Genomic DNA, 121,896 nt, shown 5'->3' with positions numbered 1-121,896 from the left:
CAATCATCTGACCACAGGGGTACTGGAATGGCCGGAACTCCAAGGGGTTGTCATAACTGCCCTTTATTCATTATCATCATAACTTCAGTCGCTGAACAAATGGCACTAAGCCAAAGAACGTCTGTAGTTGAGGCTGAGGAAAGTATACATAATCATATATTCTGAGTTGGCAGTTTAGCAACATGGCATTCAAAAAATGACATTACTGTATTTTATGACATTTTTGGAGTTGTACTGTTTTTATTTTAGAAGTTGCTGCATGTGACAAACATTTGAACAGATAAAGAACTTTAAGCTCCTAACTGGCAATCCTAGTACCAAAGGCATCAATCAATTCAGAGTTTTTGATGATACAACTATCAATCTAAAATTCAAGCCTACTTCTAAGACTAATCCCTTAAAAATTAACAACTTCATTGGGATCAAAATAAACATACAAAATTAAAGCAATGTGAATACTGCATATAAATATAACTTGAAATTAATATTCTGAAGTATGAACTCCTACATCAGAAAGAGATCTGTATTACAAATAAAGAATGTATGGAATATAACAAGTTCATGCATACTTTTATTCTGGAATTACTAACATTTAAGGATGCCTATGCTTTGAATGTAGACAAAATGATGCTTTAGAATGGAACAGGCTATTGGCAACACCTTGACCCTAAACCTATTTTCCAGAGATCAGGTGCTTACCATGGAACCCAGGAAGGACTGAACTTCTTTAAGCTTCTTTTCAGCTTCCGATTCAATGTGCAACACATCCTCACTAGCATTTTGTCAGTAACCACTCCATCCTCCTCTAAACCCACCACCTCTATTTCTTCCAGTTTGGTATCCTCCACCTGAACCTTGAAAACCTCCACTACCACGAAATCCACCTCTACCACCCCCTGAATAGCCTCTTCCCCCAGAAGCACCACCACCACCACCACCACCACGGTAAGAATTATATCCACCACGATATCCGCCTCCATATCCACCTTGGTAGCCCCCCCTGTAGCCACCTCCACTTCTTCCTCTGTAGCCACCTCCACTGTCATATCGAGCCATTTTAGGTGGACGAGGTCCATCGCCAAACCTAGGAGTACAAATTGAAATTGTTTATGCTTATCTACAAAGATGAATAAGTGCAATCCTCCAAATATACAATTGTGTATATATACTAAGGAACACTTACTTTACCTAAGTAATTAGAAGTGTGAGAAAACTGCCTATACTGCTAGTTATTTTATAAAAGATAAACTTTTTATCCATATATGTACCTGAAGTGTCCCAAAATCACCATACATTAAAATTCATGTTTTTAAAAAAGAAACTAAAGACGGGTGCCATCTTATTTTTAAATCCTTTTTGTTATATTGTTTTATTCTTTGTCAAAATAGTTCGCTAATATGGATTCCTATGGATCCCATATGTTTAATCATTATGTATCTGTCTATTTCGATTTTATACTCGCTATAAATGGTGTTCAGTTGCAGGATCGCAATGTACTTGCAAAATATATATTGTACAATGGTTAAAGGAGACTTATTTCAAATCTCAGGAGAACCACATTATTAAAAAATAAGCATTTCATTATGAATCTAAGCTCAAAACATGAAACCAACCTCACGTTGCCACCTACTGCAAGGTTAATTCCAGCAGCCAAGGGTTTGGAGACTTCGCAAATTACATTCAGCATCTGTTTGTTCATATGGTCTAACTCACTGATGATTTCTGGATTTTTTGTTACTTCTACCACGAGAGCTTCCATTGCTGCACGCAAAGAAACAATACAGGCAGCTGCATGGTGCGGCATCCTCAGTTTGATCCTAAAACAAAGAAAGCAATTTAACAAATGAAATTTTCTTTTCCTATCTATTAAGTATCTTAGACTTCTATAAAGATACCTCTGAAAAATACACAAGAGAACTTGAACTTGGTCTTGTTCTAAAAACACACTACACTGTATAAAGTTTCATTTGCAATGAAGAAAGGAGAAGAAACCAGAGCATAGTAGTATATGTATCTCTTTTTCAAGCAATGCATGTATTTAACAAGAACTACTAAATAAAGTATTATGCCACTTAAAACAACAATAATCTGATCTTATGTTTTTCCTTATGAATTTATTTTAAGTTATGAAACCAACTACTAAATTTCTCAATCCCCCCTGCCCACTCATGCCATCTTTATCATGTAAAGTCTGCCAAAGGATCATACCAGTCATCTAATATAATAATGTCTCCTTCGGATACCACTTTCTTCGAGCCAAAGAGAAGCAGCTGTAAAGGGCTCACTAAGGTCATTGCTTTGGCTGAAATAGCGCGTGTCCGGATCTGCAGAAAGATGCATACATAATCAATTGTATAATATGAAATATAACAACTTTCTATTATTTACCCAATTGCTCACAGGTATTGAACTCCCATACATTGGATGTCCTCAAGTGTTATTTAAGACCACCATCTATGTGATGTTTTAACTTATTTGAATGTGCTGTCCCAGCAGACAATGGCAGCCACCTGACCTTCACAGATCTTTAAAAAGTTAAGTTGGCTTGAATCTGCTTAATATTTGAATGGGAGAGCTGTACTGCTCCCATTCTTCTGACTTTCCCTAATCTGTTTAAGATCTGGTTGTTTTCCCAAACACTGAGCTAGAAGGCGGGGTGGACGGGGGGACGACACAACAAGCTTCTTTGGATGGTTTCTGTTTTACTTTTAAGGTTTTAGTCATTGTCCTTTTTTTTCCCTTGATAAATTTTGTTTACTTTGAATTTTTAATCTGTAAATCACCCAGAGTAACTATGAAGGGGAGTAACTGAAATTGTCACAACTCCACAAAGTCCATTTTGCAAATTTGCAATTATTACAAAATAATTATTTATTAATAAAAATGTGTGCCGATCAAATTGGAAGAAAATTAGGTTTTACAGTACATGCTAATAACAAACAGAAAATCGTCACATGCAGAGGGAAACATTTTATTAGAATGTTTTTTTAGAAAAACAAATGTATATTACCAGGAGTGTGAATGATTGAGAAAAATAAATTGTTTTGAATCTGCAGCAAACCAATATGTTCCAGAGGTTCTGCTAATGCATTTCAAAACAGCCACTGTTTGACAAAATGATAATTCTGACTTGCTGTTCTAGGTTTTGAATGAAACAAAATCCAGGTGGGACAAACCTGGTATACACAGGTAATCCCAGGGTTACAGGCAATCCCTTAGCTAACGTTCGAAGTTACACAAGAAGAGCCCCCTAGCGTTTACAAACAAGTCCCGAAACTATGAATCTTGCAACATCACAGCAATTGTTCGCCCTTGCGAACAACCACAGAGGCTCTGCAACATTTGACCTGCAACGTGCCAGGCAAGATGCAGAGGGGTGCATGGGGCTGAGAGGCAGGGACAGGCCTTTCCTGTCTAGTCCATAAAAAGAGGTTAATTTTGTTCCACATAAAGTCTAATACTTGCGGATTTTAGACCAGGCACTGATAAATCAAAACCAGTTGTTCTGCATACAAGGTGATTCATGAGTGGCATCTTTCTGCATGCCACCTAATGTTTCAATATTCAAAGACTACATGGACATTTGATAGTCCAAGATGGTCCGCCCATCCCCCCCCCCCCCCAAATTTACCTTTTCTCCAAAAACAAAGAAAGGAGAAGGATACTTCATATCCTGGCTGCTGAATGGGCAGTTAACAGAGGATTTGTGAATGAGAGCATTACGTCCTTCAGTAGTGAGAATCTTCCTCTTTTCTTTGTGAAAGCAGACATTGGGATACAGGCCAAAAGCCAGCAGAGAAATCACAACATCCAGGTTATTATCTGGCCCAGTGTTGCTGAACACCTGAGTCGTTAAACTCTCTAGAAAGAGACAAAAATGGGCTTTTCCCACAGTTCCAAAATAACACAATATACTTTATGTAACAGCTAAGGTACATAGAGAACATAAATTCTTCCCATTCTTTGAATTCCAGATTGTGTTTATGAAAATTACTTCAAAATGAGATTAAAAGTAACATGAAAGCAAATGATAAAAATTATTTCTACAGAGAAATCACAAGACTTTGAACAAGTTATAGAACTATTTACTATCTGGGTATCTGTGTGTTTGGGGGGGGGGGGGATACGCACACAGATACAGACACACAAACACACATACTTTCTATAGCCTCCACATCCAGAAACCTTAAATATGAAGAATAATCATCTTACGTGTAATAAGAAATACAGTTTAGTCCATCAGGTTCAGAATATACAAAAGTGCTATCACAAATAGCTACATGTAGTCCACACTTAATGACTGTAATTGGGACCAGCAATTCCACTGCTAAAGTAAGTCATCATTAACTGGAAGCCATGGGCATGCTATACAAACATTTGACACTACTCTCTTGAAATCTCTTCCTCTCCTATCTTTCTGCTCTGGGAGAAGAGGGAGAAAAAAAGTAAACAATTTCTGTAGATATTCTCTCTTTTGCCTGAACTTCAGGCAAACCTCTCTTGCAATTCCTTCCTCTCTAATCTCTCTGATGGGGGGTGGGAGAGACATTTGTGGAAGGATTAGGCAAAGAAGACTGTCTACAGAAATCACTTGCCTTTTTTTTCTCCCTATCACCCTTGCAGAGTGGAGAGATTGGAGAGAAAGTAATGTATTTGCGTAGTAGGCCTGTGGCTCCTAGCCTTCAGTTGCTAGTATGACTGCATTGCTTTTGATGTATAGAAGAGCAATCCGTTTACTTTCCTGAAATCACATTCCACACTTTCTATTTTGCAAGTGAGGAAAGAAGAAAAAACCCCAAAGCACAGGACATACATACTGAGTGTAATAGTGATCACGTGATTGAGGGACACTGTAACAATCATCTGTAATGATTGTAAATGGGCCATCAAGTTATTTTTTCATATCTTTGAATGGTTGCAAAACTAATAGTTTGTAAACAGTGACATCCTTTACATTCATACGAAGTTTTTATTTTATTTTTACCTTCTGGGAATCCAGAGTTAACCAGAATTTCTTTCAGCTGTACTTTGGCTTCCCAGGTCATTCTGAGTGTTGCCATATTGAGTCTCTTAAACTCACAGAAACGAATTTCAGCATTTTCTCCACCCATTCTGCAAGAAAATGGGTAAAAACCAGTCAAGCCGCTCTGTGTAAATGTAACATGTTGAGTTTTTTTTTTAAAGTAAGATGTCTTGTGCATTGCCCTAAATCAAATTACCTTGCATTATCCCAGGCTTGGAAGACTGAGAGCAGGGCCACATGATCGGAGAACCTGTTCCCAGCAAAATTCCTATGGACATAACCCAGCCTTTTACCCTCACTGATGAATGGCTCAGGGAAGCAGGTCGCAGCAGAGATAGTACACACAGCATCACCAACACTGAAAGACAAAGCACAGAACTAGCTGGGCTACACTGCAATATAACGAACGGCACTATCGAGCGGAAGGAACAAATGAGACAAAGACTGCTGGTGGGATTCATTTTATTGCTCCTGGGTAAACTTGCCTTAATTTAAAAAAAGTAATTCTCTTCTTCCTGAGTCCCCCTCCTTTTCCCTCCAGTTACTTCTAAAGTTATGATCACTTACTAAAATATGCACCCCATTATCATCATTTTGCCAAGTCGAGGTTCAATGGGGAGCCTTGCTAAAATTCTCCCAAGGGGGGTCAGTTCATCATTGGAATCCAGGGCATCCAGCTCTGAAATAAAAGTAAAAGTAAAGTCTGATTTACTTTTCAACTGATATTTTTTCATCAGCTAATGCAATGGGTGAAATATTTAAATTATGAAGATGGAAATGAAATGAGAAGCTGATACATTTGCTGCTGCCCTGCTCATTAATTTTCTAAAACGGAAGGAGGGCTGATTACTGTTCAAAATACAATGGTTGATTTTATAGGCCGTTATCTGGTCCTTGCAATGACAATTCTTACAGAGTTGGGAAAACACCCTCTTTTTTGCATATTGTCTGTGCTCAAACGTTGATCTCTGACTGAAGTTGTAATGTAATTTAGTAGATTAGACATTTAGTTTTGCTACTCTGGACATAAAACAGCACGAATGAGTGGTTTTCAAATTTATACTTCAAGTAATTCAATTCTTCTGTTTTCAATGTGCAGACCAATACAACACAGACCAGTATAAACAGTCAAGTGATTCAGATTAAGAAAAATGCAATGTGTGTTTTTGGATTGTTGGGTAACAATTTTGGTAATTAGAAGGTCCACAGCTGATTAAACCCCTAAGAGAAGATTAGCTAGGACGAAGAAAACCATCCTGTAGTAGGAATATTGTTGTGAACAGATCAGAGTGCTATGTGCCATGTAATAGCAAAGTCTCAAGCAGACTGAAAGTACAACTCAAAAGGTTTTTGAAAGAAATCTGTGTGACTGGCACTTACAAATAACAGGACCTGGAAATGCAAAAGGCAGCAAAATTTTAAAATAAAAGAATTAAACCAGTTCTGGGATTTTGCAAAGATAGTTAACAGCCTCCACCAATTTGATGGAAAGCAATAAAACTGCTAGGGGAAACTCATTTAGACATCAGAAATAGATGCTAAGCTTAATAACTACCTACATTAAGCTATTCCTAGCTATTCCTATATGAACTAATAGTTTTATGCCCAGGGTAAACATTGAGTGCCCTTCTAAATGACGTGACCACAACACTAGCACATATTCACTACCTTATATAGCAGTGATGGCGAACCTATGGCACGCGTGCCACAGGTGGCATGCAGAGCCATTTGTCAGGGCACTCCGCGCGCTGCTCTGCCGGACTGCTGATCCTCCGCTGACCCCTAAAGAAGAAGGATCGGCTGCGGCAGTCCGGCAGAGCAGCGCGCGGAGCCCGTCTCCCCGGGGATTTTCCTTCGGCTGGCAGGACGAGGGGGAGAGAGAAGCCGCTTATCTTGTGTAAGATAAGACAGGCAAGCTGGTGGGCGCGTGACTCTGCCGGAGAAAACGTAGAAGGCGCGGAATCAGCTCTGCCTGGAGGCAAAAAGCTTGGACCTCCCCCCCGTGCACCCGTCAGCCAAAACCTCCCGGGAGGCTTCGGCTGGTGGGCAAGCAGGGGTGGTGGTGGCTCCGAGCCTTCTCGCCTTCAGACAGAGCTGATTCTGCCTTCAGACAGAGCTGATTCTGCACCTTCTACGTTGTCCTGGGCAGAGTCATGCACCCACCAGCTTGCCTGTCTTATCTTACACAAGATAAGCGGCTTCTCTCTCCTCCTCGTCCTGCCAGCCGAAGGAAAAGCCCCGGGGAGACGGGCTCCGCGCGCTGCTCTGCCGGACTGCTGCAGCCGATCCTTCTTCTTTAGGGGTCAGCGGAGGATCGGCAGATCGGCAGTCCGGTAAGACTTGTCTTACACAAGTTGGCCAGCTGAAGCCTCCCACCTTTCCTGAGCAGCTGGCAGCTGCAAGAGGTGCGAAGGGGAGGCAGGTGGGCTTTGCAACCCGAAGGCTGGCATTTCGTCTCTGCAGCGTAAACCAGCTTGGGCGGGACTGGAGAAGTTTCCTCAGTGGAGCTGAAGACATTTCTGAGAAGAGAAACTTCTCCGGTCGCGCCCGAGCTGGTGGAGCGCAGGCAAGCGCCGTCCCGTGAAAGGGGCGGGGCAGGAAACTTACTTCCGGGTTCATTCGCCAACCGGATCGTGTGATCCGGTACGATCCGGTAGAAACCCACCACTGCTCTGGAGCCCGGGGAGGGCGAAAAAAGCATGTAAAAATAGGGGAGTCGCGCATTGTGTGCACATGCGTACTGAGGGGGTCACGCATTGCATTATGGGTGCGGCACGCCCGCACACGACCCCCCTTCGCTCCCCCCACTTGTGGCCCTATGCAACAGCCTCCCCCTTGAAATAGATACCTCTACTCTAATGACCTTTTGCAAGTCCAAGAAAGCCTGACTCTTGCTCCAGTTATTGATGTTGGGATGTTAATATGGGGGCTCTAGAATAGGTGTATGTGATCAGTTTTACTGAGCCTCAATTTAGCTTTTAGTTTGTTGTTTAATAGAATCCCATACTTCTTGGCTGCCCAGGTTCTTGCCTAGATGGTCAGCAACATAAATTGGATAAATAAATAAACTGGATTCCATTTCACCAATGAATGGGAGTTATGAAAATATACACCGTACTTTCATTGACAAGACAATCCAACGGATACCTCGGAGTGTATGCTCTGCTTCAATCACTGCATCCAAGGGGGGCGGCTCTATAGCTTTGGCCAGAAATTGTCCAATCCCGCCTAATCTTAGCAGCTTGATGCTCAAAGCAATTTCATGCAGTGGTGTTCGAAACATTTCGGGGGTCATATGAGTCTCAAGTCTGGAAGAGAGGGGACATTTTGGATATATTCATCTCTATAGCTCATGCTACAATCTCTTGCTAATAAAGATTAGAAAGTTGTTTTTTTATATTTACCTCCTCATTCCACAACTCTTCATAAAAACTATATATCTATACCATACAACAAATAGGTAAACCAGCCTTGCACTATTAGTTATTAATGCTGTACGAAATTTGCTGTTGGCTCAGAGTATCCATGAATGCACGCACACACACACACACCCATCCCACATATTTAATTCCTATTCTTTAATCTAGGTTTTGATTTGTTTTTCCGCATCAATTACTTAACAGTCCCCAGAAGATCTAGAAGTGCAGAGTATGAGCCTACCTGTCAAAACGTGCTCTGCTGCAAAGATGAAAGCAGAATCCAGGACGGACGCGACCAGCCCGTCCTTTCCGCTGCTCTAGATTTGTTTTTGAGGCCCACACAGTGGCATAATTGGTCATGTTGTTATGAGCAGTGAATAGTTTAACTTTCTGTCTGTGGGTTTGGAAAAAAATACTAAATTAACTCCTTAACATTTGGATGAAAAAGAAAGTAGATCACTTTCACAAACAAGAGGCAGCACCCCAAATTTGAAAAAAAAAAAAAAGCGCAGGATAATATTATGCAGTGCATGCCAAGATCAATGTTAGATACAATTTTGTGAACCTTACTACCTTAACAGGTGAAAGCACCAAGGTGACCATGGTAGATGTTGGAAAAAAACTAAGTAAGGATGAAATCAATTAGGATGAGTCAGAGAATTCCAAGGCTACACTAGGAAGCTCTTCCTTATTCATTCATCCATTTCTTCCCCAGAAGTTGGCAATGGCAACCCATATCTGTACTGCAGCCAAGGACATGGACTTATTTAAAAAGGCATCAGAAGTTGAACTTAACTTGAGGGAGATGAGCTTTTCAAACTGAAATTAAAATTAGTCTATTTGATCTTCATCTAAAGGGCTACAATTTCCTCCAAATCCCGACTCTTCTATTTTCTCCATTTGCTACTTCTCTAAAGATTTCCTGTCCCATTTTCTGTGGTTTCCTTTATTTGCTTGTGGGAAGACAGTAGGGGTTCAATGATACAATGAAAAGCCTGAACAAAAAGGAGGGGAACAAAGTTGATATGAAAAATGTGAACCTGAAACTTAGCATAGTCTAAACTTAAGCATTTTTTTTTACTGTATAATGTTTTCTTGTAAGAAAACTATAACAGTACCAATGCTCAAGTGCAGGTTCAAAATCAAGCTAAAACAAAAGAAGAAAATTGCCCAGCTTCTAAAAAATGATCTTCAAAGCATATCCTTCACTTTTAAGGAAGGTGTCAAGAACAACTTTGAAGTCCTAAACCTCACTGATGAGGAACTGTGGACTCAATTTTTTTTTAAATGTTAAGGGTACAAGTGAAGAGAGACTGCCAAAAAACTAAGAATTACAAGAAATTAAATATGTTCGACTTGATGATGGAAATTGTTAAGAACAAGCACCACAACTCCATAAAGCAGGCAGAAATGCCTGCTTCCAAGATACTTTTGAAGACTGTTGCCTACAGACAAATATACTATTGGAATACGAAGTCAGATTAGCACTGTTTATTACTAAATGGGAAGCTACAGGAAGTGATACATTGTTTACAAAAATACAGCGCATAAAAGACTCACTTAAAACTCTAACCACATTACACCGACAAATATGAAAAACAACAAAGCAGTAAGAAATTAGAAGTCTACATATTAATACCCAAAAAAAGAACCTTAATAGACTGTGAAAACTATTGCAATTTCACAAGATAGCAAGATAATCTCAAAATCATTCAACACAGATTAAAGACCTGTTAAAGGAAACAGAAGTACCTACTTCTCGAGGGTGTTCCACAAAAGGCTAAGGAACAAGGATCAGCATTGCTGCTGTATGCTTAATAGTTCAGAAACTCAGAGAATACCAAAAGGTTGCCAACATGCCATTCATTGACATAGAAGAGCATTTGACTGTCTTCACCTCAACAATTTGTGGAATGTCATAAGGAAAATGGGGGTACCAAAACATCTCATTATTCTAACGATAAATCTAAAAACAGGGAACAAAGCCACAACCAGGAGAGAACATGATGAAACAGATTGGTTTCAAATTGGCAAAGGAGTCAGACAAGGCTACAAACTCTCTCACTACTTATTCAGCTATCATCATCATCATCATCATCATCATCATCATCTAATCTATATGCTACCAGATTCCCAATGACTCAAAACTGGACTGAAAGAAGACAAGCACTGAGTTTAAAACTGGAGAAAGAAACAGCAATTATCTGCAGCGTTGATGATACAGCATATGGATAAGTGGATGTCTGAGGAGATTGATGAAATGCAAATCCAGTAAAAAAAAACAGTCAGCACAGGGGGGAAAAAGGACTACAATTAAATGCAGAGGATAGCAAACACAAGCATCGGAAGCAGCTTCAGAACAACTCACTTGCAAGAATCAATAACGTAGACCACATCATTGATGGTTATGCTGGTCTCTGCAATGTTGGTTGATAAGATCACCTAGAGAGACAAACAAACTCTATGCTTGAATACAAAAAGGCTGCATTCACAAATGCACTCTCACATCCTAACTCTCTAAATGTGCTGGGATTAGACCTTCCCAATGCCATGCTGTACAGGTAGTTCTTGAGTTACAACAGTTCATTTAGTGATTGTTCAAAGTTACAACAGCACTGAAAAATGTGACATGACCATTTTTCACAGCTACGACCTTTGCATCATCATGTGATCAAAATTCAGATGCTTGGCAACTGGTTCATATTTATGACTGTTGCTGTGTCCCAAGGTCATGTGATATCTTTTGCAAACCTTCTGGCAAGCAAGCTCACTTAACAACTGCTACAAGAAAGAAGGTAAAATGAGGCAAAACTCACTTAACAAAAGTTTCACTTAACAACAGAAATTTTGGAGTCAATTGTGGTCATAAGTTGAGGACTGCCTGTATATAAATTCCAGGAATAGCAAGTGATTATAAAACAACTGGAAATGATTGAGCTACACCTATTCCAAGAGGTTCACCTTGGTTATTCCAGGGGCCACTGGATCAAATACTTTGCGCTGCTCTTCTCGAGGTATCTGGGAATGCAGAGGAAGAACTCGGTATCTCTGGTTTCCTACAATAAGAGTAGAGGGAGGAAATCATTTGAAGCAAGCTTATTTCATTTATACATCTATTTTAAATATTACAATTCTTTTCAGCAATTAGCCACCCAGAATAGCTAGACAGTGAGATAGGTGGTATCTAAATTTAATGAATAAATAAAATTCACTCCTCCATACATACACAAGGAAGCTCATTCAGTTTTATGATCACCTCAGGGGAAAAAAAGTTTTTAAAAAATACAGCTGAAAATTGCTCGTACCGAAGTGTGGATTCATTTCCAGGTATTTCTGCATAGTGTAAATCAGATTCCAGCCAGGCAAGAAGACAAGGACTGCTCCTACGACATTCAAGGTCTCAATATATTTCAACAAAGCCTCAATGAGTTCAAAAGGAGTTTCCTTCTCATTCATCTGGGCCATGCGGCTTTTTGTTTCTAGGCCATATTCATCACTGCAGATGAGGTTGCAGTTTGCCTAGAAGAAAATTGAAATGATGGATGAAATGTCCGCATGAAAATAACCAAGTTCCACCATTCAACTAAGTCATACCTCTTCTATTAGAAAATTTTATATATAAAGATATGGCAGACTTCTCACTAATAACAGTATTATTATGCAGATCACTGCTGGGATTGAAAAAGCAGAAAGATCCATGAGTGCTCCAAATCAAAACGACTGCAATGATTGACTCAAAACAATCATCCTAAATTCCATATTAAGTGTCCTATTTTCAAATAGAAACAGCTTATATTTTATATTGCTTAGCATAACAAGACATAATAAAGCTCAAAGAACTATAAAAAGACATATGCTATTATAAAAGATGTATCACCACACAAACTTTGTCATTATAATTCTAACTTTTATAAACAATATTGGAATTTTATTTCGACTAAAAATCCTTAACAGCATACTTACATCCTCATCTTCAGTACCTTCTTCATCTTTATCTTTCTTTTTCTTATCCTTCGGTGGAGGAATAAATTTAGTCATTTGAATACAATCTTCCAGAAAATATTCTACAACCAAAAGAGTAAAATTACTGTAAAAATCATCTGATCAGCTAAATGCTAGTTTCTGTTGCAATTTTTAAAAAAAAACATATTTATTTGCTAGATTTATATTTTGCATTTCTTCCTGGAGCATTTCTTCGTACTTCATCAACTCCCCCGCCCCCCGCAACAAAGTTGTCTGTAGATAACCCTCAGAATTCTCAAGTTGAAGACTCATAACAACACGTTCAGGCATAAAAAAGGATAAAAATAATATTTTTGAAGTCTATTTTTTCCTTCACCAATGATGAAAAACCCTCTTGTTTTTCCCCCTATATACAGTATTAAATCATTCTTTTTATTCTTCCATGCTTTTTGACATTCAAAATATAATTGTAACATCAAAATCACACAAATAGCTCAAGCTTCTCCATTATCCTCCCCAAGAAAGAAACAGAACACTTATTTGAATGTTCTACTAGGCAGGTGTTTACCTTGAACTGGATAGGTTCTACCAAAGACTTCAATAATAGGGCAATTAAAAAAATATTCACAGAACATGCTGGTATCAATAGTAGCCGACATGAGAATAACCCGGATTTCAGGATAGGCTTGAACAACATCCCGCAGAACTACCAAAAGAAAATCAGTCTGTAAAAGAAAAGAAAAAGGGCTGCCCTTTAATAGGTTTTAAAAAATGGAGGTAATTATCATATTTAAGGCTATCAACTTCATCTCACTTTATATATCAGCATTCAATGATATATAACTAATCAAGGAGAGAAGCAACTTAGAACTGAGGAGAAATTTCCTGACAGTTAGAACAATTAATCAGTGGAACAGCTTGCCTCCAGAAGTTGTGAATGCCCCAACACTGGAAGTCTTTAAGATGATGTTGGATAGCCATTTGCCTGAAATGGTATAGGTTTTCCTGCCTAGGCAGGGGGTTGGACTGGAGGATCTCCAAGGTCCCTTCCAACTCTGCTATTGTATTATTGTAAACTAACTGAAGTATTTTCTAACTATCTGAACTATTTTCATAGCACAGTACAGTTCTGTATATATACACAAATAATTCAAACCATTTTGTACAATTTTCTGGCAATCTCAATGCATTTGTCATACTGTAATGAGACTCTTGAATTAGAGCTATATTGTTTTGTAAGGATGATACAAAAAAACCCAAGAAAGTGGAAGCTTTTTTAACTAAATACTATGACACTATTTGCAGCAAGTATTTACAATAGTGCTTCCAGTGTTCAATTTCTTCCTGAGCCTCCCTTTCATAGACTATCCCACTCTTTCTCTTCTGTTTCCTGTCCCATTTTCTCCATTTCTTTCCTCTGTTCACAAGAAAGAGACTGAAAAGAATGGACTGGAATGTACTCTCATGTGCTCAGCATGGAACTGCTCAGCCAAACACCTACTACTACTACATTGGAGGAAGATCCAGTCAGGGTTTTCTGTCCAGTCCTTCCCCAGAGACCAGGGCTGCTGTACTGACAGCCAGTCTCCTCCTTCCACTCTGAGGTCTTGGATGAAGCCACTATCTATAGCCAATCAGGTCCCTCCTTCCCATTCTTGGGTCTTGGCTGGAGCTATGATCCCTCTGGGTCTTCGCTTCCCTTCTTTCAGGGAAACCAACCTAGGCCTTTCTTCTCCCTTTCTGATGAACCAAAAAAAGCTTCTACACTTTTAAACTTCTTATGCCATCACTCCATACGCATACATTTTATCTCCTCTCCTTCTATCTCTCTCATTCAAATGTTAGATCATACCAGCAGTGGGTCTCCCAGCAACTGAGGTGGTTGGTGTCCCTCACAGAGTTCTAGTACCCAATACTTATATGCCAGACTGGACTCCTGTCTCACAATCTCCCTACACGAACCCTGGCTAGTAGCCAAGTCAGTTAATCAACCCTAGTGACAGTACAGCTATATTTGAAGATCAGGTCCCTGTACAGCTATATTTGAAGATCAGCACTGAGCTGTTGTTTTCCTTTTTACTTACTATAATGGCTAAGTCATGTCAACAGTCAGCTGCCATGCCAAATCACAAACCCATATGCCACAATATTTTTCCTATGATGTAAGCTAAGTAATGATGCTTTGTAGATGTAACCTACAAGGGTTATTTTTTAACCATCTTATTATAAGTATGAGTGCAGTGCAATCCAAACTTCCAAGATTATGTTGTTACTTCTAATTATTTATTGTATGATATATGTGCAATTATCCTGTTTCAAAAGAAAAAAAATGCTTTCAAGGATTCACGGACACTCAAGTCACACCTGGTGGCATGTCTTTTAGAAAAGGAGCTTGTGCAGCTCCTGATCGTGGTTCCAGGAAAAGGTGTGGTCAATTTAAGCAGGAGTCAGCATGTATAACTTGAGTAAATACATATGTCTGAGTCATCTTTCCCCCTTTGAATCTGTACTTTTCTAATAATTACTGATACCGGATGCAATAGATGGCATTTTTCAGATTTGTTCAAGATCATTAGATTTTTATCCCGATTTTTCATATATAACTCCAGGTAGCAAACATAATACTCCTACGTCTTATTTCCCAGCAACAATCTTGTAAGGTGGGTTGGCCTGAAAGAGAGTGAATGACTGACAGTCACCCAGAGAGCTTTCATGCCTAAGGCAGGGCTAGAGCTCATAGTGTCCTAGTTTCAAAGCCAGCATTTTAACCCCTACACGGGGGTTAAACTGGCTAGATGTACAAGGCTATTTTACTTCTATTTTCCCCCAGAAGGGAGTAACTTATTATAGATAACTCTAAGAAGCTTTATGTGAGCAAAGCAACTATTTAAAAAACACCCACTTTTAATGTAAAAATATGTGTGCAGTACTTGGGTAGAATGCCATTACATGATGACCGAAAGTGTATTCACTTTCATATGGTGCAACAGCAGGAACATTTACAAAATGTATGGCAAATAAGCTCTGCTTGGATAAATTAAAAGCTTACTCACATTAATGTCTCTCTCATGAATTTCATCCACTATGACATGACTGATTCCACGAATGCCAGCTTCCAGCTTTCTCAGGAGGACACCTTAAAAATAGGTATTTATAAATGAGGATGGATTAATTAGGATAAATGATTCCTTTACAGAACAGATTAGGGAAGAAACTGTAAAGCAACAGAGTTACTGATTGTGAACATATAGTCATGGTTTGTTAAACTAGTCAAATACCAGTCAAACTGAGTCTTATAAGCAAGCAGAGTAATCATGCTGAGATCTGCCAATTCCTCATTTATTTTTCTTCTTTCCTTTTAGCAGTTCTTACCTTCAACTGTGGAAAGCTCATAAGATAAAAACAATTTACAACCCAGGAACTAAATTAAAACCTTTTAAAATCTCATCCTTGATTTCAATTCATTATGTATAAGAAGAAATGGCAGAAACAAAACATCCCACAAATTACAATTGCTACTATCTGTTTGGCAGTTATTTACTACTCAGACAAGCCCAGCCCAGTACACAACAAAACACTTTTGTTTTCAATCACCTCTGAATGGACAATAGGAAACACACATAACAAATGTTTTTAGCATCAGCCATTTCATATTGTCCAATAGAGGTATGAGAAGAGATTCTTTATTTTTGTCCAATTCTACGAATCGCTCTATCATAACCTATATATTTAAATAAGCAACACCCACCCACAGTGCAAAACATCACACTGGCATGTGGTCGGGGAAGCATTGATTCAAAGCGAACACTGTAGCCACAACTACTTCCAGGTTCTTCTCCTCTTTCATAAGCAACTCTTTCTGCTACAGAGACAGCACTGATCCTCCTGGGCTGTGTAGAAAAGGTATCAAAGGTTGAGTAAGAATCCCAGATCACCTCAGCAAAAGGAACAAGTCCATCAAGAAAAGTAACAGAACTGAACGAAGTTACATAAAACATGCAAGACTTTTATAGATGTCCTGAAAATTTGAAATTAAAATATTACCTGGTAATATAAAATATAAATGTTTGCAGTTATTTGTACATTAAGGTGCTTAAAACATTCCTATTGGGAATTCACAATATAAAATACTGCCTCAGGTATTGCCTTTATAGTTTATCCCAAATTCATTTGGAAGATGTGAAAAAGAACTATGGATATGAAGTACTTTAGATAAAAAAAGAAATACTTCAGACTGTTTACTATATGAAGTCAAGAAAAAATGCAGCATCTATAACGAGGGGTCACCATGCATGATGTACACACTCATGTCTGCTACAAAGCACCTTTTCAGCTTTGGATCTAAAAAGCTCCTATCAAAATGTAATTCCAATGCCATTAATGTAAAATAGTAGACTGATTGGAAATATTCGCTTGAATAGGTTTTTCACCTGAGTGACAACAATATTGCATTCTGCAGCTCTTCCACTGTGGATGCATTCATCCAAGATGTACTGTGGAACCTGTGTTGTTTTGCCACAACCTGTAGCCCCACGGATGATCACAACAGAGCTATGATTTATGGCATCCAGGATTCTTCCCTCAAAGTTCTTCACAGGCAGGGTTTCCCTCTCTTGAAGAATCTGACAGGAAAAAGTTCAGTTAGTACTATGCAATTATGATCCATTCATGTACCAAAGGTGCTTTTTCAAGAGACATGTCATGCCCCAACATATAACTTTTATACTGTTGTTGCTCTCTAGCCCGATCTAGTGGCCAGAGGGACAAATACCAAGTATACTATTTGAAGCTGACCCAACCCATTTTACCCATCAGCCTGCACTCTCAAACCAAGTCCACGCTGGGAAGCCAGACTCAATTTCCTTTAGCATTTGAAGAAGGAAGGACATGGTCATCCAAGGACAAATCCACATCCCACGCAGAGCATCGCTGGTGAGATTTAAATTGCTTGTATTTATTACTTGTTATGTTCGGCAGTAACTTAATACCGTCTATCTTGTATTTAGTTCTCATTGTATGTATCCATATTTTCCCCCGTTTCACCATATCCTGTTATTTAAATGAAACATTCAGATCTATGCACATGGTCTGTTTTATTGGAGGATAATAGGTGGGTTTAGCTGCATGTCGAGCTGCACACAGACTAATGTGTAGTGGGGACAGAACAAGGCAACTGGACTTTCTGGTTTTTCTTTGAAGACATTTCGCTTCTCAACCAAGCTTTTTCAGCTCTGATCCATTAAGTAATTATTCATTTATAAGTTCTTCTCCAAGTATATCTGTTTAGCAAACCACTGTCCTTCAAGTTCTGTGACTGAGATTTTAAAATGAGCTTTAAACAGATTCTTCAGCTTATTGCTGTAAAACATAAACATATTGTTAGAAAACCTGATGAGATGCTAGACAACTTGTGTCCATTTGTGTTATCATTTCAGAGATATTTCCTTACGTAAGCAGAGAAATAAGCAAAATAACAGGGGGAAGGGGATTGGAAGCAGGAGAGACTTGACTTCCTGCCAGCTTCTCAATTGAGTTTCCTTGTGTAAATCTGGCAGGGGACGTAAGAAATCTTCCTTCCTTCTATTTCCAGCAGCAGGTAAGTGAGTGCTGCTGAGGGAGTGAGGGAGCAAGGGCAGTAGCCCAGTAGTAGCCAGTAGCACTGAAGCAGCCACAACTTTCCCAAATTCTCTTGGGAGTTCGTATGTCCCAGATTTTGGACACATTCTGTAAATTAGCCCATCTGAGGTACCTTAGTTCAAAACTGTTGGCCTATAATGCACTGTTTCATCCAATTAAAGGTTATGACAAGAGTTTTAGAAACATATAAACAGAAATATAGACTCTTCTTTTCAGAAATGCTGAAGACTGGATAAAGATATATAAATATGTATTTTAAGTTTGGCTCTCTATTTTAAGATATAGCATGCCCTTAAGGAACCTACAAATTCAAGTATCTGCACACTTACTTTCTTTAGTTCCTGATCATTTTCCAGCTGATACAAGAGGTTGCTCTTTATGTCAATACTGATCTGTTCTGGTGTAGCCTGGAAACAGAAGATAATTAAATGTATAGCTCATCTATTTCTGAAGACGCTTTATTTATGGTGCATATGAAGTATAAGATGAGGTTTTTATATAAACATAAACAGGAAAAATAGATGATGATGATAAACAAGGGATTTATGAGAAGCTATAAATTGTAGACTTACATATGACAGAGGACCCTCATCAATATTGCTGCTAGTCCATGGATTCCAGTTTGACTGAGGTGGGGACCATGGCACAACTCCCGTTTGATTCTGCTTCTGGGATGGTTCAAAGTGAGCTAACTTTCCAATGCTGAGCAAAACGGGTGAACTGGGATCTTCAGGCTGCCAAGTCAAAAAAAAAACAAAAAAAACCCCCAATGGCTATGAAAATTCTTAATAAAATTCTAGGAAAAGAAACACAATGCTTTCTTGAACACATACTCACTGGTGAAATGACTTCAAGGCACATATCATCTACAATTCCCTTCAACTGGTTTTCCAAATTAGAAGTGAGATTGATATCATAAGGCTCTACCTATCGAATTAAAATAAATATCCAAAATAATCATATAAAATTAATCTCAGACAATAAAAGAAATCAAATATCTTGAATTATTTACTAACATTGAAAAAATTGCACAGAAAGAAGTTATGGAATATTCATGGCCCATAATACAATCACCTAAAACCATCAACATATATTTTTAAAAACAAATGTTATTATGGACCATGTTTAAATCCACACATATAAAAAAAATCTAAACAAGAGATAATAAGAATGGAAACAGGAAGCATATACATATTTCTAGGTATCGCAAAGAGACACCATAGCAGGATAGTACTTCTAATATATTATAATATACTTGTTAATTTATTTTATTTTAATACTTCATTCTCCAAATGTCTTCTTGGTTGATGTCAATTTAGGAATATTTTATTGTCCACTATATGCATTAATTTAAAATTATTCTTTGTTTAGCTTTGTTTAGTCATTCAACTATTGAAATACTTTTATATCCCCAGGAAAATAGAATGGCATTGCAATATCATAGCTTTATACGTAAGGAAAACGTTCATCTAGTACCACACATTTCTAAATCATATATAGATAGTCCTTTAATTATTTCTCCATTTGTTCAGCAACCATTTGAAATTACAGCAGCATTCTAAAAATGACTGGTCCTGTTGGAGCACCCCAGTGGTCATGTGACTCATGGGGTGGGTTTCAGGCCGTACGGATTGGTACGGGCGTATTGGTTGATGAAATTTAGCCTGCTTTCACGTACCCGTTCTTCCGGAGACCCTGTACTTCCTCCCCTGGCCCGCCCCCCTCACTCGCTCCCCCCGCCCCCTAGTTTCCGCTCGCTCCCCCGCCTGCCCAGTTGCCACTTGCTTGCCCCGCCTGTCCGCACCAGGCTTGCCCCGCCCATCCACTTCCTTTGCTGGAGCGGAGGATTGGGAGAAGCCCACATGGCGCCAGCTGCTCTCTTCTCTTTGACAGCTGCCTCGTTTCCAATGAAGGGGTGGGGAATCCATGCAGAGGGAGGAAATCGCATGGATTCCCCACCCCCTTCATTGGAAATGAGGCAGCTGTTAAAGAGAAGAGAGCAGCGCGTGCCACGTGGGCTTGTCCAACAGCCGAATCCTCGATAGAAAAAAAAGCCGTTTGAAATTAGCCCTCTCTGCTGCTCTGCTAAAAAGGCGGGAACCAAGGTTAAGAGATAACAGGACAACTAACCATATTCGGTTAACCCCTAGAATGGTAAGAGGCTGAATTGAGAGCTCTGTGAATTAGCTTGTAGGACACAGAATGCCGTGATCATAAGGTTTATTGGGCACCAGTTTTAGTTCATAGAATATATCTACGAATATAACTGGAAGGGATGTGTGAGTGAGAGGGGGGGAGAGAAAAGGAGAGAAAGAATAGAAAGTAAGAGAGAAAGGAAGGAAGGGAGAGTGAGAGAAAAAAGAGACAAAGATAGAAAGAGAAAAAAGGGAAGAGAAAGAAAAAAAGAAAAAAGAAGAAAGTGGGATAGAGATGAAAGAAAGAAAAAGGGAGAGACAAAAGGAAGGAAGGAAGGAAGGACTTATGACCACAATTGAGCCCAAAATTTTGGTTGCTAAGCAAGAGCGTTGTTAAGTGAGTTTCACATTTTCCAAGTTGGCCACACCCACCCAGTCACATGACCCGCCGAGCCACTGCCACCAAACAGGCGACATGCACAGAATAGGTTCTAAAAAATTTTGAAACCCACCACTGATGTGACTGGTATGTAGGTGTCCAGCTCACAACACAGCAGTGGCAGTCAAATGTTCATTGTATGCTCCTTTCCCTTCTTTTCTGCCAGCTTCCCACAAAGTCAATGGAAAGCCAGCAGGGAAAGTTATATAGTAAGTTATTCCTGCTGCTTTTTCTTCCAAGGAGCCTGCTATGGAGTAATGGATTTCATACTCAATGGCGCCCACCAATTCTGTACTATACACCTTCTTCAATCTGCATGTAATCTACCCTGCCCCCCCTCCCTGCTTCAGTTGGTGCACCAATGCACCATAACATCTGCCTACAGCACATCCTTTCTCCTTGCTTGAAATTCCTGCTTCTTCCCACTTAATGACCCATATGGTCCTGGGGGGACGCCGACGATGTCAATCAAGAGTGCTATTGCTAAGCAGTGCAATCACATGACATCGAGCTTTATAACTACAGTTGCAAGAAAAAGTATGTGAACCCCTTGGGATTACGTGGAGTTTTGCATGAATTGGTCATAAAATGTGCTCTGAACTTCATCTAAGTCACAACAATAGTAAAACAGTCTGCTGAAAATAATACTACACAAACATTAGATGTTGCTGTGGTTTAATTGAACATAACATGTAAACATTCACAGTGCAGGGGGAAAAAAGTATGTGAGCCCCTAGCCTAATGACTTCTCCAAGAGCTAATTGGAGCCTGGAGTGAGCCAACCTTGACTCCAATCAATGTGATATTGGATGTGTTGCTGACAGCTGTCCTGCCCTTTAAAAACACACACCTGTTTTGGGTTTACTGGTTTCAAGAAGCACTGTCTGATGTGAACAATGCCTTGCAGAAAAGAGCTCTCAGAAGACCTACAATCAAGAATTGTTGACTTGCATGAAGCTGGAAAGGGTTACAAAAGTATCTCCAAAAGCCTTGATGTTCATGTGTCCACGGTAAGACAGATTGTCTACAAATGGAGAAAGTTTAGCACTGTTGCTACTCTCCCTAGGCGTGGTCGTCCTGTAAAAATGACTGCAAGAGCACAGCGCAGAATGCTTCATGAGGTAAAGAAGAATCCTAAGAGTGTCAGCTAAAGACCTACAGAAATCTCTGGCACATGCTAACATTTTTGTTGACACATCTACAATAAGGGAAACATTAAACAAGAATGGAGTACATGGGAGGACACCACGGAGGAAGCCATTGCTGTCCAAAAAAAATATTGCAGCATGTTTGAAGTTTGCAAAAGAGCACCTGGATGTTCCACAGCACTACTGGCAAAATATACTGTGGACAAATGAAACAAAAATTGAGTTGTTTGGGAAAAACATACAACACTGTTTGTGGAGAAAAAAAGACACAGCACACCAACATCAAAACCTCATCCCCACTGTAAAACATGGCGGAGGGAGCATCATGGTTTGGGGCTGCTTTGCTGCCTCAGGGCCTGGACAGATTGTTGTCATTGATGGGAAAATGAATTCCAGTTTATAAAGACATTTTGCAGGAAAACGTACGACCATCTGTCCGCCAACTGAAACTCCGCAGAGGATGGGTGATGCAACAGGACAATAACCCAAAGCATGCAAGTAATTCAACAAAAAAATGGCTTCAACAGCACAGAATACGCCTTCTGGAGTGTCCCAGTCAGAGTCCTGACCTCAACCCGATTGAAATGTGGGGCATCACCTTAAGAGAGTGATTCACACCAGACATCCCAAGAATATTGCTACACTGAAACAGTTTTGTGAAGAGGAGTGGTCCAAAATTACTCCAGATCATTGTGCAGGTCTGATCTGCAACTACAGGAAACGTTTGGTTGAGGTTATTGCTGCCAAAGGAGGGTCAACCAGTTATTAAGTCCAACGGTTCACATACCTTTTCCTCCCTGCACTGTGAATGTTTACATGTTATGTTCAATTAAACCACAGCAACATCTAATGTTTGTGTAGTATTATTTTCAGCAGACTGTGTTTTTCTATTGTTGTGACTTAAAGTTCAGAGCACATTTTATGACCAATTCATGCAAAACTCCACGTAATCCGAAGAGGTTCACATACTTTTTCTTGCAACTTTAGATCCCTTAGAACAGCAATTCCAGTCCCAATTGCTGTCATAACCCAAGAACTACCTGTGTCCATTTTTCTTTGTGTCCTGCTTTCCAGGACTATATTATTCCCAAATTACAAGTCAAACTAATGAAGCAGTTATAGAATATTATCTGCAAAACTCACCGATTCACCTTCCTTCTTCTTGGTTTGTCCAGAATAACCCTCAATGATGCTCAAATGATAGAGCTGTCTGACCAAAGAAAGAGCACAGGATTGTGCTGCCAGCTTTTTATTTGAGCCATGCTCACGAGCAAATATTCCTGAAATAGAGGAATGCTACCTCTGAGAGTGATTAACCAAAGGCAATCCTTTTATTCCTTTGTTTTAGAAATCTGTTTCCCAATGTGGCAACTTCCAGGTGCGTAGACTTCAGCTCTCAGAATTGTCATCAATGGCCATGAAATTTTGGGATTTGAAGTCCACACATCTAGAAAATACCAAGCTTAAGAAACTGCTTTAGAATGAAAAAGTTAAAACACAACCATAGTCACAACTACCTAAAAATCATCCACGTGTGAGCTCTGAAATTTTACAGATAACAGAAATTTTTAGGAATGTTGTATTCAGATTGTGATATAGGTGTAATAGTTTCAGTTAAATTTAGTCAGCTGTGTATGACAACTCCAGGTAATGGGGATGCGGGGAAAGGGTATTTCACAGTCTGAAAGTTCTTTGATTGCAAACTCCTAATCAACATAAAGCATTCCAGTATACTGAATCAATTCAGGCTGACTAATTTCTCTAAATGGAAAAGAATTCTTTTAAATTGGATTGATATATTATGTCAAGATATTCATTTCCAGTAAGACAAGGACTTACTTCTGCCCAGCTGTTTGACATAAATAGTCATTTCTGCAATGAAGCTCCTGCAATACATTCAAAGAAGGCAGCATTAGTGCTTTACTCCTGAGGAACCAAACAAGGGACTTCCAACATAGTTGCCTAACAAAATGCTGTGATAAAACCCATTAATATTCAAATATTCACACTGAATTAGAATTCACATTTTAAAATAATTCTACCCTGAAGCAACACTAATTACCGTGTTTCCCCGAAAATAAGACAGGGACTTATTTTCTTTTGACCCCCAAAATATTGATTGGGCCTTATTATCAGGGGGAGGTTACTGTTTTGGGGTTGCCGGGTGGCTGCTCTCTTGCGAGCGGGCGCCCAAATAGCCAGGCACAGCAGAGCAACACACCAGCCCTGAGGTGACCACGCTCACAAGCAGCCACCCGGCAACCCCCCTTTCCAGCTGGGCAGAGCGCCACTCACTGATCCAGTGATACCCCAAAGGCGGTATGCCGCGTGGTACTCTGCCCTTCCCCCAGTTCCCACGACTTGGCGCATTCAGGATACCCTTAGGTCAGTGCATGGCACTCTGCCCGGCTGGAAAGGGAGGTTGCATGAGCACCTGTTCCGTCCCCAGCTCGTGTGCCTCCCAGCCTCACCACGTCCTGGCCTAGCTCTCCCTGCAGGGCCAGGGCGCCAGCACCGCAGCGCTCCGAGCATAACCTATTATCCGGCTTCCAAACTCTGGAGATCCGAGTCTACCGGCAGCGGCCGCTCTGGGAGTACGCTCTATAGTTGTGGGCTGGCTGCCGGCAGAGTGTACTCCCAGAGTGTACAGCCATAGAGCGTATTTCCAGAGTGGCAACTTCCGGAAGACTCGACATCCTACCTCCGTGCTTTGGAAGCCGCAGAAAAACCCATGTGGAGGCGGCGGCGGAGGTGCCCTGGCTCTGCAGGGAGAGTTAGGTAAGGGCATTGTGAGGCTGGGAGGCGTGCAAGAGGGGAGCGGAAAAGCCGCTCGTACAACCCCCCTCTCCAGCCATGCAGAGCCTCATTCACTGACCTAGGGGCATTCCGAAAGCGCCAAGCTGCGGGAGCCGGAGGGCAGTGAACAGCCACTCATGCAGCTTGGCAATACCCCTAGGTCAGTGAATGGCGCTGTGCCTGGCTGGAAAGGGGGTTTGACGGCAGCTGCTTGGCTGCTGCAACAGTGGAACACAGCCGTTCGACCCTGAGGGTGTGCCCGGCTCTTCGGGAGCCCGTTCGCAAGAGAGCAACCGCCAGTATCCGAAGGCGCCAAGCAACCCGAGCCTTTGTCCCCCCCCCCCCGTTTCTGTGGCTTGGCGCCTTCAGGATACCGCTAGGTCGTTGAGTGGCGCTCTGCCTGGCCGGAGGGGAGGGTTGTCCAGGGGGCTTATTTTTGGGGGAGGGATTACATTTTTGCCCAGCTGAAAACTGTGGCATGGCGTTATTATCAGGACATGTCATATTTTCGGGAAAACACGGTAGTAGTTTTTCCAAACATGTACAATTCCCATCATGCCTTAGGGGTTAATGTAATGCTGAAAGAATTTAGAATCTGTAAACTATTTCTTGGGAGCGATGATAAAGTTTAAGAGATGAAACATGAAACTCTTAAATGAATATGTAAGTAGGATTAAAGATTTGATGCAAAATAAAACTGTATTTTGGATTGAAATTTATTGGAGCCTTTCTGCAAACTAAAAAACCCAGTAAGTCACTAAAGGCACAGGTCACATTACAAATGGTTGACTAGAATTTTGCTTGCCTCTGCTTAGGGGAGCCAACATATGATTAGACTGGCTAGATACATATCTTTCTTTCTATAAAGACAATACATCATTAACAAGATATCCAAGGAATATATGCTCAAATTTGGGACTTGCCTCCAATAAAACAATTAAAACAAATAACTCGCAGTAATTATTTCAGTCTGTTTTAGGATTTGATCAGTTAGGAATACTCTTTATTTGGTAAAATACATTTATACTTTGATAATTTACCTAAATGTTTTAGTGAACAAGGTTCTAATATGCTTATTTTGAACATGCATTAATGTTCAAACAGATAATCTGATTCTCAATTGTTTAACTAAAATACCATAAAAATCAGCCATCTGTAGATGAATCAACCCTTGAAATTTGTGTAATGTTTTAATTTTCACAAATGGCTTAACTTTGGGTAGCACATTTTTTCATGGTATGTTGGTTAAACATTCACGGGTTTGTTTAGCCACAAATGGGCTTAGCCATGATTATATATGGGATATACAGATAGTCCTGGAGAGGGTGACACTGCCCCAGATGGACCTGGTGCATAATCTGGGGGTCCTCTTGTACTCCCAGCTCTTGCGATGTCAGGAGGTAGCAATGGCCAGGAGGGCCTTTGCACATCTTAGAATTGTGCGCCAGTTGCCAACATTCCTGGATTGGGAATCTTTGCTCACACTCATGCCCTCACGATCTCTCATCTGGATTGTTGCAATGAGTTCTACATTGGGCTGCTCTTGAAAAGCATTCAGAGGCTTCAAATAATGCAGAATGCAACTGCACAGGTAGTAAGGTAAAGGTTCCCCCACACATGCGTGCTAGTCATTTCCAGCTCTACGGGCAGTGCTCATCTTCATTTCTAAGCCGAAGACCCAGCGCTGTCCGAAGACGTCTCCGTGGTCATGCGGCTGGCATGACTTAATGCCAAAGGCGCACGGAGCTCTATTACCTTCCCACCAAAGTGGTCCCTATTTTTCTACTTGCTTTCAAACTGCTAGGTTGGCAGAAGCTGGGACAAGTAACGGGAGCTCACCCCGTTATGCAGTGCTAGGGATTCGAACCGCTGAACTGCCGACCTTCTGATTGACAAGCTCAGCATCTTAGCCACTGAGCCACCGTGTCCCTGCACGGGTAGTAAATGGTGTCAAATATTCAACACATGTAACACCAATATTCTGGGTGTAATTCAAAGTGCTGGCTATCACCTTTAAATCCCCTCATGGCTTCGAGGCAGGTTACCTAAGGGACTGTCGCCTCCCAGACATTTCTACATGTCGATCTGGCAGATTGGGTGTGTTTTGGGTCTCATCAGCCAATGAATACAAGTTGTCAGGGAGCAGGAGACATGCCTTCTCCACCATAGCCCCTGTCCTCTGAAACTTCCTCCCTTCAGAGATCAGGAAGACCCAGACCTTACTGGCCTTTTGTAAGGTCATGAAGACTTGGCTGTGTACCCAGTCCTGGAGCCTCAAGTCTGTTAAGGGTCCCATTTCTTAATTGTATTAACATGCGTGGTTATAGTTTTACTTGGTGCCATATAGTTTTGTATTGTTTTAAATTTGTTTTAATATTTATGCTGCCCAGTGTCATTCGTTGAGATGGACGACCATAGAAATCAAATCAAGCCAATTAATTAATCAAATGCATACTATATAAAAAGCATTACTGTATAAACTCATTCATAAGCCCATCCACTGATAAACTGAAAGGACATTTTGGGTGCATTTTGGCACCCAGTATTTACAGCATATGCTTTTTAAATCATTTGCTCAGCATTTACTCAGCAGATATCTCTAGCTATGTAAACATGCATACAAACAGGCTATTAGTTATTCTAAGGAAATACATTTAATTTTAAACATTCTAGGACTGCTAAAGAAGTTTGAGATCAGATATTCAATATAACAGGAGCTAGACTGATCATTTTGAGCATTTCTTCTGGAAAGTGATATGAATTTAGCCAGTTTTTGCAAAGATGACTAGATTTAAAATCTTGCAGAGAAAAGCTCCAGAGATTATTTTTAAAGATAAAATACTGTAGGAAAAGTAAGTTATATGTAAAGCTTTGCCCAGATATATTAGTTATTTCACTGCAGACAAAAAAAATCAAACTAGATGATACTAAGTTTATTCTTAGCTCCTTCCTAAGCCACCAATGAACTGACCTTCAGGCACAGCGGCTTCATGAGTCAGAAGACCACTGGCTCTCAGGGACAAACAGCCACCCTTTCATTAATGACACCGATGTCAGTATGTTTCTCAGCCAGGCTTAAATTCAGCACTCAATTCGTTTCCTCCACCTGGGGGGGAACAACGACACCAGAAATTAGTTTACAATAGAGTCCCATGTGATTGCTTAGTACAGCCTAAGCAGCAGCACATGTGTGAACAAGCAAAAATCTCTGGTGTCGCAGTTGCCCCCCCATTCAGCACAGAACTTATATTGAATTACTATTGAAGTCCTTTTCCTAATGGAAAAATTGATTTTGTACAACAGGGCAATGTGTTTAGGTTTTAAAAAATATAGCCTTTATAGTAGCTTCCAATCACAGATTTACACATTCATAAACATAATTATGTATGCAATTAAGTACCTATTCTGTTCCATTATGTGGAACAGGAAAATCTCCATGATTGTATTTCTACAAAACAATTCTCCATATTTCACAAAATAAACTAATTAGTAACTTAATAACTAATACAATACTAATCAAATTTTTAAATATTTATTGCACAACCAACTTACTGGAGCCTTGAGCATATATGCTCTTCCTACCACCTCATACATACAGGAAGAAATTCAAAGTACTAACTACCAGTTTTCAATTAACCAGTTATTCATTAATGTGAATTTCTGTCAATTTGAATTGTGATTGATGGGGAAAAAACAGGACTGCAGAAAAAATTCTGAAGCTAAAAAGGTTCAGTGCTACTGAATTCTTTTATCTGAATGTTTAAATATAAACATTCGAATTTCCAAATTAAGAAATTTATTTGTTTAAATGTACCATTTCAATGTACCACCCACTTCACTTTCTCCCCATATCTAGATGAACCCATTTCAACTACTGTCAGCTACTAGGAAAGACAATGAAGAGTGTTTTGGGGGAAAATTCTCAGTTTGCTTATTTTAAAAACCTCACATCATTACTTTTAAAAGACAATGGGGGGAAAACAGGATACAGTACTTGGCAGGACACATTAAACACTGCAATTCCATGGGAATTTGTCTTCTAAGAGTTTTTTTTATCCCAGACAAAATTACATAGGTTTGATATAACTGACAGTACATTCATTATTTTTATTTTTAAAACTATGCCAATTAATGCCTAAAAAACTGGGTACCTCATAGTGTATTTATTTAGATGTTTTTAACATAATTTTCTTCTTTAGAGATGCAAGAAATCCATCCAAGCCTTCCTGGGAGTAACAAATTCTACACCCTGGAATGCTCTTGGGAAAACAGCAAACAGACCGAGAAACATACTGTCATCCATGCCTCTATCTTCACCAAGTAAATATTAAATAAAGCTTGTACTTGGAAAAAAGAACATAACAGCACAATTTCAAGAGCTATAGAGGAAAAAGTCTAAAATGGTAATTTTATGAAGAAATATGATAATCCTGATAGTAAACAACAAATGCACAAAGAACTATCTTTTATGGAAGCTGAAAGGGAAATGACATGAAATATTTCAAATCAGAAATTGAATCAAACCTCTGAATTTATGTATCAAACTACATCAGGCATCATCATTTGTTGGAGTCAAACTAGGAAGGCATTAGAAGCCTTGGTAGCTTTTCCCCTTATTTCTTTTCCTTTTTGAATATTGAATCCAAAGTTATATACAGCTGTTTTCTTGTTCAGTATTCAGAGAGCTGTATATTTCATTTTAGATGGTATATAGCATGTAAAAGTAAATGTTTAACTAGATTCCTTTAGAGTAATGTTCATGAAAAAAATACAATTGAGATATCAACAAAACCAAGACTAATTTATGAAGTTATTAGAAGGTGAATAGCTTCACTTTGGTTAATTTTGGATGTTTGAAGGACAGATAGGAACAGGAAGACAACTGAAGGCAGAGACAGAGGAGAGAAAATTATTTCTTTATCAGCCTATTATGTATTTAATCAATAATATATTTACTACTACAGCTTTGTTTTATATTGTAAGGAACTTTGCAATAGCAATTAAATGTCAAACACACTGCAAATATCAAGGCTTGACTGGCAAGCTACTTTATATATCTGGGATTACATGAAAGTACTGCATCTCCAAACAAATGGGATTAAAATGAATATCAGGCATGTAAAACAAATGCAAATTCAAATCGTTTTGGTGTGCATACACTAGCTTTCTACACGTAACAATTTTTATCTTCCCTATTCCTTTTAAGAGTATAGTAATATTCTCCATGAGTTTTTGTTCAAATTGTAATTCAGATTTTAAGAACAGGCATGGTACTGATTTTTTTCACACATAAACACATTAGCAAATATTGTTCCCAGGATTTCTGCTTTTCAAATTTAATAAGATACTATATGACTATTATATAGATTGTGAGACAGAACTAAGAACATTCTATAAATCTTACTACAAAATGACTGAAAACTATTTCCAAATTCAAGGAAAGAGGGCAAAAAACAATAAACATTGGTTACATTTAGGCCATTTAAATGGAACAGCCCATGCTTAATTACTCTGCTAAACCATTAAGGTATCTCTCTATTTAGAGATGAAGAGCACACAACCAGCTATTAACAAGGAAAAATTTTTTCAATAACATCAGCCTTATGAAAAAAAAAAAACTACCAAACCTGTTGTGATCAGGTCCCACTTGAGTGTATTTATATTCGCCTTGGATTTTTTCCTTTTGGAAAAACTGATTCAGACGGGCTTTAGCATTCTCCAAAGTCCAATTTCCATGAAGGCCAGCATTTAAATCAATTTCTTCTGACTCCAAAGTCTAGTAGCAAGGAACAATTAACTTTAAATTGTTATGAACACTACTCTTAATTTGATTACATGCTACTGTAAAAAAAAACCTTTTAACACTTAATTATATTCCCTGATAACCAAGTGGATTATTCCCAGAAAATGTTACATTTAGTGCTCCAAAAACTCTTACTTGGAGAACTCTAAACAGATAACAATAGGAACCTTTGGAATCTTATTTCCTAGAATGTACAGCATAATTGTATTATAATTCAGATACATTACTACAGATTTGGTTAGCAAAGGAATAATTAAACATTTGTACTATCTATTAATCAAAGTAAAACTGTCAAAATGTTAGCATGATTATATATAGCATTATATATACTATAGCAGTGATGGCTAACCTAATGTCAGCTAAAGCACGTCTCCTGCATGCACGGAAGAGACTCGAAAATCAGATGGCTAGTGGGAGGCGCACACACATGCACAATAGAACTGAGCTGGGGCAACAGCTCATGTGCAAGCAGAGAGAACTCTGCAAGCCACCTGTGACACATATGCCATAGATTCACCATCACTGTGCTAAAGGATTATATCTGTGCTAAAGTATTTTAGTCTTGCATCATTATCTTGTTTTACTTAAACAAGAAAATGATAGCTCTGTTGACAAACAAATATTTATAATGAAAAATGAGCTTGGTTAATAAGTTTTCAAGAAAAAAAACCTTACAGCCTGGACCTCCTGTTCTTCCTTTCGGGAATAATAATCATTCAAGTTAGCACCACGATCCCACTGAGCTCCACCATAGCCAGAATTTCCAACTCCTGTTTCAGTAAAAGTAGCATCAGCATCTAGCAATGGGAGGAGAAAAAAGCATGGTTACTAAAAGTATTAACATCTGTGATGTAGATAGTTTTAATATAAATGTCTGAACCTCACAAATACTGCCTGTCCTGCCCGAATAAGCTTCATTTGAAACTGACAATACACACCCTTATTAGTGAACAGAGTAATGTACATTCACTTTCTGAGCAGCTTTCAAGATTGATTATAACATCAAATTCAAAACAGATGTGGTGACAGTGACTACTGGAAAATCTTAGTTTGCTAATCTTAATGACTCCTAATAAACAAGAACAAACAGGAATTGTAGCTTAGGTCTGGGGAAAGGAAAGAGGGTTCATCCCCTCAATTTCCAATGTATTTAAAGTTGATTAAGTCTAACTTTTGAAATTACTTGCTTTAAGTGTGAAAGAATAAATGCCAAGTATAAATAGATGTCTAGTTTGATTATTTTCTGATTTTAAATTCCAGCCTTTTCCTAATTCTAAGAACAGATATTTTAGGAATTTAATTAGGAAAAAATAAAAAAAAATTGGGGGACTCTTTCTACAAATTTTGTTTACAATACTTCCTGATATTTTGAGAAATGTAAAGCAGGGTATAAACAATTTAAAAATAAAATGAATAAACCATAGCAACATAATATAACATTAAACTAAAACAATCAATAGTTCTTGTTAATTTTAAACTATTTGTCTCACTGTTTTAATCTTTTATACTATAGTTTTATGTATTATAAGATGCTCAGAGTTGTGACAATGAGATGAATGGCGAATAAATTTAATAAACAAAAAATATTTGACAAGTTATTATTGAAGAAAAACACAGGTTTTACAAATACTGGAAATATTTTGTCAGGAATTCTGAGGTGAATCCAGATTAAGAATAAAAAATCAAATAAGTCAGTTAATTATGTTGGATCATTGTTAGATGGGACTGAACTTCCATTGCCTAATAAGCACGGTTTTAATTTGTTTGGTAATATACAATGTATTGAGCGTGCAGAGGTTGACTGACTTACCAATTTCTGATTTGAGAGCCAAATGAGGGGGAACAGGCCCTCCCAAAGGAGCATCAGGTCCATCTCCAATATCTGCTCCAGAGGCACCTTCAGTAGGAGCACCCACTGCTCCCGCCTAAGCATAATCAAAAAAATCTGTAAAATTGCAACTCGTACTCTACGAAGAGTATATTTTCAAGCCAGGCGCACCTCAAGTAGAATTAATATATAAGTCAGGTTTACTGCTACAAAACAAAGGTGCATGTACAACTGCATTTTTCTGCATGACTGTGTTACAAATCTATTGCCCCTCCCCCCAAGATAGAATGTACCCTTTAACTTGAGTTTAAAAAGGTTGACATTTTAAAATGTTTAAAACGTGCTTTAAGAAATCTCGCCCTCTAATCCTGAATGCATATATAATGAATAAATTCCAAAGAATTCTAGACAAAAAACATTTCTGAATAAATGCCCCTCTCCCTCCCAATGGTGTCTTCTCTTTTTCTTTTCAAAATAAATTTTGTATAAATCAAAATATTCAGAATCTGAAATGAAGGATATAAAGCAAGTTCTATAGACTGATGCAAAAAGGGAAAAAATTGTGACTTCCAAATATAGTTTCTCTTAAAACACATTTTGAAAAAAAGTTTCAAGTAATGTTGTTGATAAAAATACTGCTTCTCTTTCCCAGACAACAAAATAGTGTGCAACCCCCCCCCCCCCCTAAGCACGATAAAATATAAGACATATTCTGCAGGTGGTAGTATCACTTACTCCAAAAGCTGGAATTTCTTCACTTTTGATTTCATTCACTCGAACAAGATAATTAAGAAAGTCTCTTGCAGCATTGGTCTGAGCATCCTTCTTGTTGGTGGAATTGCCCATACCAATATAGTTGAAGCCTGTCACACGGACCTATTATAAATATAAATATATTGCTAAAGAACTTCAGCAACATACATGCTCGTTGTATAAAGTTAACATAGCTTTGCAAGTCTTCTTAAAGCAACCTTGGTTAAATAGCAAATCCTACAGCAGGATTTGTATTTGCAGTTCCCACTGTTTGTTTGACATGGAAAGTGGAATTCAAGTGAGAGTAGCAATATGTACTGTTGCTCTTACCCTGAAATGATTGAATGCTTGCCCAATTCACTCTATAATCAGTTTTCTGGATTAGTCACATGATCAATACAGGTTTTGATTGTTTTCCAATCAAAACCTTATGACCCAAGTCTCTACCTCTGCTTCCTTTCCAGCAAGTTCCAGTCATAACACAAATATGAAAAATAAAACTTCCCTCTAAATTAGATTTTTCTAAGTAGCAGATGGTATATCATTTAAATGTTTTAGTTGTTTTATTATACTTTAGATCTTTTTGTTTCATTTTGCAAGCCACCTGAAGGTCCAGCCTTGAGGAGCAATGGGATTTGAATTAAGAAATAAGGGCAAAACTTATGTAGGTAAATCATCTTTGGCATTATTAATTTAACTAAGAAAGTTAAATATATGCTTGGGTCTCCCTGAGAAATAGGAATCAAGTAAGGGTTTAACCTGGACTGGCTTGTATCTAAATAAATATACTCTGTTTGTAAGTCTTGCTCTCTTTATTTCTGGCTAAGCCATATATTGTAGTTCTCTATGTAATATAAATTTAGAAAAATCTTTGTGAAGGGAGCTGGTGAATAATTATTCTGGGCAGTCATTCAATGCTCACCTCACACACAAATTTCTGCCTGTTCTTGTTGCCCACAGCACGGATCTCATAAGCAATGGTGATTTTTCGCTTGCCACACCAAGCATATAGGAAATTCTTCACATCCCCCATGGCTGAAGCAGCCTGAGGTAGACAGAACCTATGGAGTAAAAGTACAAAGCATTAGATTCCCAATGTAGTTGTACAGAGACAAGCCTCTGCACAAATGGAATAAACAATATCTGGTCACAGGACAAATTCAGGAGTTGTACTTGAAAATAATTTGTTGTGCATTCTCTCACATGCATACACATTCAATTCCAAGTAAAAGGAAATATAGGAAATCATAGCCTTCTGGTTCTTATATGTATTATTTATTAATCATATATTTTCCTGTTACCAACAAATATCCCATTTTATAACTCACTTTTATATCAGAAATAATTTTGGAATGGAACAATAAAAAAAGCCTTACCCCTAGGACATATTACCCACCCGACAAGCCCATTTCCCACTGTTTTTGTTAGCTGCTATTTCAAGATACTAGAAAAGGGTCCTTGCAATCTCAGGAAAACAGTATTTTCCTATTCGAGTTAAAATACTCCTTCTTATTCCCCTTATTTGCTTAACTCAGACCTTGTGCTCAATCCGAATGGAGATGCGCACCTTGTAGTGAAATCCCTTCTAGGTAGGCTTATTCTTCTTTTAACGAAGCAAGAGGTTTGTTAAACCTCAAATGGATTAAATGACCTCTTCCCACCCAATTTCAGAGATGCTGAACAACCCAAAGCGGTATGACAGCACCACATTCAACGCAAGTTGTAGCCTAACGCATCTGAAGAGCGGCCGCTGCCCTTATTCCCACCTCTGTGGAAAAGAGCTGCGTTTCCCTCCCAACCAAGCAGCTCTACTGCGCATGCTCTTCGCCGTTAGCCCTTTCCCTCTTCCCTCCGCACATGCGGATTCTGCCCGCGCTTGTCGCGTCTGCGCAGTCCTTCCCTAAATTTTAAGGTCTGTTTACATTCGGAAACGCACGACCCCATTGCGCAAAAATACATATGCATGTGTTGTTGTTTTTAAATAGACACAACCTAACCTGTTCTGGTCTGATCCTGAAAACTTTGTCTCGAGGAAGGCGAGACAATGCAGAAGGTCGTTCGCCCCTTTCGCAGACTCCCGTTCTCAGCACATCCTCAAAATGGCGGCGGCTTTACGCTTGCGCAGAGCTAAACTTCACGACTAAGGGCCTGGTTTCGAAGAATCTCTCTGCGGGGGCGCGACGAGTACAGCGCCTCCCATGGGAAGACATAGGGTTGCAAGATATATAGGGGAACGGCGTGAACAGGCTTTCCCAATGGGAATTGTGTAATGTGCTGGTTCGTGGAAAATCACATAAAAAGGATGAGAAAAAGCTCACAGAACTTGTCCTTGGGGTACTGAACAGATGATAGATCTTAGCATTTTTGCTAAGAAATCATCATAGAAACCTATTGATAATACTGTTCTCTTTAAGTGTGAACTCATTTGTCTTAGCAAACACAATACTTGGGGCACCTTAAACGAATAGCAGTAAAGCCTTATGGATCAAAGACTATTTCACAGGTTCATGAAATAATTGCTTCATACATGATTGCAGGTTGGGGAGTAGGAACCATAGAGGTAGCTAAAATTATAGTGAAAACAGAGTGCAGGTTTCGCGTATAAGCTTGCACCTACAGTATATAAAAGCAGAATTGTATAAGTGGCGGCATAAAATCCTCCTGTTGGTAAATTAACTCCTTCAACGGTATAGAATACTATTAACTTTGCCCAAGCCCAGATATAATTATTGGTTTTATTCAGCTATATATTGGAGCCCTTGTGAAGATTTCTCCTCTAAGAAAATATCATTCAAATCTGCAAGATTCATTTCAAGTGCATTCAAATCTTCAAATCTTCACCCATAATTTTCTTGATGTTCATTTATTCTGTATACATAACAAAGTGCTCTCTTAAACATTTTGAAAGTCATCCAGGTCATGGTTGTCCCAAGGGTGCTTTTTTCAAGAGGCAACTGGACTCTCTTGTTTTTCTTTGAAGATGTTTCGCTTCTCAGCTCTTTCTGGATAATGAGGAATGAAAGGATTTACAGTATATTCCTTGCAGACAGCTGGTCATTTATATTCCTTTAGAGCATGGGTATCAAACTCAATTTCATTGAGACCCACATCAGGGTTGTATTGACCTCAGATATGTGTGTGTGTGTGTGTGTGTGTGTGTGTGTGTGTGTGTGTCTGGGATGGGCACAGCCAGCTCAATATCACTCTTGTTGGGTCGGCACCTGTGGTGGCTTGGACAGGGCTGGGTGGAATCCATTGTCTCCAGCGGTGGAAGGCAAGACCAGGGAGAGCGGCAACTCTTGTCCTCCAGAGGACCCTTGATGCTCCTCTCAGGCAACGCGGACCCCCAAATGGAAACGCAGGCTGTCCATAGCCCTAAGCAACAGAGGGCAAGCGCCCAGCCGGCTGTGCTTACCTCCTTCTCGAGGCTGCTGCTGCTGCTGTTCGTGCTCTCTTTGGCCATGTTGCTCATGGTGTGTGTGGGAGGGCAAAGTGTGTGGGTTAGAGGGAGGCCCACTCCCTCCATGGGAGGAGACCTGGCTTTGTAACCAAACCATTCTCAGCGATAGGATGGGAGACCACCAGGAGAGATCAGGAGGAGGAGACAAGGGGGAGGCGAAAGGGCAGCAGCGCTGCTGGTGGCCAAGTTCTAAGGCAGGACTTCCTTCTTCATTTTCTTCTTTTTCCTTCCCTCATCATTCTCTTTTCTTCTTACTTCCCCTCTTTCCTTCTTTTTCCTTCCTTGCTCTCTTTCCATCTTCCCTTCTTTTTCTTTTTCTTTCCTCTTTCCTTTTCTCCTTTCCTGTCCCTTCTTGGATACTCAAATGCAAAAGGGGAAACATTTTTGCTTTTGTTTTGTTTTTAGTTTCTTTTGCTAGCCTTCTGCCAGCAAATTGGAACCCGGGGGACCGAGTGTGCCCCCAGGCTCAGTTTTCAGCCAGGATGGCCTCCTGCAACCTTCCTCCAGGAAAAACGGAGCCTGGGTGGCCGATCATGTCTCTCCAGGCCTCGTTTTTGGCCGGGACAGCCTCCTGCAACCCTCTGCCAGTGAAAATGGAGCTGCAAGGGGGAGGCACCATGGACTGGCACCAGTCCACGGCATGCCAGAAACTGGGCCACACAGACAAGCGAAGCCCCATCTGCAGAATGCAGGCAGCACAGGAAAACACACACACACACACACAAACCAGTCCATGGAAAAAAACTCTCTCCACAGAACTGGTCCTGGGTGCCCAAAAGGTTGGAGGTCACTGCATTAAAGCATCTCTGACAGGTGATCATCCAGTTCTGTTCAAAGAAGTCCGTTGTAGGAGAACTCCACTTCATAAAGCAGCCTGCTCTGCTGACTTATAGCTCATAGTCAGGAAATTCCTCTCTATGTTTGGCCTGTCATTGGATCTGTTCTGCCCCCGGGTCAATAAAAAATAAGCCAACCCACTCTTTTCAAGTATTTGAAAACACTACTATATGTTCCTTTCACTTGTCTTTCCTGTAATCTAAACATTTAACTATCCCTCAGAGGATTTGATTTCCACATCATTCACTACTTCAGTAACACTCTCTGAACTTGTTCTAAAATTTGAGTACTACAAATGCATCTAACCAGGGTAGAGTAAAATGGAACAATTACTTCCCATTTACCTCAAAAGGGTAATCAAAAGCAATACTCCAATTGGACACCTTGCACAGTCACTTGGGAAACAAATCTTTAATCAATCAATAGCATTTAGGGAAACAATCAGCAGTAGTTAGCAATCAGTCATTAGCAGGCAACCAGCTGCATGAAACAATCAGTGGTTTCGTCTTTGTTTTCCTCTGTTCTGTCAACATTTAACGTATTTCCATATTTATTAACAAGCAGAAATACATTTTATATTAGCTTTGAAAGTGCACCTACTCAACCGACTCAAGTGTATGACTCAGACAGTAATAGTATTTCTAGGCAGAGGACTCCTACTTGTAATTATCAAAAGGCGTCATGAAGCCCTTGTAAGTTTTTCTCACTGACGGAATTTGGGCAACAAGAAAATTAATGGTAGTTATAGAAAAAAACAGCAAGTATAAACAATGGGTGGGCAATTATTCATTAAAGCCCTACCTGGAAGCACATTATAATTAAGATATAAATAAAGAATATGACTGGATTTTGAAGTTCCTTGTTTTCTACAAGACCAAAAACTAATGGATTCTAATAGAAAGAATTTTAAAAAGGCAGTCTTCATTTAGAAACAAAGGGCTGAACAATTTCTCATGAAGAATATCTTGCCCATCTTCTAATGCAACCGGCAAGAGGTTCAACACATTTTAAGGTACATTTTCAGGGGTATAAAAATCTTAATCCCAATTGTTGTCATAATCCAAGGATTACCTGTATACTAAACATACAATAGTCAGGATGTATTTGACACAATCATTATTTGGAAAGAGCTTTCATTTTTCCTGCAATATTATAATATACTTTGAGGCAAACACTTATCTCATAGGCTGCCTGTGGTTGAAAACTTAGTAGTAAACAAAAACATAAGGCTCAAAACATCATGCTGAGAATAAATTCCATTTCATGATTTACTTCTTTGTAAAGATGAATGCATGTATCCTAGATAAATTGAATGAAATCCCAGGTTATTTCTTTTTTAAATAATATTTTGTTGTTCAGCCTTCTAGACAAGGAGTGTATAGTTAGCTTTATTCCCTTTTTTGTTACTCTTTCATTATTTAAAAAACTGGTGCTTGGTGTTTTTTTTAAAAAAAGCTAGAAAATACCTTGTTTTCCCTAAAATAAGACAGTGTCTTATTTTCTTTTGACCCCTGAAATAAGCACTTGGCCTTATTTTGGGGGAGGTCTTATTATTTTTGAGGTGCAGGAGGCAGCGAGCATGGTCACCTCATGGCTGCTGCTGTGTTGCAATATTTTCGGGGGGGGGGGGGCTTATTTTAGCGCATGCGCTCAAAAGCCCAATTGGTCTTATTATCCGGGGAGGTCTTATTTTCAGGGAAACAGGGTACTTGTTAATTACAATTTGTTATTCCAATTGGACATATTCCTATTTCAAGTTTTCAACAGTATGCAAATTTCAAGAGTAAATGTAAAAGACTTCTAGAATTTGGGTTCTATAAGTGTAGAGTTTTGAACACTGCATTATTGTTCATTGCTTCAAGATATGAAAGTAATAAGAAATAAATCAGTTGCTTAAATTGTGCCATGCTCTTTAAGGTTGCAGAAGAATTTCAGGAGATAAGACTTCTTTATTTGTTGGAAACAAGATCCTCCTTTTTCAAAGTTAGTTTCTTTCCCCTGGAAAACTTCACAGCATTGACAGACTAGAAGCAGGTATCATCTTCTACACAAACAAGGCCGGATCATTCTGGATAGGAAGCACTCCAGGCCAAATTCATGAAACCTCATGAAAATGGTGCAACCCTCAAATATTTCAAATACTACATTTCAAGTTACCTGTTTATCAAATTATATGGATATTGTTTTAAGACCACTGTGAGGTTTAAACTGAACCAGAGAGACAGTTATTCAGGCTTTCCAGTTTGGTTTTTACTTTAACAATGAAGTCATCAGAGGCAGGTGAAAGTGGAAGTCGTGGTGGGCCCATCGGGATCCCGGAAATTAATGTCATGAGCGCTTTGATTTGTGGAACACCAAAGCCTGCCCAAAGTACAAAAATAATTCAGTTAACATACTATAGCATATCAATTGATAGTTTTTTAAGTGATGTGTTAATGTAATATAGATAGTCCTCGACTTGCAACGGCAGTTAGGACTGAAATTTCCATGGCTAAGCAATGCAGTCATAAAACACAACCTCAGTGCTTATCAATGGCAATCCTTGCAACTCTGCTTGCTTTTATTATCCAAATCACGCAGTTGTTAGGCGAGGCAACTTCCCACAGGCTTCTCATGACCAAAGTCAGGGGGGAAGTTGGCAAAAAGCTGCAAGTCTCCAGCCAGCAGGCAGACAGGCAAGTTGCTTCTGCCAGAAGGGGGAGCGTGTGAAAGAATTGCAATGGTGGGTCAGTGCAGGTTGGGGAGGGCACGTGAAGGGGAGCATAAGAGGTATTGCATGGATCAGAGAGGGTACATGAAAGATGCAATCTGGGTTGGGAAGGGTACATGAGAGTGGCGCAGTGAGGGTTGTGGAGGGTGCGCGGAGCTGTGCAAGAGAAGAGGTGCAGTGAAGGTTCAGGGAGGATGCGGGGGAGTGCATGAGGTTAGCATGATTCAAGTATAGAGAAACTAGGGGAAGGTGCATGATGGGAGATCCTTACCCTACTGCCAGCTTTGCAGGGAAGTTAGCAAGGAAGGTTGCAGATAGTGATCACAACCTGTCATAAGTTGCAGCGTAAGTAACCAATCACAATCACGTGACGGTAGGGGTACTGGGACAGCCAGAACTCTGGTTGTAACCCACCATTCATTCAGCACTGATGTTAAGTTTGAGTGGTCGTTGAATGAATGGTTGTAGGTCAAGGAGTACCTGTACTAAAATGAGAAAGATAGGGATTCAGATTCAAAGTATAAGAGATGCTTCAAATCTGGGATGGGTACAATCATAGCACCTGTTAGTGGCTCCTAAAGAAGGGCTAGAGTTAAGGAAGTGGCAATAGGCATAACTTTGTCTTTACTGCTTTCTTAATTCCTGGAAGTAAATGGCTACTATGTGATCCTAGCAAAACATATGGCTTCTTTAAGGATCACTTGGCAGTTGTACCTACTTCAGATTGCAATAGCTACACAAACCTTTAAAATGCAGTTGGAAAAGGAGTGTCCGAATAAACAGAAAACAGGAAATCTAGAACTACAGTAGTCCTTTGTTAATGACCACTCATTCAGTGACTGATTAAACTTATGACAGTGCTTACAACCATTCCTAGAAATTCCAGCCATCACAGCCTGCACCCCCACCGCCCAGCAGTTATGTGATCCTGATCTGGGCACTCAGCAACCAGCCCAGATTTCTAACCTTTACAATGCCCCCGAGTCATGTGATTGTGATTTGTGAACTTCCCTATTAGCTTCTCTCAAGCAAAGTCAATGGGGAAGCCAGCAGGAAGTCAAAAGATATGGTCGCATGAGGTCCTTGCTTAACAATGTTTGCTTTACAACAATAATTGGGGGCTGCTGGAATTGTTGCTAAGTAGCACTGTTATGTGATATTGTACTTTAAAGATAGCATTACTTAACAATGGAGTTGCCAGGCCCAATTACCATTAAGAGAAGACTACCAGTAGAAGAAAATATGAAGGGCAATTTATAAAAGAAATGAATGAAACATGCTTGAATGGAATTCTACAGAACTAAACTTCTGGGAGATGGAAACTATTTAGGGACAACTGAGAAGCGTTCTGTCAACGTTAGCGAGCTATTTAGCAAATGGGTTAAATTACTGAAGTACTTACCTAATGAAAAGAGAAAGCCGAAGAACTCCTGAATACAAAACTAAGAGAAACAAAGTATTATTATTATTCATCTAATGCAGTCAGTATTATATTCAAATCCAATAGACAGCTGTGGGTCTGTCCCAATTGTCTTGATGGAAACAACCAGAAAAAGGTTTCTGAAGCAACTATTGCAGAGGTGGGTTCCTGCCGGTTCGCACTTCTTCAGGCATACTAGAACTTTGATGTACTTTTGCGTACCGGTTCCACGGAGGCATAGCCATGCCCCCATACCGGTACGCTCCCCTGCCCTACAGCCCATTTGCAAGGTGCTTCTCAAAGAGAAGGAAGCGAGGGCGGGGCTTCTTCAGAGGACCCGAGGCAAGAGCAGCATTGAAGCCCTCTGTGAAGCAGCTGGAAAAGGTACGTGTGGGTTGGAAGGAGGGGGAGGAATTCAAACTTCATTCTCCTGGTGCTGTGCAGGGCTTTGGGCAAAGGCTGGAGGGAAGGACCTGGCTTGCTCGTGCTCTCCCTCCCCAAGTGTAGTTTGATTGCAGGCGGAGCCACGTTGCCTTTTCAAACCTGTAATCAGTGAAGCTGGGCTGGAGTTTTACATAGCCAATCCGAGCTTTCCGGGGCTGGGGAAAAGTGTGTTTGCTACAGCATGGCTCTTTGCCTGGCTTCCTGCCTCCTCCTGTGGTCTCCTCAGTGCTCGCTTGTGCTCTCCCTCCCCACGTGTAGTGACTTCCTCCCCAGGCCCCCATCCATTTCTCTCTCTCTCACACACACACACAGCTGGATAATGCTATGTAAAACTCCAGCCCAGCTTCACTGATTACAAGTTTGAAAAGGCAATGTGGCTCCTCCTGCAATCAAACTACACTTAGGGAGAGAGAGCACAAGCGAGCCCTGAGGACACAGGAGAAGCCAGGCAGCCAGGCAAAGAGCCATGCTGTAGCACACACACTTTCCCCCAGCTCCTTTCTTTCGGAAGGCTCGGATCAGCTCCCCTCCGGCTTCTCTGCCTCTTCTCTCACCCCAGCCTGCCAGCAGGAGGTGAATGGGTGGGCTTTATTGTGTTCCAGGCATTTCCCACCCAGACAGCAGGTTGCATCTGCAAGGGGGGAGGTTTTGGTGAAGGCAGTGGGGGAAGGGGGGGAATGGCAGAGGAGCTGCTTTCAAGCCATTGGAAAAGATATCCAATCCAACTTTTGTGTATGTGTGTGTGTGTGTGTTTGTTTGAGAGTGAGTGAGAGAGGGAAGGGGGTAGGAGAGATAATCCAATCCAACTTCTCTGTGTGTGTGTGTGTGTTTGAGAGGGGGGGGAGGGAGAGAGAGAGGGAGGAAGGAGGGTAAGGGAGAAGAAAAAGAAAAAAGGAAACTTCTTTAGCAAAGGAGAAAAACAAATTATGTCGCTTTAAATCGGAACTGAGCATGCCTGGCTGTGAAATTCTAGGAGTTGAAGTCCACAAGTCTTAATAACTTTAAATTGAAAAGGTGCAGGAAAGAACAAATTGGTTATATGGTTATATGTTATATGGTTTTATGTTTTTGAAGTTTTGGGGCTTGTGCAATATGAGCATTGTGTTTCTAAAAGGGTTTGAATGATTCCCTGCTTGTGAATGGAGCCAAACTTTCTCTAGGGTCATTATCTCATTATCTCTATCTGGCAGGTATGTGGAATGAGCCCCAGGCAGGTTTCTTTGTTAGCAGAAAGAAAGAAAAACAGCACAGCAATTTAGGGCTAGATGGGTACTAGGAGGTCATCTAGTCCAACCACCTGCTGCAGCAGGAAACCTTACATTCTTTGGATTATTTTGGTGCCTCTAACAGAGAGGAAAATTGCCAGAAAGGAGAAATAGTATACTAGGACAAGGCTGCCGTGCAGAGGAAGGCAGAGATAATCCTTGACTTACGACTACAATTGAGCCCAACATTTTGGTTGCTAAGCAAGAGCGTTGTTAAGTGAGCTTCACCACATTTTACCCAATCCATGACATCTCCTGGTGAGTGACATCAAGTTGGCCACTCCCACCTGGTCACATGACTGCCAAGCCACTCCCACAAAACAGGCCACACCTACAGAATAGGTTCTAAAAAAAATTGAAACCCACCACTAAACTATTGTAATAGCTAAAGGTTACTTACATATATTCTTTTGTAACAAGGCAGTTGGATTGAGTAGTTGCTATATAAATTCTTCACACAATGTACACTGAAGTATATAGTCATTACTATGATATTTATTTATTTATTTATTTATTTATTTATTTATTTATTTATTTATTTATTTATTTATATTTGATGCTTCTAGACCGCCCCCTCTCCCAAAAGGGACTTGGGGCGGTGTACAGTCCATGCAGAATATAACAAAATACAATAAAAAAGTTAAATAAATTAAATATGTACAGTTGGCATGGAGGAGGTTAAAATGCAATTAAAAGAACTGTACAAAGCTAATATAAATATAAGTTTTTAAACCCCTAAAATAGACACAATAAATTAAAAACAATACCCCTAAAAATAACCAGTTGATAATACATTTGCCAGGAGGGACAGTTGTAATTATGCCAGGCCTGCTAATCGGAACAGGTGGGTCTTCAATTTTTGCCAGAAGGAGCGGAGATCAGTAGTGGTTCTAATGTCGGGGGGGAGGTCATTCCAGAGGGTTGGGACCATCACAGAGAAGGCCCTACTCCTTGGTGTCGCCCGTTGGCATTGCCTAGTGGACGGCACCAGGAGAAGTCCCTCCCTGTGTGAGCGAATTGGCCGCAGGGATGTATGTGGGAGGATGCGATCCCGCAAGTAACTAGGTCCCGTGCCATGGAGCGCTTTAAAGATGGTAATCAGCACCTTGAAACGCACCCGAAAAACCACAGGTAGCCAGTGCAGCTCGCGCAGGAGAGGTGTTACGTGGGAGTACCTCGTACTCCCCATCACAGCCCGCGCGGCTGCGTTCTGAACTAACTGCAGTCTCCGGGCGCGTCCCAAGGGCAGCCCCATGTAGAGAGCGTTGCAGTAATCCAGGTGGGACGTCACCAGCGCATGAGTGGCCGTGCGTAGGGCATCCCGGTCCAGTAGGGGGCGCAATTGGCGCACCAGGCGAACCTGGTGGAACACCCCCCTCGCCACGGCTGCCACATGGTCATCCATTGACAGCCGGGCATCAAGGAGGACGCCCAAATTGCGCGCCCGTTCCACAGGGGGCAATTGTTCGCCCCCTATGGCCAGCGATGGAATCAGCTGGCTGAACCGAGGTGCCGGTAGCCACAGCCACTCAGTCTTGGAGGGGTTGAGTTTAAGTCTGTTGTCCCCCATCCAGACCCCGATGGCTTCCAAACACCAGGACATCACTTCGACAGCCTCGTTGGGGTGGTTTGGGGTTGATTTCTTATCATAGTAACAGCTGTCAACTTGGAAGTTGTCAAAATTACTTTAAAATAATTCATGGGGAATAAGGTGTTAATGGGGGGCACAAGAGGGAAAGTACTGTATTTCTTTGTTGCTACTATGAATGATAAGAATATAAGAACAATTCTGGGATTCAAAAGACCTTTATAGGCTAACATTTATCTGATTCATTACACATAACTGTGGTAATATTTCAGATTTTCTTTTATGAGACTAATTACCTGATTCTATTTTAATCTGGTTTTAGGTACAGTTTTGAAATGGACACTGATTGGATCGCTCCTAGAAGACCTTATCAAGAGCAAATATGACTGTTAATTCTTGAGTTTTCAGTTGCTTTTGAGGCTATTAGTCATAAAAGCCTTCTGGGGAGGATATGAACATATAATCATTATATTGCACTTTAGTTCCTGTTTGGACATGTTATTTCAGAAAGTAATAGCAGTATTACTTGAGCATACTAAGCAAGATATCATTACACAGATGACATTCCAATTTTTTAAACATTCACTTCAGGCAAAATTATCCAAGATTTGTATTGATATATCAAATCCCAGAGGACTAATGGGGCTGAAGTAATTGCATTCTATTATGCCATTCCACACTAATTTCTATCAATGAGAAAGGGGGAACATTTTAGAGATTATTCTTTTCAGATTCAGACTTCTTATGGATCACAACCTGATATGTTCCCATCAGCAGTAATCTAACTTAAGGAATGGTTTAAGAATGCTTGAAATCTGTTGCTATTGTCTATCTCTTTCTATTAATTCATCCAAACATTGTTCCACTCTCTTCTAATCTGTATAATATTTCTGAATCAATCCCACTCTTTCAATTTCATAATACTTTCATAGGACTGTAATACATGCTATGGTTTAATTTTTAATTTAGTTTCATTTATTAAATTTACATGAACCCCGACTCTCAGTGGTAATTATAGCAAAGAACAAGCAACTTGCAATTGGCTTTAGTCTCTCTCTCTCTCTCTCTCTCTCTTTCTCTCTCTCTCACACACACACACACATCTAATTATGTGATCTGTTAAGTTTACTACTTGGGTAGAACATCAATGGGAGATCCCAGGTTCTAAGCTAAAGTGAAAAGTAACAACAACCAAAATCTAGAAGGCAGCAATGGCAAACCACTTTCATATTAGAAAATAAAACTCACATGAATGGGTCCATCAGGTTAAGTTTGACCTTAAAACTTTACTTTTCAGCCAGAAACGTCATACCTCATATTTTTGTGCTGTATTCAAATCTCCAGAGGCAAAAGCTTCCAGTATTAAGTTATGAATCCTGCCCAGGTAGTTATATGTACTGTTAAAAAAAAGAGATAAAAATAAATTAAAGCATCCAAGACTTGTCTACACAAGCAGGCAATCATTGGTTAACAACAGTATTTGAGACCAAAATTTCCACTGCTAAGCGTTATGCTCATAAAATGCAACATGATGTGACTGCACTGCTTAGTGACCACAATCTCAGCAGTCCATTGCTGTTGTTAACCAAATCCCATTAACTATTAGGTGAGGATATACCCTGATCCAAACCATTTTCCCAGTTTGGTTCCTTACATCCCCAAGGCTTGATAAAGTAAGGGACTGCCTCCTCTGCCAACTTTGGAACTTCACCTGTCTGCCACCCACATACCTGCTGCCACCTTTGACTCTTACCTGGCACACCAGGCATCACTACTGTACTGGCTGGGGGATTCTTTCATGCTGCTATTTTTTTTTAACACTGGTGCAGGCTTTGCTGCGCTTGCACTGTGCCCAGGGCCTCCTTTTGTGCCCCACACAGTCCTTCTTTCACAAGAGAAGTCAAGCATATGAAGGAAGATTGAGTTCTCCTTTTGTACCAGGGCAGTCGGGGTCTTCTTTCATATGCCAAGCTTCTTTCATGAAGGAAGACCCTGTCTAGGGTGCAAATGGAACCTCTGGCTGGCCTGTGAATGGATGCCCTTGGCAAGGCACAAGAAAAATCACAACTGTACTTGCATGAAAGAAGGCCCTGGCCAGCACAATAATGGTGCACAGTGCAGCAGGAATTGTAGCAGGATCAGGCCAGCTGATGGCAGCATGTAGGCGGTCAGTCAAAAGACAACCATAAACGTGGATGTCCATGTACCTGCAGGGCTACTGCAATGACAGGAACCTGAAGGATTGGTAAGAAGTCCTTTCATTCAGCACTGTCAAAACTTCAAATGGTCACTGAATGAATGGACATTAAGCAAGAACTATCTGCAATTGCAATCAGAGCAAAGCAAACAGTGTAGCAGTATTATTCCGTGCAGAAGTTGGATATACAACCATACAGAAGATATCAGATTTCAGAAATTATCTGAAGTCTACGTTTTCATGGAATTGTTATTAGAAAATGTGGAATCCTTTGCTTAGCCACCCTTTCATACAAATAAAAGTATGTCCCTTCAGCCTTCCTTTTTTAAAACCATATGCCTTCCAACCCGCAATCAATTTTAATGGCACATTTTTCCATTTACATAGGAGTTTAGGAAAGCATTTCCCCCCAAATTTTAAAATTGTGTATAGATGCATATTCCAGAATTAAACAGTTCAACAATCAAGAAAAGAATAAAATTAGCTGGTTCATAAGTACTTGGGGTGGGGAGAGAGGAGGAAAGCCTTGTAACTTATTATTTTTGTATTTTAAAAATTACAGCTGGCTTCACACATAGGAAAGCAGATATAAACAGGAAGAAACAGATTCTTCAGCTAGGACAAGTCAAAGAGTCACCCACCACTCATCCCTAATAGCCTAGATATTTGGACTCATGACATTTTTGCAGTTATACAAAAGGAACAAAGATATTCACATTTCAATTACAACTTCAATGATCCAATTCAAACTACAGAAGAGATGAACAATGATTTCTCCATCTGTGTTTTAACTCAAAATCTAATGTAGAATGGCTCAAATTAAGTAATGTCTTTTCCTACATAGAAGGGAGTAATTCTGATTGTAAAAATTATCTAAAAATTACCAGCATGGTTAAGTGCTATGCAGTTATGCAATTCCACCTAAATCACATTTTTGCCCCCTTCTTTGCTGACATGAGCCTAACAATAGGCATACCACAAACTACCAACATTCACAGGTAGAGAAAGTAGGAATTCTGTTTATAAGTTTTAGCATCTGTATGTGAAAACTGAATGTGTACAAATAGAAACATTAACGAAACAGATGATTGGCTCTTGAGTGCTTCAAACCCTACCTGAACAGCTTAGACTTCAAAAGTTAATGCTTAGACACTGTTCAAAAGTATAACTAACTTTAAGATAGTTCTCACATTTATACATACTGTATATCTCATTAATAAGTATGGTAATAATTCACATGCCGTTATTAATTACACCAATGCAATATTATCCATCAGTTGTATTAATTGGCTGTTAAACGTATCAGAATTGCGATGACTTGAGGTTTGTCTAATAGGACAGAATGATTTTTCTTAATATTTAATTCTTAAGGGCTAAACAATTCTGAGAATACGGTTCTCAAGATGGGTGCTTTTAGTTAATGTCTCAAAAGATCTGGGGAAAAATGCTGGCTGATAATTAGAATAAATTTGGATAGGAAGTTTTAAGTAGTTAAAAGTTCAAGCACACCTGAATACACATTCATTTGGGAACGATTGTTCTACAGAAGGGAATGGGACATCTTGCCACAGCCAACTTGACATGGCCAACTCACCATGAGACAATTTAAAAATTCTATTTAATTATTTAAAATAATTTTTTAAAAAATATTTTAATGTTTGCCATTCACATTTCATTCTGTCCCTCCTTTTGCATCCTTTCTTCAATGATTCTGTTGCACCATTTCTTTGATATTAGTGTAACTCCTGTCCCGTAGTGAGTTGGACTCAGCAAGTTGCCTGCGGCGACCCTCTACAAAAGTTACAGCACCCAATTCATAAAGGCCCTTCAGTCATGTACAAAAGACAACTTACCTTCCAACTGCCCCATTTGCTCCTATCACCAGTGCACTCAGGAGTTGCTACTTAGAAAGAAAGAAAAATGGTAGGTTTTATTTACTGCACTGGATCACTGCAGCCACCAGAAGTGTTCCAGTAAAACCAGTTGTAATGGACATAGTTCTACAACATTCAATAATATAGTCATGTTGTTTTTGACATACAGAGGTCCTCTGGCAAGATGGCAATTATTTCCCATCCCTGCCTATTTCCCTGGATATCCCATGCAGCTATTCATTCCCTCCTTCTATTGATTTTCCATTCTCTCTTGGGATTGTTCTACTCAACAGATTTCAGATTTTACACCCAAACCAGTCAAAGACAAGGGCTCTCGCCCTGTAGAGCATGCATTTTCATTAAAATATATCATATTTTGCTCAAGTAAAGCACTAGGAATATTCAGCATTCAGAATACAACTCTATTTAGTTGTATTCTCAGAGGAAGCCACTTTGTGTCTACTAAAATTAACAACTTTCTACATAAAACTCTTACCTCATCCACACCATACATAAACACAAAATTATCTTGTTCACTTTTTTGTAGGCATTGCCTCAAATCCAGGAGATCTCTGTCACTGAACTTCACCCCCTTAAAGGTGGGAATCTGCTCTTTCATACAATCTAGTAATTCTTCAGCACGAACTGTACAAAAAGAGATTTGCCGTAAACAAAGTGTTCACATCTGATCAAGTAAGAGTCATTATTACTGTTGCATCATTGCTATAATAAACTAAAAATAAACTTATTTATCACACATGTGTACTGTGTTGCAGTTCTACTCAATAAAGCCAAGAGTGGTTATTAAAAGTGGGAAGCTTTTCCTAGAGCAGCTTTTTGCAATGTGGCATCTTCCCAATATTTTTTTAAAATAACTCCCAATTAAGATATTTGGCTGACTCGACTACAGGTGGTCCTCAATTGAACCCAAAAGTTCTGTCGTTAAGTGAGACATTTGTTAAGTGAGTTTTGTTCCATTTTATGATCTTTCTTGCCACAACTGAATCTCTGCAGTTGTTAAGTTAGTAACATGGTTGTTAAGTGAATCTTGCTTCCCCACTGATTTTGCTTGTCAGAAGGTCACAAAAGGTGATCACATGACCCTGGGACACTGCAACGGTCATAAATATGAGTCAGTTGCTAAGCGTCTGAATTTTGATCATGTTACTATGGGGATCACGCAATAGTCATAAGTGTGAAAAACGGTCTTAAGTCCCTTTTTTCAGTGCCTTTATAACTTTGAACAGTCATTAAATGAACTGTTGTAAGTCAAGGATGACCTGTATTACATTATTTTGCAGTGTCTTATTCTCTATCTTTACCAATAAATCAATTCTAGTATGTTAAAGAAAGTTTCTTTGGAACAAAACAAGCATAGAATAGCAGTCTTAAAGGAACATTACTTAGACATGGTTTAAAAATTCAAGACAGTGAAAATGGAATTACAGAAATGTAAAATGTAAACTGAATAAATAAAACAGAACTACTTATAACCAAAGTTATTTTGAAATAAACTAGATTTCTGCATTTGTAGCACTTACATTTAATGCCAGTGATTGGAGGAATGTGATAATAGTAGAATGGGATATTAGGAGCTTGAGATGCAACATCCTGGAAGAAGGCAACCAATTCATCTAAAGTAGGACAAGGGAAGCAATGTGGAGCATAGAATAATTGTAAATATACAGCTGAAAATGGGAAAAGCAAAAGGAAAAGCATTGCTTTGGGCTTTCATCAAGGACCGTGTCCTTCAACTTTACACATTTTGGTTATTTTATCATCATCCAAGCAGAACTGCCAATGGCTATGCTGGAAAAGATTGATGGAACCTCAGTCCAGCCCTTTTGGAGGGCACTGGGTTGTTAAAACTGAAGATTTTAGCTGCTGGATTCGTATTAATTACTTTAAACAGTGATTTCTTGATTAACCAAAAAATATGCACATATGTTCACTTTTTCTCTTCTTCTTAGAATTTTCCCACAAGTGCAGGGTCTGCTTTTTTCAGATCAAATGTTGTCATTAGTTGTGACAACAATTGACTGACTAGCTTGACCCTTGAGCCTGATGTTATGGGCTGAGTGACTGAGTGACTGGTCCGAAGTTATGCAGCCAACTTTCATGCTAAGGTCTAGAACTCACAGTCTCTTGGCTTCTGGCCTGTTACCTTAACCATTTCACCGGGCATGTCCAACCTGTGGCTCACAGGCCCCATGAGGTTCTGGACAACTAGTAATACAACCCCACAAGATCATACACTTTTAACATTATTACAATCATTAACATGATTTTGTTAAAACCATTAACATGATGTTATATTATAAAACTACAGGCAGTAGACCTCAACTGAAAACCACAACTTGAGTCCGAAATTTCTGTTGCTGAGTAAGACAATTATTAAGTGAGTTTCTCCCCATTTTACCACCTTTTTTGCCACAGTTGTTAAGTGAATCTCTGCAGTTAAGTTAGTAACATGGTTGTTAAGTGAATCTGGCTTCCCCATTGACTTTGCTTGTCAGAAGATCACAAAAGGTGATCACATGATCCTGGGACTCTGCAACAATCATAAATATGGCCAGTTGCCAAGTGTCTGAATTTTGATCCGGTGACCACGGGAATGCTGTAACATTCATTAGTGTGAAAAATGGTCATAAGCCACTTTTTTTCAGTGTCTTTGTAACTTTGAACAGTCACTGATGAATGGTTGTAAGTTGAGATCTATTTGTATATTATTTATTTTATGTGTACCCCAAGACAATTCCTCCTTGCTCAATGTGGCCAAGGCAAGCCAAATGACACCAAAAGGTTGGACACCATCAATTAAACCAGGGGTGTCCAAACTTGGGAACTTTAAGATTTGTGGACTTCAACTCCCAAAATTCCCCAGCCAGCCATGCTGGCTGGGGAATTCTGGGAGTTGAAGTCCACAAGTCTTAAAGTTCCCAAGTTTGGACACCCCTGAATTAAACCAAATGCCTCTTTACTGCTTGTAAATATTCAGGCATGTGTCTAGGATGAATAAGAACAGAAAAAGTTTAAGCTTTTCCTTGAATGTTCATACCTTGGCAGCAGTGGTGGGTTTCAAATTTTTTTGGAACCTACTCTGTGGGTGTGGCCTCCTTTGTGGGAGTGGCTTGCCAGCCATGTGACCTGGTGGGAGTGGCTTGGCAGTCATGTGACCAGGTGGGCATGGCTAACTTGGAAAATGTGGTGAAACTCACTTAACGATGCTCTTGCTTAGCAACCAAAATTTTGGGCTCAATTGTGGTCATAAGTTCTTTTTCTTTCTTTCTTTCATCTCTCTCTCCCACTTTCTTTTTTTCTTTTTCTTTTTCTCTCTCTCTCTGGCTCTTTGTCTCTCTCTCCCTCTCTCCCTCTCTGTCTCCCTCTGTCATTTTCTCTGGGTGTCTATCTGTCTGCCTCTCTCTGTGTATCTCTGTGTCTCTCTCCTCCTTCCCCCATCTCTGTCACTCTGTGTGTGTGTGTCTGTCTGTCTCTCACTCACTCTGTGTGTGTGTGTGTCTGTCTCTGTCTCTCCCTCTGTCTCTCTCCCCTCCCTTCCTCTCTCTCTGTCACTCTGTGTATGTGGGTGTGTCTGTCTCTCACTCATTCACTTAATCACTCACTCTGTGTGTGTCTCTCTATCTTTCTCTCCCTCCCTCCCCCTCTCTGTCTCTCTCTCTCTCTCTCTGTGTGTGTGTCTGTCAGTCTCTCTGATTCCCTCCCTCACTCCCTCTCTCTGTCTGTCTGTCTGTCTCACTCACACACACACACTGTGGTCACCTTGTTGAGTGTTCCAATCACATTTGAAACACTCAACAACTGGCTTGCATTTATGGTATTTTGCAGCATTCTGCAGTCATAGGACCAAAATATATGCTTTTAACCATATATTTTGGTCCTATGACTGCAGAATGCTGCAAAATACCATAAATGCAGACCAGTTGTTGAGTGTTTCAAATGTGATTGGAACACTCAACAAGGTGACCACAGTGTGTGTGTGTGTGTGAGTGAGACAGACAGACAGAGAGAGAGAGGAACAGAGAGGGAGTGAGAGAGGGAATCAGAGAGAGACTGACAGAGTCTGACAGAATCAGAGAGGTACTTTTAACTACCTGGCAGCGGCGTTTTTCCTTGGGGGGCTCCTCAGAACATCCCAAGACTTCGGAGGGAAGCCTCCAGCCCGGAGCAGGAGCAAAGCCCCTTTTCCAACTGGCCTTTCCTCGCTTGGAGGGCTTTGGAGGGAAGCTTCTGCATAAGCCCGGCCGAGTGACAACAAGTTTCCACCGTTACGAAGCCTCGGAGGCTGTAATTTTCTGAGCTGTGCGCGCCCACCTGTTTTCCACGGCGTGGAGCAGCAGCGAGGTTTGTGTGGCCGGCAATCACTCCAAATGCCATCCGGGAAGACGAGGAACGCGAGGGGGGACCGTTGACGGCCTCCGCAATCATCGCTCGCCTCGCAGAGCCTCGCTGCTGCTCCACGCCGTGGAAAACAGGCGCGCGCGCACAGCTCAGAAAATTACAGCCTCCGAGACTTCGTAACGGCGGGAACTTGTTGTCACTCGGCCAGGCTTATGCAGAAGCTTCCCTCCGAAGCATTCTGAGCCTCGGAGGCTGTAATTTTCTGAGCTGTGCGCGCGCGCCTGTTTTCCACGGCGTGGAGCAGCAGCGAGGCTCTGCGAGGCGAGCGATGATTGCGGAGGCCATCAACGGTCCCCCCTCGCATTCCTCGTCTTCCCGGATGGCATCCTGAGTCATTGCTGGCCACGCAGAATCTCGCCGCTGCTCCACGCCGTGGAAAACAGGCGCGCGCGCACAGCTCAGAAAATTACAGCCTCCGAGACTTCGTAACGGCGGGAACTTGTTGTCACTCGGCCGGGCTTATGCAGAAGCTTCCCTCCGAAGCGTTCTGAGCCTCGGAGGCTGTAATTTTCTGAGCTGTGCACGCGCGCCTGTTTTCCACGGCATGGAGCAGCAGCGAGGCTCTGCGAGGCGAGCGATGATTGCGGAGGCCGTCAACAGTCCCCCCTCGCGTTCCTCGTCTTCCCGGATGGCATCCTGAGTCATTGCCGGCCACGCAGAATCTCGCCGCTGCTCCACGCCGTGGAAAACAGGCGCGCGCGCACAGCTCAGAAAATTACAGCCTCCGAGACTTCGTAACGGCGGGAACTTGTTGTCACTCGGCCGGGCTTATGCAGAAGCTTCCCTCCGAAGCGTTCTGAGCCTCGGAGGCTGTAATTTTCTGAGCTGTGCGCGCGCACCTGTTTTCCACGGCATGGAGCAGCAGCGAGGCTCTGCGAGGCGAGCGATGATTGCGGAGGCCGTCAACGGTCCCCCCTCGCGTTCCTCGTCTTCCCGGATGGCATCCTGAGTCATTGCCGGCCACGCAGAATCTCGCCGCTGCTCCACGCCGTGGAAAACAGGCGCACGCGCACAGCTCAGAAAATTACAGCCTCCGAGACTTCGTAACGGCGGGAACTTGTTGTCACTCACCCGGGCTTCTGCAGAAGCTTCCCTCCAAAGCCCTCCAAGCGAGGAAAGGCCAGTTGGGAAAGGGGCTTTGCTCCTGCTCCGGGCTGTAATTGCGCCTATGTTTTCCACGGCGTGGGGCCGCGGCCAGAAGACAAGGAACAGCAGTGGCGGCGGGGAGTCAGCCCCGATGCAAAAAAACGCCAAGGGGGCGGGGCCGGAAATTACTTCCGGGTTCATTCTTCAACCGGATCGCGCGATCCAGTGCGATCCGGTAGAAACCCACCACTGCTTGGCAGGCTCTTTAGTAGATGCCTCAAACAAAAAGAAATTCTTCCAAGCAAGATTCTCACAGAATCTTCTTTAGCCCATTTGAAATGAAAGGGATAGAATTAAAAAGCTGGAGTTTTCTGTGCAAATCACTCTAATTTGCAGAAACCCAGCATGCTCAGCTTGCCTTTTGTCATCAAGGAAGCAACGAGGATTCCAAAGATCTATTTCTTCTTTTCTGCAAACCTCATCTGGCTGCTGAGATTTCACAAGATATGGGCTGTTCATATACCATCTGAATGCAATGCTATATTCATCTTTTTTTTTCTACACTCTCACCCAAAAAAACACACAGCTCTGCTTGTGTGCATTTTGAGGAACCTGGAGGGAAAATTATATGTTGGAAACAGCAGTCAGCTAAAGAGCTGGTTTTGCAAAAACTGCTACCATTTCCGATATTTTATCACGGCTGTGAGCAGCTTATGAACTCCCCAAACAGCTTTCTCTGCAGAGCTTGGAGCTTCATCTGAATAATGGTGCCGTTTTCAATTCAAAACATTTGCAGAACTTTTAATGTGAGCCCAAACCTCTGACCAAAAGATTGCCCATCTTTACTTTAATTTACACCCTTATGCATTTATGAATCCTGGCTGACAGGTTTCCCCGACAAGTGGAGAAAACAATTTGGTGAAATGTAATGAACTATTCACCTTTATTCACCTGTTTGAAGAAAAAAGGGGAAATGACAGATATGCCATCTGCTCCTATCTGGGCTGCATGCTTGGCCTGGAAATGAAGAAAGGAAATGAACTGAAAAGAGATATTTATATGGCTATTGTCAAATCAATAATGCTGAAAATGAGAAATGCTAAACAGTTAGTATGACAATGGGAGCTGCTGATACCAGACAGTATAAGCTCCCCAGTGGCTTAACAGTCACAAGAAGAAATAATGTAGGATGAACCCACCCTGATTGATGATGCAGTTAAAAATGGTGGGGGAGTATTGTACCTTTAAACTTGCAAAATTCTGTTAATGAAGACTTAAGTAGAACTAGTTCATCTAATCAGGTTTCCTATCTGGTTTTACCTGGAAAGGCCAACAACTATAGCGATAATGAAATGGGCTCCCTTTTTGATCTCTCAGACCATATTTGGGAATAATGCCCCTTGTTTAGAAAATTTTTCTCCTTGCCCTCAGTATTCTGCTGTACAAAAAGCAAAACACGGCCAAAGAGAACAATGCACAGACACTCACCAGATCCTTGGATTCAGGTAAGCTCATTGATCCAACATGAATTATTACATGATCCAGCCTGCAGGGAAAGGAATTTTATTTTAAAAAAAATATTTGATGACAGGCCGAGATTATCAAAGTATGGGGGTGGTGTTAAATAAACTGACAATTACTTATTTCACAATATTATCTTGCTTTATGTGTTATATGACCTTGATGTCTATCATGATAAGATCAGATTTTAGCAATCTTATGTGGGAACAGTTGGAGGAGGAGGAAGAGCTATGTTCCCTTAAATGAAATGCAAATATCCCTTAGCCCCATTCCTGCAGCCACGCTGAAGAGGAGATGCGTTTAAATGGGTGTATCAAGACTCTGGACATGCCTGTTTTATTAAAAAAAAAAACCACTGTGCCCACAGCATTGGCTGATATCTTGGCTTCACTCTCTATAGTCATCTCATTGCAACAAGTCTGAAGTTCAAAATTTCTAGGCAATGTGGGTGATCCTCAACTTACAACCACAATTGAGACCAAAATTTCTATTGCTAAGCAAGACAGTTAAGTGAATAGTGCCCCGTTGTACAATTTTTTTTTGACCCTGTTGTTAAGTGCATCACTGCAGTTGTTACTTAACGGTTGTTAAGCTACATAAACAGAGGGAAGATCATGTGAAGTGTTAATACCACTTTATAATGCCTTGGTAAGGCCACACTTGGAATACTACATTCAGTTTTGGTCACCACGATGTAGAAAAGATGTGGAGACTCTAGAAAGAGTGCAGAGAAGAGCAACAAAGATGATTAGGGGACTGGAGGCTAAAACATGTGAAGAACGGTTGCAGGAACTGGGTATGTCTAGTTTAATAGAAAGAAGGACTAGGGGAGACATGACAGCAGTGTTCCAATATCTCAGGGATTGCCATAAAGAAGAGGGAGTCAAACTATTTTCCAAGACACCTGAGGGTAGAACAAGAAGCAATGGGTGGAAACTAATCAAGGAGAGAAGCAACTTAGAACTGAGGAGAAATTTCCTGACAATTAGAACAATTAATCAGTGGAACAGCTTGCCTCCAGAAGTTGTGAATGCCCCAACACTGGAAGTCTTCAAGAAGATGTTGGATAGCCACTTGTCTGGAACAGTATAGGGTTTCCTGCCTAGGCAGGGGGTTGGACTAGAAGACCTCCAAGGTCCCTTCCAACTCTACTATTGCATTGTAAATCTGGCTTTTCCTATTGACCTTGCTTGTTGGAAGCCAGATGGGAAGGTTACAAATGGTGATCGCATGGCCTTGGGACAGTGAAACTGCTATAATGCATGCCAACTGTCAAGAGTTTGAATTTGGATCACATGACCATGGGGATGCTACAATGATCCGTAAGTATGAAAAATGGTCATAAGTCACTTTTTCAATGCTGTTGTAACTTCAAACAATCACTAAATGAATGTTTGTAAGTTGAAGACTACTTGTATTTTACACATCTCCAAAAAAAAGGGAGTAATTTCAATTACATCATATAATCTTACATGCAGGTGTCCAGAACCATTTATTTCAAACTGCATATTACCGGAGAGTGAAAAAAAAGTCTGAGCTGAAGTTATTTTGTATCTGTTGAGAGTTGAGAGCTTTTTCTTGAAAAGGCTTTTATACTACTGACTCCAAAACGTAACAATCTTTTTCTGCCACCCCATGATCATTTTGCTGGGGGCAATGTGCTGACACTGTAAACCACTTAGAGAGGGCTATAAAGCACTATGAAGCAGTATATAAATCTAAGTGCTATTGCTGTTTTCATTGCCAACAATTTGTGGATTTTCCCTACTAGTATCTAACCATTGTATGGACATGGGTTGGTATCTCATGTTCTTTCTAATCTGTTCCTATGATGTTGCCTTCACTTTATCCCCAGCCCATAACTGAGGTAACTTAAAATTACTCCTATCAGAGATTGTTCTGGGTGTTTTACTGTTATTTGGCCTCCACACTGGAGATAGGTTTGCAGATCTAATGAGTGGAGAGTTTTCTTTTCCCTCTGCCTAGTCTGCTGATCCTACTTGGCTTAAGGTTGACTCAGCTGTCCATCTTTCTATGATCAATAAAATGAGGACCCAGATTATTGGGGGCAATATGCTGGCTCTGTAATCTGCTTAGAGAGGGCTGTAAAGCACTTGTTGTGGCCCGTCAGCGGAGCTGGTGGCAAACACAGAAAGTGAGGAGGTTTGGGAGGAACATAGGCCAGTCCTGGAGTCTCTGATGAGTGCTCTGCGTCAGAGGCAGAGATGGGGCCAGGGCCGTCTGACAGTTATCAGCTGCCTTCTGAGTCGGATATCAGTGGGGCAGAAGAACAGCTGGAGCCTGTTCCCGATGTACGCATGCATGCACAGAGCTGCCAGGAGAAGGGAACAGTTAAGGAACAAAGGCCGACTCAGTAAACAGTAAACAGTAACAGGGTTGGAAGGGACTTTGGAGGTCATCTAGTCCAACACCCTGCTCATGCAGGAGACCTGTACTAGGGATTCGAACCATGAACTGCCAAACTTTCTGATCGACAAGCTCAGTGCCACTGAGCCATTTTGGGAATAAAGGCACAGGTGGATGGTGAGTGGCCCCTCCCATAGGGAATAGAGAGGAGCAAAAGGGGAGTGGAGTTTGCAGGAGACAATTAGTTCGCTTAATTAGTGTGAAGATTTGTTTGTGACTCTCAGAGACTCCTTGCCAAGTATTTTCTTGTACAGCATTGCATTTGGAAGATATTGGCCTGGCAGCTCTCCAAGCCTGATAAGGTCTGTGGTTGTAAATTCACCCTTGAAAGACTGTTTGCCAGGACTTTGCTAGATGTGAATGAGAGGAATTAGCTTAATAAAAAGGGGTTTTGTTAGGACAAGGGGTCTGCTTCGTGATTTTGTGTGAAGCGATATATAAGTCTAAGGTCTAAGCCAGGGGTATCGAACTGGCGGCCCATGGACCGGATATGTCACACGCAGGCCACACCCACCCCAGCTCCACAAAGGGGGGGGGAAGTGTTGTTATACATCACATGATGGCAATGTGATGTGGCGAGTTTGACACCCATGGTTTAAGTGCTATTGCTATTGTTTCTCTTGACCAGGCAGTGAAAACTGGTAGGTGAAAAAGATAGTTCTAACAGATGGCTAAACCTGTGTATCTACCCATCTTCTGCTTGAGACAAAATAAAGCAGATATAACTAATTCAATGTATTTAATCTGGTATCTTCCAGATGTGTTGAACTTAAATGGCAGTTGAGTAGCAAACCATCAGGAATTATAAACAGTGAAGTCCAGCAGCTCGAAATGAATCAGGTTGAGGAAAACTGTCACAGTAATAACTTCCTATTTTTCCACTTTGTTCAACAACAGGAAGAAGCAGAGAATTTGCAAGTAAGAATTAACCTATTATCAGTGACCACTTCTGAAATATTCTGTGAAAACAATCTCACTCACTCATTTAAACACACACATCCCAAAGCAACAGCAGCAATCAGAGAATGCAGATTTCACAATGTGGTGTTTTTGCTTAGTTATGCAACAATTTCACAGAAAACACTGCAACCTTTGCCACAAAAATTACTTACTTATCCTTGCCTTGAGTCACCCATTCCTCTGCCAGCTGTTTTCTCTCCTGAATACTTAGGGATAGACTTTCTCCTGTTGTTCCATTCACTATTGTTAAAATATATACATTTGACATAGTTAAAAAATAGAATATAAAGTGTTTAACAAAAAAAGTTAAAAGAAGTGTTACATTTCATTCCCTCCTTACTAGCACTGATGGTGCTACCTAGTTAGGGTAATGAAACATCTGCAAGAAACAAGCAAGCTCAGAAAGCACCAAGGACCCTTCATTTCAATCTTGAGCTATAAATATTCTCCTTTATTGGTACATCTCAGAATTTCAGTATCAATACATTTGAAGGGCAGTAGAGATAATCCATCTAAAATTAAAAAAATATTTCAATTTATCAGTTTAACACTTTAAAGTCGATTATTTATTTCTAAAACCTAATCCATTCTTTTAAGTGAGCAGCTTTCCAAATACCTATAACAAACAAACACTTTTCTATACAGGGTTTTCCCACAACAGTACTTGGGTATGAGTACAGAGAATGTGTGAGCACAGGCCAGGGATCAACACTTTTGTAACAGTAAATTGACTGGGAAAGGGCCCTGAGATGAAATCTGAAACTAAGATTACAGCTTATTATATTTAAACAATCCATGTTTATAATCAACATGTGGTTGGAATGCTGGAAGATATGAGGTAGAAGAAATCATCTGGTTCAGGAGTCTGCTATACATTTAGCACATTTGAAAGTTACCCACTGAAAAAAGTTTATCATTGTTCTTGGCAGACTGTTTAGCATCTCTGCCATCAGGGCTCTTAATATTCAGTCTGAGTTTTTCTGCTCTTTATTTTTTGTTCTAGTCATGGTTTCAGTAGAGAACATTGTGCATATAGCAGTGTTTTAGGTATTGTTAAACCACTACCATTGTTTTCCTTAGTCTTTTTTTCTACAAGCCAACATGCCCAGATCCTTAAACCCTGTTCCATTTGGCACAATGTTCAAGCCTATTGAAGTAATTTTGAACTGTGATTCTTGTCTTCTATGAAATTAGCAATCAGTTTGGTAACATCTGACACCTCAGAAGCATCATTTCTCCTCCACTGGGGCCTGTCTCCTCTGTTCCTTGATAATATGCCACGTCCTCTTGGCAATCTCATTCCTTTGTAAATAGTTCTTTGTATGATACCCACATGTTCATCACTTTTCCTGATGAATCTTAAATAAGGCTGGTCTCCAGACCTTTCAGCTTCTCCTTCAGTGAGGAGAGAAACGTCCATTTGCTACAGGTATAACTGGCATATATTTGCCATTCAAATATGTCACAGCAGCTACTGTTGTGGTGCATTGATTCCTTCTCCTCTTAATCTTCCTTCCTATTTCTACTGCTTATTCCCCTGTACCTTTATTCCAACCACTGTTTCTCAATTGTTTATCTTCTTTCTACAGAGGCCTAGCCAAGCCTTGAATGGCTAAGAAATGCAGGTCCATCCTCTTGCTAGGTAATTATGAGGTCAGTTAAGTCAGCACAAGTTGATAAGACATTCCCCCTCAGATCATGTGCTCAACAAATAAGTGAGTACAGCATCCCTCCAACACAAAACAGTTGCTTCAAATCAGCTAAGCATTATTTGCAAAACCTTGGAAGATCAGCTCTGCAACACCCAAATTTCATTCCCATTTACTCTCCTGTTTGCTCTGGTTGTGAGTTCCCAACTACCTAGCTCTTTTTAAGGAATGCTGCTAAACTAAGGCAGTTGAGGGATTTTAAATCCTAGTTTTCTTGGACGCATAACCCCAAACTTAGTTTTTATTTAGTAATTAATTTACTTAGCTTAGTTAGTACACCACTAGTTTAATTAGCTACTTATACCAAGAGAGGGACAAAGTGGAATCAAATGGTCTGAATTTGTATTCAGTTTGATCATATGCTGGATAAGTCACCATTCATAGTTATCTCTTCTGGGTTATCCACATTTGATACTGTATCTATTTCTGAACCAGCAGCTGTTCTTTTTATTCAAAGAAAAATTTTCTTGGAATACATGTTATAAACTATGTCTTACCAAATACATTCTTGACACCTTGCTGATTTATTAGGTAATCCACATATTGGCTGATCAGAGAGAGATTGATGTTTCTAAAAAGAAAAAGAAAAAAAAGGAACATAACAGAGAAGATGGAGCTAGTTATAAAAATATTTTACAAGTAACATCTTCCAAACTAAAGTTCTTAAAGAGATGGAGCTTCAGATTTTTCCCCCTCTTCTGTCATTGGTACAAAATAGTGAATAACATTGAATAAGCAGCTTCTACTACTTCCCCCAAAGTACATTTTATGAAGGGGAAAATAGTTTATAAAAGCAAGCAGGAAGTGGTTCAAAACGAAATCTGTTAAGAATTGAATTTTGATTTGATTTTTGAAATTTTGCTTTGGAACAAATTTTAGAACACACAGAAAGGCATTTCTGTCATCACCTTTCCTATTAAAATCCAGGTAGGATCAATGAAGAACAAAAGGTCTCAAATATTCCCAGCTACAGACTGATTTTGTCCCAGAAATATGAAAGTAACAAAAGACATTGTTCCTGTGCTATTCATTCTCATTCCAAATTTACTATGCTTTGCTCAAAACTATTCTCCACATAAACAAAGCTGACGTCACATTATCTTCAATAGCCTGAGGAAGTCAAGCTAATTTTGGGTGTCTCCATCCTTGCACGGTATCAGCAGCAGCTTCATAGTTCACTAACTGCTCTTAAGTTTACCAAACAAGATTACTGAGTGATCTACATCATTAACAGTTATGGATAAAGTTGGATAAAGTCTTTGACAGGTGTATTTGTTATAGAAAAAATTGATGTACCACCAAGTCAATGTCAACTTTCAGCAACCACACAGAATTTCTCCAGGATAATCAATGCCTAACCCAGCCCTTCAACTCTTCCAATGATGTGTACCCATTGCTATTGCAATCATGCCTGCTGCTGATCATTCTCCTCTGTTTCATTCCACCTTTCCCAGTACTATGGACTTTGCATGGGCGCTGGATGTGCCTACAATGTCTCCAAAATATTAACAAAAGACTGCTTACAAATCAGACAAGTCTGTTACAGCATTTTCTTCTCACAAATTGACTAGTGCCAAATGATACTGATAGTATTTTTTTCTAAAAACACTTGGTTTATTCTATATTGCAGTGGCATGACTCTGCATTGGGACCTTCTGCATCTGAGGAGAGAATCTATATAGACTAGAAACTGAAAAACTACTTCAGACGCCAGGTAGTATTCAGCAGGTTCTGACCAGTTCTGGAGAACCGGTAGCTGAAAATTTGAGTAGTTCGGAGAACTGGTAAATACCACCTCTGACTGGCCCCGCCCCCATTTATTCTCTGCCTCCCGAGTCCCAGCTGATCAGGAGGGAATGGGGATTTTGCAGTATCCTTCCCCTGCCATGCTCACCAAGCCATGCCCAAAGAACCGGTAGTAAAAAAAATTGAATCCCACCACTGCTTCAGGCACACCTGAGGCTTTGAAAACCAGCTATATTGATAAGTGTCACACACAGAGATACATATACATGCAGAATGTAAGGCTCAATAACCTTTTCCAAAGTAATTATTAAATACAGGGAAGATAAAAGCAAAGTGCAGAGGAAAAATGGATTTTAGCTAACATAGGAGACAGGAAGGGAAAATTGCAAAGTATACATTCCATTTGTGTAGTTGAAAAAGGTATTTCAGGCAATTCAGGCATGTTAAATACTTCCAAGACACAAAAAACCCCAAATATGATAAGACTCAAGTCACTAGTTAATTATTGCTATCTGGAAGGCCATTTCCCCTATATTTGAAGATGTTTTAATATGGTACCTTTAAATTAATTTCTAAGCCCATCAAACTGATCTAATATTGTTTTTAGCATTTATAAAACATTTACCCATCCTCAGTCATTGGGGTGATGGTGGCTGCAACCAGCCCCTGTAGTTTCTTCTGGAGTGCCATGAAACAAGTTGAGTCAGATATAGAAGAAATGACTGGAATAAGCAAAAAAAAACAAAAATTAATACTGAGCAGTGGGTGATTTCTGTTAATACTAAAACTTTAAGGCAAAGTTCAGGACCAAAAATTTGTGAACATCTTTCAACAACATTGCTTACTATTTCTGGTATAGGGCTCTGGCCACAAATCCTGTAGTAACATTAGACTCAAACAGCTTAGTGGAGTTTCATCAACAACATATAACAAAGAATGCAATTATGTTGAGTCCATCAACAATACAATACAGTATGTTGAGGTTATACATTGATTAGATCTGACTGGCCCTGAGTGACCAGAGTCAGAAAAATATTCTTAGAGCAATGGAAGATAGTCAAGAGGTGTGGCCTAGAGGTAGAGCTCTCGCCTCACAATCAGGAGGCTGTGAGCTCGATCCTAGGTAGAGGCAGATATTTCTCTCTCTGGGCACATTGAGCATGTATCTGCTGAACAAAACTCCACATTGCTGACAAGAAGGGCATCCGGCCCTTGAAACGCTCTGCCAGCTCCATTCAATTGCCCAGACTCCACCCCCCCCCAAAGGGATTATGGGGTTGTTAAATGAAGATGAATGGAAAATATTCAAGAGTCTTACTACTGATGAACAGAGGTTTTAGTTTGGACCCCAGTTTAGTTTGGATTTGGAAAGCAGATTTATTCATTGCTGGTCCAGAGACCCATCAATTTATTCATTGCTGGTCCAGAGACCCATCAATTCAACTTAGATCACAATTATTTCTTTCGCTGACTAGCATTGGAATTAATAATAATTTTAAAAACAGATAAATTTCAGGAATATTAACTTCATTAAGGAGGTATGAAATCTGCTAAATTTCAGTGCAACAGGTCAATGAATTTTGTTAGGTGTTGATACATTTTAATTTGTCTTAATCCAAAACATATCCTATGCTTTTTCTCCAGTTTACAAAGCAAGGTTTTTTCCCCCCTCTCCCATCACATGAAGAGCCCGAGAGTTTTCTTTTGGGCATTTACCCAATATTACTATCAGATTTGGCATTTGTCTTCCATGGACTCATTGCATAATTTATTTTGGTTAATACTATAGAGATATTATATTTGTGTAAAGGAGTGCTAGAATTACGTGTTCCTGTTAATTGTAGAGAACAAAGGTAATTCAAAATGTAATCTTACTTTGTTTTCAGACAAGAGTAGAATCATTGCTTTCTATCTACAGTAAACTAATTTAATCAGGCTTTTCTCAGAACACCTAACAGGCAGCAACATATGATAAGTGGAACTTCTAGCACAGCTTTATCTCATATAATCTGAGAAAGAATTTTGAAAAACTTATTATTAACTCCAATATTTTATAAGTTTCATCCAAATAAAGGCACTGGACTATTAATGTTTCACATGGGCACAAATAAACCCAATTTCCTTGGCAGACACCAAACTTCTTTATTTTATGCAAAAACAAAAAAAAATTCCTACATTTCTCTAAGCTCTTGTGAAAACCTAACTTTCAGACCACTGCTACCTTCCCGGAACACAAATCCAATGCTTTTGCATATGCTCAGCCTCACGTGCTTCTTGTAAAGGGGCATCAAAAATAGATGAGCCACTATTTAACCTTAAGAGTTTAAATTATTATTATTTACATTATTAATAGTTTTTAAATACTTTAATAACACAATTTTAATTTATTTAATTTAAATAGCTCTTTAAATTCTTTAAATAATATATTTAAAATAAATTATTTATTTAAATAATTATTATGTCTCAGTATGGAACAAAAGTCGGAGGTCACTACTATATAGCTGTTTGATGTTTTTTTTTTCATGTTACTTTTAACTTGTCCCGGTTTCCTTTTAAGTTAGTTTGTATTTTAATCTAATTTTGAAATTTAATAAAGCTATTTAAAAAAGAAAAATATCAGCTGCAGCACACATGTTTAGCCAGTCACTAGCTTCGCTTGCTCAGTCTTGAGTTGTCGTGATTTTTTTTCTTGTTTTTGTTTTCTTTGCGGGTGTTTTGAAATCCTTTTGCACCCTAAAGAGGGCTCTATCCTCTTACTCTCCTTTCCAATCCAAATTAAGCCAATGCTTCCCAAAGATGCAATACACAATAAACTTACCACTCCGCTATTCGGGATCAATGCGGTCTAACGCCGGTCTCAAAATCACAATAAGCAGAAGAGATGTCTCCTCCCCCCGCCCTTCTCTCTGTTTTATTTTTTTTCCCCTTCCCCGCTCTCTCTTCCCCCCTCCCACTTTTTGGAAACACTGAGCATGCCCGGAAGCAATACTTAAGTCCGCTGCCTTGAAATTAACTCTTCGCAGTATCCGAAGCTGGAAGGTTGTAGGCTGAGAAGTGTCAAAAAACGTAGAAATGTCAATCAATCAAGGGATTCCTAGCGGAGTAAAATTCAAACGCGTAGATCCTACGGAAACTGCGAAGGGCTTTGTGGTGAAGAGGAAGTTCGTCTCCGTTTTGTTTTATTTAAGCTATAAGTTATTTTTAAGACCTGTAGCCCCGCGTTTGGAAAGAGCGCGCCTAAAGTATAAATCTCAATATACCCAACAATCAGTTCCATCAAATCCAGAAAAAAATGCCTTCAGATAGATCGAAGTAGGATTATACATTTATGTAGGACTATTACATTATACCCGACCCTGTCTTCGGTACTTTAGTGTGATAAATGTACTTCTCCCCTTCTTCAATTTTTTTCTTTACCACAATCCTGAAGAAATTTAGTCTGATGCCAAACCAGGCATTAATTGCATTAATCTTTCATAGTTGTGGTTAGAACTAGAATATGGCATCTTTAGTGTACATGTTTTTTGTTGATGCAACTAGGTTTTAAAGATTTGTTTGTGCCTTAGCAAAATGAGCAGGGGGTTGGACACTAGATGATCTACAAGGTAGCTTTCAACACTGTTATTCTATTTTAAAAGAAAAAACAATAATATTGGCTCTGGTGCAATGGTGGGTTTCAAACATTTTTAGAACCTAAAAAGTGTGTGTGTCCTGCTTTGTGGGAGTGGCTTGCCGGCCATGTGACCAGGTGGAAGTAGCTTGCCAGCTATGTGACCGGGTGGGAGTGGCCAACTTGTAAAATGTGGTGAAACTCACTTAACAACGCTCTTGCTTAGCAACCAAAATGTTGGCTCAGAAACTCTGGCATTTGAAGCACGGACGTCTTAAAGCTGTCACGTTACAAGACCCTTGCACCCCTAACCCTTTAGAAAAAAAACTCCAAGGGTGTCCAAACTTGACAGCTTTAAGACTTGTGGACTTCAACTCCCAGAATTTCTCCTCCAGTCATGTTGGCTCGGGAACTCTGACATTGAAGTGTGCAAGTCTTAAAGCTGTCACGTTACAAGACCCTTGCATCCCTAACCATTTAAAAAAAAAACTCAAGGGTGTCCAAACTTGACAGCTTTAAGACTTGTGGACTTCCGGTTCTAAAAGGCATTGTAGATTTGTGGAACCTCTTCTATAGAAGAGGCTAGAACTGGCAGGAACCCACCCCTGCTCTGGTGGAGACAGCAATCATAGCAGGATGGGGAAGTGATAGTAGAATGAGGAAATCGAAGTCAAGCTATAGAAATGCTTTATGTAATCCTGGCGACAGAACGATCACATGCTTTATATTTCTGAAACACTGGCTGAAATTGCAATAAAAATACTATTAACTACATTTTTTTTAAAAAAAATCCAAAACCACCAAGTTAAGGGTAATGATGTTAATTAGCTCAGCCAAGGATTTATTGGAGTTAATTCAGTATCTGGTGAACTTGTCCAGTCTCAAAAGGTAACAGGCTCCTGATTTTTAAATGGATGGATGGGAACCTACTGGGGAATTTTAGAGAAGATGAAAAAATATGCTGAGAGAAATTGGAAACCCCTTCTGTACCGTTAACAAAATTAAATTATAGGGATGTGTCTTAATATTTATCAGAGGTCAAGCTTGATTCAAGGGTATTTGTATATTTTTAAATTTTTCTTACAGCTAATTTTTTTTTATCAGTTGCAGGTCTCAAACTCTTCAGATCAAGTGGCTAAATGCTGAGGGTGGGAATATAATTGGAACAACTGTGGCTATAATTATTTTTTAAATGGAAAGTTTAAAGTGTGTTCTTTTCCTTCAGTTTCAGAATCTCTGATTGCAGTTTGCAATCACTACCTACCAGAAAATCTACATATTTGGGTATCTTTTGTCACTCTAAGAAAACTACTTGGTACAGAAATGGTTTAATTATTATCAGCCATTTTCCACTCCCACCTTCTTGTTTATTTCTCACTTTATTTTAAAAAGTTGTTATGAGTTTGGAGGGAGAGGGCGTCTGCCACACTTGCAACTGCCAAAATTTGTACACCATTCCACCTACCCTTTTCCCTATAATTGTTTTAAAAACCAATAAAAAAAATTTAAAAAAAAAAGTTGCAAAGAGTACACAGATGCTTGTATTCTCCATACCCAGCTTGGCATGGTGGTGGAAGTATTAAATTTTTCCAGATAAAATATTTAGCCTAGAAGTTATAATGTTGAGCCAAGACACTGCAATACCATTGTTCCAGTTCCTATAATATAGTAAGTATTGCTCAAACTTCAGGTTCTTCCTTACTGACCAAGCAATCTTTATAGATTTATAGTTTGTTAACCATACTTTTTTTTCTGACTAAATGGCATGGCGCATACTAGCTCGGACAGGTCTTCGGTGTGTGGCTATGACGGGTAACTTGTATCTGAAGGCTCTATGTCTACCACTTCTTTTTTGTAAAATGCCCATGTTGTTCTACATGGGAGGCAGCTAAAGGAAGTGTTGGAAGAAATGTCCTTCTGAGTTCGGCTCCAAGTGGGGAAAAAGACATTGGAGACATGGAGGCTGCTTGGAAAGATGGTTTTAATGGTGGACAGGACCACATGGCTTGAGTCCTGAACAGAAAAGGTGATCACATACTTCAATGTTGGTGGAGAAGAAGAGAAGGAAAGACTGAGTCCCTGGTTTTATGCCCTCTCTGGTCTTTGATCTTGAGCTTGTATTCTGATTGGTTGTCAGACTCCCATGGGGCCATGCAGGGGCAACTCTCTAGGCTGCATTTTGAATCCAGGTTTGGTTGAGTTCTCAGATGTCATGTGGGGAGTTGGATAAAGGGCCAATATTATCATGCCTTCATTCCCATCCCCCTGGAGCTGAAGGGGAGAACTCTTGATTATGTAAAGGGACTGGCTTGGCCTTCTTAATGGCCCATTGACAAAGTGGGTGGAGGCAGGAAGCTACAGGGAGCTATTCTCAATTTAAAACATTTTCTTCCTTTTCACATCCAGGGAAATATAATATTCTGCCTTTTCAATATTTCCGAAGATATTTCATTTTTCTGGGAGAGGGCTGGGTGATAACTTTCCACAGAAGAAAACCAGGAATTAAGAAAACCCTGTCTGCTTGAAGAAGCATACTGTGAAATAATTAAGCTGTTTTCCTTGTAAAAGGAAGACTTGCTTTTGAGAGTAGGGGACAGTGTGCATGGCCGGAAAAAACCATGAACTAAAGACTGTGGAAAAACATTTAAATGCAAATAAATAATTTGAGGGTTTGAGAGTTAGGGTAGGAGCAGAGGTGGGCTGCTCCCAGTTTGGTTGGGTGAACCGGTAGTGATGGCGGGAGGCTCCGCCCACCCACCTGGACGCATCTGTGAATATGCAGAAGCGTCACGAGCGCACGTGTGCGAGCACAAGCAAACCGGTAGCGCCGGGATTTGCAACCCACCTCTGGGTAGAAGATGTTTGTAATGGGCGATTGGGATTTTTGTTTTGTTTTTCAGATGGAAAGAGCAAAGATATATCTAACCAGGTTGGTAGTTCATGTGAACTGGAAAGGAAGAAAGTTAGATCTCTCTCCCTCCTCTTCCCCTTACATACACACATTGCTCCTTTAGCTTCAGTTTGTGACTTCTTTATTCAGCCTAATGCTGTGTTTCTCAAACTTGACATCTTGAATATATGGGGACTTCAACTTCCAGAATTCCCCAGCCAGACAGAAGTGGATGTCCACAGAACTTCAAATTGCCAAGGTTGAGAAACAATGGTTTAAGGTTATTATATTTTGTGAAGTGCAAAGGAGGCCCCAGGAGCTAAAATCAAGCCCTCACAAAGATCTAAATTACCATATGTCAGTCCCTTTGCTCTCAAAACTTGAAAAAGAGATGATTCTTCAGTGGAATGTGATTAATAAGCTTTCCACTGATAGACATCCCAGAAGAGCTAATTATTTTTCAGATAAAGCAGGTTAAAGTATTTCTGTGGTGGTCAACAGTGGTGGGTTGCGGCCGGTACGGCCCACTATGGCCGTACCGGTAGTAGTCGGGAGGCGCGGCCACTATACCAGTACGGTGGCTCATTTAGCCCACCCGCCTGCCCGTGTTTCTTACCTGTTTTTAAGGCAACCGGGCCAATTGTGGATGCACGCACAGCACGCGGCGCCTGCACAATCTCCTACGAGCAGCTGGGCAGAGGAGTGCGCATGCGTGCGCAGTGCACATCTGGTGTGTGCACGAATGGACCACAAGCAGCGTACCAGTAGCAAAGGTAATAGCAACCCACCACTGGTGATCAGTGCATATAAAACAACCTGTTTGGGAATGAACAAAGATATTTTGGGCAAAAAGTAATGAAATCCTGTAGAAATAAAGGGTTCTCTTTCTCTTCCAAACAAACTTGCTTAAATTAGTAAAAAAATAATACAAATACAATTTTGTGGCAAAATTCAGTTGTTTTTAGAATAAGTTCCTAACTTCTGTAATTTGATCTTTGCTCACACATCCAGTGAGAAAGGTGTGCTTTGTTTAGTACATTTGTACATCTATATACTGTTTCTCAATTTGTGCTCTTGTTGAGAGACGAAAAATAAATGAGATTGAGTATTTGTAAGAAGGGTCAGGATTTCATATCTGCGGACTGTAGCTAACACTGGGTACAGTTAGGATTGCATAATTTTTAAATTTCATAAATTTATATTTAATGGTGTTAAAGTAGATTTAAATTAAATTCACAAGAGCCAGTTTACTGTATTGGTTAAGGTGCTGGCCTAGAAACCAGGAGACTGAATACTAAGGCCTCCCTTAGGCAGGAAAGCCAACTGGGTGACTGGGCTGGTCATTTCTCTCTCTCTCTCTCTCTCTCTCTCTCTCTCTCTCTCTCTCTCTCTCTCTCTCTCTCTCTCTCTCTCTCTCCCTCCCTCCCTCCCTCCCTCCCTCCCTCCCTCCCTCCCTCCCCCTCTCTCTCTTTCTCTCTCTCTCTCTCTCTCATCCTAAGCCAACTCTTAGGGTTGTTAGGTGGAAATCAGAGAAGTATTAGGAAGTTTTTCACCAACTTGAGTTATCTATATAAATACTACTAAACTTCTTATTGTTATGACCCTTCCCTGGGTGAATTGGTGTATCATAGGGGCCACATTTTTGAACCAAGGTATCTCAAATGGGCTAACTTACAGAATGCATCCAAAATTCAGGTTGTGACTGCTTCAATACTACTCGCAGCTGCTGGGATGCTGCAATGGTTACAAGTTCCCTTTGACAATTTTCCAGTCAGTCTTGCAATTCCTCACCGTCACCAGGAAGGTAGGTATAGCTGTGTGAAAAAGTCCTGCACGCTTTACAGTTTACGGTTTATGACATTTTTTTGGATAGGCCAATGATTTTATGATATTTTATGCTAACTGCTATGCAAATATTGTTATATTTAAATAACTACTAGTGGTTTTTAAGTGAAAAGCATAAGCTTTTTGCAATTTGGTGCTGTTTGGATGGGGATTGTGAATTTTCTTACATGCTTACAATGCCTTTGAAAACAGATTAACTGATGCATACCCAGTGGCATACGTGTTGCAATTACTTTGTGGCTCTGAAAACGACCATTTAGGTAACCTAACATGATTACTAATATGAAATTGGCCAGCCCTTATTGCTTATCACCAGGAGGCATCACTTCAGCATAGATTGTATAAGCCAGCGATGGAGAACCTTTTTTGGCTCGCGTGCCACAAGTGGGGGGAGCACAAGGGGGTCGTGTGCGGGCGTGCCGCACCCATAATGCAACGCGTGACCTCCCCACCCACTGCGCATGCGCGCACAACGCGCGACCCCCCCCATTTTTACATGCTTTTTTCGCCCTCCCCAGGCTCCAGAGGCTTTATAGGAGCCTGGGGAGGGCGAAAAATAGCTTTTAAAAAGGTGAACTCAGCTGACCAGCACGCGCATGCGTGCTGGCCAGCTGACAGGGAGCGCCTCGCATGCCCTGATAAATGGCTCCGTGTGCCACTTGTGGCACGCGTGCCATAGGTTCGCCATCACTGGTATAAGCCTTTGCACATGATCTTTGGTGACAATGTGGTGTCAGGCTGCAATAATGGATTCCATCAGCTCCTGCTTGGTCTTTGGATGCTTCTTGCATATTTCGTAACCAATCTTGGCCCACAAGTTCTCAATTGGGTTCAAATCCGGGCTCTGAGCTGACCAATCCAGGAGTCGAACACCATGCTTCTTCATCCACTGCTGGACAGACTTGGTTCGATGACAAGGAGTGTTGTCATCCTGGAAGTAAAAGTCCTTCCCTACAAGTTGCTGAGCTGAAGGAAGCATGGTCTTTTCCAGGACTTCAACATACTGCTTGGAATTCATGATTCCCTGCACGATTTGTATCCGACCAATACCAGAAGCAGCGATACAGCCCCAGATCATCACATGCAATGGATGCTTCACAGGTAGATTCAGGCAGTATGGCCTAAATTAAGACAGAAGCATGATGTTCATCCATAGTTTTCGAAGAGAACCTTGACATCTAATGGGTTGTGGGCTGTCTATGGTGTGTCCACAGGTAGCTAGTGAGGCCTAAACGGGCACGGAATGTTCTGCCACATGTCGGGCAGACATAGGTGTACCCCACTATTGCAGCATTTGCAGTTCTGGCTTTGCAGACACAGTCTCACTTCTCTTGTGCTATGGTTGTCCTTCTGTCTTCAAATGTCTGGTAGCCTTGGTGGATCAATGTGTACCATATTGATCGATCTTGTGCCAGGGTTTCCCAGGAGGTGGTGTCAATATCCAGGGACTTAAGAGAGGCTTTCAGCGTGTATTTGTATTGCTTCCTTTGTCCCCCATGCAATCGCTTTCCTTGAGACAGCTCACCATAGAGGAGCTATATTTAGAGATGTGGTGGTCTGGCATCCTTGCAACACGGCCTGCCAGCTTGTCTGGGCTTTGATCAGCAGGGTGTGAACTGATGGCAGGCCTGCTCTGGAAAGAACTTCTGTGTCTGGCACCTTGTCCTGCCACCGGATCCTCAGAAGTCTGTGGAGGCAGGTTGTGTGGAAGTGGTTCAATTGCCTGGCATGTCTCCTGTGTACAGTCCAAGTCTCACCGGTATACATCAGAGTAGTTAGCACCACTGCTCGGTAGACTTTGAGCTTTGCAGCAAGGCTTATTCCATGGCAATCCCACACATTGGTCAGTAGTCTGCCAAATACAGAGCTTGTCTTGGCAATTCTGCCGTTGACCTCGATTTCAGTTGTCACTGCATGGGAGAGGGTGCTGCCAAGGTATGTAAATTGGTCCACTGCTTGCAGCTTTTGTTCCTTTACTGTGATGATGGGCTCTTGGTGTTGGGTTTCCGGAGCTGGCTAGTGCATCACTTCGGTCTTTGTGTTGATGAAGAGGCTGAAGTTGTTGCATGCTGCTATGAATTTGTCCATGCTGACTTGCATTTCCTGCTCTGATCCAGCATTCAGGGCACAGTCATCAGCAAAAAGGAGGTCTTGTAGCACAGTCTCCTTTATCTTGGTGACAACCTGTAGTCTTCTCATGTTGAACAGTTTCCCATCAGTCCTGTATCTCAGGCTGACTCCCAAGCAACTGTTCTGGAAGGCGTCTGAAAGGCATGGCTGAAAACATTATGCTGAACAGGGTCAGTACAAGCATGCACCTTGCTTCAAGCCTTTTGTGACTGGAAAGGCCTCTGAAGTTTCTCCGTCGTTCAGAACACAAGCCATCATGCTATTGTGGAACTGTTATACCATCAGGTTGATTCTGTCAGGGTACCTAAACTTCGCTTGATGCACCACAGACCTTTGCGATTGACAGTGTCAAAAGCCTTGGTGAGATCCACGAAGGTTCACAATTCTACTCTTCATGATTCATGAGTCTGCTCTTGACATTTGTCTTGGAGCTGTCAGGCTGTGAAGATCATGTCCACAGTACCATGCTCTTTGGAGAAATTGCACTAGGTCTCTAGTAATAAACTCTGTTCCAGGTGGTCAGTCAAGCAGTTCAGCAACATTCATGCAAGGCTCTTGCCTGCGATGGAAAGCAGTGATATTCCTCTATGATTATCACAGACTTGTCGATTCCCTTTCCTCTTATAGAGGTGTACAATGGATGCGCGTTTCAGTTCCTGAGGAATGGATCCTTGATTTCATAAGGACTGGAACAGCTGAGTAAGTTTGTCAACAAGTACTGCACCACCATCCTTAGAGAGTTCTGCTGGGATCGCATCAGATCTTGGGGCTTTGCCACTGGACAGCTGGCTAATGGCCTGTAGGGTTTCAATCTTTGATGTTGGGGCATCCAGGCAGTAGTTGATATCCACCTGGGGCATTCTGTCAATTTCCTCGTCATTGATGGAAGATGGGTGGTTCAGTACAAATTGGAAGTGCTCAGCCCAACGCTGTAGAATCAGAGTCTTCTCAGTAATGAGAGTTGCACCATCTGAGTCCATTGGTCCTCGGGGGAGCTCCCTGAGTGCTGAGGTCCATACAAGGATCTGAAGGCTTCGTAGAATTGTTTGGCATCGTTTCTATCAGCAAACTTCTTAATTTCAATTGCTTTGGCACTCAACCAGAAATCCTGCATCTTGCAAAGCTTGCTCTGTATGATCCTGCGAGTGTTGTTGAAGGGATTTTTCTTAGCTGTTGATGACGGGTTGTTCTGATGAGCATGGTGAAGGCAGTGCTTTTCAGCAACTAGGGCCTTGATCTTTTCATCATTTTTGTCAAACCAGTCCTGCTGTTTCCTGTGTAAGGGTCCAAGAACCTTTAGTGCAGAAGAATACATGATATCCCATAAGTGTTCCCAGTCCTTCTCAGCATTTCCCTCTAATTGCAGCTCTGAAAGTTGGTTGTCAAGATCTTCTGCTAGAGGAACTTCCGGTTGTACTTCCGGCACCCTCGGTAGTCTGATCTGCAAGCTCTGCAGTCAGCTCCGACCTCTCCCTGTCGGAGGGTCCAATTTCAAACCATAGCCCCCCTGAAGGTAGGGGGCTCCTCTGGCAGGTAGAGGAGAGCCGCATCTCTCTTCCCTGACTGGGAAAGCCCTCTCATTTGACAACGAGGACCAGCGGCAGCCAAAATGGCTGCCATGAAGCCGGGGACAGCCTGACTACCCAAGATTGTGCTGGAGAGGAGAAAATGAATGGAGTGTGAACTGGGTGAGAAAATACTTTTTATTGGAACTTGGCCCCAGAAATCAAGGGGAAGCATCTTTAAAGCTATTTGTTAAAGCTACAAATGGGCACACAGGAAAAATACCAGAGAATTAAAGAAGGAAAAAATCTGCTTTTTAAATAATAAATAGAAACGTGGTTCCTCAAAACTAAAAGACGTGGTATTCAGAACATTTTAAAATACTGGAATTAAAGTCCCAAATTTCTTTTTACAAACATTGCTCAATTATTGGATTTATAATTTAAGAATAATTTGAATAATTGAAAAAATAATTAAAATTTGAACTTTTAACACTATCCCAGAGAGGTTGAAGCAGACAAAAGCTAGAGCGCCATCTGCTGACGAAAAGGAAAATATACAAACGTGGAAATCACTATTCAAAAAAAACAACAACAACCTGGAAATATTTGTTAAATACAGACCTATTCTAAGACATCAGAGATCTGATTACTTACTCGGATTTCAGTTAAGAGCCTCTGAATATAATTGAATATTATTGAACATATAAGGTAGGTTGAAGAGGCGTGGATAAGTTGAAGAGGCATAAATTCAAACTGTTTGGACTGACTATTGATTAGACATTTAAAATTATGACTTGAAAGTATGGCTTTTTGAATTAATGAACTCTGGATAGTGAACTAAAAAAGAGATTGACTAAACACAAATACAACATAACACGGAAGTGAGGAGAACTTAAATAGAATGGAGCTTTTTCAAAGCATTGAGAAAATATTTGATTGTATAGACCAGTGATGGCTAACCTTTTTCAGATTGCATGCCAAAAGTGTGTGTGTGGGGGAGCACAGGGGAGTCGTGTGTTGGCATGCCCACACCCATAATGCTGTGCGCCCCCTGCCCTCCCCCTGCTTTTGGCCTGCGATTGACCCATTTTTCGCCCTCTCCAAGCTCCCGAGTCTTTCTAGGAGCCTGGGGAGGGCAAAAACAGCCTCCCCCCCGGGAGACCCTCTGATGGCTCTGGTGGGTGAAAAATGGCCCAATACGCAAACCAGAAGTCCATTCCGGAGGGCGAAAAATGGCCAAAAAAGGAGGCCAAAGTCAGCTGACAGGGCAACGCCTCACATGCCCTAACAAATGACTCCGCATGCCACCTGTGGCACGCGTGCCATAGGTTCACCATCATGGGTATAGACCAAAAATTGGGAAATTTAATGCAAAGAATAATGGACAATGATCAGGATAAGGAAGAAAGAATGAAGCTACCAGAAGAAACAGAGGGGAAAGTGGAGAGAAACCAGCAAGAAGAAGATAACAAGGAGGAGATGTTGCCAAAACGAACAGTGGTTAAGGAACTAAAAAAGGAGGGAAATAATGTAAAAGATTTAAAAAGGGAATGGGAGAAACATTCTGGGGAAAAGAGATAGGAGGTGGAATGGATAGTTCTGGAATTAGACAGTGGGAAAAGGTAGAATTGGGAAGAAAAGTTAGATGGCATAGGCAGATAGAGGAAATAAAAGACCCTAGGGACAAATATGGGAAGAAAACTAAAAAGAAAATAAGATCAAAGGTTCAGAAGCAGATAAGAGATGAAGGATAAGGAAAAATAGAAAAATTGGAAAATAGAAATAAACAGAACAGTGTATTAATACTAGAATTATATAGGTTGGATTATTATTTTAGCAGTGTGGTAGATATCAGGATAATATTGTAATATAAATGGATATGAAGAATGGGAAAATAGACTTTGAATGACAGTACTACTAAATATGTATAAAATGTGAATAACTGGAACTTAAGGGGCGATTAGGGGAATATAAATAAATATATATTAACCTAAACGTGTGTATTAATAGTAGAATTATATGGATTGAAGAACTGGAAAGAACATGAATAGAAATATTTTAAATGTACTTATAAATATTGTGATTGATACTAAAACTGTATAAGGAAATATTGAAAAATGGAAGAATGAAGGATGGAACATTGATTTAACTATGGAAATATCAACCATAAAATAGGTGGAAAACACATCCTTGAATATTATAGTGATATGAAAGGGAGAAAAAAAGTTAAAATAAGGGATAAAAAATAGTGGGGAAAAATAATAATGATACATTAATATGTTAAGATATACAAAAGGACAGAAAGATGGTTCAGAAAGAAAGGGTGATAATAAAAGACAGGTATAAATAATCTCAAACAATGGAAATGAAATGTAATATTTAGGAATAATAAGACTTTGTTTATGTGTACTGAAATGTATGTTACCCAATTACCACACAATTCACACATTGATATGTATAAAGAATATAAAAAATAAAAATTTGATTGAAAAAAAAGAGGTCTTCTGCTAGTGAAGCTGCTGTGTTGGGGTTCTTCAGTTTACTGATGTTGATCTGTTTCATCATAGCTTTGTTTCCCTGCGGACATCTCTTTGGCTTGATGTGAAAGCTTAATTTGGAGATGATGAGTCTGTGGTCAGTCCAACATTCAGCACTCAGCGTGGCCTTGGTCACCCTTACATCCTCTCTGTCTTTCCGCTGCACAATGACATAATCAATAAGATGTTAGTGCTTGGAGCATCCAGGGCGTCTTTTTGCGAGTGAGTAAGCGGAAGATGGTATTGGTGATGATCAGATCGTGAGCTGCACGTGCCTTCAGTAGTAATAGGCCTTGCTGTTACATTTGCCGATTCCATTTTTTCCAATGACGCCATCCCAGGCAGAGTGATCGGATGCTACTCTCGCGTTGAAATTGCCAAGTAGAATCAGTCTGTAGGTGCACCTCATGGATGAGAGTAGGGCATTGAGACCTTCATAAAAATTGTCCTTTACTTCATCCAGATTTGTCATTGTGGGTGTGTGAGCGCTGATCAGTGTGGCTTGCTTTCCTCTCAGTAGTGGGAGATGCAATGTCACGAGTCAGTCGTTCACGCCCTTGGGAAAACTGGCAAGTTTGCGGACAGGATGATTCTTAACCGCAAAGCCAATTCCAGATTCACGGTGTTTGTCACTGCTGCATCCACACCAAAAGAATGTGTAACCGTCTCCTGTTCCTGTTGGCTAGACGAGTTTTACACAGGGCCGCAATATTGATGTTAAATCTTGTGACCTCTCTGGTGACCAGGGCTGTTCTTCTTTCTGGTTGATCTTATACACAAATGTTAATCAATCAGGATAAGAGAAAGAAGGTAAAAACATAGAAACAATGACGGAGGGACTGTCCTGTTGAGATTTAGTGGTGAAGAGTAGACTTATTAAAAATGACGAAGAAGAATGCGAGCACAACCATTGATAACACTAATTGAGATTTAGGGACTCAACAAAAATCCTGAAGAGGGTAAACAAGGAGAATTTTTAAACAAGGTATTGGCCCAGGCATTTAAAGGTCACTCTTAATTAAGCTCTTAGAGCAGGGGTGTCCAAACTTGGGAACTTTAAGGCTTGTGGACTTCAACTCCCAGAATTCCCCAGCCAGCCATGCTGGCTGGGGAATTCTGAGAGTTGAAGTCCACAAGTCTTAAAGTTCCCAGATTTGGACACCCATGTCTTAGAGTCTTAATTTCTTCAGAAAAATATTAGGAGAAAAGATTTTGTACAAATAGTTCTCTACCACAATGGAGCCCAAAATTTCCATTGCTAAGCAACACATTTGTTAAGTGAGTTTTGCCCCATTTTACAACCTTTCTTGTCACCCTTGTTAAATGAATCACTGCAGTTGTTAACTTAACAAGATGGTTAAGTGAGTCTGCTTTCCCCATTGACTTTGCTTGTGAGAAGGTCACAAATGGCGACCACAGGACTCCAGGACACTGCAACTGTCATAAACATGAGTCAGCTTCCAAGCATCCAAATTTTGATCCCATGGCCGTGGGAAAGTTGTGATGGTCATAAGTGTGACAAAATGGGCATAGGCCATTTTTTTTCAGTTCTGTTGTAACTTTGAGCAGTCACTAAATGAACTGTTGTAAATTGTGGACTATCTGTAATGCTGAAGATGATTGGAATAACAAAGGAAAACGCAGGTAGGGATATTTAAGTAATATGAATAAATATTTGATATTCAAGGAAAAGGGAGCTTGGCTTGTCCTTTTCTACAGCTCAAGATGGTCATGAACAAAAAGATACAGGAATATAAAACTTTCACAACATGATCATCCTAACCTTACAATCTCTCTGGGTCTTTATAAAGATTGGTTTGTGTGTGTGTGTGTGTGTGTGTGTGTGTGTGTGTGTGTGTGTGAGAGAGAGAGAGAGAGAGAGAGAGAGAGAGAGAATGGGCTGAATTAACTTCTGCTTTGCTGGGAAAGTAAAGCTGTGCGAATGACCAATTGCTTGCCTTGAGACACTGCAATTAGAGATCTCGTAATAGAGGAAGCAAAGGCTGGAACACATATCCATATAAAAAGCATATTGGAGGATGAAGTCACTGTAGATGAAGTGAAAATATATTCCAAAAGTAATTGACCGTAATTTGATCAACCCATTTGCTGGGAAACTCGCTTTTGGCTGGATTAGCTAATAGGAGAATGCTAAGACTGATCACCAGGTGTCTCCCTGGAGCTATGCCTGTCACACCCGAGAGTCGACAACTTGGCCAGATTCAATTAATGCTCAGGTTCATGTTTTCCCTTCCCAGAAATAACATTTAACGGTTCTTGAGAAATAAGATTAACAGGTGAACATCATTACAGAAAGCACATCTCTTGGCTGACAGTTCAGTCAAAGGAACATTTCAATTTGCCCTTTTCTGGTGTCAGGAAGGGAGAAAATCACTTTTTAAAGACAAGTGTTACAGTAAAGACTAATATTTTATACCCATACACAATGCAAGCCTCAGAAAGTGAGTTTTATGCAATGAATGCAAGCTGTTATGAAAATTGCACCCAATTTTTCCTTAATAGCATTAGCACCTAGCAGTTCTGAGAAGTCCATTATAGTAAGAAACGGGCAAGAGAATAGGATCTCACTAATGTGTTTATGCTGTTTTTCTCTATTTTCATGGAGTCCTTTTAATTTGTTCTTAATTTCTTCCATTGCTTCCTCATTGCCATTCTTAAAATAAGAATGTTGTTCACTTGTATCTCTTTTTCCTAGAAAGCTTTTCCAAAGGTATTTCCTAATTTGTGCTCACTTGCAGCCATAGCATTTGTGAAGAACAAAGAATGTTATGACAAAAACCAACACATTTATTATGGCAACATTTTTCCTGAACTTCAGCCTACTGTATTAAACGTAGGGAGCATTCTCCTGCAAAGGAGTATATCAGTGTAGTTCTTGCTTGTCATCTGCCTCGTTTAATGACTGCTCAAGTTATGATCATGTAAAAAAAAGGTTTTGCAATCAATCCTCTCATTTATAACTGTTACAGTGCCTTGTAGCCACGAGATCATGATCTGCTTGCTTCCCAACTGACTTGTGACAAACAATTTGTGGATGGATGTCTCAAAGGTGCTTTTTCAAAAGGCAACTGGACTGTTTGAGGCCACCTGTGACTGACTGACTGTTTCTTGGATGAGAAGCAAAATGTCTTCTCCTTCCTCAAGGAAAAAAACGGACCAGTTGCCTTTTGTTGAGGCAACTATGGCCTGGATGACTGAGAATCTCCACAGATAGAGTTTGTGGCGAATGTGGAATTAAAATTCTATGTTGCAGTCACATGATGTTCTTTTTTCATGACTGTCGTGCATTGTTTAATAACTCAGTGGAGATTAAGGTTGTTGAGTCCATGACAGTCATATTATTTTCCACTTAGCAATGGAGTTGCTAGTTCCAGTTGTGATCACTAAGTTAGGACTATCTGTATACTGTTATGAGGTATACAGTCAGAGGGAAATGAAATGTAAAAGGCTCAACTATGATAGTTTGCCAAAGGAGAGCAGTTATTCACCATGTTCAGTGTGACAAATGTACTAGCTTTGGTGAATTGATTAACAAAATATAATAAGAAGCTGTCATCCCTCCTTGTCTTTGAGGAAAATATTCAATAAATTCCAGTCCAATTTCACAAGGCACCATTTATTTTTGTAGCCATAGCAAAGTGGACAAATGGAGGGGGGTTAAATGATCATTTATGTCACATTAAAAGGTGAGCAGGTGTATGAAGGTGAGGTACTGTGCATGTTGAAAGTGTGCACTTTGTGGACAATGGGGTTTCATAACACCTGCTCAATTAAAACATTATTTCTGCCTCCCATGTAAAGCAACATAATACCTAATCAAATTTAATCTCAAAGAACTGAGTCTCTTAACTCATATTCTCAGAAATGATAAATCTGCTTTCCGGGACACAAAATGACTCTCTTTCTCTCCTCTCGTTTACATCTGTACCAATTGATGTTACACAATTAAAATATTCAAGTCATTTAAGCCACTGGTTCTTGAGGCCATATGACCTCCTAGGGAGCCTTGAATCTATCAAATGAGCCACTGGTAAAAAGTGCGTAACACCCATTACACACAAGCTGAGGGAGCTTCAGAAAAACAAAGTCTATTACAAATGTTGGCTTGTTGACACCAAAAAAGGCATCAGTTATTGTCCCGAGGGTTACATTAATTGACTAATAAATTATGTTAAGAGAAACATGTTGCATGTAATTGCGTATTGCAAACAGTGTTATTAAGATTACTATAAATGAAAGTATATGTTCTGTTTACAACCCAAGTATGTATCTGATAATCTTTGACGGCAGTAATGGGACCATGATGGGGGAGGGGGTCTACAGGAGAAAAACAAGGTCAGAAGGGGGCCATGGGCAAAAAGTAAAACACTAGTCTAAGCAACAATTTTGCTACTTAGAGAAAGCATTTCTCTTGCAGGGCAAAGTGCAATACAAAGTTAAAGCCCCCTGCTCTCTTTTTTGTTCTATTTTCTCTCAGTGGTCTTTTCATATTTCTATGGCTACTTAGTGAGACAGGGCAGTTTACTCATTTATTTAACTGGAATTGCAGAAACATCATATAATTGGGCATCTGACTATAGTCATGCACAAACATTTGGTGACACTTTGGGTGTTGGAAAAGTTCATGACGATTTAAATAAATGCTAGGCATGTGATCTTTGTGACAAATAGGTGGGTTAATTGTTATTTTTACATGCTAATATGTTGTGCTAATTAATTAGTAGGGGCCAGTCACTGATTGAAATGAATGAAAATCCTGGTGGCAGTATTACCACGTATCCAAAATAAACATCACAAATTAAATGCAGGTCCAAGTGAAAAGGTGAAAGATAACACATTTATTTAAAGTAAAGATGCAAATAATGAAAAAAAGCATTTTTAATATCACAAGTGTGAAAATGTCCCAGGATCTGGAATAATATCCCCCAAAAAGAACATCTGCTGAATGTATTTGGCTAATTGGGAAGCTTGAGAAGAAATTCATTTTTTTTCTAGCCAAAAGGAAGCTTAAGTTTCTACATCCTGATCTTGGATTTACATATCTTTGTAGTTCCAAGTAAGACAAATTTAACAGCTGCATTTGAATTGGTTGCAGTGAACATACTTGTGTATATTCAGCTACAGCTTTTAAGACAGTCATCCTATAGACATACTTTTTTGGTGCAGCATTGGCTGACATTGATCTCAAATTTGCAACATCAGCATAAGTTAATAGTTTGGATGGGAAACTAGTAGGATATGACAGCCTCTAGGCTAGCCTGGGTGGTTGAAAAAATACACACATACACCCAAAGTCAAGAGCAAATCACTTCTTTAACACCAGTGGTGGGTTTCAAAATTTTTTAGAACCTCTTCTGTAGGTGTGGCCTGCTTTGTGGGAGTGGCTTGCTGGCCATGACTGGGTGGGAGTGGCTTGCCAGCCATGTGACTGAGTGGGAGTGGCTTGCCAGCCATGTAACTGGCGTGGTCAACTTGTAAAATGTGGTGAAACTCACTTAACAACGCTCTTGCGTAGCAACAAAAATGTTGGCTCAGGAACTCTGGCATTGAAGTGCGCAAGTCTTAAAGCTGTCAAGTTACAAGACCCTTGCACCCCTAACCCTTTAGAAAAAAACCTGCCAGGGGTGTTCAAACTTGACAGCTTTAAGACTTGTGGACTTCAACTCCCAGAATTCCTCCTCTCGCTCTTCATCTTGATGATGGGCAGACGGGCGGGGGGAGGGAGCTGAAACCGGTTCTAAACAGCACTGTAGATTTGTGGAACCTCTTCGATAGAAGAGAACTGGCAGGAACCCACCCCTGTCTAACACTGCCAAGAAAGTGACATAGATGCTCCATGTTGTGATCAAAATGAAATTTAACTTTGGGAAACATTAACTTTATAATGAAAGAGATCCAATTACGTAAATGCAGTTTACTTCTGAATAGGGGTGTGTAGCTTTATACTAAAATGGCTTGAGAGTAGTTGGATAGAAGGTTTCCCACAGTTTTATATGTTTCTTTGATACTACTACTGCTTCTGATAAAACAGATTTTGTAGGGTTTGGGCAATACAATGTTCTGCAAAGGCATTTTATTTCATTTAAAAATGTATATGCCTTCAGTTGGGTCCTCTGCAGTTTACAACATATATAATTAAATATAGAAATAATAATGCACTAATATAAAATATAAACAATATATAATTGCAATAAAAATTAAAAACTAGTTTGACATTGATGGCTCTGGAATCAATCTTGAAAGAGCCTCACCCAAAAAAGGTCTTTCTAGAAGGCCATAAGATTGGAGGCCTTCCCAGCTCAGAAGTTTGAATTGTTCCATGGGAGGAAAAGCTCCTGTAGAGAATGCCCACATCCTCCCATTGCACCTCATAAGTAGGTTGTTTAACTGGGCTGGGTAGGCAGATTTGATTAAAGAAATTTCTTATATATCTAAGCTGTAATCTATTTAAAGGCAGTGACCAGCACCTTGAATTACCCTCTAGAACATGCTGATAGGCAATGCAACTCCTACAGCATTAATATAAGGTAATAGGGGAGTACCAAGATTGATGAATAAGGCTGTGTTTCATACTAGTGGAAGTTTCCAAGTGGCAAATTCATGCAGAATGAATTACAGTAATCTAAAGGAAAGATGACAAGGACCTGAATAATTGGCTTTTCTTTCCAGTTAAAACCACAATTGTTGCAGCAGTTCAAGATGAGCAAAGGCTCTCCTAGTCATGGTCTCCACCTACTCCTCTTGTAGGGGCATTAGTTGGGGGAGGGGGGACTTCAGATTGCAAGCCCATTATGATTGACTGATGGATAAAGCCATCCAGCTTCTCAATAGCTTTGGATAAACTAATAGTATAAAACAACAACAGACATAGAAAAAGAACATCAGTCTGGTTGATCAGATACAGAAACCTCTGACAGAGGAGACCACATCTCACATTAGCCCAAAGCTTGGAGAAAGAACCAAGTTTTCTGGGCTCATGTTAAAGGGGTGCAGGGTTGGGCCCACTTGAATTTTGGGGGGATGCAGAGGCCAGGCTCCTATGTTGAGAAGGCATGTTTCCAGGTCCCGCCAGGTGACATTGTTTAATACATGGGACTCAGGGCATGTCAGCTGTATCTGATCTTACCCGATGGACAGAAACAATGGAAGAGATATGGTCTCTCAAGTAACTAGCCCTGTGCCATGTAGGGCCCTGTAACAAATAGCCAACTTCAATTGCCCTGGAAAACTACGAGTAACCACTTCAGCTCCCACGTTGAGGTGTTCCATGGGTGTACCACAGCCTGCCCATAACTTACACTTAGACTAACTTTATTGTCACTTTAAATGTACACTAATCGGCATACATTAAAATGAAATTTCGTTGCACACAGCTCTCAAAGGGTTGCAACTTACAACCGTCAATGTGCACTACCTAAACATGACAAAAATATAAATAAAAAAACATTATGCATACACCCACATATATTACATGACGCAGACAAACAACACTTTAGTTGTTAAATGTACATGGTAAGAAAAACAAATATTGCGAGTTTATGGATGGCATAGGGAACAAAGCTGTTACAGAATCTGGTAATCCCGCTAGAAATATTCTGAAAGCTCCTGCTTATGCTGCTGCATTCCGCTTCAGCTGAAGTTTCTCAGTGGTCTTCATAGACAGCCCTATATAGAGTGCTGTTGTCCATGTCCAAGGTCACTAAGACATGAATAACTGACAAAAGAATCATCTAATCCAAAACCAGTTACAAGTGATACACAATATGAATCTCTGCGAAGGCCTTCTGATGGCCAAATATGCCTTTTTCAGGCTGGTGCCCCAATGTGCATATTTTCCAATGAGACAAACCGAGACAGGAAGATCATTTTATTACAATTTATCAGAATATTCAGACAAAAGGGATTCCTCATTCAAAGAGGGAACCCCGATCTTTAGCTTACATCCCCTTTTATAGTTAACATAACAAAGAAATCTGAAAGAGGAAAGTTGATTGGACAGGTCAATAGCATACATGTTTATTAAAATGAGGTCCGAAGGGGAATAAATTATAAGGAGAAAGGTTGTTTTAGGGTTCACAAGAAATAAGCCAGACCCCAATTTGTACTAACAAACTTTTCTTATCTAGAGCTAGTCTCCAGCTTGCTTATCAATTTAGGAATATTAAAAGCTAATAAATCTTGAACATCACTTTAAAAGAAAGAATATAAATCAGATTAAAATACAAACTAACTATGTTAGTTAACAAATAACAAAACCCATGTTATTTGCCCCTCACTTACTCACCACAACTGCTATCTGCCTTTTGAGAAGGAACTGAGATTCTGGAAAATCCCAAAATTGAAGTCTGTTCTGTCTGGGAAAGAGCAACTCCATTCAGAACCAGACATGGCAAATTCTCTGGACTCTGGATCCAGAAGGTCCAGACACTCATACCCACTTGGCTTACCTTTGGTCCTTCTCATCTAGACTCCCACAGTCTCCTTTCATTGGGACAACATCTTTGCTCAGTCATCCAGTGTCAAGATATATTGCTAAATACTGTCCGCATATTGATGATACCATATCAGTATGCACCAATGGGTGTTTTCATTCAGCAACTGTATGTAGAAGCTAAACAGAACAGGTGAGCTGTTGAGCTTTGTGGCACCTCCAGATAAGAAATGTATTTCTCTATCCGAGAAAGCCATAGAGAAAGGAGAACTACTGCAACATTCTGCCCACCCCACCTTCAATCCCAATCCCTATACATAGTCCAGAAAGATATAGTAACTGATGGTATTGGAGAACCTTGAAAGAACAAGGAAAATCAGTATTGTAGATTCCTGGAATCAGCAAGCTTCTGTATTAACTACCACTCCATGTTGTTTGGTTTGAGTCCTAATGCTGTCATCCCCCCCTCCCCCCCACATCCAGGGCCTCAAGTCATTGGTTTAGGACATTTATGGCATCTCCCATTTGCTCCAGGTTGGAGATTTACAATTGGGAATCATCAATGTATTCTAATTAATTAATTATCCACAAGCTTGAACTGCCCATCTCCTTTGAAGGACTCAAAACTCAATGACACATTATACTAAACTTCCATCTTTTCACTTTAATCCTTTATTTCCCTTGTACTGAAAATCTTTCCCAGTCATTGTTGAATCCCGAAGATTTCCAAACGGCACTTCAGGATTACCAGCAATCTGGAAAGCAACTCAGTTGAACATCTTGCTGGAACTGAGAGGTGATAGGATTGCTGCTGAGTGACCTCTCCTTGTCCATTGAGCCCAACTGTCTCCTTGGATTTCTGAAGAACTCATGGAAAGGGGGTTGAAGAGTTTCTTGGAGAAAACAAGAAGGTCAAATTTCATCTGCTCTAATGTTAAAATCTATATATCAGAAGTGAAAAGATGAAGAACAGTAAACAAAAGAGATTTGTTTTCTTAACAATGAAAGTGCAATAGGTTAAGTATTAAACTGAAGGTGTAATAATTCAAGTATTACCATCTTGCCAGACAGAGAAGACTTTATTAACAGCTATAAAAATATGTGCTATATTACATAAAGTTGTTAGCAAAGTTGTTTTATAAAGCCAGGAATCTGATTGTCTTGATGAATATATATTTTAAGGGGAGAAAGTGGCATTACCGTTCTGTCCTGATGCAGTTTGGCAACACATTGCATGAATTTCAACAATTTTTCTTTTAACTAACACTATATAATTTAAGCCCTCCCCCCCACCTCTTTAATTACTGTTTTCTTCTTGTTCTGCACATTAGTCTTTTTTATCTGTCACTGCTCCCTGATGGAAGAAGTGACAACCTTCTCAACTGGCAGAGAAGACTTCATTCCAAAGATTATTCAGGGTTAAAGGATGACTCATTTGTAATTCTCCTATACAAAAAGGAGGCAATGATACAATATTTCCAAGAAATATTTTGGAGACACTTGAAACTTTATACTCTTTGGACAGGTGGGATATGGAGGCATCTAACCATTGTCCTCAGGACTATAATTGAAAAGATCCTATCTTTCTTTTGCATATGTCTTTAGCAGTGTGTTTAAATTCCTCTCACAAAGACCATTCGTGGGATCAAATTTCCTTCTGGGTAGTGATTCAGATACAAATCAACGCTTGGATGATTATCTTTGTACATAGAAGGTTATCGATATTTATAATTTGGACTGAATTATGAAATTCCATAGTTGCAGTGTTCTTTCTTCCTGTCCCCTCTTTCTTCCTGTCTTCCATAAAACCTTTGAGTTTAAATTTGAAACCATAAGTTTCTAATAAGCAATGAAAAGATACAGAATCATTATGACTGTGGACCCGACCCAGTAGCAAAATGAGTTGTTAAAAACAAATCCCTATACGGGCACCTCAGTTGATCTCTAAATGGGCAGGCTGCGTTGAGCGTATTGACATTTTCCTAGGAGTTTTGGTATTTTTCACCAAAGAATTTCACCAACTGGTACAAAACCACCATGCCTGCATTTCAACAAATTCTGAGCCAGGAATCTATTTTGAGTATTAGATCTGATTACAGTTATATTTCCAAAGCCAGTGCCTAAGGAAAAGAGGGAGGAGGCAGAGTTGGCCTATGTATTGTATACAGCTCCCAAGTCCTTCCAAGCCAGCAGGCTAAGGTCAGGTGGAGACCATATTTTAAACTATTTTCCTGCCCCTTTCTTCCTATATAGAGAATCATGTAGCTATTTGCCCTCAGATAGTAATATGATTCAATGAAACAAGGAAACAGTTACATAATTCAGGTCCAGAAATTTTCTCAGGTGCCCTACCAGATCATGCAGTGATATATTCTAGCTAGGTGTGTTGTTAACACATACTCTTGGGATATGACTTCCATGTATTCCTTGGGGACTCAAAACAACCCTACCTTCTGGAAGAACCCAACCTTGTGAACCATTCTTTAATTTTCTGGCCAGGGAAACGTCATAAAACCAGAACATTACTCTATACAATAATACAATAATACAATAGTAGAGTTGGAAGGGACCTTGGAGGTCTTCTAGTCCAACCCCCTGCCTAGACAGGAAACCCTATACTGTTTCAGGCAAATGGCTATCCAACATCTTCTTAAAGACTTCCAGTGTTGGGGCATTCACAGCTTCTGGAGGCAAGCTGTTCCACTGATTAATTGTTCTAACTGTCAGGAAATTTCTCCTCAGTTCTAAGTTGCTTCTCTCTGTTGGATCTGGGCAACGAGAGACAGACTGCGGACACGAAGTGACTTAACAGCTCTTTATTAGTAATAATAGTGATCCAGCTTGTTTGGTAGTCGGAGGGTTCCCCTTTTATAGGGATTGGGCACGCCCCTCGACCAATCAGAGGGATACCTGTTTCCCGCTGTAGGAGCGGACCAGAGGGAAGACTTATCCCGATATATGTTAATATCTAACACCCCTCCCCTCCTAGATGGGACGTTGCGGTAGGTAACATAATCTTTTAGGTAGGTGGGTGTTTGTCTTGCTCGGGAGGAACGTCGTAGTTCGGGTTGGCTTGAAGTGGTTGCAGGACTGGGTGCGGGTTGGTTTGAAGTAGTTGCAGGATCGGGTGCTTTTTCTATTTCCCGTTCTGGAGGTCTTGTGCCTTCGTTGCTCGGGCGTTCAGGAGTTTGTTCGGCTGCGCTGTCTGGGGGTTTCTCTGTTACGTGTGTGTAGTCTTGTTCCACGCTTGGCTCGCCGGCGTCGTTTCCTATGCTGGGGTTTTCTTGTGGCTGACTTTCCGTAGACAGGAAACTTTCGTCTTCATTTCTAAGGTTGGAGTGTGCTAGGCGACCCCGCAGTTGATCGATGTGCCTTTTCCAATTCCGCCCATCTTCTAGCTCTAGCAAATACGATCGTGGGCCCGTGATGCCTATGACCTTTGCCGGCATCCATAATGTTCCCCCCGTGTAGTTGTGAGCGTATACTGAATCCCCTACTCTGAAAGACCGGACCTTACTTGTAGAGTCTGGGGGAGCCGTGGCAGAGTAATTCGGATGGAGCCGGTCTAGGTGAGATCGTAGGCGACGGCCCATGAGTAGTTCAGCGGGGCTCCTACCCGTCGTTGCGCTCGGGGTAATGTGTTGAATGAGGAGGTAATGGTCAATGCGTGTTTGCCAATCACCTGGACCCATCCTGGCGAGGGCCTCTTTTGCGAATCGCACCATTCTCTCCGCCTGTCCGTTTGATGCTGGGTGGAATGGCGCGATGAGGGCATGCCGGATTCCCAACCCTGCTAAAAATGTTTCAAAGTGCATGGCCGTGAATTGGGGCCCGTTATCGGATACGAGGAGATCTGGCAGGCCATGGGTGGCGAAGAGTCGCCGTAGAACCTTTATGACTGCCTCTGCCGTGGTTGAAGTCATTAGGACTACATCTAGCCACTTTGAGTATGCATCCACAACTATAAGGAAAGTCTGACCTTGGAATGGCCCTGCGAAGTCGATGTGTATTCGCGACCAGGGTGCTTTGGGTTTCTCCCATTCTGTGGCGGGCGCTTCCGGGGGTGCTGGTCTCGATTCCTGGCATGGGTCACAAGTGGCCACCCACTCCTCTATTTCTTTGTCCATGTTTGGCCACCACACGTAACTTCTTGCTAACGCCTTCATTCTAACAATCCTCGGATGACCCATATGTAAAGCATCTAATACCTTTTTACGTAAAGCATGCGGAATAACAACTCGATCCCCCCACAACAAACATCCTTGTAGTACTGAGAGCTCGTCCCGTTTCGACCAAAACATTTTGAATTCCGGGCCCACATTTCCCTTTGGCCACCCCCTCCAAACCCAAGTTTGAACCTGTTTTATTAAATTGTCTTTAGAGGAGAACCTTGCAACATCGTAGGAAGAAACCGGTCCCGAATCCAAACAGTCAATGAGCAATGCCGGTACTTCTGGAGTGGGGTCTGGCAGAATGTCAGGTAATGGGCAACGGCTGAGTGCGTCTGCGTGTCCAAGAGTGGAGCCCGGTCGATGTATCAATTTGTATGAATATGCAGCCAGGAAAACAGTCCACCTGGTCATGCGAGGAGAAAGGGAGACCGGAGTGGGGCGGTTTCCCGCCAAAAGTCCCAACAGCGGTTTATGATCTGTGATCAGTTCAAAATCGCGGCCGTAGAGGTATTCGTGGAAACGCTTTACTCCCGCGACGGCAGCCAGCGCTTCCCTGTCCATTTGGCTGTAATTTCTTTCGGCCGATGAAAGAGTTCTGGAGTAGAACGCGATGGGTGCTTCTTTTCCGTCGGGCATCCTGTGGCTGAGGACTGCTCCAACTCCGAAAGGTGATGCGTCGCAGGTCAATACCAGCGGTAGGGTCTGGCTGTATTGAACAAGCAATGAGTCAGTGGTGAATAGACGCTTTACTCCGGCGAAAGCTGCAGCTTCGGATCGTCCCCATTTCCATGGTGCGTTCCTCTGGAGTAGACGGTGTAGTGGCTCAGCAACGGTCGCCTTCTGTCTCAGAAAAACGCTGTAGAAGTTAAGTAATCCGAGGAAGGCCTGCAACTCGGTCTGATTTCGTGGTGTGGGGGCGTCCTGGATCGCCTTAATTTTCTTTGAAGTGGGGTGTATTCCCTGACCATCGATTCTATAACCCAGGAATTCTACGCTAGGCACGTTAATTTGGCATTTTTCTTTTTTAAGGCGGAGACCCTTTTCTCTGATTCTGGCCAAAACAGATCTGACTCTTTTGTTTAATTGCTCCTCGTTTGCAGCTGACACCAAGATGTCGTCAAAATAGGGGACGACTCCTGGTATCCCTTGCAACAGTCGTTCCATGACGCTCTGGAACAATCCTGGGGCAATGCTAATGCCGAATTGTAGCCGGTTGCATTTGAATGCTCCTCTATGCGTCACTATCGTTTGGGCCTCCGCTGTGGCGCTATCAACTGGCAGTTGCTGGTAAGCTTGTGCCATGTCTAACTTTGCGAATACCTTTCCTGGCCCCAACGAGTGCAATAAGTGCTGTACTACTGGCACAGGATATGCGCTCTGTTGTAGTGCGACATTAATTGTGCACTTATAGTCCGCGCAGATGCGGACTGATCCGTCTGGCTTGACTGGGGTCACGATGGGCGTTTCCCAGCGCGCGTGATCTACCGGCTCAAGGATTCCTTGCTCCACTAACTTATCTATCTCTTTGTCTATTTTAGGGCGGAGTGCAAAAGGCACTCGTCTCGGTTTAAGTCGGATTGGCGCCACTTTAGGGTCTAAATTGAATGATATTGGTTTACCCACATACTTACCAAGACCGGGGCTGAACACATCCTCGAATTCCTTAAAAATCTGTTCAGCGCTGCTGTTTCTTACGGCGTTGATCCCGGTGACTTCTAACCCCAGGGCTTCAAACCAATCAAGCCCCAGAAGGTTCTGCAATGGCGCGCTGGCGATGGTCACGGGCAGCTGGGCTTCGATGTCCTTGAAACGGATGTGGAATGTGCCTTGGCCCACGATGGGGACTTGGTTCCCCTGGTAGTCTCGTAGCAGGACGTCTGGAGTGTGTAGTTGGCTCTTTCTGAGGCTAGGGATAGCCTGTTTCATGGATGCCCATGAAATGATCGTCAGGGTCGATCCTGTGTCGACTTCTAGCTCGCAGGGTGAGCCCTCCAAGAGGACTGTGACTCTCAGCCTTTTGGGCCGCTTATGGCGGACTTGATGTATTGTGGTGAGATACGTTCGCAACTCCTCTCTCTGGGTCAACTCTATCTCATCGTCTACATCCTGAAAATACTCTCGTTGAGCGTCTTGATAGAACGCTCGTTCAGCTCTTTGTGTGTATTCTCTCTGGGGATACGCTCGCTCAACTCCTTGTGAGTAATCTCTCTGGGGATACGCTCGTTCAGCTCTTTGGAAATGTTCTCTCTGGGTAAACACTTGTGGATTTCTCTCTGGGCGCCCTTTTTGATTTCGCCAAACCCCTGGGTTGGGCTTCTGTTGGCGGTACATGGGTGGCTGCCGTGAGGCAGGGACTCCGCTCCGGCACACTCGTGCGATGTGCCCAAGTTTGTTGCAATGCGAACAAACAACGTTCCTGAACCTACAAGTAGACCTGGGGTGATTCCCTCCGCAACTTGCGCAGGGCGGCAAACGGGATCCGGGTCTCCCCCCAGGCCTCAAGTGACTGCTCTGCATCAGGTGACTGTCCTCGAACTCGGGATTCTCGTAGTCAGGGCTTGCGTCCTCGTAGTGCACTCTGGTTTGCCTTGCTGCTGGCTGGTTTATGTTGGCCCCTCGTTGTATGGTTACAGATGATTTCTCCGCTGATTCTGACGCTCTTGCTTCGTTTAACGCTGTCTGTAGGGTTAAATTCGGGTTTGCCAACAACTTCTTTTGCAGCGAAATGTCTCTTAACCCACAGATGAGTTGCTCTAAGATGTGTTCTTCCAGATCCCTGTATTCGCAGTGAGCTGCTGCTTTTCGTAGGGCTGCAACATATTGATTAATGGATTCTCCCGCCTTCTGAGTCCTCATGTTGAATTCTTTGCGGCAGACATGGCGGGAAGGTTTTGGCGCGTAGTGAGTTTGCAGAGTCTGTTGCAACGTTGTCCACGATACTGCTTGTATTGGAGTAGGCGCGGTGAGGTCTCTGGCCGTATTGAAGACTTCTTTTCCGCAGTAGCCGAGGAAGATGTTTTTCTTCCTCGCATCGGTGATCCCCGTGTATTCGTTCGCTTCGAGGAAACACTCGAAACGAATCATGAAGGCTTCCCATTCGTCGTTTGCTGGGTCGAAAGGAGCGGGGGGAGCATGCATCGCCATCTTCTCTGTTTGAATTTGCCGCGCTGCGGTGATCTGAGATGGCTGTCGGAATTGCTGCCGAATTCCTGGGCTGGATCAAATCCGGAGATTCTGGAGGTAGCGTTCTTCGTCCTATCTGTCTCTCGATCCCACCCTCGTCGCCAATGTTGGATCTGGGCAACGAGAGACAGACTGCGGACACGAAGTGACTTAACAGCTCTTTATTAGTAATAATAGTGATCCAGCTTGTTTGGTAGTCGGAGGGTTCCCCTTTTATAGGGATTGGGCACGCCCCTCGACCAATCAGAGGGATACCTGTTTCCCGCTGTAGGAGCGGACCAGAGGGAAGACTTATCCCGATATATGTTAATATCTAACACTCTCCTTGATTAGTTTCCACCCATTGCTTCTTGTTCTGTCCTCAGGTGCCTTGGAGAATAGGCACCTGAGGACAGAACAAGAAGCAATGGGTGGAAACTAGTTACACTCTAGTTACTTGTTTGGGGGTTTTCTGTTTGTTTGTTTGTTTTTAATTATGCTATGTGTACTATGGAGATTCTGCTAGAGGAATGCAGCTATTGTAACCCTAGCAAGGAGCATGAGGTAAGAAAAGAACACCTTCCTAGCCAGCCAGCTTAAACCTGGTGAGCAGTAGGGTGACAGATGTCACAGTCAAATCACCCCCCCCCCCATCCAGACTCTTTAAGACCTAGCATTTCTCCAAAGGATTCTGCTCAGCTTTCTCTCTGAGATACTGTCATCTATGAATTTTTAAAATGATGTTAGTATTATTTTAGGATTAGCAGATCTCTGCTGCAAAAATCCAAATGACCACTAGATGGCAGGAGGAAGTTACAAAAAATATCCTTTTGCTGCTTTCTACTGGTTCTCATTAATCACATTTTTCCAGCTTACATCTGATATCCCTAAGTATCCTGGTGTCTGAAGATAATTAAAGTTTCCTACATGACCAGGATAAATCTGGTATTTGTCTAAATAAAAAAAATGCAGAATGAAGTTAAAATTTAATTTAAAATTAAGTTCAATTAAATTGAAAATTAAATTAAATTAAAAATCAAAATTAAAGGGAGGGAAAGGAGACCCGACAGTGAATTTGTTAATTTTATTTGCATTCAATATGGTTTAAAACAAGATAGAGGAAGCACACAGAATATGGGTTCTGGAACTCTTCTCAACCCTTAATAACACATTTATTTGAGGCCACGTGATCAGGAGGAACAGGAAGGGGATTTTAAGAATGGCAGAATTCCAAACCCCTATCCAGAGGAATATACTGCTATCTTTCTCTACAAATGTATGTAAAACTAAAATATCAAATTTGTGAACACTAAACCAAACCTGGTAACTATATTTTAAAATGGAAAAGTCTTATCTTATATTTCTAACTGGAATTTATCCAGTACTAGCAATAGTACAGTACAGTACAATACAGTATAGTAGTAGTATAGTCTTTATTGTCATTGTACAAAATAAATACAATGAAATTGGTTTTAGCCTCACTGGTGCAAAATTGTAGCAGAAACGAAAAAAGAAAGAAAAAGAAAAAACTAGTCATATGTTTCTGCATGTGCATGGAGTGATTGTGGTTATATTTAAAAGTCTGACACCCCAAGGATAGAAACTATTTTTAAACCTATTTGTTTGGCTGGCTATGCTTTGATGTCTTCTGCCTGATCATAGAAGTGCAAAGAGACACTGACCAGGGTGTGAATCATCTCTGATTATCTTCCTTACTCTGCTAAAGCAGCAGGACCTGGCGATGTCATCCAGTGGTGTTAGAGGGCAACCAATGGTTTCTTGTGCCGAATTGATCACTCTTCCTGCCCGCAGCTGTTAAACCAGCAGCATACCACACTATAGTGCAATATGTGAGGACACGTTCTATGGTGGACTGATAGAAAGAGGTCATCAGCCGTTGTTCCATCTGATTTTTTCACAGGACTCTAAGGAAATGAAGTCTCTGTTGGGCCTTTCCAGTCACCAGAGTCATGTTGTTTTTCCAGGTGAGATCTTGACTAATAAGCACTCCCAAGAATTTAAAAGAGGAAACCCTCTCCACACAGCCCCCCTCGATATACAATGGGGCAGGTTCCTCTCTGTGCTTCCGGAAATCTAGCACCATCTCCTTTATCTTACTAGTATTTAGAAGTAAGTTGTTTCTTGAGCACCATGCAGATACTTTCTGGACGTCTTCCGTGTATGCTGATTCGTTCCCTCCAGTTATGAGACCCAGCACCATTGTGTCATCTGCAAACTTGATTATGATGTTGGATGGATCAGAGGATATGCAGCGAGTACAGGTAGGGGCTGAACACACAACCCTGAAGGGAGCCTCTGCTGAGCTTCAGCATGGAAGATTTAAATGACTCAATCCTTACAGCTTGTGGGCGATCTGTGAGGAAGTCTTCACAAGTGATGGGAGAGAAATTCAGGTCAGTCAGCTTTTCAATGAGAATGTCTGGTAAGATGGTGCTAAAGGCCGAGCTATAGTCTATAAAAAGCATTCTGACATAATTCCCAGATTTCTCAAAGTGGCTCAGTGCAATATGTAGAGCAGTGGTGAGATCTTCACCCTCAAAGCGGGTGAAGAAGCTATCTAGCTCCTCTACTAGCAGGGCATTAGCATTGGCTATTTTTTTCTTATTGCCCTTATAGTTGGTTAGGTGTTGTAGCCCCTGCCACACCTGTCTTGAGTTGTTATCTTCCAGTTACTTCTCTACCTTTTGTTTGTATTTCTGTTTAGCCACCTTAATGCCTCTTCTCAAGTTTGCCCTGGCTTCATTCTTCGTTTCCTGCCTTGAAGGTGGAGTTTCGGGCTCTCAGAAGTGATTGTACCTCTGCTGACATCCAGAGTTTACGATTACTGTAAAATATGATACACTTATTCACTGTTACATTGTTTGTGAATGTTTTAATGTGTGAGAGTACAGCATCAGTGAATTCTTGCAGCTCCAAATGTTCAAATATATTCCACTCAGTAGTCTCAAAGCAGTCCTGCAACTGGCAGAGTGCTCCCTCTGGCCAGATGTTGACAGTTTTCAAGACTGGCCGTATCCTTTTCCTAAGGGGGATAGACTTTGGGCACAGTAGCAAAGAGATGTGGTCAGATGTACCCAGATGGAAGAGGGGGATTGCTCTATATGCCTATCTTAAGTTTGAGTACATATTGTCTATAGTATTGTTACTCTCTGGTGGTACACTGCACATACTACACATACTTAGGGAAAACAGACTTTAAACAGGCTTGATTAAAATCCCCAGCCACGACAAAAGCCCCCTTAGGGTAAGTTTGCTGCTGCCTCTCAATGGCGTCCTGTAACTTAGAGAGCGCTGTGCTAACATTTGCATCAGGTGGAATATAGATAGCAGTGATAACTATAACAGAAATCTCTCTAGGTAAATAAAATGGCCAACAAATGACAATTAAGAATTCCACATCTGGAGAACCGTATGTATAAGCAACTCAACTGTTAGTACACCAGTTATTATGTGTGTAAATACAAAGTCCTCCATCTTTGCTTTTACCAGAGTTGCTGTTTCTGTCAAAGTGGTGTGTGGTACGGGTTAGTTAGCTCCACTGACGCATCCGGTACAAGTGGATGAAGCCAGGTATCTGTGATGATCATCACACAGCAGTTGCGAATGAGCTTATTCGCTGCCATCCATAGCTCTAGTTCATCAGTTTTGTGGGCAAAGGATCTAGAGTTGGTTAGAAAAATGCTTGGTAATGCTGGTCTGTGAGGCTGCTTCCGTAACCGAACTAACAAACCAGCTCTGCATCCCCGCTTCTGCTTTCGCTTTCTTCGCTGCCTCCTAAGCCCAAAAATGATCCATGGAGAGCCTGGCAGTCTTACTATGCCACTCGGTATATTATGAGACTGCTGGAAGTTGCTGTAATATCTAGTCAACTAGAAGACCCAATCTTTAGTAACTCCCTGTGGGTATAGACTAGTTTTTGCCTACATACTCCACTGTGACACCAGGAGCTCAAAGCCGCAGTGTCTATGTGCACCGCCATCAGGTGTTTGATTATTATTATTTGTTTATTGTACCAATAAAGGAGAATATTTGCAGCTCGAGGTTGAAATGAGAGGTCACTGGTGCCCATCATGGACTGATGACGTTACCTAGTTTGGGTAATGAAATGTCTGCAAGAAATCAGTGAGATGACTTTGTGGGAAATAGGCAAGGACTGGAGAGGGCTGAATCCTTGGTTAAATGCTCAGAAACAGGATTGCATTTGGAAAAAACTCCTCTCTGAATCACTGGGTGTAAGATGATGTAAGAGGAAAGGGGTGTCAAACACAATCTGGCTTGCAGGATTCTGTTGTTTTAGCCAGCTAGTCTACAGTAGTTCTAGTCTTCCTCTGCAATCTGTTTTCTGGTCTGACCCACCCTAAAGGGCTGATAGTAACACGTCTCCTGGCTGTTTAGTAATCTTGTGTTTCCATGTTATATATTTTACTGCTTCTTTAGTTTAGGCGATAACACACCACTGGCATTGCTATATAAACCATTTTTTTGAAACCTATTTTGTTCACTCTAAAACAGGGCTGTCAAACTCGTGGCCCGCAGGCCTGATGTGTTATGCACTGGCCATGCCCATGCCTAGTTTAGCAAAGGGAGAGGGGGAAGTCGTGATACATCATGTGACGCCTCTGTGACACCGCGAGTTTGATACCCCTGCTCTAAAACAATCACAGTGGCTCAGAATTCTGGGAAAGGTAGTCCAACCTACCTCAGCATCCGATGCCTTATATAAGAAGCCAGGTAACCATAGAGCACCCTCGTTTTCTAGTCCCGTCACATTCTTAAATGAGGCCAGGCGCTTCTGTTCTCAAGATCACGAGCCTATTAAAATAGCTTTCGGTTGAGAAAAGTCTCAAACTGACACCACATTGTGAGAGCTGCAGGCTAGAGGGAATTTAAGCTACTTACAGATGTAAATGACATCTGCATTTCTTCCTTCTGCAGTGCAGCCACACCAGTAATGTTTCCTCAGCTCATTAGTTAGGAGAATCATTAAGGTGTCTACATTTGTGGAAAGATGTCATGTCTGTTTCTTAGACTACTCCTTTCTGTTTCCATAGGGACTCTGAAAATCAAAGTGGTTCCATTTTTAAAAAGAGACATCTCTCAATATTTCAACACAAATCATGTCTTGGAGATGTGCCTTATACTTCAAGTATTTCCTATCCCCGGAGGATGTCTAATGTAGATCTAATTTGTAATAAACTATAATGTAATTATAATGATTGTGATTTCATGGATATACCTTCTTAAAACCCTTAATATTTCCCCTTGATCTAGCAAGAAAATACTTAACTGGGTTTTTTTTTTTTTTTGTTCATTTGCCAACTACACCTATCAAAGAGATGGAAGCTTGCAATTATTGGTGCCTGCTATTGCATTTACCGAGAAACACTGGGGGAAAAAGAGAGAAATACTTGAGGAAGATAACAGCAACTTCCTCCTTCTGTGAGCACCCCAAGCCATACATTTTAACAACTGCAACAACAACAACAAAAATTTGGGGCAGAAAAATGGAGAGGGAAATATAACCCTCTCTACCAATGGGCCAGCTTGTGCCTCTAAGAATCTATCTAAGTGTCACATTCTTAATGAAATATTATAGAAATGTTCTTCTTGTTGGAGAAATTGAATGAAAAGGTTTCTTCTCTGAAGAAGAAATGGCCTTCTTGTCTGTCCAAAAGAACATTTTAGGATTAATGAACCTGAAACAAGAAACTTGGAAAACTAAGCTGGGATCTGCAGTCATCTTCTACAAACACACACTTCTTAATAAATACATAATTTATAATTACTGATAATTACTACATCAGTAATAACATTCATGCTATTTCTCTCCTATCTACACACACACAAATACATATTTGATTATAATAAAATCTAACTAAATTTAAAGATAGAAAAAGAATTCAAAAACAGTACAAAACCTCAAGAAAAAAAGAAGAGAACAAAAAAAATAAGAATGCAATAAAGAGAAAAGAAATATATAAAGTGACTTTCAACCTTCATTACAACAAATATAAACAAATTTAGTGACTGTTTACCCTCTCTAAGGTTACAAGCATTTATCGCTTTATTCCATATCCCATCTCTTATCTATAAATAAGTCAATAAAACATATCTTTACTCCTGGTTTCAGCAGAAAGTCCATAAATAGTTGCCAAAAGTGGCAAGATACAGTATCTCAAATAAATCAGCTTTACTGGTTTCCCTTTACTTTTAACAATCTTAACTTTTAATTCAAGATTGTAACAAGATTTCATTTCTCTTCATTTCTTCTTTGTCCCATTGCACATAACTCTTCAAGGCTTTAACAAGCCTCTTTTGTAGATCCAATTGGAAAAAATTATCTGAGTCACTCTCTTGGTTTATCATTTATATTTCTCTTTTAAATTTTAAAACATCAACCAATTTTGTTTGTAATCAAGGGAAAAATCATTTCTAAGCCATTTTCTTGATCTGTCAGTTAGAAATTCACTTTCAATACCATCTCCATCTTGTCAGATAAAATTTGTTCTGTCATTTCTTCAATAATATCTTTGGACATATATCCATAGAAGCAGACATCATTAGTGAAATTGCTGATGCTATAGCTACCATTTGCTGAATCCATTCTTCAGAACTGTCCTTCAGGATTTTTGTTGTTAAATTTTGCATCATATTGTAGCCTTGTAAATATTTCCTCTAAAAGTCTTTATTCCCCTCTAATGTCCAGTTCTCAAAATTGTGAAATTGCTTATCTTAGTTACATGTTATAAAAACCAAAACAGGATCGATTTCTCATGAAAATCTGCTTGCTCTTTACAGGTAGTCCTTGACTCACAACTATTTGTTTGTTCACATCTGCAAGTAGCTGGGGAGACTTACTCTAGCTGCTTGCAACTTTCCCTGCCAGCTTTCCCAGGAAGTCAATGGAAAAGCTGTCAGGAAAAGTTGCAAGTACTTGGGATTGTCAGGGGAAGATTTCACCCTGAACTAATGAGGTCTTGGAATCGACGGCTTTTCCAAACAGCATATCCTCAAGAAGCGAAAAATAAAATAAAACCCGAGAACATGTTCTAATGAAAACAAGCTTTAATAAAAAAATAACAAATAGAAATAAAACAAATCTATCTAATTATTACATTTTGGCAAGAACAAATGTTGTCCGCCTTCTTGAAGATGAACAAAGATCAAAAGGAAAGAAGTCTCTGGAATGTGTGATGTATTATAAAGTATGCACAGTAAATCATTGCTGATAAAGGCTTATGACCTGCGCAGTAATTTATTCTCAGCTCGGCTAGCAAACAATTTAACGCAGTGACAGGGATAAGTGTCCCTCACCTGCATATTCTCCCCCAACTCATCTGCACTAATGCCATATCAGTCACTTGTGCACCCTTATAGATCTTTCTAAAACTGCACCTCTTGTGCATCCTTACTTTGGTTGTGGGAAGTTGGCAGGAAGTCACTTACCTAATTACCATGGCATTTGGTTAACAGTGACAATCGGGACTAGATGGCTTGTCATCACTAAGTCATATAGTCACACTTTATGACTGCATAAATGGCCATCATAAATTGCTGTTTTGTGATGCTAATTGTAGTCATAAGTCAAGGACTGCCTGTATAATTAATTCCAAAATCTTAATGTAAAAATTCAATATTCCAATTTTATCTGGATCTTTCATCCATTTATCATTTTCTTAAATAAAAAATAGTATTTCATTTTTGCTGATTTTAGATTCTTTACACACATACACGCATACACTCTTAGATTTCTATATCACTTCACAGTGCTTTACAGCCCTGTCTTTATAAATAGATAGATATATTGTTCAGACTTAAGAAAGAATTATTTGGTGTTTTTAAATTTGTCTTTCGTAAGATCTCTAATAGCTTAGAAGTAATTAATGAGCAATTTCCAAAACCGAATAGAAAGTGAAGTTGGTAAACCTAGTGTCTTTTAAAAGTTTCCATTAAGGTTGTAAGCAAGATGGTTAATCCCATTGTCTCTCAGTGCTGAGATCTGCAGAAAACCTCTGTCCGGTGGTCTCCTCCGTGTTGGCTTAAGTATCACCAAGACTTATCCTTTCTCAATAAAAGAAAAATCGAGAACATTCAGAAAATGGTGGTTTCTTTAAGTTATAGCTCTCTTGCTTACTTAAAGAACATTTCTCAGTTTCTGGATTCAAAAAGGAGATAAATCATTAGCAGCTTCAAATCTGCTGCTCAATTGAACTTAGTTCCTGCTCATTATGAACCAGGCTTTGCTATGGAGACATAGATACCACTTGGAGAAAGAAACCTTCCTAAAAACTTGCTAGGTACTGTATGATATTTACTGAGTTCCACTTTACTGTTCCTGCCAAAAATCTCATTTTTATATAAACAGGGGAGGCAAAGAGAAAAGGGTTCACATGGACAATATGGAACCCTCACATTTCGGATCTCTTTTTGTTTTAAAGAAACAAAAAAGTACACACAATTCTATGTTCAATTCTGGGTATGGATTTTGTTTTTACAGTGAGGGACACTTGTGTCAATAGCTCTGATTTGATTAACTTGGTTTAGAATTAAAAAGACCAAGGGTATGATTCACTATGATTATTCTTATGTCTTTTAGGAATGGTGCTGATTCCAATGTCTTTTAGCCTGAGGCTTATTAATTAAAAATAATAATAAAGAGCCAAATCCTTAATATTGTTGCCTCTGATGCTCTTTTGAGAAAATGAAACAAAAACTGAGGATGCTTACAATTTAATCAAAAATGTCCCCTTTTTATTAAATAAATGTTAATATTTTATTAGAAACTTTCTATTATAATGTAATAGAACTCATAAAGCATAACAAACAAGTATGATCTTAACGTTTCACCTTGCCAATTAAAATCAGCACTCCATTAAATTAATGTTTCAAATTTGATTAAGCCACCAATTAGCCAGTTAACCTTGCAGTCTGAATGATTACTCTTGTCATCGAAGTATGTAATAAGGCAGTCAGGGTAATAGTATCCTTAACTGTTAGAAAATGGATTCATCGCTGTGGATCACGGATGGTAGTCATGGCCAGGAGGACCTTTGCACACCTTCCAGTTGTGTGCCAGTTGTACCTCTTCCTGTAATGGGATGCTCTGCCCTGTCATTCATGCTCCTGTCATCTTTCAAATGGATTACTATAATGCAGTCTTTGTGGAGCAGCTCACAAAGACCATCTGGAAGGTGCAGCTCAGTGGTGGGTTTTGGATCCTGTTGCAACCGGTATGGTGCAATGGGGCCAGGTGTCCACCACATGCATGCACGCAGCACGTGTGCAGTGCGCACATGCTTACTTACCGCCTGCGATGCTCCGCAATGCTCCAGCTGCTCAGCAGAGCATCACGCAGGCGCTGTATGCTCCGTGCGTGTAAGCCATGATCGGCTCAAATACAGGTAAGGAGGGCGGGCAGGCAGATGGCCCCTCTGGAGCACCATACCGGAATGGTACCTGGTGCTCCCAGCAGGCACAGGTACACCCTTACCGGAGCGTATCTGTCGTATCTCACCACTGGTGCAGCTGGTACAAAATGCAGTAGTGTGGCCAATTAGGTCAGGGATACTTTAAGGACCACCTCTTCCTAGTTACATCTATGAAGCCCGTCAGGTCTGGCAGGAGAAGCATACTGTGGGTCCCATCAAAGTCTTATTTGGCAGGCCCAGAAATATACCTTTTCTGGTATGGTAGTTGCCCTTTGGAACATCATTGTCCTGAAGTTTAGATTAGCAGCGTGGTAGCATGAAGTAGCCACAACTTTGCCAAACATCAATTCCATAATTAAACTCATTGTGTAAGCTAGCCCACTTGAGGTACGTTGATTCCAATATTGCCCTATGATGCGCCATTTTACCCAGTCAAAAAGCCATGAGAATTTTAATAATAGATAATTCTCTTTACTTGTTATTCTGGCTGAGTACTTGAAGGATATTTAGCAAAGATCATGGCCCTGGTTTAGATTAAATCTTATTCATATTGCTTTGCTTTGTTTCAAAGCCACCAATCTCAGAGTAATCTATTTCTCCCATGGGAATTGTCCCTGGTCCTGAATATCATGGAAGCACTATGTAGAATATACCAGGAGTCAGATGGGAAAGGGAAAATGGTCTACACAGAAAGTGCACAGTAATCCAAATTAAAGGCCACCTTTTACTTAAACTTCATCAACAATTAAAAATAAAATGTGGGTGGGGCTTGATGTCACAACAACATGACATACAATCTTGGGGCTCCAGGATTGCTGTGGATATCTCTGTTCCTGGACAGTCCTTTTGGTTGTTCTAAACTGTTCTGAAGGAACAGTGATAGAGAAGAGCATGTCTTGCTGATCTCAGGGGCATCGCAAAGTCCCTGATTGATCCAGGAGAAAGCTCTTTTTGCCAGCTACAAGAGAAGCAGCCAAAATGGCTGCAGAAGGTTGGGACAAGCCCTGAAACAGAAGCAGTACAGGAGTGTGTCGAAATGGTGAGAAAAATTGTTATTATTAGAGAAGGGAAAACCCAAAAGACTTGGAGTTTAAAATAAAATTGAAGACAGAATAAAATAAGCAGCGAATTAACCCTGGTTTAAAACTATTGTGTTATCTTTTCTACTTTAACTTTTTTGTTTTTTATGGATGGACTTTTTACAAATGCCTCTTACTTTTAAACTGGACTGGTCTCTTTTTTCCTTCTTCCTCTATACTTTTTCCATTTTTTTGTATTCATGGATTAAGTTTCTTCTTTCGTAAGCCTTGGATGGAGCGTAATTTTTAAACTTTTTTTTCCTCTTTCGGAGCTTGGAGTTTACAGAGAGAGGCAATAACAGATGGAAAAGAGATAACACTGCCATCTAGTGGCTAGATGCTTGGCAATATCTGATAAAGCTATAAGCTTTGTTTACTGAAAGGCTCAGTGGAAAACGTTTTGTTTATACAGGTGCTCCTTTGAAGGAAAGAGAAAGCTTTGATTTGAAAAACTCCACTGAATTTGTTTGAAACCTAAAAAGTCTCGGATGTTTTGGCAGTGTTTATAACCTAGAAAATGGCACAATGTGAAGAAGCAAAGGCATTAACTTTGCGAAGAATTTTCTTATAAATTCAAAAAGTTTTAATAATCACAGAGAGAATTGAAAAGAGACTTGAAATTATAGATCAAAATACAGAAAGTACGGGGACAGTGATGAAGTTTGAGGACATCTGAAAAATAACAGAGACATATGAAAGTGATAAGAAAATTGTTGACACTGACAGCAAAATGAGAATGGAGGGAAATGACAAGTATAAAATATGGAAAGGAGAGATTGATGAACTGGAACTTTATTTCAGATGTCAGAACATAGATGAAGAAAGGAGAGAAAATTTGGCAGAAATAATGAGAGTAATCTCGGCAGAAGCACTAATGATAACAAAAGTTAAGCTGATAAAAGGAGCAGATAGAGGGTTTTGAATTCTTATAAGACATGCAATGAATAACAAGTTCTTAAGATAAGTCCACATAAGTCTTAGAATACAGACTTTACAAATGGCAAGAGATATTGGACTACACTATTTCTGGAAGGATACAGGATGATGAAATGAAATGTCACAATAAATTTTAGTTAAATGTAGTTAAATTTTGAGTGCTATGTACAACGTAATAATAGCTATTGTCAAATACATGATTAATAATGTTAACAAAGAATTTATATATGCTAGATTGATAATATGAAATTTTATGCAATACTGTAAGTGAGGATTATAGAGATGATGTTGAAAAGCCTTTTTATAAAAGATGAATAATTCTATATAGAATAGAATATAAAGTTGTAATATCATTGGATGATTTCTGGATGATGTAATAAAATGTCATAATATAAATTTACTTTAAATTTAATATGCCTTATGTTGAAAGGATGTAATAATAGCTAGGCTTAATTGACGTTTAATAATTATAACAATATGTATACATGTATATTAGATTGATGATACTAATAATGGGAAAAACATGGAATTGAAAATTATTAGAGAATGTTATCAATGCTAAAATAATAGAATGACTTAGAATAGGATTAAAAAATAACCCTTTATTATTGGATATATTGAAGATGATCCAGTGAATCATTATAATATTAATGGTTATAGATTTGGAATACCTTGTCTAAAATGGAGAGACAATAGTGACAATCAAACAAAGGAAGCGTAATAACAATGTATACAAAGATATTTTGATTGATAATATGTGAATTTTGATAAAATTCAAGTGATGACTATGGAAAGGACGCAGAAAGACCTTGTAACCAATCGACACACTGTGTGTAGTTGAAGAGGCTTTTATGTTATATGTGTGTTTGTGTTTGTGTTTGTCAGAAAATAAAAATTTCATTTAAAAAAACAATTCAAAATAAAATGATTCTCCCTCATCCACTCTCTCCCATTCTTTCTGCATTCTTCAAACTTACTGAAAATCAGTGACTGTTTAAAAAAAAAGCAGAAGATTATACGTATACCTACATGCTCTCACACATATAAGCCTAGGACAGCATGATCCCGGGACATAGGCTCTTTACTTATTATGTACACCATTTTCTCCACCTGTCTTTATTTGATCAAGATCAATCCACGTCAGTCTTTGTTCAGTTCTGGCCGGTTTCAAGCCTGATATGAAACATTGCACTAAATTCAATAAAACAAAAACTTGATTGAATACTAGTAAATTGTGCTCTTTAAATGTATCCTGTTTGCCACTTGATGTCTCTCCGTTTCCTTGGAACATCTTGTACTTTTTCTTCCCATTGATAATGTTGATCCCTCTGGGTAGCTGCTGCCCTGGTTTCCAAAAAAAAAAACCAAAAACAAATTCACAGATATAATTAAACCCGCACATAACGATGCTCACTTAGAAAACATTCCCATCTCTTCTCTTCCTCTTAAACACCATGTTCCTTTCAGTCTGCGGCTGTCACTTTGACATGTTACTGTTTCCAAATGAAGTAGGCTTAGCTTCTTGTTTACAGCACATCGCAAAATAACTGGTAGTTATATTTTTAACAAGCAAAGTTGAGAACATGGCACACCTCTTCCAAATTGCTAGTAATTGTGGGATGTCAGTGTTGCTAATTGATCAAATATTGTTTGGAAATGTAAAAAGATGGCACAAAGCTCTTTTGCTTCAGTTCTGTTCTATAGAAACAAAATATTGACATGCATTGCTTTCTAACGCCACCTCCCAAATCTCATTTGAGAGCTGGAGCTCAACCTCCTTAAATGAGAAACTTACGCCTCTCAAAATGATCCTAGAATAGGTAGATAACCTATTTGACACCAGGGGTGTCAAACTCGCAGTTTGCGGGCCAGATGCATCACACTCTAGCCACACCCACGTCCAGTTTATCGAAAGGAAAAAAAAGTTGCAATATGTCACATGACACTATCATGATGATGCAAGTTTGACATCCCTGACCTATAGCCTCCAAATGTTGAACTGCAATTTTTGTTCTTCCTCCCCATTGATCTCATTATTTTAAGCTCATATGTATTGAAGCTTAATGTCCGGCAGCTGTGCATTACCTATCATTTCCTTAAAATATAAGCAAGGAAATAGCAAGCAATGAGTCAGATGGGTTCAACTCCCCATCCAGCCTAGAAATGCTGAGACTAAGATTTTAAGGGCCACTAAGACCCACTCTAGGAATTTAAATTTTAAATTAATTAAACATAAATTTCTGAAGTAGCCCACCATCTTCTTTCTCATTGAAAGAATCCACAATATCCACTACTTTCATCCAACTGGAATGTATGTATGTATGTATGTATGTATGTATGTGTGTATGTGTGTATGTGTGTATGTGTGTATGTGTGTATGTATGTATGTAATATGCTGCCGACCTTACTGATAAAGTGACTCTGGGTGGCTTACAAAATGTGAAAAGATAAATATAGAAACAATTACAATTACAATGCTATATAAAAACAACAACCATGGATGGCATGAGGATGAGAACTTCTTTCTGTCCACCATTTTCAAGAGTGAGCTTCCTGCTTGGGGCCCCAAGTCAACTGGCAAAATCAGATTGTGATACCTTTCTGGAAGGCCAAAAGGGTGGGGACAGTTCTCACTTTCAGTGCTAGAATGTTCCACAGGATCACAGTGGAATAGGCTCTTCTCCTTGACCCCACCAGCTGGAATTCCTGGGCCAGTGGGGTCCACAGCAACCCCTTTTGATGGAGTGAGCGGGACAGGCAAATCCCATTGGAGCAAGACTGTTCCACAGATACTCATGCAATTATGCCATAGTCTCTGCTGCTTTTGGTTGGGCATGTAACATCACAGTACACACCCCGAAGGGCCAAAGCTTCCACTATATTGTGTTATTTCCTTGCCTTCCTGCAAATCCTGCTGCTTTGCACAAATAGCCCAGGACTCTGCTTCCATGTTGCAACTCTATCTTAGGCCAAAAATATGCAGGGTAAAAAAAAGGTGAAAAATGGAAGGGAGGTGTTCTATATATGTCATTTCAAAGGGTATCCTTCAAAGGATATTTTAAAAATTGTGCTGGTAAATGCAGGATTTTAGTCGGCCAAAGTAGATTATTTTTCTTTAAATATCCTGATTTAGAAATGAAGCATGCTGCATTAGGTGACTCCATAGAGTAGGAATGTCAAATCGTAGGCCGGTTGCATCATGCATAGGTCACACCCACCCCAGTTCCACAAAGAGAAAAATGTGATACATCACATGACAAGCAAAGTGACACCACGAGTTTGACACCCGTGCTATAGAGCTACCCAGGCACAGTAGATGTTGCTTCTTACATGGACTTGTGCCTTTCCAAGTTTGAGGAAAAAGAGGGTATGCTGGAAAATACTAGTGAATTATCCATCCAGGAGGACTGGGCAGAAACTACGTATTACCCAGAAAATGTTGGACAGAAGAAGAACTAAACTGAGTTTTCTAAGCCGGAGAAAGGATTGAAGAATTCAATAGCTGGCAAAGTGTTTATGGAAGACCTCAAAGCATATCTGGTCCTGAAGCTATGGCCTTCCCTCTTCCTTTCTGCCATTGTTCTGCCTAGTAATTGTTGATGTTGTTGACTCACTTCCAATACTTTGTGATCCAGTAGGCAACAGTATTCCATCAGGATCCTTTGAATGGATCCTGGAACATTTCAACATACACAAATGTTTTTGTCATCATTGACAGTAACAATAGTAACAGCACTTAGATATATATATTGCTTCACAGTGCTTTTACAGCCCTCTCTAAGCAGTTTACAGAGTCAACATATTATTGCCCCCAACAATTTGGGCCCTTATTTTACCCACCTCGGAAGGATGGAAGGCTGAGTCAACCTTGAGTCTGATGAGATTTGCAATGCCAAATTGCAGGCAGCCAGCAGTCAGCAGAAGTAGCCTGCAGTACGGCACTCTAACCACTGCACCACCGAGGCTCAGTATCTAGCCATCTTGCCTTCTATTCTGTTAGCTTCTTTAATTTTATTTTGGGAATCTTTCTATGGGTGCAGACTAAACCTTTTTTGTTTTTAAATTGCTCTGGGAAAATATTTTATTTGGAGCAGCAGGAGAGTTACCTTGGCATATGGAAGTGCTGCCCTTCCTTCAACAATAAAATTGGACAGTGACAATTTTCAGGGAAACGGGGACCAAAAATCAAGTGCTTAATCCTTCTCCTGGCTGCTATATCCCCTCCCACTGCCCCTCCTTCTCTTATGCCTGTTCACATGACTGAGGCTTCAGATTCTCATTTCTGTTTATAGACCCTGTTTGGAACCTTGGCTGGGTAGAATATGGCAAAAAAGAGGATTACAATGAAAAAGCACTAGTGAAGGAAAGTATTAGCTTTTTCCTTCCTGCCCTTTGTTTTATTCCTGCAAATCATCTCTCTGCTTCACATTGCAAAAGAAAAGCAATTCTCCAGATATATAAATTAATGTAGGTGTAATTGATTGTGTGGAAGGCAACACAATGAATTAGCAGATTATTCCAGGCAGCTGAACTGACTTTGCTTTTAGCATGAATATGTCAGGGAGAGAAAGCATCAAAAGAGGTTTTTTTTTAAAAAAGAAATATTGTATTTTTCCCTTCTTTTTGATAATCATCAAAGCATTTGCTGGTTTTTTTTTCTTTAGAGATACAGTACTTAGGGCAAATTAGGATGTTTGTGGCCTGGTTAGTTTCACTGGTAGATGGAATGGGATGATCATTATGTTTTTACAAAGGAAGTGGAAATCCTGAGTGTTCAAGGACACTAACTTAGAGAGCAACTCTAAGCTAGATACCCCTTGTTAGAAGTTTGATGGAGGTATAAATTGAAATAAATGTCTACCAAAATGTTGACATTTTTGCTAAACAGACTGCTGAGCTTGATCATCCATTTATTTGAATTCACAGGCTGAATTTCCTTTTGCTTTTGTATGGAAAAATATCCTGAAGCGATGCTTTCAAATTAAAGCATCCGAGATTGGAAGGCATGATAAAAATAAAAACATCCTTATCAGCTTTTATAATGTGCAGTAAGCAGGTTTGATAAATTATCTCTCCTAGAAGCAACTTATTATGACCTTTTCTTCTTCTGCTATCACTTTCATATAAACAAAACCCAACATAGCTACTTAAGAGTAAATAGCCATACATGCTGTGTAAGCCACAAGAATGTGGCTTGATCCTGAAATGGAACACTATCATTATATTTAATAATGAAGTCCAAACACCCAATAAATATGCTGAAAAAGGCTCCATTTTAAGCAGAAGACTTAAATTCCATTCCCACTAGGTGATCTATTCATTGGTAGCATCATTTACAGATATTTATGGAAACATAGTTCTGCTGACAGAATAAGGACTTGGCTCATTAACTGAAACTACAAATATTTGTGCATTGCATATAGCAGGGTCCCCAACCTGTGGGCCACGGCCCACTAGTGCAACCGGGACACAGAAATAGCCAATGAGCACAAGTAGCCTCACTTGCGTGAGCAGCAGGTACACATGCATGCACAAATGGAGCTGTGTGCGTGCGAGCACATCTGCTGTCCACTCGCGCAAAACTATCCCCTACCTCCGCCGTTCTGCAAAGGTGGAATCATTGGGGAACTCTGGCATATGGCACTTACACTGCTTCGGGATCAGCTCTGGATTTCCACAATCCAACTTTATTGCCCTTACTTGGAAGCAAAGTTGAGATATTTTTGGCTCAACTGAGGAAGCTAATTTAAAGGAGTTGTAATGAAAATGGTAGTGCAGAAGTGCCCTAACTCCTTCTCAAACATCTTAATCAGCTAAAGCAGATGTTTCTTCTGGTTCTGCTATTACACATTTTTGTATTATAACAGTCCAGGAGCACCATTCTGTTTCTACTTCCATACAGTCACCTGTTATTAGGTTTTTCCTCAGCAGGGTGGATTGGAAATAATTAAACAGGTACAAAAATCCCAGGAACTTCCTATTATTTTATTTTAGAAAAGCTAATGATCATGACAAAAAAAAATTCCAGTGACTGGTACGTATCAAATACAAACTCAACAATAGTGTTCAAAGTCCTTGCTTCTCTTTCTCCTTCCTGATTTACATAAGGAGCTAGAAGCAATTATTTTGGGAGCAGGAGATAAGCGTTTTTTTCAGTTCCTTGTTTTGTTAACAACCAGATAAAAATATCTATCTATTTACGTTTGATCATGTGAAAACAAATTTTCAGCTAAGTCTATTGTATTTATCTGATTCCTTAATGCTAAATTTTAAAGTATCCGAGATGACCATGGTCATACAGCTATTTGTTGGGCACTAAAAAACTATCGTAAAATAAACTTCACAATATTGCCTGTGGTTCCGTTTGGTACACACTGTAGCAGCTAAAACTATTAGCAAAAACCACTTGACACTGTGCTATTCTCATTCCTACTCCTCCAAAAGTGCCAATATACAGCACTGCAAATAAGTCAGGAAGCAGCAATAATAGTTCACCCGCATGATATATTAGTGCACATATCAAAACAACAGCTGGCTTAAAAATGGAATATTAAGGCGAAAGATATGTGCACGTAAGAAAATTGTACTACTTTGGTCTTTCAAAAGAAGCAAGATTTTCCATTGTCTGAGGAATGGTAGGAAGAAAAGCAGAGAGAAAATAAAGGATAATAATAACAATTTGATGACAACATTTGGTAAAGAGCTTGTATAATGTACAAAACAACTTTTGGCTATTGCAGATTTAGAACATAGTATGGGAACTTATGTAACTTCTGCAAATATTACTTTAAATTTTCTGTTGCACAGAGCATCCATAAAACAAACAGGAATACATTACCTTGTAACAGGTGGTCCAGAAGGCCTATTTCACTACTTCACTGTGTTTGCATTGATTTTATTGAGATCTTTACAGCTAGGTTAGAGAGGTTTATATGCTGTTGAAAGTGTGCCCAACATACTTTGAAGTTTATGTTAGATCCAATATACACATATGGATGTAATGATGATTAGTTTTGGAAAAGATTTCAGAAACAAAGTGAAGTTGGTGTTTAAGTATGAAAGAAAAAGAGAGGTAGTTACTGTTATACTACTTTCCAAATTCTGTGTGATTTTCTCCCTGTTGCTAATGGCTCCAAACAAATGTAAGCATGCACTTAAGCTCCTTTACAAGATGACAAAATTGCTATATAAAGCAAGAAACAAGCAGATGTAGAAAACAGTCTTGACCCATTCCCTCCTTTTTTTTTTGCAGTAAAAAAGGGTACTGGGTTAATAATACTCATAGTTGTACACATTATATAATTTGAGGCTTAAACTGCCTTTTACTTTTTTAAAAAAAGTCTCCCTGAACAATATGTGTAGAAGTATAGGTAGTCCTTGACTTACAACAGTTTGTTTAGTCATCGTTTGAAGTTATAACAGCAATGACTTATGACTGTTTTTCACACTTATGACCACTGCAGCGTCCCCATGGTCACATGATCAAAATTCAAATGCTTGGAAGCTGACTCATTTATGATGATAGCAATCTCCCAGGGTCATGTGATCACCTTTTGCGACCTTCTGACAAGCAAAGTCAATGGGGAAGCCAGATTCACTTAACAACCAGGTTACTAACGTAACAACTGCAATGATTCACTTAACAACTCTGGCAAGAAAGTCATAAAATGGGGCAAAATACACTTAGCAACAGAAATTTTGGGCTCAATTGTGATCATAACTTGGGGATTACCTTTTTATGACTTGTTTGAGACTTTTAGTGCTTTGGGTAGAATTAAAGATATAAAGGACCAAAAGGGGTTTCATTGCAAAATGTGAATGTGAATATTTTGTATCTCCATTATGAGTTCTTAAATTCACTCTCAATTTATATGAGCGTTGAAGTGGGGTATTATGAGCCTCACCTTCTGCTGTCCTAGACGTATGCTGTTAAACCTGCCATAGGGCAGTATGCAAACAGTAGAACATCTATTTTGTCAATTACATACTTATTTTATTATACACTTTGCCTTGCAATACATTGGTTGTTCTAAATCATATCATGGAATCTAATTTGGAGGTGTTTAGTTGATAGAGTTTAGGAAAAGATATGTTAGTCATGTATCTTAATTTCTGTTTGCATGAGATAGTTTGACAGAATATCAGGTCCAGGAATTTCAACTGAGTGATTATTTCTTCTCAGTTCTTTCTTTTTTAATTCTTTCCTAGAGATCAGGGCAGTTATTTTGTCAAGACTTTTCTCAGGTGGTATTCAGCAAATTCTCACCAGTTCTGGAGAACTGGTAATGGAAATTTTGAGTAGTTCAGAGAACCGGTAAATACCACCTCTGACTGGCTCTGATTCTCAGCCTCCCGAGTCCCAGCTGATCAGGAGGGAATGGGGATTTTGCAGTAACCTTCCCCTGCCATGCCCACCAAGCCACACACCCAAGCCACACCATGCCTACCAAGCCACACCCACAGAACCAGTAGCAAACATTTTTGAATCCTACCACTGCATTGCACCACTGTTTGTGGTTTATCTTAATATTCCAGATGAACTACTTTGACTAGTAAAATAGTAGGATCTTACAGACCTTTGACACGATCAGTTTCTTTACGGAAACATTGATGGTGTTTATTCTTTCAATTGACTTACAAATGTACAACTTATAAATATAGAAGCAAGTATACATCAAGATATGCAGTCTTAGAATAGCAACAATTTATTCTAAAACAAAGCATAGCTCTAGGGCCCTTCAGACATCTTTGAAAATTCAATATTTCCTTTTCCAGCTGATGGTACAATTTTCTCAACTCAAGCACATACGTAAAGGCACAATATTGCTTTTCGTTTCTGTCCCTAAAATACCTAGTAGCTGCCAGCTTTCAAAAGCCATTAAGTAGGCAGTCTATTTTGGGGTGAACTGTAGTCTCAGGACATCTACTTCAAACACTGGTCAGTATGATAAACCTGCCTTTTGTCAAATAAAAAGACTTTATTAGGCTCAAAGCTCTATAATAAAATTAATGACGGTAATCTGTCAAAAGAGCTTCAGAGGTACAGAACATCTTCATTCAACCAGATAGTGATATTATAACAAATTCCAAAGAAAAATGATAGTAAAATGTGGGCTTTCTTTTAATAAAACATTTTCTTTCCCTTTTGAATTGGAGGCAAATTTCTTATCACATTTTAGGCATTTTCCCATAGGCAGTTTTACCCACTCAGGTTGGCTCAGAACTCTTTTAAGATTTCAGCTGTATTTTAAGAGGAATGTTGCTAGTTTTTTTTCATTATACACTATATCATTGCTGTTGTTGTTTTTGCAAAAAAAAACAAAACAAATAATGGCTTAGTACACAAACTGGAATGTGGATCGGGAAAAATCAGTGATGTAGTTTATTTCTCTCAAGAGGAATAGATTTGAAGGATTTTTGTTCCTCCAGGAACCTGTTGGCTCAGCTGGTTGGATGCCATTTTTTGGGGACAATAAAAGGTGGCCATTTATCCTGAATGTTCTTAATGCTTTCAGATTTCAGCAGTGAAGTTGAATAAGGATTGCTGTCAAATGTTTTGTGAGGGATTGGAAAAGAGAAATGTTAAAGCTATGGGACTGCTGCTTGATCACCAGGCACTAGAAAAAGTTCTTCAGGAGCTGGATAGGAACTGAAGTCTTCTCTTCCCAGCTGGACAGTCGATACAGGTAGTCCTCGACTTACAACAGTTTAGTGACCATTCAAAGTTACAAGGCAGTGAAAAAAGTGACATGACCATTTTTCACACTCGTAACCATTGCAGCATCCCCATGGTCACATGATTGACAGACAGGTGCTTGACAACTGATTCACATTTATGACGGTTGCAGCATCCCTGGTCATGTGATCTCCTTTTGCAACCTTCTAACAAGCAAAGTCAATAGGGGAACCAAATTCACTTAACAAATGGGTTATTAATTTAATAACTGCAGTGATTCACTTAACAAACGTGGCAAGAAAAGTCATAAAATGGGGCAAAACTCACTTAACAAATTTCTCACTTAGCAACATAAATTGGACTCAATTGTGATCCTAAGTTGAGGACTACCTGTACTCTTTAATCCCAAACAGCAAAATGGAAATTCATTAATATGCAATTTTAGAAAGTGCCAAAACAGCAAACTGGTGGTATGAATCAATAGTAAAACTTTTACATGATTTATATTAAGACAAGTTTAGAAAAAAAAATGGCCTGAATAGAATAATTAGTTTAAAATGAACTGAGTGAGGATGATTGTTGCAAAGAAGGCTCTGAGGTTGCTAAAATATTCTACAATATTTTGTATTAAAAATATACTGCAATATAAGTAGAACATATGTTTAAAAAGCATCTCTTACAAGAAGAGTGTGTGACTAGCTAGCTTTACAATTAGTGTTCATCATATTAATAGAATGATCCTGTATATGGTACTCAGAAGTAACATTCTATTGAGTTAATTTGGACTTAGTTCCAGATGAATGTACATAGAATTGTAAACTAAGAGAACAAGTGATATTTTTGAGCAAGATTAGCGCAGCTTTTGGAATAATTTACCCTGCTCAGGATTGGCTGATGAAAGTGTCTTTAAGCTCTGCAAGTAAATAATTAAAATGTAGATTCCGAGTTTCCAAAGTGGTTTCAGCTTTGATATAACTCTGACTTGCGACCTTTTATGTTTTGTGTTTAAATATTAGTTAACACATTGAAGCACATTTTAAATGTTCTAAGTGGTAGCCTAAACAGCCATTTGATTACATTGGGGGGTGGGGGTGGGGGGTGTATTATCTCTTTATCGGGAGAAACGAGATGGGATGATGATGGATGTGTGAAACTGAAAGAAAAAAATATTGGCTTAATTCCATCGACTGAACTTGTGTCGGTAAACTGAAATTTGAAACAGCAGCTGCTTCTTAGCTGTCAACTCTCAACTTTTGCAGAATGGGGTGCCTTCTTCTGAGAGGGAACAAGCAACAAGGCAAGCTTTTTGAGGGACAAAATAATGTTGCCCCTCCTTTACAGCAAGGCCTATGAAATCATTTCTTTTAGGGACACAATTCTACTAAGCCCTTGATTTATGAGACAGCTATGATTCCTCCCTCCCTTCCCTTCCACTCTGTGTTTCTAAAAGAGTCCAGGAAATGGCAAAAGGATCCAAAACCTGTTTTCCTTTTGATAAGGCTCTTTTGCCACACTCTGCTATTAATAGGCCTTTTTACTCTGGTGCTGGGGTGTAGGGGTGATATTTGTATTAAAAATAAGCACTGCTGTTGCCAGGTAACTGCATTTCTGATAGCACCATAGCACTGGAGAGGAATTGAAAGCTGGCTTGAGGAAATGGCTCACTACTTACCTTTGATCAGTGACTCACAGACAGAGAATGAAGAAACATGGCAAAATACAAAGAACAAATGGGGAAAAAAATCTATCTGCATACCACAAAAATGCAGAAAGATCATGTGTATCCACCAAAAGGAACAAACAAACCGTTTGCAGCTGGAAATCCTTTAAAAATGCCTTCTGGAAGGTGCAAAGAGCAAAACAGTGACATGTTACCATGTTAACCACCACCACCCCCAGGACAGAAGGAAATTGAATATGTCTTTTTTTTCTCCTGACAAAAAGTCCTGAAACAACATACTACCAAATTTGGATTTTACTAATCAAATTTAGAGGCAAGATCTGGGGGCACCAAAAAGGAGGGGTCTGGCTGAAACTTATAGATCCACCATTCTTATTCCCTCAGCTGTTAAACAGGGATGGAAAGTGAAATGTTTCGCTTGCTTTTTCCAACAAAAGGGTCTATGTCCAACTCTGTTAGGGACTATTGTAGCTAGGGACTAAGAATAGGGAAAATACAGTTCTTCTGTCCAATTTTCCCTTCACTCTTTCTAATAGCCAGAGGGACACGTGGCATTCTGGTTTTAAAGATGAAACTGGAGTAAGATAAATGAGTTGGGTTGTTTATGATCCTGCACATTGCATGGACCTTTCCATGGTCCTATTCAAGACTCTGAAGAATGAAGCCAAGAGGACAAAGTCCAAGAGCAGCAAGGAGCAATATGTCGAGCACTCTGAGATCATAATAGAAAATATATGTAACTCAGCTTTGAAGTGTTAGATTCTCAGTGTTCTCTTCCTGCAGATATATCATTAGCAGGCTAGGGAACATCATTAGTGCAAGAGGGCAATCAAAGAAGAAACAATACCCCGAACAAAGCTAGAAAGACAAGCAACCACATCTGAATAACTCCCTTGCCACATGCATGGATGATGTTACCTAACTGGTTAAGGAAATGGCTGCAGAAAGAGAAGTAAACTCAGAAGATCAAAAACTCAACAACCTGAGAAAGGAGCTGATGTCATGACGGTACAACGTGCGACCTCAGAGCTCCGAGATCGCAGTCGATACTTTTGCCGCTGGACGGTCCATTTGGACCTAAACCGTCCTGAACAAATGGTGACAGGGAAGAGTATGTCTTGCTGAACTCAGGGACATCACAAAGTCCTTGATTGATCCAAGAGAATCTCTTCTTGCCAGCAACAAAAAGCACAGCCTCAAGTTGCTGAAGTCGGGACAGCTCCGCAACAGGAGGAAAGTGGAAAGAGAATCTGGTGAGGAAATCTTATTTTTATAAAAGACTGCCCAAAATAGATTGAAGTTAAATTAAACTGGTAAAGAAAAGGAAATAAGCAGCGAAACTAAGCATTATTGGACAGTGTGTTACCTATTTTTATTTTATTTTTTCTATCGATGGAAGTTTTGTGAACATTTTTTACTTTTTAAAATGAAAGTATCGGATTTTCTTCTTCTATTTCTTTTTTTACCTATGGATTAAATCTTTCCCTTTATTTCTACAATACTGGTTGGGATGGATTCTTTCTTTTTATTTGGTTTCATTCAAGAATTTTGTTTCTTCTAAGCCTGAAACATAAAGAAGATATAAAAGGAATATAAAGAGGGTAGTAATCTTAGAAGGAAAAGAAGTTACACTGCCACTTGGAGGTTGGAGGTTGAGACCTGGAAACATTGCTTTTTCTTTTTTCCCTTTGATCATTTTGACCTTGCACTTCAAAGGCTTCAGCTCGTTTATAGAGAAGAGCATGGGTTGTTTATGCAGGTGCTCTCTGGATGCTTGTTGGTAGCTGGAAAGAAGTGAAAACAAAAATTTGCTTTTAAACTAGAGTGGCAGCATTTACTAATTGGAAGAATGGCACTACATCAAAAAGAAACCATAACATTACAACAGATTATATTTGGAATTCAAAAATTATTAGAAACAACAGAGAGAATTGAGAAGAGATGGGAAAATATTGAAAATATAAATTTTAATGTGGTAAAACCCAAGGGAAAAATGAACAAAGAGGCAAGATAACCATGGATATTGACAGTGAACTGAGTGTGGTTGGAGATGTAAAGAGTGGAACAAGGAAAGGGAAGATAGATGGAAAGGTGCTTTACTTCAGTTTTCAAGGTATAGAAGAAGAAAAAAGAGAAGAATTGATGGACTTAAGGAGAGAAACTTTGACAAAAACACTACTGATAACCAAAGATAAGCTGATTAAAGAAGCTGATGAAGGGTTTTGAGATCTTATAAGTTGCGAAGAGAAGTCCAAACAAATTTGATTAAGAAAATAACTAGAAGACTAATTCCACAAATGGCAAAAGAAATAGGACTACACTACTACTGGAAAGACACAGGTTGAGATATGAAAATCAATAATAAAACACTAGTTAAATTTAGTTAAAATTAGAGCATTATGTTAAAAATGTAGTGATAATGGATAAGGTTAGGTAAATAATTGATGATAACAATGTACACATATGCATTGGTTTGATAAGAGGAAATTTGGTATAAATTTTAAATGGTGAAAAAAGGGGAAAAAGTAAGTTAAACTTAGTCAAACTATTGTTAAATAAATGACTGATAATGATAATAATGTAATAATTTGTACTGACATGATAAAAGGGAAATTGGATATAAATTGTAAACAATGATTAAGAAAAGAGGTCTAAAAATTTTGTTATTAAACATAATTAATTTTTATTTTATTTTGAATGTGTTATAAAGGTATAATGTGGCTGGATGATATTGAAAATAGATAAGGAAATGCCGCTATGTGGTTTTGTTTTAAATTTTGGAATGTTTGTTATAAAGGGATGTTAAAACAACTATAGTCATATAAAGGATGAGGTATGATGATAGCAATATATATAAATATATGTGTAAAATATATAACTTGATATGAATCATAGGTGATGACCGTGGAAGGGATGCACAAAAGTTCTTTGTAACCAATTGACACTTTCTACAATTTGTAATGGAAGATGATTTTAAGGTGTTTGTTTGTGTTTATTCAAAAAAAATTTTTTTTAAAACAAAACAAAACAAAACAAAACTCAACAACCCAAGATTAAGCATGAGACTAGCAGTTACTTGAGCTCCCAAACTGCAGCTAATGCTTTGGGCAATGATCTGTCCTCATACCTAACTGCAGCAGAAAACAAGTTCCACTAATTGTTTTTGGTAACAAATTTTCCATTTAAAAAAAAAAAAGGACTGCCGGAAGTCATCAAGTTTAAAGAAGGATGAAGAACAAAATATTTTAATCTTGTCCTGCCATTGACTAAGTCTCATTCAAAATCCAATGTTCTAGAAAATGTAAATGTGATGCAAGGAACCCAAAATCTCTTATTCCTCATCTCCCCTTTCCTCTAATTACCAAACTATGCTAGCAATGAACTGCTCTTTTTGCCCAAACGGTCTCACCTCCAACTCAGAGGAAGCTGCAAGGGGTGGATGGGACTTTGCACAGTTGCTGCTGCCACCAAGAATTTGCCACATTCCCTTCCTCCTCCCCTGAGCAAACAGTTTCAAGTAATTATACTTTAAGACTTAGATAAATATATCGTTACCGGGTGAGATGGAGAGAAATGAATGGAGCAAAGAGCGAAGTACAGAAAAAAATGGACAATAATGCAGAAAGTTTCATGTATATGCTGTACAGTCTACTAAAGAGACTGGTTCTAATTAGCATGTGGAGTGGCACAGCAGGAAAAAACGGAGTACTGAGATATTCTTTTTTATTTTATTTTAATTTTTTTTAATTTTATTGGTGGGTACATTCCTAGTATTTTAGCATATCATCTGTATCAAAATTTTAGCAATGTAGAATCCTGTTTTGTTGTATTCGCAGAGTCCTGCTGTTTTTGCTAAACTAACAAAACAGTGGTGACTTTGTTATCTTGCAGGTGCTGCCTCTTTTGGAGGTGTGGGCAATGTCACAACACAGGTGCAAAAAGAGCAGGGCTTTCACACAAAAGCCTAGTGGGAGCTACTGTAGCTCATGAAGCAGTAATGGTACATGGGTGTCACATTATATGTCTGGAACTGCACATAGTCCTGCCTTCTGACCCAGCTGCAGCTGCTGAATGCTCTTTGGGGGTAGCCCCATGTAAAATGAGTTGTAATAGTCCAAGCAGGAGTGCCTAAGCATGAGCGATAGAACATAGAGTTGGAAGGGATCTTGGAGGTCTTCTAGTCCAACCCCCTGCTCGAACAGGAGACCCTATACCATTTCAAACAAGTGGCTGCCTAGTATCCTCTTAAAAGCTTACAGTGATGGAACATCCATAATTTCTGAAGGCAAGGCATTCCACTGGTTAATGTTTTCACTATTAGCAGATTTCTCTTTAGTTCAAGATCGCTCCTCTCTTTGATTAGTTTCCATCTATTGTTTCTTGTCTTGCCTTCTGGTGCTTTGGAAACGTCCTGAAATCCTGATGAATTGGTGCAGGAGCTGGATTTCTGCAAAGGTCTTAACAGAATAATAGACGTGGAAGGGACATTGGTGGTCTTCTAGTCCAACCCTCTGCTCAGGCAGGAAACCTTATACCATTTCAGACAAATGGTTGCCCAATCTCTTCTTAAAAACCTCCAGTGTTGGAGCACCCACAACTTCTGGGGGTAAATCATTCCACTGCCAGGAAATTTCTCCTTACTTCTAGGCTGGTCCCCTCCTTGATTAGTTTCCATCCATTGCTCTGCCTTCTGGTGCTTTGGAGTATAGGTTGGCAGCCTATTAGATAGGCATCCTGGCATCCTGTCACACCGAGTCATTGTTTTCATTAAACTAGACATACTCAATTCCCGTAACCGTTCTTCATACGTTTTAGCCTCCAGTCTCCTAATCATCTTTCCAGGCCATTACTGTCATCTGCTCTTCAAACTGAACTGTGAAGCCAAGAGGATCCTGAAATTGAGTTGGCATGCTCTGAGCATCTTTTTGGAATTCCTCCAGGAGTCCCTTTGGGGTCTGTGCACACAAGGAATCCACATTGGCATGATCTTATGCAGGACTACCATTGCTATCTCATTCCATGCAGTGATCCACCATAAACAGCTTCAAAGACACTCCCCAAATTATCTCTGAATCGCAATTGGATCCATCAGGCTGTGGGGCCAGACTGATCAAATAGATCTTTCCTTCCTGCTACAGGGGCAGCCAAATGATTCCAAGGCTAACAGGGTTCAGGTTCAGGTAGTCACCTAGGAACAAGATTTACATTATTTGCCATACAAGAAGAATAAAGCTTTTTAAAATAAGAGTATTACCACTCCTTCTTTCTCTCTATACTGTATATATATATACACACACACAGTATGTACTTATAGACACATACTATATGTATATGTATATATAGACACATACACAAAGTGTGTGTGTGTTGGGGGGGGGAAGGAATACTTCTCCCCAAAATAGTAAGAAAAATAAACTTTCCTCTTTGTCCCCAGCAAATATATCCAACATCAACAATTTATCTTTCTTTTAAATAACCATCAGATATGTCTTCTTTCCATACCTTATCCCATTCTCTATAAAATCATCTATAACTTCATCTTTCCTTACTGAACAGCAAAGGTCCAGTAAAAATCAATAAAAAATACCTAACAGCATAAGTACTGTACATAATCCTCCGTTCCATTTAGTCTAAATCCCCCTCATCTCTCTCTTAATAATTAAATATTACATAATAATAATAAAATTGAAATCTAATAACCCCTTAATTTAGATATTTAAAAATGATAACAAATATTACAAAGTAATCCACTATATCATTGAACATTTCCAAATGAGAAGCTATCCAATCCAAATAACCAATAACATCACTAAAGACAGCAACTCATTATTTAAACACAATCAAAGAAAGCAATTTTATAGATATTTTTGCCCTTTTTCTTCCTAGCCGTCCTTAAATCCCAGAGATAAAAATTTAACTTCTCTCTTCTAGCATTTTTGTCTCATCTCTTAATGTTTTTATCCAAGTCCATTTGTACATTTTCATGAAATAACTCTTATATTTCAATTTAAAAGGATATTATACATCATTCTTATTATTTGTAAATCTTTCTAGTTCTTTAAGCAATCAATCAATTCCATTTATAGATCCAGTATTTCTGTTGTAAAAATCCATCTTAGAATCAATTTTAGTTGTCTTCAAAAAAGTTTGTTCAACTTCAGGCAT

The 121,896-nt window shown here is 40.1% G+C and overlaps 2 protein-coding genes across 5 annotated transcripts; both read right to left on the bottom strand.

Moving 5' to 3' along the window:
• Window positions 1-220: 220 nt before the first annotated feature.
• On the bottom strand, window positions 221-35,048 carry DHX9 (DExH-box helicase 9). 3 transcript variants are annotated; one of them, XM_081949278.1, is made up of 28 exons: window positions 34,942-35,048; window positions 33,867-34,005; window positions 32,927-33,067; window positions 32,174-32,288; window positions 31,039-31,160; window positions 30,188-30,336; window positions 23,604-23,650; window positions 22,908-23,044; window positions 18,880-18,969; window positions 18,615-18,776; window positions 18,372-18,449; window positions 16,836-17,027; window positions 16,154-16,295; window positions 15,459-15,541; window positions 12,974-13,130; window positions 12,406-12,506; window positions 11,748-11,961; window positions 11,404-11,498; window positions 10,811-10,884; window positions 8,684-8,836; window positions 8,171-8,331; window positions 5,591-5,702; window positions 5,220-5,381; window positions 4,985-5,112; window positions 3,632-3,861; window positions 2,209-2,324; window positions 1,614-1,817; window positions 221-1,084 (listed from the first exon to the last, which is right to left on the bottom strand). In XM_081949278.1, exons 2-28 carry the CDS (start codon window positions 33,975-33,977, stop codon window positions 784-786), a joined length of 3,777 nt encoding a protein of 1,258 aa, XP_081805404.1. In that variant the 5' UTR covers window positions 33,978-34,005; window positions 34,942-35,048; the 3' UTR covers window positions 221-783. The 3 variants fall into 3 exon arrangements, with proteins under 3 accessions (XP_081805404.1, XP_081805405.1, XP_081805406.1); XM_081949279.1 differs by lacking the exon at window positions 34,942-35,048 and adding an exon at window positions 34,512-34,737; XM_081949280.1 differs by lacking the exons at window positions 30,188-30,336; window positions 31,039-31,160; window positions 32,174-32,288; ... (1 more) ...; window positions 33,867-34,005; window positions 34,942-35,048 and adding an exon at window positions 27,532-27,666.
• Window positions 35,049-37,636: 2,588 nt separating this feature from the next.
• NPL (N-acetylneuraminate pyruvate lyase) lies at window positions 37,637-65,526 on the bottom strand. Of its 2 annotated transcripts, none has more exons than XM_081946845.1 (12): window positions 65,426-65,526; window positions 63,233-63,329; window positions 61,359-61,432; window positions 59,305-59,392; window positions 55,733-55,790; window positions 55,186-55,261; window positions 50,281-50,373; window positions 49,236-49,384; window positions 48,719-48,765; window positions 45,981-46,065; window positions 41,354-41,393; window positions 37,637-39,602 (listed from the first exon to the last, which is right to left on the bottom strand). In XM_081946845.1, the coding sequence occupies exons 2-12, from the start codon at window positions 63,295-63,297 to the stop codon at window positions 39,445-39,447; spliced, it is 933 nt and encodes a 310-aa protein (XP_081802971.1). In that variant the 5' UTR covers window positions 63,298-63,329; window positions 65,426-65,526; the 3' UTR covers window positions 37,637-39,444. The 2 variants fall into 2 exon arrangements, with proteins under 2 accessions (XP_081802971.1, XP_081802972.1); XM_081946846.1 differs by having other exon boundaries at window positions 37,637-38,540.
• Window positions 65,527-121,896: the final 56,370 nt, after the last annotated feature.

The sequence above is a fragment of the Natrix helvetica genome (genome assembly GCF_964273705.1).
Source record: "Natrix helvetica genome assembly, chromosome: 3".
NCBI lineage: Eukaryota > Metazoa > Chordata > Lepidosauria > Squamata > Natricidae > Natrix > Natrix helvetica.
The sequence above is the reverse complement of the archived record's forward strand: the minus strand, read 5'-3'. Positions and strand labels throughout refer to the sequence as shown.

Bases quoted from the DNA above. Each gene is read 5' to 3' on its own strand.
- DHX9 (XM_081949278.1), bottom strand. From the start codon at position 33,977: ATGGGGGATGTGAAGAATTTCCTATATGCTTGGTGTGGCAAGCGAAAA. The intron at 32,289-32,926 runs GTAAGTGATACT...GATTATGCTTAG, and splicing joins AAGAAATTCCAGCTTTTGGA to GCGGGAGCAGTGGGTGCTCC. The intron at 12,507-12,973 runs GTAAACACCTGC...TTTTGGTTGTAG, and splicing joins TAGAACCTATCCAGTTCAAG to AATATTTTCTGGAAGATTGT.
- NPL (XM_081946845.1), bottom strand. From the start codon at position 63,297: ATGGCACTCCAGAAGAAACTACAGGGGCTGGTTGCAGCCACCATCACC. The intron at 59,393-61,358 runs GTAAGACATAGT...TTTTAACAATAG, and splicing joins AGGTGTCAAGAATGTATTTG to TGAATGGAACAACAGGAGAA. The intron at 55,791-59,304 runs GTAAGTAATTTT...CTTTCCCTGCAG, and splicing joins GTGACTCAAGGCAAGGATAA to GCTGGATCATGTAATAATTC.